The sequence below is a fragment of the Brachypodium distachyon genome, chromosome 1, assembly GCF_000005505.3.
Source record: "Brachypodium distachyon strain Bd21 chromosome 1, Brachypodium_distachyon_v3.0, whole genome shotgun sequence".
In the NCBI taxonomy this organism is placed as follows: domain Eukaryota; kingdom Viridiplantae; phylum Streptophyta; class Magnoliopsida; order Poales; family Poaceae; genus Brachypodium; species Brachypodium distachyon.
The window spans coordinates 25928087-26067682 of NC_016131.3; the positions used below are offsets into that span (position 1 = coordinate 25928087).

Genomic DNA, 139596 nt, shown 5'->3' on the forward strand with positions numbered 1-139596 from the left:
GTTGCCACCTTCACAGACTAAAGTTGCCATGCCACAGAATTAAAATTGTCACCCACAAGACACGTGGCGCGATATTAGGCACTATCTTCTCAATCGGATGGCCAGCCGATGGCTCGCTCCGAGAGACTAAAGAGCAAACGTTCTCTCAATAGAAATTCCTTTTGAAAAAAGCGTTTTTGTTTCAGCAGAACCAGAGAAAAATAAAAGGCAAAGAAAAAAAACTCGAAATTGTACAGAGCTATTGGGTCGGGTCCAAACACCCTGATGGACACCGGGCTCTCGACCCGACCCACCAAAAGTAACCTACTGCTTACTACAACTCCCCGGCCCATGCCCAGCGCCCCAGCCTCTCCTCTCTCACCCTTTCTTCCTTCCTTCTCGCGCCGCCGCTCCAACCCCAAACCCCCTCTAAAACCCTCGCCGCCGTCGCGCGCGCTCTCCCTTCGAAAGCACCCGCCGCCGCGGCTGGACTCTGGAGAGCGGGATGGGGATCTTTGAGCCGTTCCGCGCAATCGGGTACATCACGACCGGCGGGGTGCCCTTCTCCCTGCAGCGCCTCGGCACCGAGACCTTCGTCACCGTCAGCGTCGGCAAGGCCTTCCAAGTCTACAACGTAAGCCACACAACCCAACCCAACCCTTCCTCTCGTAACCCCCGCCCCGCCTACTGTCAACGCCAATTGCAGTAGCTTCATAGCTTGTATCGTAGAGGGAGCTAGCACTGGCAAGGCAAGGGTTCTGTTGCTCGTTGCTGTTGTCAGGGCCTTCAGGATTGTTAGGATGCTAGGAGCAGCGATATGGTAGCTTCTTCTTGGAGCTCATGGCGGTGCTTATTAGTGCCTGGCTGGTTGTTGTTACAATGGGGTTGATGTTCCTATTGGCCTACCTTTACTCTGCCTGTCTTACGTTGCTCTCTATAGCTCTACTTTTCTTTCTGATGCGACCAACTTCCATTTTGTGGTATAATCACACTTTTTTTTGTTCTTATTCTGCAGTGTGCTAAGCTAAATTTGGTCCTTGCTGGTGAGCCTGCTGTTTGGTATGCTTGTTTTTTTTTCTTAATATTTAGTGACTTTGTTTTCCTCATGGTGTGTGGACTTTTTATGTGATCAAAGGACCTCAACTGCCTAAGAAGATCCGTGCCCTCGCATCCTTCAAGGATTACACGTTTGCTGCATATGGAAGTGATATCGCGGTTTTCAAGCGGACTGACCTGGTAAGGAAGTTGATGCGCTTAAAGATTGCTGAATTAGTCTTATCAGCCATTCTGGTTATTAGCGATTAAGGCTTTAACCTCTGATGATTCGTTACTGGACCAATTGGACATTATTCCATTTTTTAAATTTAGTCTAAGCGTGTGCCCCCTATGACCTACTCCCTCCGTCTCATATTAAGTGACTTTCTATTACATGTATCTAGACGTGGTTTAGGAATAGATACATCCATATTTGATCAGATTTGAGTCACTTAATATGGGACGGAGGGAGTATATCTAGTTTCTTTTAGGAAAAGGAGATGAAACTTTGTAGCTAAAAAATGCAATGGATGATTTTCAATATATGCATCACTTTGTTTTGTAATTGCTGAATGAAATAGTTATCGACTACTTATTTCGAACTTCCAAAAGGAAGATACAGAGCGGAAAATGCATTTTGTGTATCAGCCTATCAGGCTATTTGTAATTCTCTTGTGAAACCCAGATGTAGATTGTGGAAGAATATGTCACTTGCACTCTTTTGTGAAATAATATGCCCATCTGTGTGTTGTATAAAAATGAAAAAAGCGTGCACTTTCAGTTGCTATTGTTAGCTTCTTTTACTTGTTTTTAAAGCATACAACAGGGCATATTTTTTCTTACTCCCTCCGTCCGGAAAAGGATGTCTGAAATTTGTCTAAATTTGGATGTATCTAGACACTATAACATGTCTAGATACATCCATATTTTGAAAAATTTGCGACATCCTTTTTAGGACGGAGGGAGTATGTTTTTTGTATGTGCACATCATTCCACCCTGGCACACAGGGACAGAACTGCGCCCGGGCCCAGGTGCTCAGGCCCACAATACCACCCAATACTTCCACCTCCTAAGATAAGGAGAAAATCAGGCAAATTAACAGCTCAAAGTGGACTGACATCCGTCCCTGAGTACACAATCTGCATCTATAATGTTTATCTTATCTTTTGCGTCAAAAATTGCGAAAGCTGATTATCTCGATCCAGACCCACTATATCCATGATCCATCAACTGCTATTGAGACATCGTTTTTACGTTTTCTCTTCAATCAGGTGGTTACCTGGAGTAGACATGAAGAGAAGGTCAACACGTTGTACCTGTTTGGAGAATACATTCTGAGTGCAGATATTAAAGGTGATGTATTTATATGGGCCTTCAGAGGAGCAGAACCGAGCAGTGAGCCTGTTGGAAACATATCATTGGGAGACAAGTTTACTCCCACCTGCATTATGCATCCAGATACTTACCTAAATAAGGTGCCTGAAGTTATTTATTTCCTTTTGAAATAATTGTCTTTCCAGATTTCTTGCGTGTTAACTTGCTATGGTACGTCAGGTCATTATTGGTAGTGAAGAAGGACCCTTGCAGCTGTGGAATATCAGCACAAAGAAAAAACTATATGATTTCAAGGGTTGGGATTCATCAGTGCGTTGTTGTGTTTCTTCACCTGCTCTGGATATAGTTGCAGTCGGATGCTCCAATGGAACAATTCATGTTCATAATATTCGATATGATGAGGAGTTGATGTCTTTCAACCATCAAATTCGTGGTGCTGTAACTGCCCTGTCATTTCGAACAGGTGATTTGATGCAACATGATGTACATTACAACCTTTTATATCATTTATATATGTTCATCTTATGACAATAATGAAATTCCCGAAGAAATCCTGGTCAATTCAACTCATTCAAGTCTGAACTTCTGTTCCTGATTGTTATTATGATGTGGAATATGACCTTATGGTGGCAAGTGTGTTAAATGCCTGAGATCCAATTCGGGAAGTGTATTTCCTTTTGGCTTTACATTTTTTATATGATTTGGCGATTTGACTTGCTAATAGAATCTGTAGAGGAGTGTTTCCTAGTTCAAACAAAATAGCCATGATAGTTGGTATGATTGAATAATATTCTTGAGCCTCTGTAATTTATTGTGGTGATATGGTAATGGAACTGAATTTTTTGGCCAGGTGGTAGATACTTTACTGTCATGAAGTTTTTTATTAAGGTTATAGTTTTTTATTTGCGAATATTAAGGTTATAGTTAGCTTTGACTTTCCATGTTAGAAACAAAAGATGCACTGTTTCGTTCCTATATTACGTGCTTTTCTATGGCAAGTTTAATTGTTTTATTCAAATTTGCTTTGTTGCCAGATGGGCAACCACTTCTAGCCTCTGGAGGTTCCTCGGGTGTTATTAGCATTTGGAATCTTGAGAAGAGACGACTGCACTCTGTGATTAGGGAGGCCCATGATGGTTCTATAGTATCACTTCATTTTCTTGCCAATGAACCTATTTTGATGAGCTCAGCAGCTGATAATTCAATAAAAGTAAGTGCCTTGCCAATCAGTTTAAATATGCTGCAATGTCTTGTTTCAGTTTACATTCGAAAGCTGGTAATCTAATATGCTCTATACCAGATGTGGATATTTGATAGTAATGATGGAGATGCTCGTCTGTTACGATTTCGAAGCGGGCATAGTGCTCCGCCTCGGTGCATAAGGTAACAAATGCTCTCCAGTTGTGTGCGAACTTCCATTCGTTTGTGCTTTAGTGAGCCAGCCCATTTTTTTTTGTTAGATTCTATGGCAACGGAAAATACATCTTATCTGCTGGTCAAGACCGTGCCTTTCGTCTTTTCTCAGTTGTCCAGGTAATTCATAATGTTTGTGACAATATTTAATACAATCGTGCACTGCCACCCTTTTACATTTCAAATCTATCAGGAGCATGCAATATGAGTTTGTTGAAGTTTTTTTTTTTTTACTTTTCACAACTTTGTTATTTTGTTATGAGTTTGTTGAAGTTTTTTTTTTACTTTTCACAACTTGCCATAATAGTTGTAAATATAGAAATGCATAACAGCAACAGCAAAGTGAGCCTAGATGCATTTGGCAGTTTGCCTTGAATTCCTGCATGTCATTTTTCCTATCATGTTACTTTGCCTTTTTCTTAGCAAAGTGACTTACAAGTGTTTAGTGTTTAATCTTATTAAAGCAACAATTTTTGGCAGGAACAACAAAGCAGAGAGCTTTCGCAGCGGCACGTGACAAAAAGAGCAAAAAAGCGTAGAGTAAAAGTATGATCACTCTTTTTTTAGCTGAGTATGATCACTGTTTGTCACTTCTGTTTCATTATTTCCTAATTAGGGTGTTTCAAGTTAATTTCTTTTCTGTAGGAGGAAGAGATCAAGCTAAAACCTGTCATTACATTTGATTGTGGTAATCCTTTGGTCTTTTCATTAAGTTCATATCACATTTTTCTGCTTATCTGTATGTACAAGTATCTTCTAGAAGTAGTGACAAATAATGATGTTGAGCAGCTATCTGGCCAAGGGCATGATATTTCTCAATGTTTACACATAAAAATTCTCTGTACTAGTACCCTGGGCACCTTAATACTATTGTCAACAGGGAACTGCAAATCTGTCACTTTTGTTCAGATAAAATTCCTCATTTACCACTAGAATCAAGTGTTGTTCTAGAATTCCGTAACATAACAGCATGTTCAGATAAAAGATGGCCGGTTTGGCTGTATCTCATAAGGCAGATCCATTCCTTACTGCTGTCAATTTTAGGTTCGTTGGAGTGTTTTGATCATATGTCACTACGTCTAGGGCTTACTCTTCAAGGTTAAAATGTGATCTCTTTGATGATTTTTCAGTTGGAGGCTAGGCTTCTGGTATTGCCTGCTATGATTTTGATAAGATTTACAGGCAGAACATGGCAGTGCTGGAGTTAAGGCTCTGCTTGGTAAAAAAAGTGTAGTGCAAAACAGTCTATCTGGCATATCAAGTTTTGATCTGGTCATTTGCTTATTGATTGTGTAACAAAATAGTCTCACTAATGTGGCTACTGTATTTCAGAACTGTCGCAACCCACATCACAATACCACATGACCACACCACAATGTCAACTAGTGCCTAAATGAGTTGGTAGAAATTGTAGATTATATGTGGTAGCAATACATCTGTTTCCTGTTAGCTATTTGCCTATTTGGCAGATTGGCATGCCTTTTCTGTTTCCATTTTACTAATTTACTCTGTTAAGAAAAAAACCTTAAGCTGAGGGAACCCTATGTTTTCAGCTGCGATACGTGAACGTGATTGGTGTAATGTTGTTACATGCCACATGGATACTCCAAAGGCATATGTATGGCGTCTTCAGAACTTTGTTATAGGCGAACATATTCTGACACCATCATCAGGCACCGAGTCACCAATTAAGGTAATGTTTTTTATTTGAATGTATTGAGTTCTCATTATAGGCTAGACCAGAACAACCTTCCTTGGGACGGCCAAGACTCGGATATTGCTAAAAATAATTCCATTTTTTTTCATTACTAATAATTCCTATCTTTTCTTACAGGCATGTGCGATAAGCGCATGCGGTAATTTTACTGTCTTGGGCACTGAAGGTGGTTGGATCGAAAAATTTAACCTTCAATCTGGGATTAGTCGTGGTACCTACATTGATAGCTCGCTGACAATGCAATGTGGACACGAGGGAGAAGTTGTTGGATTAGCTTGTGATGCTACAAATGGCTCTCTGATTAGTGCTGGATACCGTGGTGATATTAAGGTTTGATGATGTCTGTTACACTTTAGTTCAGTTAATTTCATTTCGGTGCATGTTTAGTACGTGCATCTACTTAACGCAGTGGTAAAGTGCATTTCATTTCATCCCCACGTCCTTATCAACTGGTTAAAAATCATGTCCCTCTTCTAATCCCATAACCAAGAATACACATATATTGCACCTCCATCTGTTTCCTTAAATTAGCCACTTTTGAACTTCTCTTTGCCAGTATGGGTTAACTTTTCACCACGATTACATTACTCAGCTAATTAATTTTCTCCTGCAGGTGTGGGATTTTAAAAGTTGTAAGCTAAAATCCAGATTCAATGTTGGGAAATCTATAACTAAGATTGCATATCACCGGTCAAATGGTACTATTTAACATGTTATATTTTTCCCTTACATAATGGTATGGATGATTAACAATTATTTTGTTGTTTTATGGCAGGTCTTCTTGCTACTGTAGCAGATGATATGCTGCTTATATTGTTTGATACAGTATCCATGAAAATGGTTCGTAGATTTGAAGGCCATACAGACCGTATCACTGATTTGTGTTTCAGTGAGGATGGAAAATGGCTCATCTCGTCTAGTATGGATGGGACACTAAGAATATGGGATATCAGTTTAGCAAGACAGATAGATGCAATGCACGTTGATGTTTCTATAACATCTGTCTCTATGTCTCCTAATATGGATGTGTTGGCGACCACTCATGTCGATCAAAATGGTGTTTATCTTTGGTAAGTTTTCATTATACGAGCTCTCAGGCTGGTGCAATCTGCACAAATCCTGGCGTCATTTACGCAATTAAATATTATAGCCAGTCCATCGTGTATCAATGTACACAAGGAACTAATTTTTCTCACGTTCGCATGTGCACAATGTCATAAAAGGCAAGCTCGTTCCTGGACAAACCGTAACTATGTTTTTTGAAATGTTTATTTTTATTTTGTCGGTACAACTCTCTTAAGCTCAGGAGTATGGCAATATAAGTAATTTTATAGTTTTAAGTTATGAATAATTGCTGACAGATTGCCAGATAGAACAACTTCAAAAATTGTACACTTGCAATGATTTTGTTCAGATATAGCTTGCTGATCCAAATTTTGTTAGTTACCCACTAACCTTATTCCCAATCTCAAACATTGTGTAGTTAGCTCTTAAGGTCAACTTAAGCACATGCAACTTTTGAATGCTCAATATGGTTAGCTTCAGTTGTTCCTTCTTTGATGTTTCTACTTCAGAATCTTCTACTGTTATGGACAATGAACAAATATAGGATGTCCTGCAATTTATTCTTTAGCTTGTACACAAGCTCATACTTTTCTGAATAAATTTGGCAGGGTTAATCAAGCTTTGTTCTCACCGTCGACAAATGTTGATAGCTATGCAAGTGGTAAACATGTCCGGAATGTGATGTTGCCGTCTGTTTCATCAGCTGAAAGATCTGAGGAAGAACCCATTCAAAATTCACAAGATCCAAATCAATCGATTATTAAACCTTTTGTCATAATGGATCATCAAATACCAAATATGATCACACTCTCATTACTTCCAAGGAGTCAATGGCAAAGTTTGACAAATCTTGACATTATTAAGGTAATGTACTTTTGGCTCTGTTTTGATCTTCAAAAATTCCACATTGCGAAGTAATAGATCTTATGACCCGCATTAATCTGTTACTCCCTCCAGTTAGAATTAGTTGGTGTTAACCATAGAGTGTATCTAGATGAGTATTTTAATTTTGACCAACAGTATTTTGATGGACATTTAGAGCATCTATACAAAAACAGCGTTGAGTAAATTTTTATCAACTAATATGTGGTCAAACTTACAAGTTTTGGTTTTACAACTTTATTAGGTTCAACAAATATATTACAATAGGAAACTAATTTGTGACTGGAGAAATAAATTTTGTTTCCTGCATAAGCTTGACTAGATTGAAGTTGAAGTGCTCATCATATATTTCTGTGTCTCTACTCTCTAGGTTCGCAATAAACCGATTGAGCCTCCCAAGAAGCCTGAGAAGGCCCCTTTTTTCTTGCCCTCGGTTCCATCGCTTTCTGGGGAGATATTATTTGAGCCTCCTACCAGTAAAGAAACAGACAGCAGCACTACTGAGAACATAAATCATAAAACGATGGCTGATCTTTCCTCTCACTTCAGTCGTTTGTTACATTCCTGTGGAGAGCTTCATAACTGTAAGTATTTATAAGTATCTTTGTTCAGGTAGATTTGTCTAAATACAATAGGATATTTTGGCTTATTGTGCTACTATTATTATGTTCCTTGGAATATTATATTTGATGAGATCGTAAGAAACGTTCATATGCTGGTTACTTCTATTATGCTTTATCTATGATGCCATATGTTACAGCCAGAAATAGGCAGGTATTATATGTATATTATCTTGGTCTGTGGTGATTGCTGGTGATGGTAAGCACTGACTCGGAATCTGTTTTGCAGATTCAGCATTTACCGACTACCTAAAAGGTCTATCTTCGTCATCTTTAGATATGGAACTACGAATGCTACAGATAATAGACGAAGATGAGTTGGAAAATTTGGAGCCTAGACCTGAACTCCAATCCATTTCATTGCTGTTGGATTACTTTATTCATGAGCTGTCCTGCAGGAATAACTTCGAGTTTGTTCAAGCTGTTCTGAAATTGTTTCTGAAGGTATATGATATGCGTATGCCATGTTTAGCCCATTATATTTCTACTTAATAATATTTTCTTTTTTGGAAGCAGATACACGGTGAAACAATACGCCGTCACTCGATGCTTCAGGATAAAGTGAAGAAACTTCTAGATGTCCAGAGTTTAGTTTGGCAGAAGATAGACAAAATGTTTCAGAGTGCACGATGCATGGTTACATTTCTCAGTAACTCGCAGTTTTAGTTACAGGTAATTCTAATTTTTTTGTCAAATCAACTTTTGTGGATACAGGTTTATTTGAGTATTACCCATAAGATTTATGGCTGTATTACTGGTTATCTAGTTGAGGTTTTTAATTGTTATGGAAAATGATTTCTTCTGCAGCTTTGTCTTGACTCTTTAACGATTAATTCTCTTGTTTCATTGTCACCCACAGGTCACAAGATCCAAAGTTCTACAAACCAATGCATACATGGAGTCTATGTGGCTGTTGTACCATTCTGCTGTATTTTACCATTTTTGTTGTCATGGTAAAAGCTGCAAGGCAATACGGAGCGTTAACAGCGATAACTGCAAACAATGCTCTTGATGATTGATGATGATGATCTAAAAGTTTTGTAGTTTTGTTATTGTATTCTTTTGTAACATACTGATGTCCAAACGCCTTCTGCAAGAAATATTGAGAAATACCATCGCTGTTTATTTGAACGTTCCCTACTTGTTTATTAAACATTTTCTTCCAGGGTTAGTCATCATGTCTGTTTTCAGTGTTTGAGAGAATTTAACTGAAATCCGCGATTGCAAATTGCAAAGTGCAATAGCATATGTCGGTCTAAATATATTCCAGATATGCTTCAATTGTATAATGGGATAGCAATGGGGCATGCAACTTTTAGTTGTCGAATGCTGTATAAGTTATTTTGGAATTATCCCCACAAAAATGTTCTTTTGGAATTTTACATGGTCTTAATGTGACATTTTGGCCATTAATTTCCATGTGAATATGGTGACTCACATAAATATGTATGTACATTATGGATTCGTGAACTCTAGTATTTGGTTGTAGAATCATGTGGAATGGAACAAAACGGTTCTATTCCTATAAGAATGGAATGGAATGGAATGTTTCTACTTTTCTATGTTTTATAAACCAAACACTTGGAACCACTCGTTCACTTGGATGGTTAGGCATATGGAGGGATTATTTCCTTTTGAGGAACCAAGTGGTTCCATTTGTTTCATGCATTCTAGACCAAACAAAAGAACCATCTCAATTTCTAGAACCATTCCATTACATTCTACCCCACTACCTCAACATTAGATCTACTTCTATAGATGGACAAGAATATAATTCTTTGAATGTTACAATTTTAAAAAAGAAACTTTGAAGGTTTTTGTGGCAAGAATAGAAAACTTAATTTTTTGACACAAATAGAAAACTTCTTTGTAGCCAATCAAACAATTTTTTTGTGTGGACAAGAATAAAAAAAACCTTTCTATATATATATGGACAACAATAGAACTCCACTAAATCTACCGTGAACCAGAGAAAGTCCATGTTTTGCTAGGAAACAAGATTAGGCGCCTCCAGCAGATAACGCACAACAATAACAAAGATACATTTCCTGGATGCAAAATTCATCATACCATAAAACACATAATTCTGTGAATGCAAAATTCATCGTATCACAATCCGAGATAAATTTTCTGGATGCAACTTCCATCATCTCATGGACAGACAACCTCCTTAGTACAGAACTGGGTTCTCTTTGTCGCCTGGATCAAAAGGCAGCCCCAGGATACACATGTAAAAACAATAAGCAGAAAAATACATGAAAGAATATTGGTCCAAAGGTACAGAAATGGCCTCCAGTAACAATTCACCTCATAGGTCATGTATATGATGAGCTTTGCTCAGCAGCTCAAGTTGTATCCCTGCTAAAACTAGTATGTTCGTTCTGACAGCGATCATACAATCTGTATATTTAGCCTACAAATACAGCTCATCTTGGTCCATCAGTCAGACTTGCTCTTCAGGCTGTACACATTGCCGACGACCCCGACGACGCTAACAATGACAGCCAGCCCCAGCATTCCGAGCGACAGGAGCCTCTCTCCATGCCCCAGGCACTCCCCTTCCTTGTCCAGTCTTAATGCCACAAGGGCCGGGAACATGAACCCCAATGCCAGCCCCGTCGTCGCACCGGTGAACTTGAAGGCCATCCAGATGTTGGGTATCATGGTTGAACCGAGGTAGATGAGGGCCAAGAGCACCGCCGTCAAGGCGAGCATCTTCTTCCTGCTATGGGGCGCCAACTCTCCAAAGATCAGCGAATCCACGGTCTGCCTCAGGGAGAAGTGGACGACCGGGAACACGAGGACCAGATGGATGATATACCCAATCCTGACAATGTAGTTGAGCACTGAGCTGAACTTGATCCCGAGATCCTTGTCGAAGTTGGTGAGCACATCAGACTCCGTGTCATCGCCGAATAAGAGGTACCCTGAGATGGCAGTCAGTGCATATACAACAACACAGAGTACTGTCGAGATCCTGCCAATATTGTACATGTTGCGAGGTGTCTTCTCCTTGAGCTCGTTGTAGATCGGCTGTACATTGAAATGGCAGATGTAGGCATTGGTCATGATCGGTATCACCACGAGCAAGTCCAACATCGCCGCTCTTGAGCTAAAATCCGGCCCCATCCTCGGCGTACTGATTTTGCCTTCGATGAGCTTCACCGCCGCGATGATGCAAGAGACAACCACAAAAACAATGGCAAGAGCAACCGATGCGGCAGAAGACAAGCTCAGTGAGTCAATCTTCTCGAGCGCGCACAGCGGGGTGAGAAAGACCACGAGAACCACCAAAATCAGCAGCCTTCGGTTGTCCCACTCGCCGTGGCCAATCAGCTGGTCCATGACGCCAATGTGCTTCAACGATCCAGACATGACGTCTCCGATGATGATCAGGTACACCACGAGGATCCCGGCATTGTTGATGATGACGCACATCTGCGCCACGATGCTCGCGGGGCGTCCGAGCGCCTTGTGCACGAGCTCACCGTACGACAGGGCGCGGCAACGCACCGAGAACCTCACGAGCAGCTCAATGGTGATCTCTGAAAGGATCCCCATGACCAGAATCGAGACGAGCCCGACGGCGACGCCGAGGACCTTCATGGTGGCCGGGAGGGCCATAATGCCGGCCCCAATAATGGAAGTGGCGAGGTTGAACACCGCGCCGGCCACGCCGGAGCCCTCGGGGGGACCGGCGGAGCCGTCGCCATCTCCGATGAGCGGCAGCTCGTCATGCTCACCCTCGCCGCCACCGCCGTCTTCCACCTCGCCCAAGAAGGAATCCTGCTTGGAGATCTTGGCGTGGCCGTTGTGGGCGCCATTGGCGTTGGCGGCGGCGCTAGATTTGGGCGGCGGGTTGGACTGCAGCTCGAGGGAAGGAGAGGTCAATGGCAGCGCCGAGTAGTTGGTGTTCACCATCACGGGCGGAGGACCCAGTAGGGCCTTGATTTTTGCCTCAGTTACGGATTGGGGAAGATTATGAAACGAGGAGCTAAAGGGCGGAATCCGTTCGTGGGGTGATGGGAGGAGAAACGGTCGGGAGCGAGAGAATCGAAGGGGAGATCAACCTGCGGTGGAGGCGCTCGCGCGAGGAGGAAGACGATGGGCGCTCGGCAGCGTGATGGGTGGCGGCGCTCGGCCGAGGAGGAAGAAGATCCAGGAGCGAGGAGGACTGGGTCGCTCGGCAGAGGCAGGGAGGGGCCGAGCGGGTACAGTAGCCAAGTACTCCCTCCGTTCCAAAACAATTCACTCGGTTCAAGTGCACAAATTTATGAGTGTTTTTGAACGCACGCTAGTACCGAGAAGGCAGAGAGAGAAAGTAGTAAATGAGCTCGCTTACATGGTTACATGCAGTCAATTAACAGTTTAGTCCACAACATGAACGTGGTTAAAAAAAGCATCGCTTAAGCGCGCAAAAACTCTCATCGGTCGGAAAACGCACCAATTAGATCTTATTTGGTTGGGTTTAAAACTGCTTTTTGATTTTTGGTTTTTAAACCACAAAAGTACCGATTTAGATGCTTTCAACTTTGGTTTTCCATATTTTACTTAATATTTTTAGATGATGGTATAAGTAAAAACCCAAGTCAAAATCATCTAAATAGGAAAAACACCTAAATAGGTGTTTTTTAGCTTATAAGCCAAAAGAAAAAGAAAAAACAGTTTTAAACCCAACCAAATAGGACCTTAGGCCCTAAGCGACTACTTCAGAGTTGATATGGCTCGTTAGCACAATTCTCAGCCGCAGGGACGGCTTCTTTCTCTCCTGCCTAATTTCCTCCAAGAATCCCTCCATTTTTCCAATTCGCCTTTTTTCCTCCAAGGATCCCGTCAATTTGGACGAGCAACAAAATCCCATGAATTTCTCCTATTCCCCTGGACTCCCACCAAATATCCCGCCAATTTCTCCTGGGCGAGCAACAATGTCTCTCAAATTCTCCAATTCCCCTTGATTTTCTCCAAGAATCCCGCCCACTTCTCAAAAACTGTACAGAACGCTTAAGCTTAAATTCCTCTTACCGGTGCCTCACCGCTCGCTTAGCGCTTTTTTGAACCCTGGTTCACAAAGTTATAAAACACAAGAACAACGTATTAAACTGGGATTAGTGATACTGTTTAAGAAACACATGATAGATGAAAAAATGACAAACTCATGTTAGGTACCGTAACTATTGCATCAAATTGTTAGCTATTCGAATTAATTCTAAGACAAATTCTTAAATCTTTGTTAGATGTACATTTGTTTGCGCGATTGTGTATCTGCGTCTCTGTATAAAATAAATCTGCAAACTTTCAACTAATTTAACTCTGGATCAATAGAGACAACGATGGCGATGACTTGTCAAACTACGCATTTGGACCGGGTCCGAGAAAAATGTCATAGAAGACAACGACAGCTGATCAATTGTCACGTACTTCGACGGCGACGCCCGCGTGAGGCAGTGCGTGTGCGTTCCAACGTGCCTTTGCGCAATCGACGGCGATATGGCCAACAAAGACCGGCTCTTCAAGAGACCCAACTTCTCGCACTATAGTTATTTTGGCTATCTAGTATTGATATCCATGGACGATTGCTCACTGATGTCTTAATTGTCGTTCCTTTAATCGTATTTCTTGCTTAATGAAAGTTGATATAGAAATGTTGTCAAAAAAAAGAAAGTTGATATAAAAATCATCTTACTTGATAACAGTAGATGTGATAATCATGCTCAGGTAGTGTGTTCTCTTTTAGTGAGTTCTGATTTTGACAGACCATGTTTCAGATCGTGTATTTTTTGTTGATAAGATATCATGTCTCTCGAAACATGAAGAAGGCATTGTTTATTATGCAAAATATCTACTTGATATTTTTAGATCGGTAAGTATGAAAATATCTTTGGAAGTAAAAATAACTATATATTTACTCATAAAAAATTGAGTTGTTGGTAATCTGCTCACTCCACTCAAGAACTATTTGCACGAATAGTAGCCATATATTATATGTTGTAGATATTTGTTATTACGATCATTCGATTATGGTCGATTTGACATATAATATGAGGAAACTTTATATTTAACATAAATATCAGTAGACTATATATCATAAGATGTATCAGATAAAAATCCATCCTAAAGTCTGGACAATCAATTTTATTAAAATATATTTTGCAAACCTAGAAAAATAGTAAATGTGAGGAATTCGACGTACCTAAAAAAAAATTCTCTCATCCGCCGATGTTCACCATGCCTCCCAGCGCATAAAAAAGAACGAAATCCAAGATCGGAGACGACGAGAAGATCTCCCATTGGAGAAAACCGAACCAAAAAAAAGAAAAGATTCCAATGCCCAACCAAACCAACAAAGAATGGGGAGTAGTTCCGCGCAATATACTGCTCAAAAATCCAGATTGCTACTATGATTTCCAACCGGAAGGAAGGAGCTCATAGAGATAGAATGCCGCCGGCTGCCCCCCTTCTCTGAACTTTTCTTGGTGAGATTTGGGGCGGGCCGAAGGTGAAATCCATCGCTCCTCTCTTGACGGCGCAAGAACTGGAGCATCAATGGAAGGGGGAAGAGTAGAGCAGAAGAATCTTCGGGGAGTAGTAAGCTGGGGATTGAATCAATCCAGAGATCTGAGCTCTTTTCTCTCGTCCTCTCTCCGCTGTTGTGTTCTTGTTGGATTAGTACTACTACTGCTAGTCAATTTTGGTTAATTCCTATCCGGGTTAGCTCAACCACCAATTACACTGGACCCACGTCGGCCTGTAAGTGTGATTGATGGGCCCATGTGTCATTAGGTATTGGAAGATCTAAGCTTGGTAAGGCATTCTTTGAACACGCAAATCGGGCTTCGGGTAGTATGCATCTATGCCAATATATTAAATTGAGTTGGTAGTGATGGTACGGACGCCATACGTCACTTCACAAAAATTACAGATATGCCACCCTGACCAATCACACATGACCAAAGCCCGAACAAAAATCCTGACCGACATCAACCCTGCAAGCCTCCTGTCGGTGCCCATGGCATCCTTCCCTGACTTGCCTCCCCTGCCCACTGCCTCATCTCCCTAGCTCCCTCTTCCTATGCCCCGCCACCTCCCCATCGTCTCCGCCGCTGTCTCATCTCCCACGTCGGCCACCAGACCGAGCTCTCGTCGCATCGCCTCTCGCTGGCCGGTTCTGGCACCACCTCCGTCCGCCGACCGGCGTCTCTCCTCCGGCGCACCGCACTCATGTCGCTCGCCGCCCGCTGTCGTCCCTTCTTTGTTTCCCTCAACGAGCTCGTTCAGTCCCATTCTTTCCTCTAGATCGGAAAGAACAGTCCCCCACCTACGCACACACGATGTGCCTCCTCCACCCTCCTTGATCAGATCGCATCCATCTCCAAACCAACCTCCCCTCCACGATCCCAAAACGCATCCATCACCAAACCAATCTCCTCTCCTCGATCCCAAAACGGTAAGGGACAAGATCGGATCGTCAATCAGTGGGGATTAGTTTCCCAGTTTTAATTCGGAGAAAAACGACCGATTTGGTGGGATTCAAACCCGCGGCAACATGGTTGTACCTGCGTATGCTCTGTTCGTGCTCGTATGCTAGGAGGAAGAAGAAGAGAAGCCTCCCGTTGAGTTGCGCAGGAGATGGGCCAGAGGGAGAGAGTCAGAGAGATAGAGTGGTCAGTTAACAGAGCATAACCTCACGACAGATAAAGACATGATAATCGTTCTAGGCATGTGTGTTCATGAAACGTCAAACTTTAAAATTGATATCTTTATATATTTCTCATTGTTCCGTAGCAACGCACGGACAGGGGCACCACCTAGTGGCCCACCTGCCTGTGACTGAGAAATGCTACTACAGTATTTGCCCTTTTAAAAATGTTGTAAATTGCTCTGCGTAGGCTAAATGCAACTTACTCAATCTCTCACTAGATCTTTAATTTAGCTTGTGACTAAGTATAAATTAAATAATTAAATAATTTTTTTGAACCGGAGTCCATAGGACTCAATCTATTAATTAAGAAGAATAGAGAGAGTAAGAATATGAGGCTAAGAAGAATAGAGAGAGTAAGAATATGTGCATGCCTCATATTATGGGACGAGAGAGTACATGTCTTGCAGATAGATGATCTTACTTACACGTTTGGTTTAAGTTGACCAAGAAATAGAACTGGTCAGTTCATTGAACAATCTTCAGTTGACCAAGGCCACCTCCGAGCCTGGGAGTTTGCACCTGTTCACTTAATAATACTGTTAGTGTTTTTCAGGCCTTATCTTCATCACTGCCTAACATGGGTGATGATTTTCCAGAGATACTCCACTAGTACTGTTTTGAGTAGTTTTCTAATATCTGAATCCTGGTCAAGGTATCATTAACACTAAGCAACTCATTTTTCTTTCTTTTTTGACTTGACCTGCATGCATCCAGAAGCAAGTACCTTCGTTCCCAGGATGGATCTTCACTTACAGGGCAATATATATATATGGACTTTGTAAAGATAAGTTGCTTACAAAATGCACTTCCCAAGATTACTGCATTGTCTTTATAAACATTGCAACAAGTGTCGAAGGCAGCCACTGGTCTCAAAATCTTTCCTTCTACTACAGAAAAACAGTCTTGGCTATTCATGTCTATATATCTATGATAGTGTTAGTGTGATAATCTCAGCCTGCTTCGGATTAATGTATACAAGCTCAAACCGAGCATGTTAAATTAGGGTAAAAGACAGTCAAGAATAGTGCTGCTCAGTGCTGAGTTGCCAACTTGCCATTGTACCTACAAGATAATGGTTCTTAAATGGACGAGTATAACACATTCGGCAGGTGATCAGGTGGCATAAGCTGCATAATCATGCAATTCATTTGGATCTGGAACGATGGACATCTGAGCTTCTTTTGGGAGATCATCGTCGTCCTCGGTGGCTTCAGCAAGCAACTCGTTGCAGTGGATGGAGAGGGTGCGCTTTTCCTGCTGAAACAACCTGCAAGCAGAACAAGATGATGAGCTTAAATAAACACATAGATAAAGATGATTGACAGGGAAAAAAATAGAAGTACTTACGGGTTCTTGCAAAGCATTGGGCTTTGAACTGTCAAAACATACTTGCACGAAGAAATCTCTTTTAACGAACTGATAAGTACAGTGGGCTCAGAACAAACAAATCTAACCTGTATGAAGAATGCAGGGTGGTTGCAGTCAAATGTATTGCTCAATATGACATCATAGTCATATAGTGATCAAAATGCTTGAATTTAGAATGACAACCGCATAGATCATCATAGCCTTCTCATATTTTGGCTTACCTCTGTGAACCGGGGTATATCTGTAAGATCACATAGAGTCCCATTTGTGTACAGGTGGACATGATATCTGGAAGGAGGCAAAAACAGCAAACATCTTTCAGGTGATGTTGTTTGTGGTTTGTTTCCTTGCTTTAAGAAATTAAGTACAATACCTCGTAGAAATATCTTTCAGGTGATTGTCTTCATCAGAGGACTCAGATGTATGATTCTCATGGTAAGCATCAGTTGCATCAGGGTCGTATTCACCTAGAACATACTCTTGAATGACCTTCAACAGAAGACTCACAAGTTTAAGGAAATTCAAGCATGATCAGAATTGTAGCAGTAGGTACCCAACCTATCTTTTTTTAAGTATTTTTTTCACAATGTAACTGAGTTCCAAACATGCCTTAGATTTTAGCTACCAATTCTTGTTCTGAAATATCTCAGATTTTGTTTCTGATGGAGCATAGAGGGATCAACAAAAGTATGATCATTATGAGCCTCGTAAAAAAAGAGGGATCTCACCTTCTCACCCTCTACATGAACCTGACGGATTTTGCCATGATAACAGAATTCATACGACCACCAACCATCATGCTGCGTCAACAAAAATAATATTGATCAGAAGGCATTCTATTTCCCTTGCAGACGGACACAAGAGAAAACATACGTCTCACATGCTCACATACAAAGAAAGAGTTGTATGCCTACCCTGTAAAAGCATTGATCCTTGAGAATCTCCAGCAGTTCATCTGGCTCCTTTGGTTTAACTCTGCGATCGCTTTCTATTATAACATTAGTTGCATTTTGCGGAATAATTGACTTCATGGTTTTAGTTTCTTGAACTGGTAGGAAGCATGTGTAATGTTTCCCCTCATGATTAGTCATCGCTTCAGATTCCTGGCCAATTTCCTGCAGGAAAACAGTAAGTATCATCAGTTAACAGTTAAAGGAAGAGGAAGTATGTTTCAGCAACCTATGCATCAAGGACTTGAGGTGAAAGACTTGCATTATGGTTTTCTGACAAGACTGGAATGAAATACAGATGAGTAGGTAATAGAAACATGGTGAATTAACATTGTTTATAACCATATCATGTTATTTGTTACAGAGAAACAGAGAGCACTTGGTTCCTCCTGCTATTCCCATTTTTACAAATCCTAGCTGGTTATCCACATTTACAAAACTCAAACATGGATTGGTTACTTCACGATAGCATCTTAATGTGGCATACATTATAGTTCACTGTTGTGCCCAGTAAGTCAGAACAAAATAAAGCTGAAGCTTGCTGCAACTAGAAGTCAGAAGGAAAATTTATCAGGAAAAAACTCACCGGGCGGTACGGCGAATCGACAGCATGGAACTCCACACGGTACCTCGGCTCGCGCGAATTTTTCCCAAACGGCACACCTGCCAATGGGTAACAGTTGAGTGCATGCAATTTTTTTGCCAATAGGTAACAAACAGTCCAGTAACAAACAAGAGCTGGGCGTGCGCATCCATTGCAATTTTTGCATCACGTGAACACAGACGAGACAATTGCTTCAACTAGAGCGAGCAAGATCTGGCCACAAGGACACTAGAGGTAACAAAGTCTGTATGATCGGATAGCTCGTTGAATCGGCGAGGAGGAGTTCCAGCAACGAACATCGAGGGGAGGAACGAGGAACTGGCACGATTTGGAATAATCGGAAGAGGCTGGGCGAGCAGACGAAGAAGAGGGGATCGGACGACGCGATGGCGCGATTAATTAGTACCTGAAGTGGTGAAGATCTGGTCGGTGGCGGCCGCCCCGGCGACCAGGAGCAGGGAGAGGACAAGCAGGCACGCCCCCCCGGCGAACCCCATCGGCGGTGACTCGCGGCGGCGAACAGTTGAGTCAGCCCTGATGCCGCAGAATTGCAGAGGCGAGAGAGTCAGAGTGGGAGACGACGACGTCAGAGGAGAACCCCTCCCGCCTTCAACGCCTCCCATCCTCTCCGCTTTCCCAAGCCGCTCGCGAATCAACTCCCGAAACCCGCTTTCCTAATACGGTCACGTAAACCAATATTCCGCTTCTCGCGCTGGCTGGTGTACGCGTAGGCCGTGGCTGATCGAGGGACAGTTCTTTTCGGCTTCTAGACCGGCTTCTCCGAGAAGCTTCCGCAGCTTCCTGCAGAAGGCGCTATCTAAATTTGATTAGGCTACCAAACTAATTTGACCTAAACTACTTTAGATGTCTAACTAAATCTGAGATACGGCTTCTCCAGAAAGCTACATGAGAGCAGATACATGAGAGCAGCTTCTAGGGAAGCCGGTTCTAGAAGCCGAAAATAACGCACCCTAAATAAAAACATAGGAGTGCTAAATTCTGGCACTTGGCCTCTGGCATTAGCAGCAGCTAGAGTTGGCTCCTCCTACGCGTCCTCACAAAGAACAGAACCGCCGTGGTTGCCAATGCGAGGCCGCGAGCGCCATTCTTTTGGCCGCCATTGCGAGCGATATCCGGGAGCAATAAGCAAGGGGAGGAAGAGGAAAGGGATGTTTGAGCTGAGCCGTCAGGAATCACATACGTTCAGTTGATCAGCCGGTCGCCCTTTATGGAGCTGGAGCGCTCAACGGCGGGCGGTCTTCTTCCGGTGCTGCCGCGGCGCGCATCCCGGGGCTGGCCCAACTCTCGTCGTCATCGACGCTATCCGCGGCGGTGCAGGAGATGCTCGTAGGCCGCCAGAAGGGCGCCCAAGGTGTTGGTTAAGGCGGCTGTGCTCCTCACGTCAGGCGCTATCGAAGCGGGTCGCGAGGCACATGCTTCAGAGGCGGCACAATTCGCACGCACTGCCGCCGCCATCGACGGACCGCGACAGCAGCAGGAACAGCAACAACAAGGTCGTGCTCGCATGCTGCTGCCTGCGGCTCCCACTGGGCCTGCGCTGCACCATCTAGATGTCGTCGACAGCGCCATGGGTGAGGCTGCCGCCGTGTCCCGGGGGGCGGGTGGGGGTTTCATGGAGTACGCGCGGTGGCGAGGGAGCGTGTGGGTTCTACTTGGAGCGCCTCGGGAGCGTGCGGGGAGAGGATGAGGTGCGGTCTCTCCGACGGCAGGCGGTGCTGGTCGAGCGGGTGCGGAGACGTAGCGGTGTCTATGTTCGTAGGTTCTTGCTTCTTGGGGATTTGGATCAAACACGACAAGGAATGTAACCTCTGAAATTCCTATGAACGAAATTTTTGCTCTCCTATCACTTGTTTCTGAGAATCTGCAAGACCAAGGTGATCATCGTGCTCCTTCGTCCCATGCGAATTCAAATCCACGCACACAGAGCGAAATGCAATATTTGGTCAAATTTTGGCTTAAAATTGCGCGCGGGCCTTATAAACCCAAACATAGTGAGTAGGTCATTATCATCAATCAAGAAACCACAACTCTCTCCAATCCGTTGGACAACACGGCCATATCCTTTCACCCGCGCGCCCTTGTCTGGTTCAACTGGCGTAGCCATTTAGCGTCCATCTCACCAAACCCAACAAAGGTATATGCAGAGACGAGTTTGAAGAAGCGACGATGGTTCGAGTCATGGTCGAGATCTAGACAAGCAAACAAAAAAACCATGTCAATTGAGCACTGGAGCCTGACAAGTGCGTATTTCATATCTTCTTGTCAACCAACTTGAGCGCCAAGCTAAGCTGACCAGCACAAAAGTTAAAAAAAAATTCGGAGTCATAGTTTCTGGTAACAATCCCGATATATAGGTTTCTTGATGTTTACTCAATTGAATTTTTCAGTCTTTATTTGTACTAAGAATTTCTCTCTCCTTGGACGGCAAGGAGGCGAAGCAGTAGCACGCACGCAGCACGTGATCCCCAGCTAAACCCTTCTCCTCTCAAGTCCCGCCCCAAGCAGAACTCATCCTCCCTCCGCCGCCGCCGCCGCCGCCGCCGCCGCCGCCGCCGCCTCACCCCCCAAACCCTAGCTAGCCCCATTCGCCTCCCTGCCCCCTCTCCCGCTGCGCGGCTGCGGAGGCCACCATGGAGGACGTGTGCGAGGGGAAGGACTTCTCCTTCCCGGCGGAGGAGGAGCGCGTCCTCAAGCTGTGGGCGGAGCTGGACGCCTTCCACGAGCAGCTCCGGCGCACGGAGGGCGGCGAGGAGTTCATCTTCTACGACGGTCCCCCTTTCGCCACGGGCCTCCCCCACTACGGCCACATCCTCGCCGGCACCATCAAGGACGTGGTCACGCGCCACCAGTCCATGCGCGGCCGCCACGTCGCGCGCCGCTTCGGCTGGGACTGCCACGGCCTCCCCGTCGAGTTCGAGATCGACAAGCAGCTCGGCATCACCAACCGCCAGCAGGTGCTCGACTACGGCATCGCCAGGTACAACGAGGCCTGCCGCAGCATCGTCACCAAGTACGTCAAGGAGTGGGAGGCCGTCGTCACGCGCACGGGGAGGTGGATTGACTTCAAGGCCGATTACAAGACCATGGACATCAACTTCATGGAGAGCGTCTGGTGGGTCTTCGGGCAGCTCTGGGCCAAGGACCTCGTGTACAAGGGCTTCAAGGTAATCTCGCCCCCAACTTTGCTCGCCCCGGTTTGGTATCCGAAGTTAATCATGCTTATGGCGTCAGGGAAATGGAAATTTCATAATGTTCTGAAACATGCCGCCGCGAACTGCCTGATTTATTTAGAATTTGAAATTTCTATGTGTGAAATTGAAACCATGCTCTATTCAACTGTTATGATGCTGCAATTATGTTACGTCTCAGTAATATCAAGTAGCTAATGTTTATGAATGCTGAAGTAAACGGCTTCTTATTTCGTAGTTAGTGCTGCTATAATTTTAATTTCTGTGTGTGGAATTGGAGCTATACTGCAACTATTCAACTGTTATGACATTGCAATTTCTGTCATGTCTCAGTTACAAGATTAAGTGGCTAATGTCTAGAAATGTTGAAGTAAGCATATTCTTATTTCGTACTCCGCAGTTAGTACTGCTGTAACTGTTTAGTGAATCTTTGATTTCTTGTGTGTTGACTCGTGTGTTTGGGGGGCTCATCTGTGACTAACAAACTAAATTAGGAATTAATTCTAACGTAATTGTTGGATTGAAGTTGCCTCTTAGGAGAATCAAGTGTTGTTCCTGTGGAACTTGCCCCATACTTGTTTACAGAAGAGGCAAAGAATAAGTAATGCACAAAGTATTGGGGATCACAGTTACGTTCTTCTTTAATTTGCTGCAAGGAATACCTTGTAAGTCAAACGTCCTTAACTCTTGTTCTTGATCCAGGTGATGCCTTACAGCACTGGTTGCAAAACTGCTCTGTCAAACTTCGAGGCAGGACTGGACTATAGGGTGAGTAATTGTCTTTGTTCCTGGTGTCGGTCTTATTCGTTTGCGGCAGCTTGTATTGACCATTTAGTTTAATTGTGTTATGTAGACTGTTCCAGACCCAGCAGTGATGGTGTCTTTCCCTGTTGTCAGTGATGTTGACAATGCAGCTCTCGTTGCCTGGACTACGACGCCTTGGACACTCCCAAGCAACCTAGCATTGTGTGTCAATGCCAATCTTGTGTATTCTAAGGTTAGTACTTCCCACTTTTTGTGGGCTACTCCTTTCATTTCGTAATACTATCGACTGTTGTCGAGGTTCCTGACTGTCACTGGCAGTTCATATTTAGAGACTTGGTTTTTGCAAGGAACATACCTATTCTTAAAATAAGTAAATAAAATGCAGTGAAGGACATAAATAAAATGCATACATCTAATGCATCTTATAGAGTCGAGGACTGATATCTCCTTTACCTAATATGATATGCCTGGGCGCCTGGCTGATTCAGCATGTATCTAAGTATCAGTATTGAGAAGCATGTACCCTCCAGGAATGTCAACTGCACATTTCTATTTTTCATGTACATAGGCTATTTATTCTTTCTTAATTAATTTAATGCTGTAATGATGATAATGATATGGTTTATCTCTTTCTGTGGTAACCATATTAAGTTGGTTGCGCATGAAGGCATATCTGCCATACTGCCTTCTACGCTGCTCCATGTGATCATGCGCACAGATAACCAAAGTCATTGTGCCACAAGAGAATTCTATCGTTCATACCCTTTTCTACCTGCAAACTGCTATTTGTTTCTGATTGATGGTGCGTACTGTGTTACCAGGTTAAGGACAAGTCCAATGGAACAGTATACATTGTCGCAGAAAGTAGGCTTGGCCAGTTGCCAGTTAAAGCCAAAGCTTCTGGAAAGAAGCAAGCTCCTCCTAAGGGAAGCACCCCTGATGGTGGTCAGGGTGGTTTGGACACTGAATCATATGAATTATTGGCAAAGTTTCCTGGATCATGCTTAGTAGGCCTAAAGTGAGCTATCTTGTTTTTGTGTTTAATTATCCAGTTCACAGCATAATGGAACATAATTACAGTAGCACTTCTCTGTACTTTGAAATGTTTGCAACTACTGAGCTAAGATGTCGAAAACTAGATGGGGTAGTTATTACTGCAGGATAACACTTCTCCTTAGGTAGCCGTTTATATCTTTATTAACCATGTATTTGGCAGAGCTAAAGAATCTACACCACTTTATTTTTGGATTTTCAAGTGTAATCCTTAGAATTTCTGCATTTGCGGAGATTGGTTTGATTGCTAGTCCACCGATACAATGTGTTCCACTTGCATAGTTTACTCTAGTTTTATGATTGGTGAACAAAATTCTCCCACACTGTTATCACTTTCAATAGTTGTTTCTCTTTATTTTGGGTTATTGGGAGTTGTTTGAGCCAACTCCAATAATGTCATACCCAATGATATCTGGAGGATGTTTCTTTTGTGTGCGCGCGCGCTAAATGTTAAAATCCTCTGCTTGCAGATACACTCCTCTGTTTGATTTTTTCCTGGAGTTTAAAGAGACTGCGTTTAGGGTGATTGCGGATAACTATGTAACTGATGACAGTGGAACTGGTGTTGTCCATTGTGCTCCTGCATTTGGTGAAGATGATCATCGTGTTTGCCTTGCTGCTGGGATAATTGAGGTTGGAATGTTTCTCTGTTATTATTTGAGGTTGGGATAATTGCTAAGGCCTGGGGGCTGAGGAGAAAGAGTAGACCAATTGAATTACTTATTATATATGTATGCCAAAATTATCTTACTAGTGTATGATGCAATATTCTCCTGATGTTCATACTTTGTCTCAAGAACATGTATACGTGTTTTTGCGAAGAATTTGATGGTATGCAATAGTGTCATTAGTCATTAGATTTGTTTTATCGTATTTCTCAATTTGTAGGGTGGCCATAATATACTATTGCATGCCTTGTACCTTGTTTACAACTTATTATCTCTTGTTAGCCATATCTCAAATAGTTTGTAATTTTTATCTCAGGCACATTTTCTCTGTTCACTGTGGTTTCCAAGATTGCCATTTCATGTGTTGCCTTCTAAACCAAACGCATTTCAACCTTGTATGCATCTTTCACATGTATGCTGTGGTGAGCATGTCCATGGCATGCGTTGCCTTTTAGATCAAAAGCATTTAAAAGTTCTATGCATCTTTCAGATGTATGCTGCCGTGAGCATGAGTGCATGACAATGTCACGTGTTGCCTTTAAAACCAAAGGCATTTCAAAGTTCTATGCATCTTTCACATGTATGCTGCTGTGAGCATGACTTATTTAATATATATTTTTCCTGATGTTTTTTGTTTCCAGGCCAGTGGACTTGTTGTCGCTGTTGATGATGATGGTTGCTTTATCGAAAAGATAACTGAGTTCAGAGGGCGGCATGTCAAAGAGGCTGACAAGGATATCATCAGCGCTGTTAAGGTAGTCATTTTTCTAGTGTAAAATAGGTTTTTAGCTGTAACTAACACATTTACATTTAGTTGCTTGCTCAGCATTTTTGGCACCCACTATGTACATATTTTGGAGCTTAGTTCTAAAGTAATGCACAAGACATCACATTATATACAGTTTCTTACCGTTGAACAACCTTATAAACTGTGCATACATTTTGATGCCTTATCAATTAATCAATTATCTGAAATCAGGTGTATAGTATGAACATTTGAAGCTATGCCACTGTACACTGTTGACCACAGTCATGAGTGTGTTTTGCTTTATTAACATATCATGTCCTGTTATTTTAGCTTATTATACTGTGCATTATTATTTCAAAGGCGCCTTATGGAAGTTTATTTTAACATCATTTGGATAGTTTTTATTACTCCTAGGATTCCATTCTGAAAATGACTTGTGTTCGAGAAAATTCTGAAAATGATTTTCTGCATCAGGATAAGGGAAGACTTGTTAGTAAAGGGAGCATCGAGCACTCTTATCCATTTTGTTGGCGCTCGGGTACTCCTCTTATCTACCGGGCTGTTCCAAGCTGGTAAACATCTTCTGCTACTATTGTGGAAATCTATCTTTCGCATGTGCTGACAACTGATGCTGTACATGAGCTAACTCACCACAAGGAACAAATGCTACGAACACCTATTGTTGTTAAGTTGAATACACACAAATATACGAGAGCCTCTATGTGCTACGAACACCGATTGTTATCTTAAGTTTCTTCCATGAGATGCAAGAACTGCAGCCATGAACTGTGTACGACAGTGACTAGATATTTTCCTTCATTGTTGTAGAGAACTAGTGTTCTGATACCATGAAGAGCTTCATGTGCTAGCCAACGCAACCAAAAGACCGATCTGATGGAAGGGACAAGCCAATCCACTTATACTTCAACACTTACCCTCACGTGTGGCTCTCGCAGGCCTAAACGTGGATCGAAAGTGCGTTGCAATTTAATTGCGGCAACCGGGTCTCGAACTTGAGACCTCTTGGCTCTGATACCTTGTAGAGAACTAGTGTTCGGTTGTAAGCACTTCGATAGTGCCGCCTTGTATTGATCTCATGAATATATAGTGCAATAGGCGGCCACGGAGGGCATGCCGATCGTGTACAACATGGGCTGGCGACGTGCGCACAAGCGAGGAGACTGAGAGAAGGCAATTATAGTAGAATACAACAGCTATAGTCTAACAATTGTATGCTAAATTCAAAATGTGTGCCTTCATTGTTCTCCCTGCTTTAATGCTTTTGTCTAATTCTAAATTACGCTTGATATCGCACTATCCCAGTCCATCTTATATGTGCTGGTTACCACATGTATCAATCACTTTATCAAGTCCGACTTCATCATGCTATTGTTCCATCCACACAGACAAGCTATGCTTTCTGTTGAATTTTCTTGGTTTCATTTTTGTTAGTTGTGTTCCTCTTCTATTATATCCACCAGAGTTTTCCAATTGCATTACTTAGTTTTGAGGAATATAAGTCTGAGAGCTTTTCTGCAGGTTTATCAATTGCATTACTTAGTTTTGAGGAATATAAGTCTGAGAGCTTTTCTGCAGGTTTATCAAGGTTGAAAAGATTAGAGATCAGTTACTGGAATGTAACAAGGAGACCTACTGGGTTCCAGATTATGTCAAGGTACCGTTTACTGCCTGTGACAGTGTTTTCAGGAAGAAACTTTTATAGGGATGTAACCCATTTTGAGGTGTCCCTCTTAGCCACCTGATCATGTAAATCATGAGATCATGATCAGATGGCGGGGCATTCTCACATGGGCATTGCCTAATTAAGGTGGTCTCGGCGTTTTCAATACTTCTCTGATGTGAATCTAGTTCAAGGAAACCATTTGTTAGTGACACCCAATGATAAGTAGAACAATCATACAACTTTTGGCACACCAGTTTAATGCGATCCTGTTTCTAGCCCTTGCAATTATTTTGGCTATTTTGAAGGACTTGTAGTTGTACATTACCTTAAATGGTTTCGTAGTCTATATTGCATGCCATCCAGAAGCTAGTTAGTTTTAAGATCCTCCGTAAGTGTTATCTCAAGTTCGCTTACGAAGGTGTCGTAGGTAATAGGTTTGAACGTAGGTCAAGGTAAGTCACTTTTGTGAGGACGGCAGTAGCTACAATTGATAAACTACAGTAGACAACTTTAGATGTTTTCGTAAAGACATGGAAACTCAGGGGTCTACTGGAAAAAACATTTTAGCCTATTTCTTTGCTGTTCCGTTTTATAGCAGTATCCAAGGTAATTAGCTCATGACGGAAAGGAGACGGTTCATCAGAGATTAGGTTAATTCGGATCTAGTCTAATAGTCTCAAGGAACAAGTGATCAGCTCCTGGACTTCCTAGTAGAAGAGCAGGATAGCAACCAGTGTTGACATTTTCTTAGAAAATAGGCATGTAAGTATATTTTTGAAAAGGTCTTCAGAAACTAGGATAGCAACCAGTGTCGACATTCCTAGTGTTGAATGTTATGAAACTGTTTGGAGAGTTTAGGTGACAGGTGACAGTATATTTATGAAAGGTGATATGTTTGACATATATTTTTGTTAACAACAAATGCATGCAGGAAAAGAGATTCCATAACTGGCTAGAAGGTGCTAGGGACTGGGCTGTTAGCAGAAGTAGATTCTGGGGTACTCCACTTCCAGTGTGGATCAGCCAAGATGGTGAAGAAATTGTAGTCATGGATTCCATCGAGAAACTTGAAAAATTATCTGGTGTCAAGGTTAATATCCCTACTGTGCAAGATAATGAAATTTCATTATTTGCAGCATTTACTGTTTACAACATATACATATTCTTGATCCTTTAGTTGTAATTTGCAAACAACAGCGAACTTTGTATATGCTCATGTTCTTTTTCTTGGACATTGATGATTTTGGTCCTTATGTGAACGTTAAAAAAATTGTGCTCAGGTTACCGATCTTCATCGCCACCATATTGATGATATTACGATTCCCTCTAGCAGAGGACCAGAGTTTGGGGTGCTCAAACGTGTTGAGGATGTAAGTTTTTTTTTTGACCCACACTTAGTGTTCCTTACCTTTTCGTGTGCAGTAAATCTGATTTGAACTATTTAATATTGCAGTAAAACTATTTTAGGATTCTAAATGTTGGCAGATTTTTCTATGAACTTACATCAAGAATTTGAATCCTAAAATAGTAATTGAGGATGTAATAGGTTTTACATTGATTTTGCTCAAGTGGTTGCTACTCCGTCCGTCCCATAATTCTTGTCGTGCTGAATTATGGGACGGAGGGAGTAGTTCTCAAGTTCCTTTTGAAGTTTGAAAGTTTAGACTGCAAGAATGATATAAATTTCCTAGCAAATTGCATGTTGTAAGGTTACTTCCTATTTCTGCCTGTGCAGTTCATGTGTGGTTCAGGCCAATACTATAATTTGACCTGTCAAATGTCATCCATGTGAATGTTTGCGATTTGTCTATATCGATGTTTTCATTTTTTAAATGATTCTCATTCAGCAACTGTTGTGATGCCATCAGGTTTTCGACTGCTGGTTTGAGAGCGGGTCTATGCCATATGCCTACATTCATTATCCATTTGAGAACCGGGAACTATTTGAGAAGAATTTTCCTGGCAATTTTGTGGCAGAGGGCTTAGATCAAACACGCGGATGGTCTGTTACTCCTTTCAGAATCTTTGGCAGTATTTTATACAATGTTTTCCTTAATTATTAAGAATTTTAGGGTCTTTGTTGTTCATTAAGGCTTTCTGTGCACCACTCATGCAATCAACTTTCACTTTGGGCATGAAATGAACATGGAAATTTCTGATGTTTCCTTTGTTTCACCTCTTTGCTCATTGCCTTTTGTCTTCCTTCTTTTGGGGGGAAATAGATTCACATTTCTGTTATGATGTTTGTATTTGGTCGAACTTGTAACAATGATCTGGCTTCATTATTTAAATACTTCATGCTCGCACAGTTTTCACCACCTTTTTTCAAGCTTTTGATGAGCAGAAAGACTAAAGTAGGATATTCGTTTTTATTGATCTAGAATGATCTACTCATTTGTGTTAGATACGGATCTAGTCATCTCACCTTCACGATTCAACTTCATCGTGCAGGTTTTACACTTTGATGGTGTTATCAACAGCATTATTTGGGAAGCCTGCTTTTAAGAATCTTATATGCAATGGTCTTGTTTTGGCCGAGGATGGTAAGAAAATGAGCAAGAGCAAACAGAATTACCCTTCACCCGTAGGGGTCATTAATGAATATGGAGCGGTATGTAGTTTTTCTTTGAAAGTCAATGGCTGTTACTCAGTTTTCACATATTATATGACAGATTCCTTAGGGTGTACTTCCTCCGGGTGTACTTCCTCCTTTCGAGTTTATAATGCGTCCATGCATTTCGAGATTCAACTTTGACATCAATTAGACAACTAATATATGAGTTATTCAACATAAATTAAATGTGAATCCAATGGTATAATTTCCGTGGCACATAGCCTGCATTATTTTGGTCAAATTTAAATCTTGAAATGCATGTGCACCTTATGTACCCGGAAGGACGAGCATACAGTATCACATTTGAATCTCTGGTTTGTGATTGCATGATTTGTTTGCGTTAGAATTTGTAATTAACTGTTTTTTCTTTTCCTTCCAGGATGCTTTGAGGCTGTATTTAGTAAATTCTCCAGTTGTGCGTGCAGAATCTCTACGATTTAAAAGGATAGGTGTTTATGGTGTTGTAAGTTTCTTTCTTCAATATTTTAGGCTCCATTCTACAAATATGTTGAGGCTACTTGTCCGCATGTAGATCATATCAATCATCAAATGCTCTGATTATATTGTGTTCTTAGGAAAACTACATTGGGTCCCCTAACACGTTTTCAATTGACCAGGTGAAAGATGTCTTTCTCCCGTGGTATAATGCTTATAGATTCCTTGTCCAAAACACAAAGAGACTTGAAGTTGAGGGTCTTGCAGCATTTTCTCCAATTGACCAAGATTCACTTCGGAAGTCATCTAATGTGTTAGATCACTGGATACACTCTGCAACTGAAAGTCTGGTTAGCTTTGTTCATCAGGAGATGGATGCATATCGGCTTTACACGGTAGTTTTTTCTGGATATTTTTCTTGGTAATATCAATTCTTCCTCCATTTTAAGGCCAAATTTGATAGCTTGCTTGCCCCTTCAGGTTGTGCCATATTTGGTAAAATACATCGATAATCTTACCAATATATATGTGCGGTTCAACCGCAAACGGTTAAAAGGACGCACTGGAGAAGAAGACTGCAGAATTTCTCTTTCAACTCTGTACCATGTAAGTAAATTATGCAGCACAGTACAGTTTTAACTTCTCTTGGTAGACAATGGTGGCAAATTGTTTTTTTAACTGAATACGAAAAATTGTCGATGGATTTTTTAAATTCAGTGCTATACTTACTCGCATATCATAACCTCTTAAGGTGACATTTTACCAGTTGCTGATGAGCCACGTCGTTAGTACAGTAGCATTTTACCGGTCATGCGAAGTGTACCTTTTTGGTGGTTCTTTCTAATAGTTTCTAAGGATCTTAACCATGAAATGTAGGCACTCGTGACAACTTGTGTGGTGATGGCTCCATTTACGCCCTTCTTTACTGAAGCTCTTTATCAAAATCTGCGAAAGGTGTCGAGTAAATCAGAGGAGAGCATTCACTTTTGCACTTTCCCTTCCACCACTGGGGAGGTAACTTTTTCTTGCCAGATCATCTTTACTCCTTCCAATTCCTTTTACGAGGCACATAGTTTCCATCAAGGGTCATCTCTTAATTTACGTGCTCTTCCAAGATACTGCCTATAATTAGAATTTCAGGGAGTACTATGTTTTTTTATCAGAGTTATAACCTCATGTTCTGTCTTCTTACCCACATGTTCAGAGAGATGAGCGTGTTGAACAAAGTGTAAATAGGATGATGACCATCATTGATCTTGCGCGCAATATTCGGGAACGGCATAGCAAAGCTCTCAAAACGCCACTGAAGTATGTCCAAACTCTGTTTGTATGATTTCATTTTCTTTAACAATGTTTTTTGTACAGACAGTCTACTGTATGATTTCTAGTTTCCTGCCGATTAATTTCGTGCAATACAAAAGATAACTTCAAGGATTTTTTTTAATGCGTGTGCATATTTTGGTAACAATTTATAACTTTTCGTCTTCACAACCATGAAGTGTAAGGAACCTTCTTGGGCGTGGTAGTTGTCATAACATCGATGCAGTTTTAGTTGCTTTTTTGAATCCTCTGTGCATGGGACTGGAGGAATAATTGAATAGTGCTAGTAGTACAATATCAGATGGTCCAGGCTGTATTTTTGTTTTTTAAATTTATTCAATATGTACTCCTGTAATCTTGTTTGTTTCATGGGACTACCTCTTTAAAAAGCATGTTCTGTTTGGTCTCATACTATCATCAACTTTGAAATATGGCCTTTCAAAAAAAAACTTTGAAATATGGCTTATCCTATTTAAATTTCAGGGAGATGGTGGTTGTTCATCCCGACAATGAATTTCTTGAAGACATCACTGGCAAACTAAAAGAGGTTTGTTTATACGGCCAAAAGTCATCATAGATACACCTATAAAATCTGTTTTTCTTTCCTCACTTTTACTTCGTATGTTCCATACCCATCGCTGTTACTATTGGTTCATCACTGCTTGAGATCAGTTTTACTCAAGAAATTTCCATCTTTCTATTTCTACCGGTTGCTAATTATCGAGCAACTAGATTTACTAATCGAATCCAATTTTTGCTACTTCCTCCGTCCAACAAAAGATGTCTCAAGTTTGTCAAAATTTGGAGGCATCTAGACATGACTTAGTGTATAGATGCATTCAAATTTGGTCAAAGTTGAGACATCCTTTGCTGGACGGAGGGAGTACTTAGTTTTCATTATATGAGGGTGACTGATTGATTTCTTTAGTGTCGTAATAACGCACTTTCAACTGTGTAGTATGTCATGGAGGAGATGAATGTCAAGACTGTTACTCCATGTAATGATCCCATGATGTATGCTTCTCTACGGGCAGAACCCAATTTTAGGTACATGTTCTTAAACACACAAAAATGTTGCACATATTTATCCATTGCTCAATACTTGTTTTTCCTCAGTGTGCTAGGCAAAAGACTGGGAAAAGACATGGGCAAAGTGTCCAATGAAGTGAAGAAAATGTCTCAGGAACAAATCTTGGCATTTGAGCAAAGCGGAGAGATTTCGTTCCATGGTCATTGCTTGAAGCTAGATGACATTAAGGTAACACTGCATGCTTGTATTGTTAGTGGTTGTTAATTTCGGGACTCATGATTGCCAGCAGATGTAGCAAGTGTGAATTGAAAAATCTCAGCTTATTTCAAGAAGATACATTTGTGATATTATGTTTTTGTATTTTTATATTTCTTAAGATTAAGATGCGAATAATGTTCCCAAGTGCTGTTTTGGTATTCCAGAACATATCTTTAGCTATCGTTTCTTTTACTCCCTCCGACCCATATTACTTCTCAAAATATTGCATGTATCTAGACGCTTTTTAAACATAGATACATCCATATTTTGGAAAATTTGAGACAAGTAATATGGGTCAGAGGGAGTACCTGATTATGATGACTTGATGAGGTCATGACCCTTCATGAAATTGTACTTTAGTTTTAGCACAGCTGGCACAAACTTACTGCATCTTCATTTCTGTGAAATTGACGTGATAAAATTTGCATCTTTAGGTGGTTCGACAGTTCAAGCGTCCTGCAGATGTGTCAGAGAAGGAAATTGATGCCGCAGGAGATGGTATGTTATAAGTGTGTCAGATCATCCTAATAGTTTCGCTACTCCCTTTTGATAACATCAGTGTCTTGTTTTTGTTACAGGTGACGTGTTAGTCATTTTGGATCTTAGAGCCGATCAATCGTTGTTCGAAGCTGGCATGGCCCGAGAGGTAGTCAATTATTTTTTTAGTTTTACAGGATTCGGCGTTTGTGTTTGAGTTTGACATATATTCAGTAATTTTGCCTGACCTAAACCATGACGAGTTAAATGAATGCATAGCTGAATATTTGCTCGTGCAAGAATGGGAAACTAAAGCGTAGTTTTCTACATCATGAACTTTCATGTTTGTTTGAGACTTTGAGTGCATAAGTCTTTCTGGGTGCTTCAGTCAGTTTTGTTCTGGTGACCAGTCATAGTGTGGTCTCCTAATTCATGAACATGTCTTTTCAGGTTGTAAACAAAATCCAGAAATTGCGGAAGACTGCTCAGCTAGAACCTACAGATTTAATTGATGTATACTACAAATCTGTGAACGACGACAGCAATGCACTCGAAGAAATTGTGCAGTCGCAGGTCAGCCAGATTGGCTCACATAAAGGTTTCTTGTTTCAGAGAAAAAACATCCTTTCACGAATGCTATTATTTTGTGCAGGATCAGTATATTAGGGACGTGCTTGGTAATTCCCTAGTTCCAAAGGCAATGGCACCATCAGATATGGTGAGTTTGTATCTTCAACCACTCAGTTTACTGACTTAAACTTTATCATGTAGCATCAACCTCAATTTTAAATAGCACATCCCAGTCAACATCCTTGAAGCTTGAATATGTTTAGATTTTTGTGGTACTGGACTTGCTGTATATTGGAGAGATCCCTCTTTTATGTTAGCACAATTCTGTGGCAATTGGATTGCTTTATGCATAGGTTACATCAATAAAGCCTAATTGGCTTGAAAAACAGTTTTCTTGCTGACTTTGGGAGCGCAAGAAGCTATGTGGGTGCAGCTTTTGTGTTGTACTTCCTCCCGTTCCAATATGTAAGGTGTATAGAAGTTTGACCAAAGCTTCTAGCAAAAGATATTAACATCTACTATACCAAATAAACACACCATAAAAAGATATTTCATGATGGATCTAGAAAGCTTGATTTGGCACTACAGATGTTGATAATTTTTTGCTCATAAGCTTGGTCAAACGCTGGAAATTTTGACCAATGCTTCTGGTTGATCGTGATTTTTGTTCTCTCTTTCTTTTCAAACTTTGAAAAGTTTGACGGCCGACAAAATTTATGTCTTGCTTTATATATGTAACAACCTGACTTGCAGAAAATTTGAATGTAATGTGGTTTTGGAGTAACTTAAAATCTGGCATAGAAATTTTAATTGCAATGTTGCTGGCGTGGTCTGCAGGTTGTCATGTGCGAGGAGTCTCACATTGTACATGACATGTCGTTTGTCATCTACATTGCAAGGTGCATCCCTGTGCTCACACCTGAGCTCCTTCCCCATGCCTCAGGTAAATAAATTGCCCTGTTTCTGCTGACAGAGTACAATTGCAAAGTAGTCATGCATATATTCGCTAGTTTTGTGGTTCATGCCATAGCATTTGTCTGATAGAAACTCAAGTTAAGCATGCTTGTACTTTGGTGGAACAGGCAACAGTGACCATGTTGATGCGTTAAGGGTGTATTTGTTGTCAAGATCCATTTACAGATTGAAGAACGAATTCCAGACTGGAAATGGCAAGGTGTGAAATTCAAACATGCCGTGACATTTTTCTTTAATGATTTTTATCCTTTCAATTCTTACATGTTTGTATTTGTTCTTGTAGATTACTGTCAAGTGCATTGAAGGCTACCCACCAATTGATCTGCATCTAGGAAAACATGTTTTTCTTAGTGCAGGTGATTTCTATCAGGCTAATCGTTCTTGATTCTCAAGCATCCCAATTTTGAGTGGTTTGTAATTTTGAACCGCAATACTTCTAATCATGCTGATCCTATTTGTGGCTCACAAAAGCAAACGTGTTTACATTCATCTGTTGCCAACCATGGAAAGGAGATGAAATTGTCGAGTGTGTATTAGTGGTAAATTTTCATGTATTACTATAGCTTACTTATATTTTGACACATTAGCTAAATGTGCAGAAAATAGCTGCTAAATCAGTTGTTCAATTTAGCAATACAAGTTGTTGTGTCCAGCTATTGCGAGGACTTCATTTTTTGGCACCGTGCGCTTCAGACACGCGACTCACGCGACGCACCTTATTGGTGTAAACTAGCCAAGCCCAGCGGCTGGAGAAGAGATTATTCTCTGCAACTTGGCTAAGGCTTCGTTTGTTTTGACTTTCAGAGCAGCTTTCGTTGAAAAAAAGCTGAAGCCTAACCAAACAACGAATTTGGATCCGCTTTCTCACCAAAGTCCAAAGCTGTTTTTAGTTATATTGGACAAAGCACGTGCACGAGGTGCTTCTCGGGCTTCTTGAAAACCCACGTCCGCTGTCCACTGAAAGTTGATAGAAATTACCAGGCATATGTCACCGCTAAAATGAATTCAGGCCGTTATTTCTCTCTCATCTCTAACCTGTGAAATATCTCTCCATCGATCTCCATTGGGAGCAGGGTCTCTCGCCGCCGCTGGCTGTTCCTCTTGGCCGCCGCCGCACTCCTTCCTCGGCGCCCCTCCTGCCTCCACGTGCCTCGCATCCTCCCGCCGCCGCCTGCCAGCCGTGGCCTGACCTCACACCCTCCAGCCGTCGTCTGCATCTCTCTCCGGTGCCCGCCTGCCCCCGCCGTGGCCTGCGCCGCCCCGCAGCACCCCCTTCGTCCTCGTCTCCTCCGGACCAAGTCGGCCTGTTGTGGTAATTATTTTTCTCTAATTTTGTATGCTTGGTTGTGCTTGTGGATGCTTGGAGGTCCTCAAACATTTATCCAAGCCGAGGATCACTTTGTTCGCTCAACCGAAACAATTCACAGGAAGTTCAAGCATGTCTTGGAATGTCTGAATTCATTGGGAGGAGACATCATTAAACCAACAGATCCTACATTCACATCCGTGCATCCAAAAATTAGAGAGAAACGTTTTTGGCCTCACTTCAAAGGTTGCATTGGTGCGATTGACGGATCACACATCCCCGTTATTGTTCCTGCTAGTCAGACAGTGAACTACACAGGACGACATGGTTACACAAGTCAAAATGTGTTGGCAGTATGTGATTTTGACATGAGATTTACCTTTGTTATCGCTGGTTGGGCAGGGTCTGCCCATGACACACGGATTTTTAATTATAGTATGGACAAGTATGCGAGTACTTATCCCTCGCCTCCTGAAGGTAATTTATATGTTTACTACCTATGCAATACCAATTTATGAAAGGGCATTTCTCTCCTAAGTGGTTTTGGTGCTGATGACAACATGTTGTGTATCTAATCGTGTGTCAAGTATTTCAGATTTCATAAAGAAATTAGCACAAGACGTTGATGTGGACCCTCAACATGCTATGAAGCGTAGCGGTGTTAGCGGCTTTTTTGTTTTGATTTGAATCATAAGACATCCGTACTATTAAGAGGAAATCCACAAGCGAAGGTAATGTGTGAATCAATTTCACGTACACAACTACACAATTTGCACCCACTAAAAGCCTACCCCAAAAAGTAAGAGAGAAGAACTAAACTCAGCATGTTGTGTTCTGCCTGCAGTCCAGGTGGCGGAAGTTCTGGCTGGAACTTCTACCCCAACCTCCGGTCGCTCTCTGTTAGGATCGGTGAAAAATGCGGAACTTCCGGTAATATGCGGAACTTCCGTTTGACCAGAAGTTTCGGTTATGACCGGAAGTTCCGACCTGTCTCTGCGCAGTGCATAACGGCTCGATTTTAGGGACCCCATATATTCCTTCGTCCCCAACGAGCTAGCTGACCGTTTTCACAGCCAAGAACAACCCCTCTCACCCCAAGAACACAAAAAGTTCAAATCTCCAAGATCTCCCTCCCTAGCTACTCCCAACTCTTGATTCTTTGAGGATTGGAGAAGAAAATCTTGCTCTAGGGTTTCACCAAGTCAAAAAGTTGATTACTCTTGTTTTCTTTGTGGATTTTGTTTCTCTTGGGTTGTTGGGAACCCTAGACGGAAGCGGTCACCTCAAGCTCTCCTTTGGTGTATGAGGAGCTTGAGGCTTGGATTGGGAGCCTCCTATTGAATTGTGGAGTTTGCCCCGGTCAAGTTTGTAAGGGTTCGTCGTTCGCCCTCAAAAAAGCCATTAGTGGAACTCATCCCACCTTTGTGGTGTTGTGAGAGCTCATCCCACCTTTGTGGTGTGGTGAGTTGAAGAAATAGAGTGAGCCTTCGTGGCGTCTCTACCTTTGTGGTAGAGCATTCCTCCAAACGGAGACGTACACCAATCCCAATAGGTGAAACTCCGGAATCTTCGTCTCCACGTGTGGTATCATTTCCCCTTTACATTCTTGCTATATAGTGTTGCTTCAGCTATTGCATTTCATTCTAGGGTTGCATTCAGTTTAGAGAATTTAGAAAATCCTAGAATTAAGTGTTTGTATCTCTCAAGAAAAGAAAAAGAAAAGACATAATTTGTTAGTCTCCTATTCACCCCCCTCCTTCTAGTCGACCATACCGATCTTTCAATTAGTATCAGAGCCAAGTTTCTTAATTAGGGCTTTACCGCTCTTAAGAGTATGGCCTGCGATGATGGGGAACCCACCGTGAAAACCCAAGAAACCGATGTGTTAGATGATAATGCTCCACTAACTTTTAAATCCATCAAATTGCTTTTGGATAGCATGCGAAAAGTTATTCTAGATAGTGTGGACAAAAAGATTAGTAAGCACCTACCTAATGAAGTCTCTTCGTTTTCTAACGAGCCTTTCCATGCCAAGCCACCAAGTGCGGTGGATTTGTAAGGAAGATTCGAATGCCAAAGCCCGTAACAAGGCTAAGGCTATCGAAGAGAGTGCTACCAAATCCAAAGGGTGGCTATGGGTTGTATAGTGAGGTGGCTCCACCACCTCAATATAATCATCGCCACCATAATTTGTCACCTATGTATAATTAAGGTGAACCCCCCATGCTAACCTCTACTAATTACGTTGATTGGTTTCATTCCATGAGGACTCACTTCAAGAGCACATCAACGGAGTTGTGGAGAATTGTTGAAAAAGGTTACTTTGTTCATGATCCAAAGAATTTGTCACCAAGAGAGTATGTGGACAATCAAGTCAATGAGCGTGCCATTGGAATACTCCTAAAGGATCTACCCTTGGAGTATAAACATTTGTCTGTGGTGTTGATTCCGCTAGAGATGCTTGGAAGCTCATTGGTGACCACTTTGACAACAATGAAAGTGTTAGAAAGTCAAAGTTTGAAGTGGTCATCAACAAATGCAAAAATTTCTTCATGAAGGATGGAGAGGTTCCGGATGAGCTATATAGGAGAGTCATCACTCTTGGAGCCAAGATGAAGGATCATGGAAGTCGTGACATCAATGATAAATGGCTCGAGCGTCTATTCCGGTTAGTCTCCTATTCACCCTCCCCCCTCTAGTCGACCATACCGATCTTTCAATTTATTATTTTATTATGTACGTGTAGCTAATAATTTTTGTCCCATGGATGTAGGTACGTACTACCTTGTTGATTCCGGTTATCTAAACCGGAAGGGATATCTAGCTCCTTTTAAAGGCCAAACGTATACCATCTTCCGGAATTTCGGAATCGACGTCCACCGACTGGGAAGTTAGAGGTGTTCAGTCATGCTCACTCTTCTCTTCGGAATGTGATTGAGCGCTCATTTGGTGTCTTAAAACAGAAATGGCGCATTCTAAGGGATGTGCCGCAGTACAAGATCGGGAGTCAAACGATGATTATTAATTCTTGCATGGCGCTTCACAATTTTATCAAAGATAGCAAGCTATGCGATAAAGAGTTTGACAAATGTGATGCAGATGAAAACTACATGCCTGGAGGTGAACGAGCTACACCCTTGCTTGGCGAGGACGTTTCAATTTCACACGACGAGAGCAACATGAACACCACGCGTGACATAATTGCCAACTCTCTCTATATCTCCCGACAAAGATAGATTGCTACGTATTTTAGTAATATGAAAAACACTTATCTATATGAAGTATTAAATGTTTTTGATATTTTTAGGACCATACAAGAGATAAGCAAGCGATTTTTGTGTGTGCATGTGTTTTTTTATTTGTGTTGGTTGTCGTGCACAGGTTATAATGATTTTATCTTAAAGAGGCATTTCAGATATTTCCTTAGCTCGCAGCTACTCGACAGCTATGTTGCCAAACGACCAACCTTGATTACAGCCGTTTCCCCAGCACAGCCAGTCGACAGCTTCTTCTGTCACAGCCACGTCCGAAACAAACAGAGTTCAAGCCTTTTCTTTTTTCCTGTTGAGAACAGAGGCTAAAAAATAACATTACCTTTTATATGGATGGACACGGACACCATTATAAAGGGGTAATGACGATGTCCTCTGTTGAAGGGAGGTTTGGCCTGTGCTTTTGTCTCATGATAAGTCCTGCACTTGAGCGTGCTCAAAGTCGTTTGTCTGATCACGTCCTGTTCTGGACGCGTAGTTGACTGCAACGAACATAATCTGAAATCGTGGGGGCGAACGCATCGGTGCAGTTTCTTTCAGACACAACACAGTGAGAAATGCAATGGCAATGTGTTGAAAGCATTTTCTTCATGAGTCTCACTCGGTCACTCCAAACCCATCCAGGGTTGAGTAACTTGGGATATTATTAGATGAACAAATTAAGCCGAAATTCCTCATTTTCTTGCCTCTCCGTTCTCTTGGAAGGAGGGTACGTTACATGGAACAGACACGAACTCTCACTCGAAAGAGGTAACATTACATGGAACACATGCTGACATGCACGCAGAAAAACTCTCACACTCTGGTGGTCTCTACTACGAAGAGAAGGGTCGATGGTTCCTCGGCTAAAAAATACTTTCACACTCTGCTCTCTACTGAAGGTGTACCAAACCCGTGACGAACTAATAAGTCACGCAGCAAAACATTAACCCGGAACACGAGAAGTGCTCGGCTAAAACGCTAAAAAAAGAAAAAGAAAAGGAGGGAGTCGATCGACGGAGCTCGAAATCGTCACGCAAATTCAGTCACGTCGGCTTGAGGTCCTGGAACATGGAGTCCCACTTGATCTCCCTTCCGCCTCCGGCGGCGTCCTCCTCATCGTGTCCCAGCCGCTCGTCTTCATCCTCCTCCTCATCTTCGTAGCCGCAGCCATGGAACATGAGGCTAGCCTTCCGCCCCGCCGCCACCGCTGACGCCGCCTCGAACCGAACCCCGCCGTCCCCTTCCCCTCCGCCGCAGCCGCCGCCATCGGTGATCATCAGCACCATCTTCCCCACTTTCCTCCTCCGCGTCCGCCTCCGCACAGCACCGGCCCTGACGACGACATCCCCCTCTCCCCCGTTACAGATCCGCGGCACCGCCACGGACACCGACATCGACGCCCCCGCCGAAGACGACGACAGCCCCCTCCGTCCTCCTCCGCTGGCGATCCGCCTCGCGCAGCGGGCCAGGCACCGGCCGGCCTTGCGCGCGAGGCCCTCGAGCCGCACCCGCGCGTAGGAGGTGGAAGAGGAATCAATGGAGGAGGGTTTCCTGGCGAGCTTGAGGATCTCGAGGCGGTGCTTGGCGACGCGGATGCCGATGCTCTGGAGCAGGTCGTGGTCGAAGTGCGGCGCGTCGCGGGGCTCCAGCTCGTTCTCACCCAGCAGCACCGCGTACTCGTACGTCACCGCCGGGCTCAGCCCCGCCGCCTTGGACAGCCACGCGTACCAGTCCATATATCCCTCCCTTTCAATCGAATTGAACTACTATTATGTATGACCTCTCTCTCTCTCTCTCTCTCTCCTTCTTCTTCCTCTTTATAGGAAAAGCAAAAGGATATATATTGAAGAGGGCGGCCGGCAGGCATAACATGCGCATGCAGATGCGGTTTGCAGTTGCGGTCTAATATAGCTTAGCACGTACTGCAGACTAGAGTACGGCTCGGCTCACATGGAAGCAGTTATTAGCCGTTTTGCCGGCAATTAAAAGGGATTGTTACTCCTCCTCATGCGGCGAAGCCTATACCGCGTTGCACATGGAGATCTTCAAGTGTCGTCAAATACTCGAATGCAGAGAGGCTTAATGTCAAGCCTTCCGTGGCCTTCCACGTAGTACGTACTACTTGAGATCTCCATAAAAAACAAAAAACAAAAATTGACACTAAGATCTTTATATCTCAAGTCCCCGTACGTACGTGGAGCAGCAAGTATAGTACAGGATGGATGGAGTGTATCATCCCAAGATCCAACGTAATGTGCTCAGTGATGATCGTGAGCCAAAAGGGTCGACGATCGACAAAAAGAGATGGCCGTTTTACTCTATTTTGCAAAAGGCCAAAAAAGTTGTCAGGGCGATCTGATGCAAATCGCTGCATATGCGCAGGGCGTGGCTCCTCACATGCCCCTGCAAAGGTGCTAGCTAGCTACCAGCTGATCCGATGGCTTTCCTTCTCTGCGTATCATTGCATATAGGTTGTTAATTAACGAGATAACAAGGACTGAGCACTTTGCATGTTGCATCTCATTTGCCTTTAAAAAGGATCCATGCATGATAGGCTTAGTTAGTTGGTTGGTTAATCCACTTGAGATGTCGAGGCAGACATCATGTGTGTTGTGTGTTGTGTTCAGAGGACCACCGGCCCATGCATGTTGTATGACCGATATGATGAGGCTGGTCAGGACGCAAAGAAGCAAGCAGCGGGCCGGCCGCGGCATAGCATAAGTGAAGGGCGGAAATTAAGGACGGGAGGAAAGGCGATGCCAGTGGCGACAAGACAAAAGCCCATGCCCGGCCATCAAAGAGGGCCCCCCTACGTGTTCCTTAAAACTGTACAGTACGTGCTGCTGTTTCTTCTTCTACATGTTCACTCCAGTACGTGGAAGGCGCACAGAAGACTTGAAAGCATGCATGCATGCATGCATTTGATGCAGTATTTAGGCAGCGGCTAGTACATGCCACATGCATGCAGACAGTATGTACGTCCACACCCTAGACGTACATCTATAGTTGTCTGGATCGACACGAACGTAAGTAAGTAATTGAGGCGTTTAATTAGTAAAGGAACGTACTGAGCGCGCGGGCGCTAGTCACGTACGTGGCTGGGATCTAGCTAGGCTTAGGCTTAGGGGTGATTCTTGCCTCAGATTGATTAACAGTGCTGCTGGCTGCTGGATCAACGACGCCTTTTGTTATTTTTTGTACATATGTTTGCTGTCCGGAGAATCTTCACCTGTCTCAGAGAAAGAAAGAAAAGAAAGAAAGAAACAAATGCAGGGGTGGGCGCTCCGGTTATCCTAAGTCGTTCTTCGCGTCATTTCAGGTTCAGCAACATGCCACCGTGCATTTCTATAGTTACCGAAACGATTTTTTTTTTTAACTTGTTCAAATGCCAAAAACCATGTACCACGAGTCACTATATCTAAAAACCGGCCAAAACCAAGTATCGGGGTCATGGTATTGGTATTCTGGTAAAAAAATATGGTATTAGTAAATCAACCGAAAACACGCAAAAAAACATGGGTTATAGTTCACGAAAACAGTCAAAACAATGAGTTTTCTACAAATGAAAAAAAAAGACCTGATTGAAGCTGTTTAGCGGGAATATCGGAAGAATCGAGGCCTCAACCGTGACATCGGTGCACCGGCAAAATCATGCCAAAAACAGCCCGAAAACAATGTGGGATATATGACAATATCCCACAAAAGGGCCTAACTCTTGACTTTTCTGCACCACAATTATGTACCGGGGTCATGTTATCGGAAAATCTTCCGAAAATAACAAAAATGTGGCCTAGCCCACGAAAACAGGCAAAACGGTGATTTTACCGCATTGACCCAGAATGGCCCAAAACTTGTACCGGTGTCATGATATCTATAAAATCGACAGAAAACCCACAAAAACGTGGGCTACAACTTGAAGAGTTTCGTGCACCGAAAGGAGGGCAATGCATTTATCTTTCAACATTCTCCCTCAAGTGTGGTTTTCATAGAACTAAACTTAGACCAAAAGTGGCTGCAATTTAATTGCGTCAATCAAATTTCGAACTCGAAACCTCGACTCTGATAGACTGATACCACGACCCCAAAACATCGAACCAATGAAAAAATAGGCAACTAGCTTGTACTTCAACACAACCCACGAAAACCATTGACTTTTCTACACCAGCTAAAAACGTACAAAAAATGTGAATACCACAAACGTTCTTACGATATTTCAGCGTTTTTTCAGACCCACACGATGCCTTTTTTCTGAGTCGGATCGACATAACACTTTGCGCCTGAATGCATGCTTGTTGGGCCAGGCCCACCCATGGATGCAGGCTTGACCCAAAACATAACCTAAAAACATTCGTTAATTGTCAGCGTATAAATACATAGTACATCACGTTCCCGTGCGTAGTTACACCAGCAGAGAACCTCTGATATCATAAGATGAACTACAGTACCCATTTATATACATATATACATAATTAATGGCTTCCTCATCCAATTCTCCTTTTGCAGAACCAATTAATCATAATTTTTACAGCAAGAACTAATCAATCATAACAGTGTGTGTTGCATGCGATTTTACTAAGAGCCGATCGAGCTAATTAAGCTGCAAAACAAGACTACACGGATTGATCAAAATGGGTACACATAGCCAAGCCAGCAACGATCAACATGCATATATATATATATATATCAACGGATCATCCCATTATCCATGGCCGGCGGCACGGTCACCCCTTGCTGCTGCTGATACTGCTGGTGCCGCCTCTCCATGTTGGCCTGCCACCCTGCAAAAATGCATCAACACACAATCCAAACAAATCAAATATCCACGTCACTTGTTTTGTGACGAAGTGAGACGAAGGGGAGTATACAGACACATACCGATCTCCACGACGAAGCCCCGGTTCTTGAGCTCGCGGTACTCCTGGCAGAGCGCGCACGGCTCCATGGCACAGTGGGCAAGACCATCCAGCAAAGGATTCCCATGGAGCCCGTACTGCGCCCTCATCTTGTTTCGGTTGAAACAAGAGTACATCCAATGCATCAGGCACCCCGTCACAGACGCCACGAATCCATACAACACCGCGCTGGCGCTGCCAGATGTCGCCCCCCGGTCCACGATCTCCGCCACCATCCCGTACGTGAAGCACGGGCAGAAACACGTGTACACGCCTGCGTTTTTTTTTTAAAATGTAGTTAGCTTCGGTGCGTGCATGCGGGCGACGACTCGGTAAGACTCACAATTTTGACGGTCGTCGAGGCAGTCGCAGATGCCGGTGGACCAAGGGGTGACAGGTGGCGGCATGTGGGCCTGCATCATCGTTCCGTTGAACGAAGCCATTTTGCGTGCGACAGCTGGCTCCGGAGAGCTCTGGCCGGCCACCGGCGGCGAGGTTGAGGTTGAGGTTGAGCGAGCGGTCGTAGGCGCGGGTGGCCTCTGGCTCTAATCCGCCCGGAACGCGCCAGGAGGTGTGTATATGTGTGTGCACATATTGATTCTTAGCTAGTGAGCACGTGCGGCAATTAATCAAAGCAAATCTAGCCCTCTCGTTAATTAGTAGGCACTGTTATTAGCAGCGACCTGTGGATTAAGATAGCAGCTTGTCTGCAGAAGAAGAAAATTGTGAACACGTGACCTATAACACGGGCTACATTAATAGCAATAGGAAAAATATGTAGGTTGAAGAAACATTGATCAAAACTATATACAAATAAACTACATCTATCAGAATACTTCCTGGTAAAAACTGCTTATTTACATACATACTCCGATTGGTATGCTGAAATTCTTCGGAGCAAATTGAACTGTTTTTTCTTTATTTTTATGAAATTCATATGTTACAGACTCATAGCCACACTACACCATCATTTTCAAATGCTATGATTACACCTTGCGCTATTTTACACTAAATCAGCAACACTTGTCATGAATCGCGGGGAGTGTACACGATCCAAGCTAGTTTATATCACTGATGCCCTTGTCACCCATCTTATTAATTAACATGTGTTCTAGAAGAAAAAAAATTCTTATTAATTAACAACATCACAAGTGTCCCCTCTCAACCATCTCTCTAGTTCCACCCCTGCTCTCCCTGACGGGGCTGCTGCTGCTGCTGCTGCCGGCTCGCCTGTACGGCCTTCTCGGGCTCTTGAGCAGCGACTTCTCGTCAATAGGCAGCCTATACGGCGACACCCGGAACCTTGTGGCCTCGCTCCGCCGCCGCCTCTCCCGCGAGTGCACCAGCCACGCCGCCGCCGCCGCCGCCATGGCCGCCGACACGACGAGCAGAGCCTGGTACACCCTGCCGCTGTGGCGCCTCAGCCCCGGACATCCCTCCCTCACGATCGTCCGGAATGTCCGCCGGACGAACGTGCAATCCGCTAGGTCGGCGAGAACCGGCCCGTAGTTGACCAGCCCCTCGCTGGCGTTGGCCACGGTCAACGCCTGGGAGTACATCGCCGGCGTGAGGCGGCCCACCGTCGCGCACACGTCCGGCCCCTGTGCGCCGCCGGCTGTTAGGCGGCGGCACACGAAGCCTTGCCACACCTGTTGCGCGTCGGCGGCGGGGACCTCGCCGGCGGAGCAAGAGCGGGCGGTGAGGTCGGCGTGGTAAGGGTTGCAGAGGAGCGGCACCGGCGGCCCCGACTGGTTGTAGTAGATCGGAGGGCCGGCCTGGGGAGGGACGTTGTTGGCGTTGGCGATGTCGGCGAGCACGTTGTTGAGGGAGGCGACGAGCTGGTGGTTGACCTCCTTGCTCCGGCGAAGGGCCTCCGACGTCGCCGCCGTGTCGGCGCAGGGAAGGATGTCGTCCAGCGCCGTGCGATCCTGCGGACGGCGCCCCCATTCTTCCATGGCGACACACGTGTCCCCTACAGCACTGACAAATAAAAAAGCCGGTTCTAGATTTCAGAGAAAATTAAACAGAGATGTATATATGCTGAGTTCCATTGGATTAAAGAATCGGTGCTCATGATCGAATGCATCGACTTAGAGATAAGAATTTCCATGTCTCAAGTGAATAAAGACACTCTCAGAAAAAAATGTACTAGTACTTGTGCAGGAGAAGGAAAACGCCACACAATATAAAGGTTGCAGTAACCAGGATCCATCCCAGACACACCAGGCTGCAATTGAAGGTACACCAATTAGAACTTGATTGACGATTAGTATGACAATCTTTGAAGGTTAGAGTGGAAAAAACATGTAATTAATCTGGAGGAGCAGGAGGATGTTGTTATGCTTACAAGCGCACAAGTGACTGCATCCCAGCCAATGAGAACACTGCCAGAAGTTGGAAAAAAGAGAGCATGAATATATCTCCCAATAGACAATTTACAGTAATCTGATTAATTTGGGATGTTTGAGCTTTCATGTGAATTTTGAAGAAAACAGTATTGTTCATCTTCAGTTTCCTAAATAATTTTTTGTGTATCTCATCCGCCTAAAAATGCATATGAACGAGCCGTAAGATTTGCAGTCTGAAACCAATGCAGTTTTACAAGCAATGCTGCTACAGTTTTGTTTACATGTTCTACATTGGACTGAGGTTGGTAAGAAAAATAATTGGGATGTTCATATGTTGTAAACAGAATAGTATCACCATCTTAATTATGTGTATGCTAATTATACTAAGATCGATTTTCTCACCAAGGCCAAGAAACGCTAGCACGAGCATCACGCTTGCTACGCCAATCAGGATTTTCCTTCTGCAATCACACAAAAAAAAATGTTATTGTCCACGTCATCAACGGGGGGTTTATGGTTCTCATTTTCAAAGAAGTTTTATGCAGATTCACTGATTTTCAGCCATTTCAGTAGATGTCAGCCATTTCGCTCAAAATATTTACACCATTTCAGTAGCAGGAATCCAAATAATTTTACTGTTTAATCAAAATCTTGTTCAATTCTCTAGTCATTTTTTTAAGAGAAAATTTCTAGCCTTTGACTGAGATGCAGAATTTTAGTGATTTCAGTGGTAGCCCAAATTTGAAACCATAACACTTGGTTTAAAATACACATACGTGGTGTCCAGCGCGGTTCGGATCTTGCGCGCATTGCTCTTGGTTCGTGTGGCAAGCTCATCCGCCGCAGCGTCCACCCTCGCCGCCACCCTGTCGACATTCGCCCTCAGCTCAGGAGACAAGAGTGCGGTGCCGCCAACCCCGCCGTCTTCTTTCGCCTTCTCGATGAATCTAGTGAACCCCCTTAGGCTTGCCACTGCGCCATCCGACTGCCTCACCACATAGGCTACCGTCGCCTTGGTGCTCTCGTGCAGCTTCCCCTGCCCGTTGTATAGCACCGCACACCCGACACTGCAAAAACATAATTGATTGATCCATATAAACATATTGGTTTGTCGCAAAAAAAAACATAAATATTCTATGCAAGGAGGAGTGGTTATTTATGAGTAGACCGAGAAATAAATAGAAAAGTAATTTCTCGATCAAAATTCATAATTGTTTGACGTTTATTGAAAATCATCTCACGTTGTTTGTATTTATACGGATCTCTGTGATCAGATCGTACGCTTCTTTGGATTTATAAATAATCATTTCTCGATGGCCCGAGAAATAGCAAAACAATTTCTTTCAATAGTTAACTAAATCCACATTCCTTAGTAAAAAAGGAAGAGTTAATTAACCTCAGGATTTTTATTTACAAGAAAATAATTGATCCTTAGACGGGTTGTAATTCCACGTTTTGAAAAAAGAAAAATCTCGGATCAATCGAGGGAAATGCAAGAAAAGAATGGATTTTTTTTCTGTGTAGAAGAAAGAGAAGAGAAGGAATTTTACATGGCGGTGGCCGTGAAGGTGAGGAGAAGGACGAGGGAGACGGTGAAGATGGTCCGCGAGTAGGAGTAATCGCTGCTGCTGCCGCGTGAGCAGCAGCAACAGCAGCAGCAGGCGACGAGACCCGCGGCGGCGACGGCGATGAACCAGACCGCACCGACGGCGAACACCGGCGCCGCGCTGAACGCGACCGACTGAAAATTACTCCAAGTGATCAGCAAAGCAAGAAAGGAGACTCCATGCAAGAAAGAAAGAAAGAAAGAAAGGAAGGAAGGAAGAAGTGTAATTCATCTCAACTTACTGCGATGTAGTGCTTGTCGCTGATGTTCCAGCCGCCTTGGTAGAGCCGGAGCCCGTCCAGGGGGTCCTTCCGCCGCGTCCGCTCCGCCGCCAGCGCCGCGCCTTCCGCCGAATTCGCCGCCTCCGCGAGGAAGAAGAAGACGACGACGAGGAGCAGCAGGACGAACGAACGCCCGCGAGACGGCACCATGGCTGCCTCTACCAAGCTAGCTACGGTCCCAACAACAGAGGATGGATCGAAATTCCGATGGTGAAATATATATTAACCGGGAGATTTTATATATGTATGAATGTATCATGTATGAGCATATGTACGACGAAGTAAGAGCACAGGTTAAGTTCGGTGAAGTGATTGCGAGATTTTGGGGTTTTGGAACCGGTCGTCCGTCGTTGAGTGATTAGTTTAATTGATTGATTTGGTTAATTTGGATGCATGGGCACAGGCAAGCAAAGACCGGCCTGGCCCTGGCCGTGTCTTCTCTTGCCTACAGTATATAATTGCTACTTTGTGAAGCACTAGTAGCCGTTCAGATTAATTAAATGAATCAATTTTTTGGCCATTTTCTCAGGCTCGTCACTGCCAAATGCAACACGTTTCGGGGTTCTCAGGTGGTTGCGGCAGAGAAACTTGCAAAAATGGTTTTAGTTTTAACCAACGACGATATTGTTGCCCAAGGCTGGCTGAGACATTTTATTTTGCAACTAGAAAGAGCACATGTAAGCAAATCATCAAGTACAACCGGAACACGGGAACAGTACATTAAGTGCTAAGAGTTTTAGTAAGTGTATAAAGCCAATCCTTGCCCTGTTCGAACGGGCCAACAAGATGCTACGATCTATTCAAGATGGTGGGGACAGCTAACTTACAGGACCAGTCGGAGATCTCTTTTCTTTGGCCGACAGTGAAAGCATCTTCAATCCTCAGTCAAGTGAGATTAATCTGTACATAGGATATTTATGTACATGTCAACATCCTGGAAATTTACACCTCTCCTTTGTGACATCAGGCATCAGGTAAGGAGAAAACGCACCACAATGTTTAAAGGAAAGATGGTTACTTGCTCTGTCACGTCACCAGCTCTAGCCACAAGTCATCAACTGTGCAATCCAATGAGGCAATGACAGAGTCTTCATTCAAAGGATTATACATCATTCAACAACTCACATAGAGTTATATACACAAGCAGGTAACCAACTTGTACATGATAAACTCACATGCTCTGACTTTCGGCGTCTGTAGGTAGTCCTATGACCAAGCAAGAACCTTTTCAATCATTTCAGGTTAACAGTTCAGGCTGCAGTGCAACAACCCCTGGACGAGTACCGGAAGCTAGCTCACCGATGAATTAGCTTAGACTAGGTTAAACAGGTGCATCTAGGCATGTGCCTTGACCTCTCATCTCTTATCTATATGATTCAAACCCATTCACATGGGATGTATACAGCTACAAGAACAGAATATAGACAGTTATATTTGCTACATTTTTTACAGCATAAGGCCGATAGTTACAGCAGACCCCTGAATGACTAACCTAGAGCTTGTGTACATTCCAACTGCTGACGCCTAGTAAGAAGAACCAGGCAAAATAGTTGGGGATTGGGATCACATGTGGAACCAATGTGATCGCCAGAACCTAAAAAGAATGTACAGGTGTGCTCTTTCCTCTCCCTCCTACAGATCAGCAAATACAGCATCTATGTTGGGATATAGCAAATGCCATATCTTGTTATTGCGCTAGGCCTCGATCGCGCTTTCTGCATCGTCGAGCACATCTGCACTTTCGTCGAGAAGATAATCGCACATCTCCAAGAGCTGGTCAGCTAGCGGAGGGATGTGAGGATGTCTTTCATCATTGTAAAGATGTGCATTCACCGCTATCTGGGCCACATCATGCCTGAACTCATCCCTGTTTTTGTATTCCATCTTCCTCGCCTTGTCCCTGATGGTACCAAGATCCATTGGGCGCAGGATTATGTCATGGTAATCAGGAGCGACTTTCTTTGTCACTGGTTTAAGAAATAGTAATGATATAGCAGTGTTTTCCCGCAGGAGGTCAACTATCTTTTCCAATATATTGGAGAGCTCAACCTGCATCAGGATGAAAACAACTAATTGAGTTCAAAAATCAGAATCCAACAAATAAATAAACACCAACTGGTTCTATCTGTTCTTTCAAACGATAGCACAAAAGGGTACCATGTCCATATTTAACAAAGTAGCAGTCTCAACATAGAAAACTCGTTGAAAAACTAAAGGATGAACTATGGTGGAGACAGTTAATATCATGAAAAGTTTTGAGACTAGAAACATGATGAAATGATTTTCTACAGTACTGTTCTTTCACCTATTCACAAAAAATAAACTATTCTGTTGACGTCACACACTTGATGAGACTGGTTAGTTCAGAAAAAGCTAGGTATAATTCCTGGAAGCAGAAAAAAACGCAGACAATAAAGGGCTTTCATACAATTATTTGGTCCTCCTATCCCAGCAATTAAACAAATTCATGGCTACCTTAGGTGGAAACTTTTACTCTTCAGCAAAAAGGTTGTAGAAAAAGACTATCAAAACATTGCGTAATTCCATAAAACATGGGTGGAAATATGTACCTCTCCTCCTCTGCGCCGCTTAGCTGATGGTGCAAATTCTGTCATATCAGCTGGAGTACGTCTCTTTGCTGTTCGATCTCTCTCGGGTACCTTTCTTTCATTTCTGTATGGCCTGTGATCGAGAACATCATCATCTCGAAATTCATGTTTTTTCTTTTTCTTGCTTTTCTTCTTTGCCTTCTGGAGTTCTTCCTCCCTATTTGCTTCATAAATCCTAGCTTCAATTAGCCTTTGTTCTTGTCTCTCTCGTTGCTCTTTAAATGCTCTCCAGGATTCATCACCTCCCAGTACTTCTTTGTTTTTCCTGTTACCCTCCAGACCCAACCTATCAGTTGAGGAATTCATCTGGCTGGGTTCTCCCGCATACAAATGATCATCCTCTCTGTTTTTCTTTTCAAAGCTTGACAATTCAGCAATTTTCCTTATCTTTTTGGGTTCCTGACTACTACTAATTTCAAGAGCTCTTTGCAGGTCTACATGCCCCTTAGGCTGCTTGATAATGACCTTCTTACGAGGTACATCCTTCTCTGATTCAGCAGGAGGCCGTATTACAACTGACGGCTTAGGAGTGTCAAGAGGATAATCTTCAGATTTAACCTTACTACATATTTTAATCTTGCTAACCTTTCCAGTAGATCTCAAATCTGTAGCATCCATTATGCTTTTATCAGAAACCAAAGAACCTGCCACTGACATGTTCCTCTCCAAGAATTTCTCTGGTGCCCCGCATCTGAATTTTACTGGTTTGATCTTTTCAATGCTTTCTGGGCCTTCAGTTTCAGGAACTTCAGATGAAACCTTGGCCACCAACCTCTTGCCCTGTGTCTTTGCTTGAACATGGCTGACTACATCAAGAGCATCCATTTCTAAGGTTTCTGGATCCTCCCCATACCTGGGGCACAGTTTGTTTGTCCGCATGTGTCCAAGCTATGCAATAACAATGTCACACGTAAAGTCAGAAAAGGAAGTTTTCAGAACAACACATGAGTAATTTAATCTACTATGCCTACCTGGCCACAAGCTCCGCATACGAGACTGTCGCCCCTTGCTCCCTGCCTCTTCTCCTTAACATAAGAAAAGGCATGCCACATAAGAATCAAGGAAGATAGGCCCAGCATCATACCAAGTGGCTAAATGCTACTCCTTTTGAAACAAGTTGTGAAGTTCAACATATGAAACATATATTCCTCAAACAAGTATTCGATTGTTTAGTTGACGCAGCAACATTCCCACAAAACTTGTATTCCCTCCGATCCATAATAAGTGTCTCAGATTTAGTACAACTTTGTACTAACTTGTACTAACTTGCTACAAAGTTGTACTAAATCTGCGACACTTATTATAGATTGGAGGGAGTAGTAATCTGTTAACTGGCACAACACAATGCCATATCGTGTCGGTCAAGTTCCTTGTTCTATGCACAGTACTAAAAAAGCAGTATGATAAAAGGCAAAGAAGCTAATTTGGGAAGACACACTATTGAAAGAAAAATCCCACGTACGAAAAAACACATGAAACCCAGCATAATATATAAACAGTAATACATAAATTATAACTATGCTATGTCTTACCTTAAACCCATCCTTCCCTAGAACATTTTTCTTTTTAACTAGAATGATATCATTTGCATCAACCATCTGCTTCGTTTTCAGTTTTGAGGGTAAGCCACCTTCAGTAAAAGAATCTTCAATCTGCATGCAGTCAATATGAGTATTTTGAGCTTGTTTTTATTAGTATGTCAACAAATAATGAATCAGCAGCAATCAAGACTAGGTTCAGCATTTAAGATGAAATTACGGCACCTCTTTCCCTCCTCTTGGAGTGCCCTCCTTTGGGGTCAATAATGCACTGACGTAACCGGACGATTTAATCATTTGCCCAGCCTTACCCTGCTTCGTTTTGTTGGCACCTTGATTGTACATAGAGGTACCATAATTTGCCAGATCCACAGATTGCTTCTTCCTCTTTGGGTCATTACCGCTATCTGCAGAATAATAGTCCATTAATCACAATTCACAACTACAAAATTTGGTGTTTGGGAAGCAAAATTATGAAAGTGGCAATTAACCACCTTCAAGCAATTTTTTTACTAGAGCAGCTTCTGCTTCGTCATCTTGAATTTCCTCATTTGACTGAGCTTGAGTAGGGCACCTTCTCATTTTAAGCCCTCTCATTCCATCTGCTTTATCACTTCTCATGTCTGCTGTGCCAGCATCTTCATCATCAAATTCTTCAGCATCTAGCAAGTTCTCAAGATCCCCAGCAAATGAGTCGAGATCACTGTGGGCTTCTGTATCACTGCCATTATCATCCCCTTCAATAGCTGAAAGTGACTGAATTTGTCTGTCCCAAATTTCCTGACATTTCTCTTTGGTTTGCTGTTGAAGCTGCAGAAAAGACATCCTTTGTCCACGTGCAAACTTACTGACTGGAATTTCATCAATAGTAATTCCTGACGCTGCTTGCTCACTCGAAAGTTTCCTCACCATAGCAATCCGATGCCACCTTGTTAATTTATCAATTTGCTCGTCTGGGACTCCAAATTTGAGAAGCAACTGTTTACAGCAATATCAATGGCGAGCATTAGTGAACAAAGCATTTCCACATTTCAATAAAAATATGGGAGGAGGTCCCACTTCTATTTTTCATAGCCAAGGCAATGGCATTTCGACAAAACATTTTTTTGCTTTGAATGCATGAATCCAGTCATTTCAATTTTTTACAGGGATCGACATGTAATTCCTTCATAAACAAGACAATGATAAAATAAGCATCTGAAAAACTACCAACACACATAACTGAAACATGTGATGATCCTAAGTGATGCCAACATCTGGAGGGCCCAGGCGATGTTTCATGTGTGCTAAATCATTAGGTTTGTTGGTACCTCTCGAGCCGCATCCATGCTCAACCTGCGGAGATCAGCATCTGTTCCAGTAACAGTGGTACCTTTGGCGGCAGCTGACTTTTTCTTATGCGATGAATTGGAGACAGGTGCTTTTGGTGTTACTCGCACATAGCTAAATCCTAGCCCACGGCCAGATGGATCACCAACTCCAGTAATTTCTAGTCTTTCTATATTTTCTCTGTCCTGCATATTAGAGTATAACAGTTTAGGGAAACAATAGGCCAATAGACAAGAAACATTAACAGTATACTGCACCCTTTTTAATAATTTTAAAAAAGAACGCGCATACACATGCATTGAAAACATACACACACCATCTAGCCAAAGCTGCCACGGATGTGGGCAAAAAATGTACATCCTACCAACCAAAAAAGGACTAAAATATAGATTGCTGCAATCAAAATCTCCTAAGTAGGCAACTATTTCAACTTATCTTACACCATCACGATCAAAGAATGTGAAATGGCTGACCACAGTACAGATATAAATTTAGTTTATCGCTACTCACAGAAGCATCCCACAAGCTTCTCTATAAAGTCCTGAAGGTCTGCAGTATGATCTCAATAATGCATCAGTCCAAACAGGACTGAAACTAGCACCCCAAAGTATATACAATGCTACATTGTGGGATTACTCACTTATGCCTATCATTTCTACCTTGCAAGTTTTTTCTTGTTGCTACATGGTAGTAGTTCATCCTCTCTCAATATTATGTCAGCAAATAATGATAGGTGAAGGTTATCTGTGGTCTCTCTAGAACTAGAACACGTAAAATTTTACTATGTTGTCCGTGCCAACTGCCAACAGTAGTTTTAGTTTCACAAATATCATCAAATGGACAGAGTTGTTCTGGCACTGAACAGATTAATAGTATACATATACCTGATTAGTACAAGCAACAAAATTGCTGGTAAGGTTCCAGCTTGTGATTTGCAACTCTCTCTCAATATGTGCTGCAGCAGCAAGCTCAATTGCTTCATCAGGAAGCTGATTCATTGCAGAAGCAAGTCCCACAGGCTGAGTAAGCTTTTCGATTCCTAAGCGCTTGAGACGATGCTGACCAGCTTGCATACTCTCATGACAGCAGACCTGAAGGAGTGAAAGTTTCAGTTACCATAAAGTCAATATCAAGAGACATCTTCAATTCAGCATGAAATGTTATCATAATTAATCGCTGAGAATAAACTCAATAGCAAGAGACATGTTCAATTCAGAATGAAATACTACCATAATTAAACGTTGAGCATAAACTCAATAGCAAGAGATGTGTTCAGTTCGGAATGAAATGTTAATAATGATAAACAAAAGAAATAAGTCCATTTTACCCCCCCCCCCCCCCCCCCCCCCCCCGGCTGTTTCTCGGTGGAAAGAGTGGGTTTAACCACTTGACCACCATGCTGGTTGTGCCACGCTAGAAAGTGAGGGGTTTTCCCACGTGCCCGTCTCACTTGTCAGAACTGGGGAAAGAGAGCGAGAGAAATGAAGCCATGAAGGGGAGAGAGGGGGGGGAGGGAGGGAGTCAGGCGTGGGGGTGGGGGGCTTCACTTGTCAGCATGGCAGTCAAGGGGTCAAAGAGTACGAGTCAAACCCACTCTTTCCGTCTAGAAGCAGCCAAGCGGGGGTCGGGACGCCCGGTTTTCAAAGTTCAGGTTTTTTTTATACTTTTATACCCGGCTTCATAGTTCAGGGTGTTTTCTTCAACTTCCAGATGAGTTTTCAGGGGGGTAAAATTGACTTTATACTAAACAAACAATCCCTTGAACTGGTTCAGCCATACCACTCAGTCTACAAAATTGATCTTTAGTATGCCAGGTCCACGACTTGCATAATTGTGCCAGTAGATGCATGTCGATCAGTATAATGGAAAATACTGTGGAAAGCCATAGTTGGGCCCAGAACCTTCCTTATTTCACCACTAGTTGTTATTCTAGAGCAAATCATGGCGTCTTCCACTTATCTAGAGCAAATCGTTCCTGCATAAGCACTCCCTAGAAAGACCAGCCTTCTGCTTATCTACTTCTCCATACAAGTGCCAGGAATTTCCACAGCAACACAGAACAGTCAGCCAGCAGTAAGACAAGTTTGAGGACCTCTAATGCAATTTGCTAGTTCTCTCGGGAAATTTACTTCACTAAACACCATTTGTTTACTGTTACCCGGAAGTTTATAGAAGTGCTGAAACTGGCAGTCATCTTATATAGTAGAATAAAATATAAGCCATACTTTTCTTTGGTCTCTTGCTTCGAAACCAAATACTGTAAGCTAATGCCGTTTACCCTTGTATTGATGTCTAGAGGGAGATATTTTAGAATTAAATCATCCCTATAAACAGGAATAGCATGTACAAATTTTCTAATTAACTTTTCTTGATTTTCACTTAGAGCTTTGAAAAGGAGGGAGCGAATAATCAATAAAAGCTGGCGATCCTCGAATAACATGTGTGTTATGGCTGACCGGCAGTCCAGCATACACATTCTTGGAAAGCGAGAAAGTTTGAGAAACTCACCATTTCTGGTGTCAATAGTCTCCTGAGTTCTTCCTCCGATGGAATCCGAAAATCAGGTCTCTGTATCCAGATTGTGTGTCCACTGGGTAATTTCTGTTTAAATGAATGAATGCAGTAGAGAGTTAATTGTGGTAAAACCAAACCAAAATCCCCTATTGGAAGAATGGAAAGAGATTTACAGATATAACTGGAGAAGTATTAGTGATAACATGGGTGATATATCTACCTTCAAGTCTGCACAGTGCTTCAATCGTTTTTTCACAATAGCTTCGGTCAGAGGAGGCTGGATAGGTAATTCATCTCCTCGAATCTGAGAAGGAACACCAGGCATCTCCCTAACACGGAATTCACGATATACATATACGAGAATTCGATTCAGAAGATAATTCTGCATATTTTTCGTTCCTGGTGAAAATACTTCCATATGAGGTTCCTGCCAGGAGAGCACAAATCTATCATTTTATGGATGAAACAGTTCAAGATTCATTGCAGGCATATATACTCTTGAAACGATGTCTAGCAAAAAAAAGTAAAATGCATATTTATGACTATCACAGCATGAGTTTTAATGCACTATGTTGCAATGGAAACGAAGGGGCAATCAGAAGTAATATTTTTATTTCAATGTTAAAGAAAGTGGATGACAATAGAAGTAATACATGGTGTAATCTAACATTATAGCTTATGCTATCCCCTGCCATTCTTGATCAGAGAAAGAAACCATAGGTAACAAACTGCCACAATTAGGATATTTCAGAAAGTCATGCCCTGCCCTGCCAAAACAGCTCAAGAACATTCTTCTGTGAGCTCGATTGCTTCTTAGGTTGTAGGGATAGAGGAAGAGGCAAAACTCGAAACCCGTGGGCTCACTCGTCTAGTTAAGAGTTCGGCTCAATCTGAGACGAACAAGTGCTATAGACAAGCCAAGCCGAACAAGCATTTCTGCTCTTTACTTAATGAGTCAAGTCGAGCCAACTTGTGAGTTACTTGTTAGGCTTGGAGCCAGTCCAGCAACCTAGTGAGCTATATGCCCAACACAGCCCACCAGAGCAGCTCACCACACGACAGCTATTCCCTACTAGGGCTAATTGCCACAGTACCACACAATAGCACAAGTAGCCAAAGAACCGCTTCAGCTCGCCCCTCCCTATCTAACCTCCACTAGTGCTATAAACCTAGTGGATGGAACCTGGAATCAATGAACTACCGCTTGCATTTTGTGCCTTTTTAAATCGAGTTGCCTCATTCTACATTGGTGTTACTTGTTTACATCATAACTTGTGATAATGTGACTAGTTGCTCTTGTATAAGATCTCCATATCAAGTGGTTCCTGCTAAAACAAAAGCCTAACGAGCTAGCCCAGCGTTTTACACCGAGCTAAGCTGAGCAGACATTTTGGCTGATTATCTTAACAAGTCGAGCTCCGTAGCTTAACAAGTTTGAATGATTTAGCCCTACAATAGGGATAATTTACCAGAGGCCAGTGCTAGCAGTGGCGGATGAAAACCCTCATATAGCATGCGGTTCTTGGCAGCAGCAGGTGGGGAATTTAGAGAATAGTTGTGTTAGGAAAAGCATTAGGAAATATAGATTGTGTTAATGCTCGATTAAAAGATTGCATTGGGGCTCCTTATGTAATGATGCTGGACCTGGACTAGACGAAGTCAACCTGGACTCTACATCTTTACGTACTCTGACTGAACTCTCTCCTAAACTCTCGCAAAACTCTCTAGACTTCTACTAGTATCCAAGTTACTATGTGAGCAAAATCCTAATATGCCTTGGCAGAGCGATCTTCTGCCACAGAAGGCGCCTGTCATGCCACATCCGGGTCCAACTGAACTTTGAACTACACTTGCCTGCCGCCTCCGCTCCCTCCGGTACTGTTGACCCCAATGAATAACCATAACACATTCAACTTCCAAGGGCAGAAAAACACACTACAGAATTACTTTTTGACTGATGAAAGCCGCTACACTATTCAGATCCATATCACTATAACATGATAAAATCCATCAAAAAACAAATGAAAAAAACACAAGGCAGATGACATAAAAATATTACCCATATAGCGTTATAGACGTATTTTCCTACACGGCCAGTTGAAAAATATATAGATAGATAGATGACTAGAGCACAGCAAAATATAACAACTACTGGTCGAAGATTTTCCAGCATTACACATTTGCAGCCAACTAATAAACAAAATTACCCATCAAATTAATTCAAACTAGTTGCTTTGAAGTGAAAATTCTGAAAGTCAAAAGAGAAAAGATTGAATATATTGCACATCGTGCAGATATAGAATACAGTATTTCAGCACAAGAGCTTACTTGTTGGCCAACAGCATATAGCTTGTCAATGCGACGAAGAGAAAGCATCCCTTTGGGTGAACGAACCAAAAGATAATCGGTAGATGCTACCTTATGAGGAAATGTAGGTGCTCTATACATGTTTGTTTCGAGACATGATTGATGGGACCCAGAACGTATATCTCCAAGAAAGGGAGATTTGTCAGCAGGCTCAATAGCAAGCACTGTACCAAGTCCATCACTGTTGCTTCGCAGGGATGTAGCTGTCTGATCAGTGGGTGAAGTTTTCTGATAATACGTACAGAGTCGAGCACCCATTCCTGCATTTGCAAGTAGTAGAGGTCTCTCCTCACAGTATCTGCATTGAAAGCCATAAATAACACACATTACTGAACAAAAACATACATGATCAAAACAAGAAAAAACACAGCATATTGGCCGTTTACATGACCAGTAGCAATTTTGCCCATAGTAAAACCATGTTCACCAGTCCAGCTAAACTAGCAGTAGATGTTTGAATATAACTTTTACATATAAGAATTAGGATATGTACACGTTATGAAAATTACCACTGATATGATATGAAGCCGAGAATTAAATAAATTGGACTTACTCCATCAAAAATACATGTCCATCCTTAACGGACAAGTCAGTTCTTTTCCTGAATGCCCCAGGAGGACGTAGAGGCTTGTCCTCGCCAGGCAACTTCTGTGCTTTTGGCCATAGATGTACTTCAGTGCGAACAACATGCAGAATAGACTTCGGTCGCACATTTTGCATAGCCAAGGAGATATCATCCTGAAGTTCTTTTCCAGATCCGAACAATTTGATCTTTTCAGACGGTCTGAATTCTGCATGAAGTGGAGTTAAGGCGTCACAAAGTAACCATGGAAGAGCAGCTTTTCAATACATAATCATAAGACGGAAGAAATATTCTGAAGTAAAAAAAAAAACAGATGGGATAATGAATGAGTACTAGCCTAACTTCTTGGAAGCTTTTGATTTGACAGATAGAGGAGTTTCCTCTGCATTGACAACAAGCTTCACTCCTTTTCCTCCCAAAGTCATTACTATAACAGTCATTGACCCATGACTACAAGCATCTCCTTGCAATTTGGCAGCAAGTTTATTTTCATGGGGGTACCATTTAGCTTTTGGTCTATGGAAGTTGACAATTTCCTTACTGCATGAAAGTTGATCAAATAGATTAGCATCAAAATCAGCAAAAAAATAAAATTCAGAGTTCAGTAGGTGAGCTACATATGACAACTAAAGCCCCAGAAGTACGCTTGCTGAATAAACTAAGATCAAGAGTACAAACATTACAGACGTCACAAGTGCAACTATTTATTTTTGAAACTAAGCAAGCATTTTATTCATTAGTGATGACAGTTACATCTGAGATTAGCAAGGATGAGATACATGGAGGAGGCTCCTCCAGCCAAGTACTACACTCAGAAAACTTTGCTAACTTAGCTAGCTTGTGTGCCACTTGACGTCACAAGTGCAACTATATCCAATGGTGGGCCAGTTTGAAACAGATTATGACCCGGCTTAAAGGTCCAAAGCAGCCATAAACTGTTCCAAAGGCGTAGCTTAAAAATAGCTATTTTAGTTATTTGGGCAGACAATATCAACGAAGACAAATTGGTAAGTCACTTTCTGTTGGAAAAAATATTTAAAAATGGTGATTATGCCAATGCCTGGAATAACTATTTTTCCATCTCACTCCATGAACAATACTAATCACCTCTATGAAATAACTGTATTGGAAAATTCATCAAATATAAGCTTGTTAATCCAATAATGGTGAAAACATAGATGTGGAAATTCACATTAATGTGGCAAGAGGAGAGAGGTTCATACTTGCTCAACTTTGGCTTCATGGTCTGCAGCTTCTGTGCAGGAACAGAATGCGCCACCTTTATGCCCATTGAAGAACGCTTTTTAGTATGAGATTTAGCTTGCTGTGACATCTTCCTGTTTGAATAAAAATTGTCATTGGAAATGTTGAATTGGCCGCTCCATGTAACTGCTTTGTTGCTATGGTCAAATTTTTCCACTGCTGATGCCTTCATTGGCCGACTAACAATCATCGCACGAGCATGAGAGCGGAGGTGATCCCCATTCTTTTCATCTAGAATCTCAAAAAGCATCTGGTCATCTTTAAGGTCAAAGATTAGCTTAGGCTTCGGAGTATCCTCAGTGGGATCCCAAATTATGTTGTCCAACCAAGATCCTTCTAGCAATTCCTTGTTCAGTAGAGAGAGGTTGTTCAAACACTTCATAGTATTGATTTTAGCTGTTCCATTTATATTATTTGGTTCTATTTCGTCTAAGTTATTCTTCTCCAGGGGAGTCTCCTTTCTCAGTAGAGGGTAACTGTTCTCAGGGGAATGGTAACTAGCTGAAGCAGGCATTTCTGTACAGCCAAAAGGCTCTGTTATTAGTGGAGAATCATTATTTTTACTCTGTACATCATAGCACCCAGATACATAACCATAATCCTTAGCCTGCTCTTCCTCCTGAGTATCACCGCTCTCTTCAGATATTATGCTGCTTTTCAAACAATGCCGGCCTTCATTTGCAGGTGAATTTCCCCAAATGATACCATTTTCCCAATCTTCGTGTTCAAGCGGATAAAAATCAGGACAAACTGGAGATTGCTGAGCAGAAGGGAAATCTATGTATGCATCCTTCATCGGTTGTTCAGAAAGACATGAGTCTTTCAACCTAAAAGTGTCACTGCTAATTAAGTCATCACTGTCACTCTCGACAACATCTTCATTCATCTTGATATGCTTCAAATACGAGAGATCTTGAATAGTACTCCGCAGGAATACTTCCTCGTCATCTTCAACAATGTCAGAGGTGATATGAATTTCTGCAAGCAAATAAGACCAGACAAAGGCATATGGCCAGTCATTAGTGACAATTGTTCATATTTTTGTACATCTATGATTTTGCTGGGTGTGTGCGTGTGTGTGGGTAGGAGGGGAGGGTGGATTAATTTTCGATGCCCAAATTGTGACTATCCAAATCAAACTCTGGTAATAAAACATGCCCATAGAAGCACATAATGTTTTCCATATTAAATTAGGACTTGCCATATCAGATAATGATTTAAGATCAGAGATAAAACTATCAGTAATAAATATATACTATCGATTGGTTTGTACTAATTAAATTTCATTATATTCAGATTGTAACTCGACATAACCATAGCTTTCAGGTTAGTATGCCTCCAACCACCCACCAGCTATATATGCAATACTACCAAGGGGTTCATGAGGATATTTTCTTAGATTTGTTTCTTATAATCAGCCTGAAGAATACCTTTACTCACTGGGCGCTTATGGTGATCTGTCTTGGGTTTTCTTACAGGCTCCTGTATGCCAAAAATTTCAGAGAATTTCAAGATGACACTCCCATCCTCTATGCATAAAACGGGGAGGGAAGTTGCAGATTTAGACTCGAGCTGATCTTCTTCAGTATCAACTTCATCCTGCTTCATTAGGAACAAGTAGTCAAGTGAGAGAGAGAGAGACAGAGACACAGAGAGAGATCATATGGGAGCAACTGCAGATTTATGAGTGGAAATATGTTGAGGCAGTTAAGTACAGGGCATGAGAAAGTGTACACTTTTCTACATTGGATTGGTGTATCCCTGAAATGTATATTCAGGTCCCATTTGGGATCTAGGTGTCTTTTAGCAATAAAATCTGTTATGTAGTGTCCCTTAGTTAGTTTTCCAAAATAGAAGTGATCCAAGCTATGAAGGAAATTGCACTAATCCCAAGATTCCTCACCTCTAACCTAAACATATGTTATTTGGCATGAAATTCTAAACTCAAGAGGGAACAATTGAACAGAAATACAGGGTACCTGACAAACTTCATATTCAATGTCCATACTTTCCCCTCGTGGTGATAACGAACCAGACATCATTTCAGTGGTAGGGATACCATTTGAGGGTGACATGTCTAGCTGCTCAACTGAAATTACATGCAACCGGACAAGTGGAAAGAGACTTGTGTCAACTATCAGGATGAAATATATATAAATAAGATAGAAACAGAAATTTTAAGGTGTTGATGAGTATTGATTTCAACAGATGAGATTGGTATATTTTGCTTACAAACCCACAAGAAAGAGAATGCATAAATAGAGGTTTGAAGTTTGCAGAAGTTCAAAATGAAAACCATTCATCAAAACAATTGTATTGCTGCTGAAATTTGACAACAAAAAGTGTGCACAATAACAATTTCATATTTCTCACATGAACTTTTACCACCACATTCATGAGTATAGACCTCAGATGTAATCATGTGGAAAAAATAACAACCAAATAGGTAAACAAACGAACTTCATGCTAATACGCAAAAAAAAAAGAGTTAGCAAACTATTAAAAATGTGCTGGATTGTCACCTGAAGAGTGCTTCTTTGGTGGTTCTTCATCCTCGTCATAATTCTCCTCATCAAACACTGAAGCTTTACTATCACTAGGTAACTCATTATTATTGGTTGGTTCTTCATCATTGGGTGGCTCTTCATCCTCGTCATAATTCTCCTCATCAAACACTGAAGCTTTAGTATTGACTGAAGCAAACACTGTGTTCGAGGAGAAGTAATCTTTCTTGGATAGCAAATGGTCTTCTTCTGTAGCTGCTTCAACTTCAGGTCCATCATATTCTTCATCAATGTCCTCATAGTCAACAGCATCATCTGCTTTCTCATCATAGTCTACAGAACAAAAAAATGATCAGAAATCAACTACTATGTGTAATATATGATTATATGGAAAACGGAATACCAAAGCTTTCAGAAACAGCAGGAAGTAATGATTAGTTCACAAATTGGACTTGTCGAAGAACCCCGTAAAGCTGGTGTATGCAATTTATACGAAAATATGGAGACGTCACTTACCTTGCTCAGAAGGATCAACTGGTGCTGGAGAAGACTTGGTTAACTATATAAGCAAACAAGACTGTATTAACTTGTTTGATAACAAAACATTAATCAAATTAGCATTGTAATCATCATAAGATACCATACGTCAATATCTTTCAGAGATGGACCAAGCTTGTCAGCCAGTGCAAAAAGGTGTTCCTTCGCATCCTGATGATTCAAGAAGAAACAGATGTATTAAGAAACGAATCATTGGATCATTATGTTGCAAAGACAACTAGAGAACAAACTGCATGTCACAAGATAAAACTTGTGAATTCATACAGAGGTCCACAACAGTTTCACATTTGGCAATGTTAACCTATTTCTGCAAAAAAAAAAACAAGAACAAAAACAGTTTTACCTCATCAAGATAGTCAGCATCTAGGTCACCAGAATCATCAACATTGCCAAACATAAACCCCAGGAAGTGGTTCCCTCCACCAGGCTCCTCATAATCCTCATCGTCATCGTCATCTAGAAGGGAACGAAGGATGACAGCATAGCAGGCAAAAAAATCATTAGGGCGAAACCAAACTGATTCCACACGAACTGACTAGTTCCAATCGGCGACGAGCTCACCTGCGGCGCTGGTGGTCGGAACATCGTCATCGCGGCGCTCCCCATCGCTCATGGCTGCTGCCTCCGCCGCCCCGCGACAGCACACACCCGCGGCGCGCGAACCCTAGCGAAGCTCGGTCCTGGCCCGCGCCCTCCGGATTTCCCCGGGCGCGAGAACGGAATCCCGCGAGCGGAGAGGGTGGAGGGGGCCTCCCTGCTTCGTCTGCCGCGACGGCGGGGCGGATCTGGACGGGAGGCGGCGGCGGAGAAGGGCGGCGGCGAGGGGGGAGCGAGGGGGCGAGAGCGGCAGGGGGTCGGAAGAGAGAGGACTCAGGGGGCAAGTGAGGGCGGAGCCGCGGAGGCGGTGCGGGGTGGGAAGGTGGGCTGGGCTGGACTGGGCCTAGGCTCATTCAAGTCCAGCCGCAAATGGGCCTTTGATTTCAGCCCGTTAAGTAATCTTCAACAGCTAGTCCTCAAAAAAAAGAACAATTAGTTTTTTAATTGTTGTACCCGATAAAATCCAGTAAAAAAATTGGTGGTTCATGTCAACTTGTAATAATGGTTTGCTTTCTTAACTCAATGATACAGAGACAGCATTTGTTTATTTTCCGAACAACGTGAGGTCTCACATTGCACGTTAACCATAAAAAGTCATAAGGGCAGTCTGTGCTCTACCGTGGATTGTATCTAAATTCACCACGTCAGATTTTTTTTTTGCTTAGGTGGAACACTAATTAAGAGGAGAGAGAAGAAAATGTTCCTTCCTCGTTTACCGCTAGTGCTTAGGCAAACGAAGGAAGAAGCACTAATTGCTGGGACCCATCACATGATAAATTGCACTGTGAAGATTGTATCTTAATTTTCACCAATTGATTTAAACCGTTCCGCGTCCTAAGGTTAGTCACAGTGGTGAGTAACTTAGAGTGGTAACATGCATATGTTACTAGTCTAAGTTATTATCTTCATAGTGGGTACTAACATATATGTAGTGTCATTAATTGTGTTGTAGACTCATCTTGTCTTGATTTATGTAATGTTATGATAACTTATTTAGTTACCACCTCTCTCTTTCTTCATTTATTGCCATGTCATGTCACAAAAATGCTTAGTTGGCATCTATTTTACTACCAAGTTACTTGCACTATGATTAGTTTAAGGTCATTTCGATCCTAGCCTAGAAAACATGGCTTTTCCAATTAATACGGTGATATGGGCTACTTCTTCTCTACAAGCATAGTCAACTTTGGGAGATGTTTTCAGTGGGTCTCTAGCTGGTGTTAAAAGTTTTAGATACCTACCTTTTATACTGAATACAATGATCGAGTCCTGATTTAGTGCTGTTGTAATAAAATAAAACTCTTATATGGGTCGGGCCGTAAATCCTACGTGGCGGCGACAAGTCAACATTCCGCAAGCGCGAGTCAAAGACGTCTACGTGGCGCGGTCAATCCTACGTGCCAAAGGAAGACTAGTCAACGAGTCAAACCTCCCATGCCATGGTCAAAGGGTCAAATGAGCTAGAGTGGGGCGCAAGAAAGGTGTGAGGAAGGGGCTCTTAGTCCATGGTGGACTATGGACCAAGCCCCTCTTTTTCCCCATGGTGCACACAAAAGTTGTGGACCAAAAGAGCTACTTTTACCATTTTGTCCCCACTTTTCTCTCTCCCTCAAGGGTAGCCATAGTCATTTGTCATGGACCCCTACGCTATAAATACCCCCCATGGGGGCATGTATCATTCACTCTCACTTGAATAAACTCAAGGGAGAGGGCTAGAGCCTCTTGCAAAGAGCTCTAGTTTCGAGATCCGGGAAGACGCATTCGGTCCGGACTCAAAGGAGAAGGGGTTGGGTTGGAGTTCCGAGGGTAGCTTAACCTCGATACTTGGAAAGATGTGTTCGGTCCAAGTACGAGGTGGCCCCGACGAACCTCTCGCCGAAAGGTGTCTTGGAAAGATCCGCTCGGCCCAAGCCCTAGGCTAACAACCCCCTTGAAGTTTTTCCTAACATAGGATTAAGTTGCACCCGCAGGGTCGACCGAACCTATTCAAAAAAACATCGACGTGTCAACTTGTCCAAATGTACGGCGACCTTCGCTATAAGGCCGGCGTACACGCCCTACCTTTATCCCCATACTTGTGCCATCGAGCATTGGCACCCCATACTCTAACTGTTGTCGAGAACAACAACAAGTACAGTTTATCTGTTTTTCCATAACTCGGCAATAGTCGCATGCTAAACAACTTTTGAAAGAAAACAATAATAGCAAATGTTTTGTTTATTATCAAGTCGAAGTGGTCGTAGAGAAAATTGAAGTATAGTGCAATTCTGGACTTGCATCGTATCTTAGACGTTGCAAACAAGTGTCTATGCAATGCGGTGCATATGGTCCCATGCCAAACGGTATCCCCTCGATCTCTTGTTGAAAATACAATCAATAAATAGTCTGAAATACTTTCCTCCTTTTCACAAAAGTCGGAGTACAACAAAAGCACACATGCTGAAAGTGAAATTAATAAAGAGAAAATTACTTAAAACCATCACATTTGAGACACGTGTCAAGAAAAACCACCTTTAAAAAAAATCAAATCACCACCGTTTTTGGGATACATGTCACTCCGAACACTAATCTTTCAGTTGAGCACGAATTGACGGCAAACCTGACAATGGGGCCCACTTGTCGGAGCCAACGTGGCGCCACATCAGCACTTAACACAGCCCACGACTGGTCTCTTCGCTGACGTGTGCTTGGCATTGCCAGCGAACAACGAAGAGGCGGCGAAGGCGGGACTGCATGTGGCGGCGACTGCAACTCACCCGCCCCCGCAGCGCTCTCCCTCTCGCCCCTCTATTTCTCCCTTGCTCTTCTTCTCCCCCAAGTTTTTCTCTCCCTCACTCTCTGCTCTTGCTCCGCGACCGTGCCGAACTCCTCCGGTCGCTCCCCATCGATTCGACCGCCCCCAAGACCCCTGACCCCACCACAGCCTCGCGGACCCACAGCCAGACCACGTGGACCTCGCCTTGCGCCCGAATCAGCTGAGCCGTGAGCTTCTTCCCCAACTGCGGCGACGGCTACATCAGCGGCTAGGAAGGGGCTCCAAGGCGAGGGCGCTCAGATTCGCGTCGGCGCCAAGGAGATGTGGGCGAGGGCTCGAGGTAGCATCGTGATCCTCTCGCGTGCAGCACAATAGCGCGGGGCAGCAATAGGGGCGGCACAACTCTCGCCGGAGTTGGAGCAGGCGAGGCGGCTCGGTGGGGAAAGAAGAGCAGGAGAGGGACCGCTCGGGCCAATGGACGGGAGGCACTGCCACGAGGTCGACCAGCGACGGGGATTCCTGGTGGTGGCGGGGAGCCGGCGGAGCTGGGGCCATGGCGGCAGAGCAGGGGATTTTAGCAGCGGCCATGCCTACAGACGGACGAAGGCGGGCGCGAGGAGCGGGAGGTCGGCGGCGGCCGCGGGCGAACGGAGGCCGGCGCGAGGAGGGAGCAGAGGATTTTAGGAAGAAGGTGATTGTCCAGCGTGGCGCCACGTTGGCTCCGACAAGTGGACCCCATTGTTAGGTTTGCCGTCAATTCGTGCTCAACTGAAAGATTAGTGTTCGGAGTGACATGCATCCCCAAAACAGTGGTGATTTGAAAAATAAATAAAAAAGGTGATTTTCCTTGACATGTGCCTCAAATGTGGTGGTTTTAAGTAATTTTCTCATGAATAAATTAAGTAGTAGCATGTGCGTGGTACATGGGATGTGGACAGCATGTCCTTATTGTTGGGAAATCAGAATTTGGACAGAATTAGGCATCCTGTGAAGAACTAATCATACTTATTTTGAAGAAAGGACACTCTTGATTTTGCAACAGATGGAGTGAGATAAAATCCAAGTGCGTCGACGGTTGACCCAGCTTGTGCAAAGAAACCCATAACGTCATTGTTATTGCCCTTGTCGGGACGCTGAAAGGAGTACCATTTGCTTTCCCAAATGGTCCATATGTCGTGACATTGGTGACAAAAGTAAGTGATGTCACAACAGTGTTTCCCATAAAGTCGACGGTTGTCCCGCTGATTGTCTTTATTGTCTCTGAAGGAGCAAGTACGATCTGCAAGGAAACAAGTTTCTATAGTTAATCTCACCCCGGGTGTGCATCTATGTTATTCAGGGCATCCATAATAGTAGGGTAAACGTTGACTCTCCATTGTCACCTATAGACGACGGTAGCATAATATATACATAGTTGTGTCTTTAAACAAACTCTACATGATCTGTTAGCATTGTGATGGTGTGAAATGGTAACATCGTCGACTCTTAGGTGACTCTTAATCCATTCTCGACTAAGAGAACTCTTACCTCTCTTTTTTTTTCTACATCAGCAATTTTCGAATAAAAGTCAACTAAGAATTGACCCGCTAGCTTTGTGGATGCCCTTGCACGAAATTAAACCTAACTAAAAAGTATACAAATTAAAATACACTCACCGTGAACGTGAGCCCTCTGTTTCCTCCCCACGGACCAGCTGTTTGCTTCTTTCCAGCTTGATCAATGTAGGAATACGCAATTGAGTCGATGACTTCACCGCTTCGGATTGTCACACTCTCAATAAGTCGAGGGGGCTCTGGGATGTCATAAGATTTCCCTCCGCTGCCACCCACTAGTCCAACCTGTGACGCTCGACAATCTTCCCACTCGATTACTTGGATACAAGTTCCTCAGCGTCACGCCGAGATGCACAAGTCTCTCAGATTCGAGTACTTGGAGAAGAAGAAGATGGGAAAGGTGTTCAACTTATGCTGTTACAATGATCAATGCCCTCGACAACTTGCAGGAAACCGATAAGTAGTGTCGCCTTCCTTCGTGGCCGAAGTGGGGCTCGCCTGTCTTGGGCCTGGCCTTCTCCCTGGCAGCCCACTGAGCGCGCGCCAGCCTTCTGCTCCTCTTCTCTTCTCGCTTCTATGCTGCCCGAGTCTCTCTCCATTGTTCACCATCTAGGAATGTCGTGACAATACCCCCTCCTAAAGATGCAGCATGCCCCCATGCTGGTGCTTCAGAGAATTTCTGATAGAGAGAGTGTAGTCCTTCCCAAGTTGCATAGTCATCTGGAAGACCAGTCCACTGCACCTGTGGCACCAATTTCTTTCCTTGTTTGACCAGGCGCTCACCAAGCAGCGTGCGAGGAACCGATGTTGCCACTTCCTCCAACTCAAACACTGGCAAATCCACAGCAACCTGAGTGTCTGCTGAAACAACACGCTTCAACTAAGATACATGCACCACGGGGTGAACCTTTGAAGAAGGAGGTAACTGGAACTTGTATGACACATTGCCCACTCGTTGAAGCACTTTGTAAGGACCAAAGTATCTGAAGCACTTTGTAAGGACCAAAGTATCGGAAAGATAGCTTCAGAGAGGAGCGTTGCGCCACAGACTGCTGCACATATGGCTGCAAACGCAAAAACACCATATCACCAACAGCAAAGGACCTTTCCGAGCGATGTTTGTCGGCCTGCCGTTTCATACGCTGTTGGGCACGGGCCAGATGCTGCTGGATGAGCTGCTGCATAGAGGCACGCTCGGCCAACCAGTGTTGCAATTCCAAAGGAGCCAAATCAGCAGGAGGTGTAAGCCCAAAATGCTGAGGTTTGTACCCATACAAAACTTCAAACGGGGAACAACCAAGAGCAAAGTGAAAGGAAGTATTGTACCAGAACTCATCTTGGGGCAACCACGATGCCCAGCGCTTGGGATTGGCGTGCACAAAACAGCGCAGGAATGTCTCAAGACATTGATTCACACGTTCAGTTTGCCCATTGGTCTGCGGGTGATAAGAAGAACTGAGATTCAAAGTTGTGTCGGCCATCTTGAACAGCTGCTGCCATAGCTTGCTTGTGAACACTTTGTCGCGATCAGAGATGATGGACTGAGACAACCCATGGAGCTTGTATACATTGTCAATGAACGTTTGAGCAACAGACAATGCAGTGAAGGGATGTCGAAGGGGCAAAAATTGGGCATACTTGGAAAACTTGTCCACGATGACGAGGATAGTGTCATACCTCTGAGAAACTGGCAACTGTTCAATGAAATCCATACTAATGGTATGCTAGACTTTAGTTGGAATGGGTAGTGGTTGGAGCAGACCTGGTGTTTTAACATGTTCGCCCTTTGCTTGTTGGCAAATCTGACATTGTTGCACAAAAGCAGTCACATCCTGCTTCATGTTTGGCCAAGAGAACAGATCCTCCACCCGTTGGTATGTGGCAAGAATATCAGAATGCCCCCCAACAGCACTGTTGTGTAACGCCCGCAAGATAGCCTGATGCGCTTCCTTGTGGCCACCGAACCAAATTTTCCCCTTATGACGAATGACACCATTCTGAAGAGAGAAGTGGTGGGCATTCGGGCTTTGGATGGCCAGTTCAGTGAGCAATTGCTGAGCTTGCGCATCCTTGGCGTAGCCCTCGACAATGATCTCCAACCAACGTGGTTGCACGGTAGATAAACTGGACAATTCAGCATCATGCACACGCCTGGACAAGGCATCAGCAGCCGAATTTTCCACCCCCTTCTTGTAAACAATTTTGTAGTGAAAGCCTAATAGTTTGAAGAACGCTTTCTGTTGCATAGGTGTATTGGCCTTGTGGTCGCCCAATTGACACAAACTGCGATGATCAGTGTAAATGAGGAATTCTCCAGACTGTAAATAAGACTTCCACTTGTCAATAGCCATCAAAATAGCCAAGCATTCCTTGTCATAAGTTGACAATGTCTTGTTCTTACTGCCCAAGGCTTTGCTCATGAAGGCAATGGGATGGCCCTGCTGCATGAGCACAGCCCCTACACCTCCGTCAGATGCATCGGTCTCAAGCACAAATTGCTTGGAAAAATCGGGCAATGCCAAAACAGGAGCTTGGACCGGTGCTTGTTTCAGAGCCACAAAAGCTGCGTGTTCCTCAGATGTCCATATGTACAGCACATGTTTCTTCAACAACTGAGTGAGTGGCCAGCTAATCAGCCCATAATTCTTAATGAACTTGCGATAATACACTGTCAGCCCAAGGAATCCTCGCAATTGCTTAGTATTCGATGGTATGGGCCACTCCTGGACAACACTAATCTTCGCTGGATCTGTGGCAACACTAGCACCACTGATGATATGGCCTAAATATTCCAAGGATTGCTGAGCGATTGCTCCGCTTGACATAAAGATTGTGCTGGCGCAATAAGAGAAACACGTCACGGAGATGCTGATTGTGCTCAACCAAGTCCTTGCTGTATACCAGAATGTCGTCCACAAATACGAGTACAGACTTGTGCAATTTAGATGCAAATACCAAGTTCATGACAGATTGAAATGTCGCCGGTGCCAACGTGAGACCAAAGGGCATGACACGGAACTCGAAATGCCCATGGTGCGTTCGGAACGCTGTCTTTGCTTCATCTTGTGGTGCTAGGCGAAGCTGATGGCAGCCCGAACGCAAGTCCAACTTGGTGAAAAAATGTGTACCAGCCAATTCATCTAGCATCTCATCGCCGACTGGCATAAGGTACTTGTCCTTCACCGTGACGGCATTCAAATGGCAATAATCGACGCAAAAACGCCACGTGCCATCTTTCTTCCGCACGAGCAGAACAGGAGAAGCAAACGGGCTATGGCTCTGACGGATGATTCCTTGTTCAGCATGGCACGAACTTGCTTCTCAATCTCATCCTTCTGTTGCGGTGAATATCGATAGGGTTTGACAGCGACAGGTTTCGTGCCGGGCAGCAGGGGAATCTGGTGGTCATATTCTCGGCGAGGCGGTAAGCCCTGTGGCTCCTTAAAACAATCAGCGAATTCATCCACGATAGCCTGAATTGGAGCAGGAGTTGTTGCCGACTCAACTGACTCACTGACAGGACAGAGCTGAATTAATTGTGCTAACTCACCACGATTGATCAACGAATGTAATTCCAATGCTGAAATCTGAGCGCAACTCTTGACATCATCTTTCAGTCCACGCAACGTGATGCGCTTGCCAGCATGTTTAAAACGCATCGTCTTCTTTTGCCAATTGACCCACATATCGCCACAGTCTTCCAACCAATCCATGCCCAAGATAATATCATAGCAAGCAAGCTCGAGAACTCTGAGATCGTCAGTGAAAGTGTGCCCTTGGCATGACCACACTGCATGAGGAATCTGGGAAGTACATAGTAAGTGTCCCCCATTGGCAACTGTCACTTTGGCCATCGGAACAGGTTCAGACGCCAACTTCAGAGCTGTAACAGCAGCAGCACTAATGAAGTTACTTGAGCTACCAGAGTCAATCAACACCAACATGGGCCGCCCATTCAAGACAGCATGGAGTCGCATTGTTTTGCGCCGCGTTGTGCCAGTTGTTGCACACTGAGACAAATGCATGAGACCTTCTTCAGATTCTGACCCAGAATGTTCATGGGAAGTGTTAGAGTCTTGAGCAGTATCTTCTTTACTCTGGAGTAGACACAGGAGCTCATTAATCAACTGCACTTGTACTGAAGGCACACACTTATGTCCCCTATGATATTTTTCACCACACTTGAAACACAAACCCTTCTCCCGGCGCATGGTTTTTAAAGCCTCCAACTTCTGCTCCAGTTTACTTTTGTCCTCAACAAGTAACTTGGGCGCCGGTCCAGGCCCCATTAAGCTCTTCTGGTGACTGAAAGACTTATACACTGGCTTATAATCATGCTTGTATCTACTACTCGTTAACTGACGAGCCTCCTCAAGCAAATCTTCCTGTGTTTGAGCTAGAGACAAAGCTGCATCTATAGTACTTGGTTTATGCAATCTAATAGCAGACTGAATATCTGGTTTGAGTCCTTTCAGAAATTTGTTGACAAAAAAGGCCTCATCATAGTGCTTGTTATGCATAAGCACACGGTGGGTCAATTCCTCGAAAGCATGGTAATACTCATCTACTGTACCAGCTTGCACAATGGGTTCCATTTTATCCAAATACATGTGTCGCACCAGTAGCACCCGGGTACCACCGTTGCTTAATGCGTGGGTCGCCTCGTTTGCCCCGGCAAGGGCCGCACCTTGGGCAGCACCGCCCGAGCTGCCCGGAAAGTCATCGGCCCGGCAGGACTAGCCGGACTGCGGGGGTCACCCCGTAAGGCAACAAGAGAATCTCCGTCAGGGCGCCCCCCGGGAAGGTCACTTGCCGGGAGAGCGCTCCCTGGCGCAGGCACTTACCACAGGGTCGGTACCCATCAGGCAGGGCATTGACTCCACGTGGCCCCTCGGCAGGCTCCACGCAAGCAGGGCTGGTCAGGGCATGGAGTATGGCACAAGCAAGCATTAAATGCTCCGACAGGAGGGTGGTTCCCTGTCAAGTCAGCCCACAGTGAATGACTCTCAGTGAATCGAAGGCACGTACCGTCCCAGGTACAGTGCTTTGTGCCATGCATGCATGCCAGCGCAGCGAGGGGAAGCTGCCTAGGGTCTTTGCTCGAAACTTGTCCCCCATGCACCGAGGCACCTATGATATCCCCTTGAGTATAAAAGGAGGACCAACACAGAGGTCAAGGGGTTTGGTTCTTTCTAGTTTTAGCCCAGAAATAGCAAGTAGCCACTTAGCAGTAAAGGAGAGAGCGCCCAGGGACTCCCCCGGCAATCTGTAAAACACTTGTTCATTGGCTAATACAAACTCAGAAGCAGGACATAGGACACCTCAGGGTGGCCCGAACCTGGGTAAACGGACCTGTGCCTCTTTGCGCTTGACATTGGCCGCACCGGCGATCGCCGGAGCGATCCCCAACGCCCACTGCCGAACCTGAAAGGGGGTGCCTAGCATCCTCGGTGTCTAAGCCCGGGCTACGACATTTGGCGGGCCAGGTAGGGGTGCGTGTGGAGAGCTCGCCGGAGACCGCCAGTGCCGTCGTCTACAGCTACGTCAGCTTCATCTTCTCCGACGACATTTCCTCCTGACCTACACATTGGGGATGCATGCCATCGGTGCCGATGACAATGTCAGGGCCAACTGGCTCCCGATGGTCCTCAAAGGATCAGCGAGGACCTAGCTGCTCAACCTGCCCGCCGGGTCCATAGCCTCCTGGGCTGACCTGCGCGAGCAGTTTGTGAGCGCGTTTCAGGACTGCTACAAGCGCCCAGGAACCATGGCGGAGCTTCACACCGTTGTGCAGAAGCCAGGGTAGACGTTGCGAAGCTTCGTCAAGCGCTTCTCTAGTCTCTCCTACTCCATTCCTGAGGCGGAGGCTGCTGCCATCATCAATACCTTCGCCATTGTCGTAGCACGGGGCTTAGACACTGGGGATGCGCGGGCACCCCCTTTTAGGTTCGGCAGTGGGCTACGGGGATCGCTCCGGTGATCACCGGCGGGGCCAATGCAAAGCGTATGGAAGCAATGGACACGGGAGCACTTTTTACCCAGGTTCGGGCCACCCTGAGGTGTAAAACCCTACGTCCTGCTTGTCTGATCTTGTAATTAACCGAGGAATTGTGGTTTACAGGTTGCCGGGGGAGTCCCCGGGTACTCTCTCCTTTTGGCTAAACGATGCTTACTACTTTGAGCTACTGCTAGTGCAGAACTATGAGTCGGTCGAACCCTTTGACCGTGGGCAGGGGTCCTCCTTTTATAGCCAAGGGGATACCACAGGTGCCACGGTGCATGGTTTACAAGTGGCGAGCAGGGAGCTCGGGCAGCTCCTCCTTGGTGCGCTAGCATACATGCAAGAACACTAGCCTTGTAGCTAGGGGTCTAAGGCCAAAAAACTACTCTTGAACAGCCACGGTTTGCTTGACTTGACGGGGAATCCCCTTTCTGTCGGTTCATTAAATGCGCCGTGCGCTTCACTCCTTGTCCTCACGTACCCTGCACAAGGTGCCTTCCGCGCGCCCACGTGGCGCCGCTGTTCTACTTGCTCGGTCCCGCTCTCGCAACAGAAACCTGCGCCCGGGTGCGCCCCTCCCGGCAAGTACCTTCCCGGGAGGTGGCTAGGCGGGAATTCTCCCCCGAAGCCCCGCTAGCCCTGTCGGGCTGGTAGCTTGCCGGGCAGCTCGGACACTGTCGCCCGGGGTGTGGTCCTTCCGGGAAGCAAGCGAGGTGACCCACGCGTCGTGCAGCGGTGGTAACCCGGGTGCCACTCATGCGACAGCCATCAACGTCCGTGACCCCAAGATGCGTGAGAAGCTGAGCACGCACCGGATCCGGACGACACAAGAGCTCTACGCCTTGGCGCACAAGTGTGCCCTGGCCGAGGAAGGGCGCTTGGTGTCCGAACTTGCAGCCAAGGCTGCCGCAAGTCCCGCTAAGGGCTCACAGAAGAAGGGCTCCCGGAAGCGCAGTGGGAAGCAAGTGCTTGCCGCGGAACCGGGGGCTGCCTCGAGGCCTGCGAAGAAGGCCTCACCCGCTGGTGGGTCTGGTGGCAAGCCGGGCGGCGCGCCCCGCTGCCCCATCCATGCCAACGCCACCCATGACGCGCAGAATTGTCGCATCCTGCAGGGCATCAAGCAGAGGCGCGAACAGCGCCACGAGGAGCGCCGAGTAGCCGGCGCCTGCTTCAATTGCGGGGACATCGGGCATCTCTCCCGCGAATGACCCCAGAGCTGGAGCGAAGCCTCCCGGCGGGGATGCCGGCAGAGAAGAAGCCCAGGGGGATCGAGCCCAAGCCCGCGTCGGCAGGGAGCAGCCTCCCCGGGGACGAGACAAGGCTCGCGCTGAGGAGCAGCCCGGGTCCGACTACAGTGAGGGCGACGAGACAGGCTTCCAGGAGCCCCGCGGCGTCGCCTGCATCCATGGGGGGGCTTACGCTCTCTCATCCCATAGCGCGGTGAAGCGCCTCACTCGGGAGGTGTGTGCGCTGTTGCCGAACATGTAACCGCAGCAGCCGTTGAAGTGGTCGCACGTGCCGATCACTTTCAGCCCCGACGATCGCCCCGCCCGGCAGCTGGGGTCAGGGGTTTTGCCCTTCGTGGTCTCACCGATCATCAACAACATGATGGTGACCAAGGTGCTGGTGGACGACGGAGCGGGGTTAAACCTCCTGTCCGCCAGGTTGGTGGAGAAGTTTCAGCTGCCGCTGGAGCAGATGAAGCCCACCGACCCGTTCCAGGGGGTGAACCCCGGAATCGTGCGCCCCCGGGGCGCATCACGCTGCCAGTTACCTTCGGGTCCCGGGAGGCGTTCAGAACTGAGCACATCGTGTTTGATGTGGCTCACACCCCGTTGCCGTACAACGGGATCCTTGGTCGGCCGGCGCTAATCAAGTTCATGGTGGCAACCCATTGTGCCTACGGCATGATGAAGATGCCGTCAACTTAAGGAGTCCTCTCCATCAAGTGCGATCTCAAGGACGCGGCTTGGTGTGTTGGCGGGGTCGGCTGGGCCGCCGCCGTAGCCGATTCCGGTGACGAAGGCGTCGCCGGAAGCGAAGGCTCGTTGCCGGGCGACTGCCCCGCAGCGAAGAATGCTCGTGTTACCCCGCAGCAGATTGCCGGGGGAAGCACAAGCTCGAGCTCGCGCCCTGGCAAGGGCCAGCTCAAGGAGGAGGCCGCCAAGGTGAATAAGGTGCCCCTCCAGGCCGACAACGAGGAGCGCACCGTCACCATCGGTGCGAACCTCGATGCCAAATAGGAAAGCGCCCTCATCACTTTCCTCCGGGAGAACGCCGACGTGTTCGCTTGGGAACCTTCGGATCTTCCCGGAGTCCCTAGAGAGGTGATCGAGCATCGACTTACGGTGCGTCTAGACGCCCGCCCCGTCAAGCAGAAGATCCGCCGGCAAGCACAGGAGCGCAAAGACTTCATCAAGCAAGAAGTGGACAAGCTGAAGGCTGCGGGGGCTATCAGGGAAGTACTGTACCCCACTTGGTTAGCAAATCCAGTTGTAGTGTCCAAGGGGGAGAATAAATTACGCATGTGTGTGGATTTTACCGATCTTAATCATGCATGTCCAAAAGACCCTTTCCTTGTACCTCGCATTGATCAAATAGTAGATTCCACTGCCGGTTGCGATTTGTTGTGCTTTTTGGATGCTTTTTCCGGCTACCATCAGATCAAGATGGCAGTCGAGGACGAGGAAAAAACGACGTTCATCACCCTGGTTGGCTGCTACTGCTACACGTGCATGCCTTTCGGGTTGAAGAACGCGGGCTCAACATTCCAGCATGCATTGCACGAATGTTTGGGACCCCAGCTAGGCCAAAACGTTGAGGCCTACATGGATGATATCATCATCAAGTCAAAGCGCGGGGACTCGCTTATTGATTTCTTGCGGGAGACGTTTGATAATCTCCGCAGGATTAAGCTCAAGTTGAACCCTCAGAAATGCATTTTTGGTGGAGACTCAGGGCAATTTCTGGGCTTCTTGGTTTCACACAGGGGGATTCATGCCAACCCAAAGAAGATAGAAGCTATCGAGAAGATGGAGGCTCCTCGTAGGGTGAAGGACGTCCAACGCCTCAACGGCTGTGTAGCCACGCTGGGGCGTTTCATTTCAAGGCTGGGTGAACACGCCTTGCCTTTCTTCAAGGTAATGAAGAAGAAGGGCCCAATTGATTGGACCCCCGAGGCTGAGGCGGCGTTCCAGGACCTGAAGCGATACCTGAAGTCGCCGCCGATCCTCGTCGCCCGCAAGCCGGGCAAGCCGCCGCTGCTCTTCCTAGTGGCGACTGACCAAGTGGTAAGCTCGGTGCTTGTTGCCGAGAGAGAAGAAGATCTCTCGGGGGCTGAGCTTACGGGGCCGGGGGCTGAGTCAGCCCCGGCAACCGCCTGGGGCCCGGGAACCGCCCTCGAGCCGGCGGCGTTGACATCACGCAAGCGGCTCATGGAGCACCCTGTGTACTTCGTCAGCACGTTGCTGCGCGACGCCCGCGTGCGGTACCCGCAAGTACAGAAGCTCTTGTTGGGGATTTCGCTTGCATCACGCAAGCTGCGCCATTACTTCCAGGCGCACCGCATCACGGTGGTGTCCGGGTTCTGCCTCGAGCGGGCCCTCACCAACCGTGAAGCCACCGGGAGGCTGGCCGAGTGGAGGATGGAGTTGCCAGAGTTTGATCTGCACTTTACGAATACCAAGAGTATCAAGAGTGCCGCTCTGGCAGATTTCGTTGCGGAGTGGACCTCGATGGGCATAGAAGAAGAAGAGCCGGAGACCAGCCTGCCCAACAAGTTGGACGAAGGCCACTGGATCATGTACTTCGACGGCGCGTTCAGCCTGCAGGGGGCTGGCGCCGGAGTCGTTATCGAGTCACCCACGGGCGACCAGTTGAAATTCGCCATCCAACTTGACTTCCCCAACTCCACCAACAACACGGCTGAGTACGAGGGGTTGCTCGCCGGGTTGCGGGCGGCGATCGACCTCGAGATCAAGCGCCTGGTTGTTCGCGGGGATTCCCAACTTGTGATCAACCAGGTTAACAAGGACTACGACTGCCCGCAGATGGCAGCGTACGTGGATGAAGTCTGCAAGCTAGAACGCAAGTTCAAGGGTTTGCAATTTGAGCACGTCAAGCGCAAGGACAACTTCGCGGCTGATGAACTGTCCAAGTGGGCAGCAGAGCGCCGGAAAGTCCCGGCAGGAGTGTTCTGGCACAGGCAGACTGTGCCTTCAGTCACTCCCAAGCCGACTGCCGGGGAAGCCCCCCCGGCAACCGAAGGAAACCCCGCAACGGCGGGGGTCCATGCCGCCGATGTGGCGGCATGCATGAGCAGGGAAACCCCTCCTTGGGCGGTGGACATCGCCCGCTACCTCAAGGGGGAGGCCCTCCCTGAAGACAACGTTGCCGCGGAGCGCGTAGCCTGGCAAGCCAAGATGTACGCTCTGCTGGACGGAGATCTCTACCGGAGGCGTGCAAATGGAGTAAAGCTCCTCTGCGTGCCCCAAGACGAAGGGCGCGCACTTCTGGAAGACATACACCGAGGCACATGCTCGCACCATGTGGCCTCCCGGGCTCTGGCCGGCAAGGCTTTTCGGCATGGCTTCTACTGGCCTATAGCGCTAGCCGATGCCGAGCAACTAGTCAAGACGTGCGAGGCGTGCCAGTTCCATGCAAAGAAGAGTAATCAGCCGGCACAAGCCCTGCAAGTCATTCCATCCTCCTGGCCGTTCGCGGTCTGGGGGCTGCACATCGTCAGCAAGTTGCTTAGAGCGGTTGGCGGCTACGAGTATTTACTCGTGGCCATCGACAAGTTCTCCAAGTGGGTAGAAGTGTAACCAGTGCGGAAGGTGACCGCTCAGGCGGCCATCAAATTCTTCAAGAGCATTGTGTGCCGGTTTGGTGTGCCTAACGGCATCATCACCGATAATGGCACACAATTTACGAGCCCCGTGTTCCAAGCCTACTACGAGGACATGGGCACCAAGATCCATTTCGTCTCTGTTGCTCACCCGAGGAGCAACGGACAGGCGGAGCGAGCCAACGCAGAGGTGCTGCGGGGGCTCAAGACGAGAACCTTTGACAAGCTCAAAGGCCACGGGAAGCACTTGGTCGAAGAACTCCAGCCCGTGTTGTGGTCGGTCAGGACCACACCTAGCCGGGCAACGGGTGAAACTCCTTTCGCCCTTGTCTACGGGGCAGAAGCGGTGCTGCCCCTCGAGCTCAAGCATGGATCCCCTCGAGTACGCACGTACGGCAAGCATAGCCAACACGAGCAGAGGGTTGACAATCTTAACTTCATCGAAGAACTTCGATGCCGGGCTGCTGTACGAGCTACACGCTATCAGCAGGGGCTCCGCCGTTATCATGACAGACGGATCCGTACCCGGGAGCTCGAGGTCGGAGACCTTATCCTGCGCTGGATACAAGGAACGAAGGCCGGGAACAAGTTGGCTCCGAAATGGGAGGGGCCCTTCCGGGTAGTGCAGGTGACCAGGCCGGGGGCTGTCCGGCTGGAAACCGAAGAAGGCTTGCCGGTGCAAAACAGCTGGAATTTTGAGCACTTGCGCAAGTTCTACCCGTGAAGTGGCGGAGCCTGACCCACGGGTGATGCTGCTGCAGCATGCCTCTCGAACTAGTGTAGCCGGGCAACCCCCGATTATAATCCGCTAGTTTCTATGAATAAAGACAAGTGTTTTCCTCTAAATTTCAAGTTGATTTGTTTATTCCGTGTTTTTTCTTCTGTCTCCTGCTCTAGGTGCACAGAAGTCTCTTTCAATCCTTGTCTATGAGTAGGGGGCTGCCGGAACCTCGAAAACAAACATCCCGTTGCGGGATCACTCCGGCACGGGGTCGTGCCGTTGCCGGTTCCCCGCAACGCGCACCACGCAGCAGATGCGTCTTGGGAGTAGGAGAGTGCTCACACCCAAGTTTGGTATCGACCCTTCTGTGCCTGGGGGCTGGGAGGCAGTCGGGCTATCTGTGATGTACCTTTTCTCATGCATTTCGAATTTTTTTTGCAGCATCTCGGGCTTGGTAAGGATCTGACGTGCAGGATAAAGTTAGGGGTCAGACACACGGTGATACTTGTGGAGTACTCACGGGCCGTGTCGTCTAGCGGGCAGCCACTGGTGCATGGCGACCGCATCAAGGTTCTTACCGTAGGAGGGCGTTGCCACGTGTGCCGTGGAGGCTCGGCGCGCGCGGTGGCAGGATTCTTCGCCGTGCCTACAAAAGGGCATGGTGGCCACGGAACAACTCAGGGCAAAGCTAAGGAGATGGCTACAAAGGCGAGGGAGGCCACAGAGACACAATTGGGGTGCATGCCATCCGTGCTCAGTGCCGATGGGTGCACGGCCACCGTGGCCTTGCCGCATCCCTCCAGCAGGCGGTTCCAAGGCGAGGGTTGCCACAGAGACGTTGTGGGGGTGCATGCCATCAGTGCTCAGCGCCGTTAGGTGCACGGCCACAGCGTCCTTGCCGCGCCCCTCCAGCAGGCGTTTCAAGTGCAGAACTGATACGTTCAACATGAGAACAGACAGCTAAGTGCATTATCCTAGGCGCCTAGCTTTCTAATACTCAATGCTGGCTCGTTGGTGTGGGTCGGGTCTGGCGTGTGGCTGGAGTGTTAGAAGGACGTTTGCGGGGGAGTGCGCTCCTCATGTGGCTTGCGGGTCCGTCCTGTAGGCGCGTGTTTGGGAGTAGCTAACTTGCAAGAGGAGTGGCTCGCCGCTACTACTTGGCCCCAGGTTGGCACCGCGGGTCCATCCCGGGTCCCTGGTCTGGTTAAGTGGGTAGCGTGCGAGTCCCCGGCAACACAAAGCGCGACACACGAGGGTTGGAGGATCCACCCCGCGAGTCAATTCCAGGAGTAAGTATCGAGTAGAACCAGAAAACGAAATTTCTAGAAGTAGCAAATGATTACATGGACTAATAGAACCATAATTGTTCAACGGCGCCAAGCGCCACTTGCAGGAAGCAAAATGAAAACAAAGCTTGCAGGGGACTAAGACGGCTGGTTGCCAGGGGCTTCCTTTGGGGGCTCCGGCTTCCTCTGCATCCACTCCACCACTTCTTCGACGAGCCTGCTTACCGCCCTAGTGTGGGAGGGGCCGTCTTCGCTGTCCGACCATGCGTCCAGCAGCGTCTCGATGGGGAAGTCGGGGTGGTGGTAGTGCACCCAGGGGAGGATCGTCTCGGCGATCTCCCTGGCGCACGACGCTATCTCCCCGTTGCAGAACTTGGAGATCCACACGTCTAGCGCCCCGAGCTTCCCCACCATGTCGGAGAAGAACGGAATTAGGGTGCTAACGTCCGTACCGTCCACCTTCGCGGCTTGCAGCTCGAACCTCGGCAGCAGCTCGCGTACGGCCTGGGCGATCTCATGCAGCCTCTCAGTCTCCCACCGCCGCTGCTCCGCCAACTTGTCGTGGTTGCCACGCGCCAACGCCACCGCATGCTTGGCCTTGCGAAGGAGATCTGTGATCCGCACGATCTACTTGGCCTTGCCCACGTTGTCCTCGCCCATCTTGACGAGCTCACCCCGGGCGGTGGACAATTCGGACTCGAGATGGGCGCTCCTCTCCTTGGCGGAGTTGAGCTCCTTCTCCCGCCGTGCCAACGCCGTTGCCGCGTCCTCCGTGGCCTTGGCCTGCTCCTCCAGCTTCGTGCGCAGCGCCTGGAGCTGGGAGGAGTAGCTGCTGACCAGCTCGCTCTTCTCGTTCAGTTGCGAGCACCTCCTCGTGCCCCTTGTTGGCCTTCTCCCGCGCCGCGTCCAGCGAGTCTAGTACTTGCCGGTGCTCGGCGCGTTGGGCCTCCAGTTGCCGGTGGAGCTCTGCCTCGGGGACGACCGGCGTTGCGGCCTCGTCCCTGGCCTGCCGAGCCACGCGGGCCTCCTCCCTTAGCCGGGAGAGCTCCTGTCGCTCCCTTTCGACTTCCTGCCGCACTTCGCCCAGCTGACCCTTCGCGAGCTCGAGGTGCTCCCTCACCTTGTTGAACGAGGTGACGAACGCCAATTGCTGCTCCTTGATGGCGTTGAGGAACTGGTGACCCTGATCGTAGATACTTGGGTCCCAGGTGATTGGGTCCCAAGTCGCCCCGGCAAGGATGCCGAGGTCCGGGATGGAAGTAGCGGCGGACGAGGACGAGACCTCTGCTGCCATGGTCTGGTCGGGGGGAGCATCGTCCCCTAGCAGGGGAGCCGCCTTCTTCTCCCCAACCACGTCTTCCTCCACACCCACGCCAGTGGGTTGCGGGTCTGGTGGCGGGGCCACGCCCCGGGCAGGAGTCGCCTCCTGCTGAGCGGCTGCGGGGTCCGCGCCTCTGGCCTGCGGGGCCGGGGATGCCCCGTCGAGCCCCACTCCAGTAGCGGCGGACCACCGTCGTATCTCGGGCGGCAGGGCTTGGCGCGGGAGCCACCTCCGGCTCGTCCCTCAGCTCTGCATCCTCGACGTCAGAGGTGAGGTCGATCACGGTGTCGTCCGCCCCCGTGGTGGGCGCACCGGGACCTGCGACAAGAGCAGAATGAGTATCCCAAGCTAAGATGGGGTACCCCACGACAAGCGCAAGGGAGTTCTGGGTGATTACCTTGCGGGGTCGTCGTGCTTGTGGGGGGAGGCTTGTCCCCCTCCGTCGCGGTTTCTCTTGCCGGACTGTCCCCAGCAGGCTGAGTCTCACCTGCAAGCCAAGATAAACACACGGTTAAGGATCAGCATGCAAAAGGAGCGTGTACAATGGAATCAGGAGAGCGGACCGTACCTGCTGCAGGCTCCTCCTCCCCTGGGACCGGGTCGGCGGCGGGCGTAGTGGTGGCGTCGCTGACCCGCGTACTGGCATTGGCCCGGGTGCGCGGCACCTTGCTAGGTGCGGCGGGTGCAGTGTCGGTTCTCCCCCTCTTGCCAGCTCCGGCCGGAGCGCTGTCCCTGCAAGGTGTCAACGGAGAAACAAAGGAATCAAGGCAAGCACAAACTCGTAGATAGAAGGGGGAAGGAACCATCAGCTTACCTTGGGGGGTTGAGCCTGAGCGAGTAACCCGTGAAGATTCCCCGCTTTGGCGGGGCCGCGGACCCTCGTGGAGTTGCCGCTGCCCTAGTTGCCGCGGCAACCGCCGGGGCGCCCGCAGCCGTTGCAGAGGAAGTTGCGGCCGTCTGCGCCCTTGGTCACCGCACTAGCGGTATGTCGTCCTCGTCCTTCGCCTCCGCCTTGGGGAGGACTGTCCTGGCCCCGGCAACGCCGCCGGCCTCGTTGCCGGGCCCGCTGGAATCCGATCCCCCCTCGCTCTCCTCGGCCACTTGCTTCCCACGGGTTGCGGGTGGCGGAGGCTTCGGGGCTGGGACCGGGGGATCGGACATCAGCCCCCACTCGTTGCAGGGTGGGTAGCTGCCGATGATGTTGTGGAGGCCCGCGACGCCGGCGTGAAGGGATGGAGCCCCCGGGAGCAGCTCCGCGATTGGAACGTCCTCGCCGGTGATTCCCTTCACCCAAACCCGGATCACCTCCGGTGCCACACCCACGCTAACTAGCCTCGTGGAGTCGCCGGGCCCTGTGTACATCCACGCGGGGCGGGACCGCAGCTGCAGCGGCCCGATGCGCCGGCTGATGTAGGTGCGCGCCACATCCAGATCGGTGAGCCCCGCTAGCCGCAGAGCCTTGATCTTCTTGATGATGGGACGGAGCTCCGCGTCCCGGCTGTAGCGGTCCTGCCAGCTGCCGCTACTCACCGGCAGCTCGGTGGGCGTGTGAATGAACTCGTCGGGCTCATCCACGCGAACCCAACACCAGCTCCCACGCCACTCCTTCTCGATCTTCTTCTCGCTCCGCACGATGAACTCCGACTTCATCTTGTCGCGGGCGCGGAACGAGACCCCTGACGACATCGCTCCTGACTGCTCGACGTGCGGGTAGAAGTAATGGCGGAACAATGCCACCGATGGCATCAGCCCGACAAACCCCTCACACAGAAATTGGAAGCGGCGAGAAGGAAGAGGGAAGTGGGGTGGAGCTGTGCGACCTTAAGCTGGTACGCCGTCATGAGAGCATGGACGAAGAGGGAGTACGGAGGTACGAACCCAGCAAGGATGAAGCGGCCGAACACCCGGAAGTCGTTGTCTTGGTGGTCGCCGCCGGCGGGGAAGATGAGCGTCTCGCCATACTCGTTGAACGAGGTGGCGACGGCGTGCCAGATCTTGTCGACCCCTTCACCGTTGTAGCCAGGCTTGAAGAAGGCCCGTGTGGCCCTCATCTCCCGGTTCCTCTGGTCCTTCTCCGACAAGGGCTTCTTGGAGGCTTTCTCGACCTTGTCGACCACAGAGCTTTTGGAACCCTTCCCTCTCTTGGGAGCCGTCGGCGCCATGAGGAATGTGGGCGGTGGTTAGCAGGATTCAGGGGCGCAAGGAGGAATGGGGGCGAAGAAGAGGGACTGGAGGGCTAAGTGTTTGCTCCTCAGCGCAGCGGTGGGGTTTTATAGCACCCAAGCGCTGAGCAACGATCGCATCCGCACCCTACGAGTGCGCTGGGGATAACTACGCTTAAAGAGGGGGGATGCGGGACATGGACTTAACCACCCGCGTTTAAGGGGAGGTTAAGGCGGAAATCTCGCCCACACCACTCTGCCCGTAACGGCGGAGTCCTTGGAGTAACGCATAAACGGGAACCTGAAACGATTCGGGACCCACGCGTCGGATAAGGGCGTAGCCCGGCAACCGACCAAAGGTGAGTTCGCCCGGGAGCAGGTGTTGCCGGCCCAAGCCCGGGGGCCACTGTCGCACCAGTGGCACCCGGGGTACCACCGTTGCTTAACGCGTGGGTCTCCTCGCTTGCCCCCAGCAAGGGCAGCACCCTGGGCAGCACCGCTCGAGCTGCCCGGGAAGGTCACTTGCCGGGAGAGCACTCCCTGGCGCAGGCACTTACCACAGGGTCGGTACCCAGCAGGCAAGGCATTGACTCCACGTGGCCGCCCGGCAGGCTCCCCGCGAGCAGAGTTGGTCAGGGCGTGGAGTATGGCACAAGCAAGCATTAAATGCTCCGACAGAAGGGTGGTTCCCTGTCAAGTTAGCCCACAGTGAGTGGCTCTCAGTGAATCCAAGGCATGTACCGCCCCAGGTACAGTGCTTTGTGCCATGCATGTATGCCAGCGCAGCGAGGGGAAGCTGCCTAAGGTTTTTGCTCGACACTTGTCCCCCATGCACCAAGTCACCTGTGGTATCCCCTTGAGTATAAAAGGAGGACCAACGCTAACGGTCAAGGGGTTCGGTTCTTTTTAGTTTTAGCCCAGAAATAGGAAGTAGCCACATAGCAGAAAATGAGAGAGCGTCCGGAGACTCTCCCGGCAATCTGTAAAACATTTGTTCATTGGCTAATACAAACTCAGAAGCAGGACGTAGGGTTTTACACCTCAGGATGGCCCGAACCTAGGTAAACAGACTTGTGCCTCTTTGCGCTTGACATTGGCCGTGCCGACGATCGCCGGAGCGATCCCCAACGCTCAACCGAAACTGAATGTGAATGCCTAGCATCTCCGGTGTCTAAGCCCCGAGCTACGACAACACATGATATTTGTCCTTGCCAATTTTCCCATTCACAGTAACCAATAATTCCTCCCAGCAATCCACCTCATGCATTGATTCATACGTCTGCAGCCACAATGCAGCATTGCCCCTGAAGTGCATAGTAGCAAAATTGGCCCAGGACTCATGAGGTACATCATACATGGCAAAATACTTTTCGGCAACTGCCTTCCACCAACCAGGGTTATCACCGTCAAACTTGGGAAAACTGGACTTAGGTATGCGAGAGAAATTGTTACCTCGAGCACTGCCATCAAACGAGTGCTGAGAATTCTCGCCCGATTCAAAGTGAACAGGCGACTGAGGAAACTGCCGCCGCCCTTTTCCAGGACCATGAGCTTGAGCAGGTGCTCCTCCCAGCGGCATGGTCGTAGCAGTCGCAATAGGGCCAGGTCCGTCAGCATGTGGTGTCTTGTTCTCCGGATGCTGCTCGGCCTCCAGCGCCGCCACCCGTGCCCCGACTGCCGCGATCGAATCCTGCAACGACTTGAGAGATACATCAACCCCTGGCATCCATGTGCCCAATTTCTGAAGAGTATCGTTGACCGCCTTAATCGTCGTGTGGCTCTCAGCTGTTTGTTTCTTCAGATCCCGCAAATCCGAGTGAATCTGCTCCATCGCCACCAAATCTCCACTCCGGAACTGCACAAGAGGGAAAGTGCCTACCGCCGCCACAACGATGCGCCTCCCGCAGTACACGAATCGAGCCGCCAAGCCGGAATTTCACCAATCACAGAAGAGCTGTGACCAACCGCTCGCTCGCCGCCCAATTTGTACCCGAACAATCCCGTCGCCTACGCCGCCAATCCACCCGTATCAAGGGTGCACCCTCCGCCACCGCGAGTGGAGTACGCCGGTGGGATTTTACGAGCTCCGCCACCGCGAGTGGAGTACGCCGGTGGGATTTTACGAGAGATCCCAACCACCGACGCTTCACACCCAATTCGCCACCAACGACCGTCAGAGAGAGACCGCCGTGACTACCCAATCCGAGAAAAGGTATAGGCAGAAAAAGTTTCAGAGATTAGAACCGAGACGGCTCTGATACCATATGTGACACTCGATTCGAGTACTTGGATAAGAAGAAGATGGGAAAAGGTGTTCAGCTTATGCGGGTACAATGATCAATGCCCTCGACAAACCGATAAGTAGTGTCGCCTTCCTTCGTGGCCGAAGTGGGCTGTCTTGGGCCTGGCCTTCTCCCTGGCGGCCCACTGAGCCCGCGCCGGCCTTCTGCTCCTCTTCTCTTCTCACTTCTGTGCCGCCCGAGTCTCTCTCCACTGTTCACCGTCTAGGAATGTCGTGACACAACCTTGTTGGGAGGTGTCTACGTAGGTAGAACACATTATTGATTAACAATTAATTGGACGAAACGATTAAAAGTAGCATAAAGTTTTATATTGGAGATTAACAGAGGAGAAATTTTGGGTAAAAATATCTCACCAGCTTTACGAATGTGGGGCACAAAACACGAATATGGACCTCCCTGGTATATATCCCATTCACCGGTTTCTCGGTATACTTGTAGGTGAAATCACCTTGTGCATAGGAAAACTCTCCGGTTCCACCGACGATCGACCATACACCTCTATCTTCTTCTTCGATGTTTCCTAGCACTCTAAGAGTCGACCCCTTAAACCTGAGATCACGACGAGCAACTAATTAATAGTCAATACGAATTTGCTATTTCTAAGGCGACCGAGAAATAACTATTTATAATTCGACGCTAACAATCGTCTGATCCAAGCACTGAGATTCATGCAAAATTCGTAGAGATACAGATGATGAAAAAATCTTAACTGAATGGTTATGATTGTCTATATATGCAAGAAGAGAAAATGTAATAAAAACCGACCAGTTAACACAAGTAAGCGGCATGCCAAGAAATAAGCAGACATACCTCTCATCGGTGAAGACAATGTTGTGACACATGAGCCATTTGGGGCCGTCGATGGAAGATCCGAGGGCCATGCCTTGCGCTCGAGCGACATTCTTCGCGTTGGGGCCAAGACCATCACGCAGGGCCCAGTCAATGGCGATGGTCAGACCAAAATCATGAGGAGGATTAGGGCGCGCTATGACCTTCTGGTTAGCATTTGGAAGGTTCTCCGTGTGCTGGAACATGTATAAGTGGAAGAGATGCTCCTTGTGCTGCACCTCTCGGGTGACACGGCCACTCTGGTAATACGAAGAAGGGTTGGCCGTGCCCGCCATTGCTAGAGCTCTATCTAAGCTAGCTTAGCTACGTTTATGGAGCTGAGTATATATGAGAAGGCTTAAGCCGGTAGATGATCAGCTGGTGGAAATGGACAGGCGATTGGGTGCTAATTTATAGACCGGCCTGGCCTGGCCCTTCTGGCTTATGCTAGATCCATGCATTGTGATTTGTAGCTCTAACAGTTAGCTAATTAATTGTTTTCCAAATCACGAAATCAAGGCCTGCCAAATTTTACTACTAGTGGTAGAACCCACTTACTACTCTAGGTATGCGGCTCGAGCCAGTTATATTAGTGCCATTGGGGAGTGCTTAGGACAAAGTAATGTTCAACTTGTACAACTTAGTTGGGATCAAAATAAGGCCATAAGGGTTAGTCATGAGCTAGCTCAGTTAGGAAGATCTCGACGCCGGACTGGCGTGTTGACTAGGGAACTTTCCGGAGGTTTACGAGGCGATAAAGAAGCTGATTCTCTTTTTCCCGAAGAAGAAAGAGTGTGAGCTCGATGCTCGCCGTTAGTTCGGATCTCATTAATTCCACGTGCAGCCAGGTTTGTAAATAGCTATAGTTCAACGGTTGCTTAATGGAGTGCTTATCCATATACTCCAGTATATAGTGCCCACTGACAATTAACGAGGGACTTTGATTTCAACTTTTCAAGGTATTTTGCGCATCTCCTTGCTTTCGCATCGCATGCATCAACTGATACCTGACATATATACGGTGCAACCGAATTAATATGTGCAAAGAGTTTCTTCCGGCCTCTGCATCTACAACTTCCGGGTTCCGGCCTTCCATATCTCATGGGGTACGGAGTAGTAAACTGTGGCTATACAATGTTTGGATGGAATTCCTGGCTAAGGCTTTTGCCCAGAGAACATGATGAACGACCTCTGCACCTTGCTGCTGTAGTTAACCAGGCCACAGGATTTGCACAGGTCTTCCAGCTCTGCTTCAGTGAAGAAATTGTAGCTGCTGTTCACTGGTCCAACAATCTGCGGCAGAAAGCAGAGAAGGCGCATCAAGCTAGATAAAACTTGGCTAAGCAGAAAATGGATAGCAGTAAATGATCCGGCCGATTTACCTGTCTTAGTGGCCTTAATGGTCCAACGGAGAAGGGGCCGCTGTTCGTGGGGGTGGATAAGAAGGTTGTTGCCACAAAGACGCCGCCTGGCCTCAGCACACGGCTGATCTCAGCTACCTGTTTTTTTCACAGCGGCAGGAGATGCCAAGATGATGAGTTCATATACAAAAAATGGATCAACTGCGGATTGGCAGTAGGCTGTAATGTACAGGATTGGTTTGTCAAGTTGCCCAAAGCATAACAAAAAAATTTATGTCGGTGATCCTTCAGAAGGGAGTAGATCCTCATCATATACCAGTGTCAAATGCTAATAAAAATGTCAAATTCAAACAGCTGATACGAGAAGTCTTAGAAAATGATGCTATAACTATTCAATAAATAATAATAAAATGTTAAATAACTAAAGTATTTTTCCGATGAACAGGTCATCACGTAATGCCCCATATCCAAGTACTATATTGAAACTGAGATATTCAGCACAATCTGACCAAAAGCTGTCCAAAGCATACTAAGTGAGCACTAAACTAGCATGGTTTAATACTGGGCATTATTTTTCATGCAATGACCATTTAGACTATGAAGACTTGGCTGATTATTCAGTGGGCTTGATGAATATCATAACTATGAAGACATCAGTTTTTCTATATGAAGTTATGAACCTACAATACCATAAGTCGGTTGAATCAAAAGTGCAAATGAGACAGATACTATACCGCATTTGAAGGGGATGGCCAACAGTGGATAGCAGCTCCAGCGTGAATGGCATCAATTGAACATGAAGCAAAAGGGAGCCTCGAAATATCAGCCCTTACGAGTGCAAGGTTCCTGCAGAACCAAAAGAAGAAAACTTAATTATTTGCCTGAACAAGGTTTGGGAATAATATTGATGAATGTTCATGATCAAATGCTGCAGCAGTACCATATGGAAATGATAGAGTACATTATCAAATGTTGTTCAGTTAGATGTTGAGCACATAGATCATAGTCTTTCTTTGTATAAATAAAATAAACCAATGGCTTCCACTCAATTGGCCCGATTGTCTAATTGGTGGTTTGTTACAGTTGGATGTTTGCAAGATATTTTTCAAGTCTCACAGGGAAAGCTCACAATAAAAACGAGTGAAAATCTCACGTGTTTAGGGGGGTATCATCTTGCTTGATGTATTCATAGCATTGGCGGAGCATATTCTCAGAGAAGTCCAAAGCAACCACAGCTGAGTATGCCCCAGACTTTGCAAACTTCCTTGTAAACAGGCCACTGCCGCAGCTGACATCGATGAGTATACCGCCAGCTACCGGTTGAAAATAATCTTGAGCCATTTGGAACTGGCAAAGCCACAACAACACATAAGAAGAATATACATGAAAATTGGTGATATTTCTTCATTGTGGCATCAAAAACTTGCCTGCGCCACATGTATGAAATTATAAGCTAAGCATGTAAAAAGTCAGTGTGCAGTAACGGCTTAATGCTATGGAATCAAAGAATAAGGTTGCCTAGAAAGTACCTCTTCATCAAGACCAGGGAAGCCACTCCGGTTGAAGTTTTGGCGCCACCCTCTCTCGTAAAGGAACGAGACGAGCGGGCTCCTGAACAGCTCGGTTCTAGCAGGCTTCAGCTCGCTGTACTCTTTTGTTCCCGAGGTGACAGTGAGGTCCAAGAAGATGTCTTTGCTGGTGAACGACTTCTTGCATTTCGAACACTTGAATCCAGACCTATAAATTGCTGGCCTGGGACTCGCGTAAAGGCCAAAAACAAACATCATGAGTTGAGTTCCACTCCATCCGAAACACGTGAAGCAGAGTTCAGAGAAATGGAAGTGATGAATGGAGTTGTGTTGCACATACAGGTTTATGCCTGGAGGGCCTTTCCTGATCAACGGTTCATAGCAAACAGGGCACGCGAACACCTCAGCTTCTGAGATGTCATTCCGCTCGGCGTTGGTTTCCTGCATGAAGAGTTTGCACCGCCGAAAATTGAGTCTCGGTTTCACACATCAGGGAACATATCTACCATTGCCCGAAACTAGACTCGCAAGCCAGCACTGGAGGGCCGGCCAGAACTCGTATGGGCTAGCATGAAAAAAAAGGCTCTTCTGCAGATTTAATCAGTGGGTTAAGAGCTCTCTACTGGCCCCGGTTCCTGCCCGAGACCCGAGGGGCCGAGTACCGGCCGCCTGCCTAGCCATAACGCCGAGCACCTGGCAGGCAAAGGATCATCCTGGGCTAGAAACGTTAGTGCGTACTTACCGGGTCCACGGCGATGGACGCGGCGGCGGCGGCGACGACCCGGCGAGCTGGCAGTGTGAGGCCGGGGCGCCGGCGGCGGAGGTGGTGAGTGGCGCGCGCGCGGGGGGGCTGCTGGTGCTGGAGCGAGGTGGGGTAGGGGGAGCAGGAGGAAGCCGCGGCGGCAGACGCTCTCACCGCGAGGTCCATGGGCGCGCGCGGATTGGAGGACCCGCGCGAGGCAGTCGGCAGAAGAAGAAAGCGAGGACGGGACGACGTGCTCTTCCTATGGCGACGGCTGCTTGTGGCGGTGGTGGCTCGGCGTGGCGCGAGCCCAGCCCGCTCGCAAAGGGCCTTGTCTTTGTTTGCCCTTTCATTTCTTCTCTGTGCTTTTGGAGCCGGAAAGATCTGAAAGATTGAAAAAAGAAGAAATTAAGAAGAACACCTTGGGCCAAATTTGAATTTCTTCATAATTTAGCAAAGAAAAAAAAACTCAATTTAACTGCGCACGGCGGACGGCCCGGCCCAGCCTGACAGTGGCCCGTTAAAATTATTTCCAGCCCAGCGAGGCCCGTTTCGGCAGCAAAATACACAAAGGAAAAGGAAACAAAAAAACTCACTCACTGTTCCCAGCACCGGCCGCACCACCCGCACGCAGCCGGCGGCGAGCTCTTCCGTTCCCCTAAACCCTAGAACCTACCAACTCCTCCGTCGCCTCTCCTCCCCTTCCCAGTCTCGTCGAGGATTCCCGTCGGCCGGCTGTCGGAAATTGTTCCCGGCGACTCGCGTCTGGCGGAGATCCCCGATCACCTCCTGGCGGAGATCTTCCTCCGGCTACCAACCGCCGTGGACCTAGCCCGCGCCACCGCGGCCTGCGTCTCCTTCCGCAGCCTCGTCACCGCCGATGGCGGCGCCTTCCTCCGCCGCTTCCGCCGCCTCCACGCTCCGCCATTTCTCGGCTTCATCAACCTCTTCGGGTTCCACCCGGCGCTCCCGCCTCACCCCTCCGCGCCCGCCGCCAAAGCGCTCGACCTCGCCGCCGACTTCTCCTTCTCTTTCCTCCCTTCGCACTGCCGCTGGACCGCCATGGACGCCCGCGACGGCCGTGTGCTCCTCCGCAGGGCCCCGGAAGTGGGCGAAAGGCAGCCGCCGCCGGTCGTCCGGGAGCTCGCGGTGTGCGACCCCGTACACCGGCGGTACGTCCTGCTTCCCCCAGTATCCGACGACCTCACTTACCGATTCTAATCGAGCGACCGGGCGCGGTACTCCCTCGACCTCTCCTCCTCCCTCTCTCGTATTCTCTCCAGATCCGACGTGAGCCACCCAACCCCACCTGCAGCCGATGCCATTTCCTCCCTTTCCACCGGCCATCTCAACCTGCAGCCGCTGTCGATCTCCCCGCCTCTGCACCTCTCCCCTCCCTGTACACAGCAGCAACAGCTTTTTCTTCTTCTCTGTTTGGTACTAAAACCTAATCCTCTTCTTTGTGGTTTTTAATCACTGTTGGTTCAGTTCTGCAAGCATTCTCTCTTTCTATAAATAAACATGGAGGTACGTTCGCATGTTCTGAAAATTTTGTTACGATACATGTACAGCACAGTATAAGCTTCATACTTTTATATAAATATACAATTCCAACTTTGGCCATCCAAATAGGAATTAGAATTGGTATCTCACTCTGATTCCTCCATGAGCCAATTCAACGCGCAACCAAACAGCGGAATTCAGTTCAGTCCCAATTTGGTTTCCTAGGAGAATTGGTACTCAAACCCAATTCAATTCCAAGCCTCCCAATATCTACATCCGAAGGAAATTAGCAAACCATTGCAAACACGGAGGGTCACAATACCCATTCTCAACATTGTGTTCGTGAGATTTAGAGAGAGAGAGAAAGAGATAGCAACACGATCTAATTTGGTATTCCTAATAACATGAATAGATCGCGCCGTTTTGATGCAGCTATTGCCTAAAGATACGGCAATTCTAGACATATTTGAACAAGCATACAATCTGAACTAATAAGATCCAAATTTACAAGAGGTTATATAATGAGTGGAGAGAAAAAAACATAAAGCTACAATGAATTTATATATGACACATAAATCTTCATTGTCATTTATATATAAGTCGGAGTAATAGATAAATAATATTACAACAATCAGTCCATAGTTGAGAAATCACACACCACAACACACACTGGGGAGCGCATAGCAGCAGCATGACCAAAGCAGGGTGCTTATGCGGAACAAGCAGAGTGCCCTCCCTTATTTATTTCTCTCTTGCCCAAAGCTTGTTCAATCGTCATACATCCAACCAGATGATAGATACTTCAATGCATATCTTGATCGATCGAGCAAAGCTGACCGAGAAAACCAAATCAAACCAAACTGAAAGGCACGCCACCACACCATGACGATGCAGTCTATGCACTTGCATAGCAACACCATGGCAGCATGAAGCTGGGAAAGCAACGCACAATCATACACAACAGAGAAGACATCAGCTTTTAAGGAAGCACCATCGGATCGACTCTCACGTAGGCATCAACTCATGAAAGGGATTTATTACCTACGGTGCAGCACAACAAATCGTCAATGAGATGATTTTATATTTTACATATAGAACAATAAAATCAAGTTGGCTAGTATATTTGGTTGTGAGGAAAGGACGGACAGATGCACATATATACCTCTCACCTGAGTAGAGGGCCTCTCGGCAACTGGGCCTTCTTGTAGTACATCGAGTGGGTCAGCTCGTAGAGTGAAGGGTGGTGATTCGCCGCCAAGCCGCCCCACTCCAGATTGTCCCACCAGTCCTTCTCGCAGTCCACCTTGGGCCGGTTGGTGGTGCTGCTGCGGACGGCCGGCAGGAACTTGAGGCTCCAGCAGCCCCTGATCTTGACGGTCTCAAGCTTTGGTGCTGACATCCTGCTCCCACAAATGTGTTTCAGTGTGGGAAGCTCATACAGGTGGATGCGCCTTAGGCTGGAAAATTCTATAATTGTTTGATTCCCATGGCACTCAGGTTCCAAAGGGAAGACCTCCCTCAGATCACCGCAACACACAATCTCAACTGTCTCCAGGTGCGGCAAAGTGGCCATATACTTGGAGAGGGGTAGCACATGTATGAGCCTGGGACAATAGTCTAGGTGCAAGAATACTAGGTGTTCAAAGGATCCTCTGCCAGGTTGGGATGTTGCACTCCAGTTCCAGATGTAACACGCCATTGGAAGCTGGGATGCCCAAAAAGTGGCCAAGAACCAAAATATGGTTTCACTAAAACTTTTTCGGTGAGTAGCAAAGACAGTGCGTAGCTTGGGGCACCTCTCGACTTGGCACAATCTAAGGCAGTTCCACCTCGAACCTCTTGGGGATGGGATGCAAGCGATGGACGAGTTATCATGCACATGAAGCGACCATGCCTTACGGCATATGAAACTTGGGAGTAGAGCACCACCAGTACTAGTTCCTTCAATGCTGCTCCCTTGTTCCTGTAGTAATCCTCTCTTCATCTCCACCTCATCTTGTATGTGAACATACCAGTCTTGACCTGGTGGAGTAGGACTAGTTGGGCAAGCCCATATCCAACTGATTGCACCTTCATTAACAGCACCATCATGGAGGTGAGCTAGAATGATGGCATCTCTTGCATCTAAATATTTATAAGGCTTTTCCAGGCTACCGATTCTTTGAGCAACTAAGCTGGCACCAACAGCAACACTACATGTCGGAGATGAATCCATTTCGATATATCCATACACAGAATCGATATATTCTCTTGCGGGCATAAGTGATCTAAGAAGCCTTGCATCCCTTACAGAGATGTACCAGAAGTGAAAAGATGCAGCTCCACCGATGCCTGGCTGTGTAGTAGCAACGGTATGAATAGATGACAACCTTGTAGAAGCACTAACCTCGTTGGTACTCTCTTCCCAATTAGGTTGGCTAGGTGATGCAGATCGGATGGTGTTGATGTGCACAACCTTCAAAACATATGACCTTTTGTTTTCTGGTGGCCATAATATTGCACAGAGCATCTTGCAGCCTAGCAGGATGAGACGCTTGAGGTTTGGAGTTTCCACTTCTCTGAGGTCGAGGCTTTTCACTGATGTTCCCGAGAGGTTTAGCTCCTTGAGGCCTCCAAATAATCCTCCGAGTAGTATACTCTTCAACTGAGAACAACCCTGGAAAGAGATGCTAGATATCTTTGTGGTAGTTGCAGCATTGTTGAAGAAGCAAAATGACTCGAGCGACGGAGGCATGATGCCAGGGACAATTTGCTCCAATCTGACACAGCCGTCAAGGATGATTGTCTTAAGGCTAAGGCTGTTTGCACTGGACATATTGGGGAATGGCATTTGATTATTTTTCTCTTGGTCGTCGTCACCATGGTCCCGGTTAGCTGTTACTCGGAGCATGACAAGGCGAGGTCTATCATGGAACAAATCACTTATGCTCTCATGCCTGACTCCTTCCACATTCAGCTCCCTGAGGTCTGCCATTAAACCCTTCATCTTTTCTGATAGCAGCCAGTACCATTCTGTAAACCTCAGATCCAGCACCCATAGCTTTTGGAAACATAATATATTTTCAATGTGACTTGGATTCTCATCGACTACTGTTACATTTGTGCAATGGTCCAGATGGAGCAATCTTAGTTGGTCACAACAGAGGAAGGGAGGAGATGCAAAACTGAAGGTGCAACGAGAGAGATGTAACACACGCAGCCTGCTACTTTCTGAATGTTGGAAGATGCTAGCTGGTAATGCTGCCATGCTATCAGTTTTATCTGAGAGGAGGAGGAAGGATGTCACCTCAGGAGCTAGGGCCTGTTGTAGTTCTAGGACTTGGTGCGTGGCAGAAACCCACCTCTTATTAGGCCTCCACCGCAGGCAATGAAGACTGGCAGCATCAATTTGTTGCCCAGCAGTAATCTCTTGTAGAAGCCAATGCAAGCGTATGCTCCTCCTTAGAGCATCGCCAATCTCCCAGGCTGATGTGTCACCTTGCCCTGGTATGATTCCATCGCATACCCAATAATTTGAAGCATGGGTCTCCCAGTTGATGCCGCTGTTGGCACGTCCCAGTGCCCAGGCATATAGGAAGCACTCCATCACTATCACATGGTTCATATTAGGCTCAAGCTCAGGAATACACATGTAAGTGACAACCTCCTTGGACTCTTCACGCAATAGATCCCAAAATTCTTCATGACTGAGGCCTCCATGAGAAGCTGAGATAACAACATCAGTCAGCATGCCCATCTTTTTCCTTTCCCCGTCCTTTAGTTTGAGACGGAGCCGAAACCTCCCGCGCCACGTCCACAGCACTTTGTTACCCAAAAATCTTGTTATGGGGACACCACACTCATACAGGTCAATGTATTCTCCACTCCCATTGTGAAATATCACCACAAATCTACTATTGACAAGCTCTAGGAAGATCTTCGCCGTGACATCAGATATCACCCCTCTAGCGCCTTCGTCTACCCCGTTGAAATCATCTTCTTGGTCGTGCCAGTTGAAGATGTCCATCACAGATTGGGGAAGCTCTAGCTCCTTGGCGACTGACTTTTGCAGCTCCCTCCTGCTTTTCCACACTGAGCAATCCAAATGGACAACCTTGTCAAACTTTGATTTTGATGATTTCAGGCGTTGGGCTACTACTTTGAGAGCTGCCGATGCCCCCAATCCATTCCAGCCATAGAAGCAGATCACATTTCCTTTGCTTGTATCCTCCAAAACACCAATTATCTCTCCCGCGGAATCATCGACGTTTCTTGCTTCGAACTGGATCTCGGTCTCCTGCAGTGTTCAACAATAATAACACCAAATGAGGTTTGTCACTTTAGCTTTGTTTCTTTAGATTCTCATTGAGGTGCATCCCTAAAAAATATTAGGACATAAATTACTGACACAGATAAATAGGGAATCAATGATAATTGTGTGTGTCTAATAAGAAAAAGAAACTATGTCACAGATCGGCGGACTGCGGCATTAGTCACTGAACTGGTTTGTTTTTTCGAAAAGGAGAGAACCCCCGGCCTCTGCATCGACTGATGCACTCAGCCACAACTTTATTAAACGCAGTAACTGAACTGATGGAGAGGTGCATGCCCGATGGATTACCTCCGGTTCAGAGTCTTCAGACATGACGATCAAATCAATCCTTCAAATACCAGCAAACTCCAGTTGGAATCTCTAACCCATGGGTCAATCTGGAGCAATCTCCGGATCTAATTTCCTTCTTCCCTAACATGTATACGATCAATGCAAGAATTTGGACAAGTTAATTACAACATGATGCTTTTTTGAAGAAAGACTACTTGTATACATTTTGGAGAAGCAATTGGTTTAATGTGCAGATACATATACAGAAGGATTGGTAGTATATAGTTACCTGGATTAATTGCTGCACTTGCACAAGCCTAGATACAACGAGGAAACTGAAAGTTGCATGCAGACGTATGCCTCGCGCAGTAAGGAAGTATATATGCTTAGCTTAGCTTAGCTATGCAAATTAAGGCCAGGGGAATCCGCTTTTCTTTTGAAAAAAGGGCTTAGCTTAGCTAGTACTGCATGGGAAACGGCCAAGCACACATACACATAACACATTAGCAGCATTCCTTGCATGCGTTTGCTTCACTCTTGTCTTTGCCTTTTCTCTTTACAAAAAGTTGTGAAACGATTCATTGTCCAAGGTACGCATCACGTTCATCATCAGATTCTTTGCTTGCTGAGTTTAAAAATCACAAAGATGTAAAAGTAAAGCCAAATATGGAATGTTACTCTGTGGTCTGTCACTCAGTTAGTTGACCTACTTTGTGTGTATGACTACTATTCCCTTGATATCTAAAACAAATTAACTTAGCTCTGATAATTATTTCCGTATCTCTGTGTTTTAGGGAACACTATATTCATGTACGTGCAAGAGCTCACATCGGCACTAGCTTTTCTTCAATCAACTCTTGGAGCATGAGTGCATGACATAGGAACCGGCAAAAAGTTAAATATTCTAAATTGGAATGAACTCTTTGGAGAATTTAAAAAGTGCATGTATATGTTTGAAAAATAGATTAGCTTGATCAACATAGATGGTGACGGCTAACCAACAGGACAAGTCAGCATAGACGGTGATGCAGCGAAGTAGTGGCAGATGGAGAACATGGGAAGATGATGATTTGAAGCCAAGAAAGAGAGTTAATTACAACATTCAGGGCTATGGAACCAAATAAAACTGGGAGCAATAGCAACGATGAGCATGGTTTGGACAAACCTACTGCCAGGGCGGGCAAGATACCAGGTCAGGTTACAAGAAAATCGTCGAGGAATAAGGTGAAGCCCAGCAAATAGTAAAAGTCAGGTTCACACCTCTCTGTGATGCAGATTGTTAGCAGCTCAAACAGATATGGCTATGATGCTCCTTTATAAGTCTACAGGGAGTCATCGAATAGGAGGAAACAAATGTCTTGGGTCTGTAGCCTCTTAAATTAACAAGACTGCTGATGCTTTTTGTTGTTCTGGAAGCTTGTTCTTATTTTATCAAAGAGCTCTTTTACGGTGGCCAGTACTTTTCAGTACTTCTCAGTACTCCTGCGGGGATTATTTCTGGCCGTTGATTATTGGAATTATTTCTAAGCGATGATCCTCATATTTCCAACCTGCGGACGAGAGCCTCCTTCCCCGACCGTCCAGCTCGACCCCTCCAACTATGCGTCCCCTGCGAACCGCCTCCCAGCTCGCGCCGCCGCCTCCTCCTCCCCTCCGCCCCGCGCGCCGCCACCCACCTGCTCCCCTCGCGCCGCCTCCGCCGTGCGCTCCCCTCGCGCCGTCGTCGCCCGCCTCCCCCCCGGCTGGATCCGTGCTGCCGCCTGCCTCCCCGGCCGGATACGGCGGTCCCGCCCGCGCTCAAGGCGTCAGTTTGGCGCTTGCGCGGAGGTGGTGGCCGGCGCCCGATCGGCTACAGACTCTAGAGCTGGCCAAGCGAGCTCGATCGCTTTTGCTGTTTCTGGCCAGAGGTACGTACGCGTATGCTTTGTTGTCTATGCCTTATGTTTCTACTTGGATTCAGTTTATATTCATATAAGATCGTATATACTGTATATAATCTATTTGTTGTACGTACGTTCGTTCTTGCTTTTGCAACAGACGGAGCATTGAATGAAAACTCGATCGATCGTAGGACCTGGCGCCTAACTAAATGTACCGACGTTCAGGCATGATTAGCTGAGTTGATCGACAGTTATACTGATCTCGAGTTCTCGACGACCGACGTGCCTAAATGTACCAACGTTCCAAGTAGAGTATGTGATTGCTAATTACTATATGCAATTGTGTAATCATTAGCCGATCGAGCAAGTGTAGTGACGGGTAGAAAAACCTACTTCAGGTCAGACTGTAATAAGAATGACTACAGATCATGCTAGATACCTAGTACACTATCATTGTTTGTGCTTTGTCCCTCAAAGATCTTATACAAGTCGATAAGGTAACCTCATGATTAATCACACCTTAGTGACCACATACAACACGTAATGAAAGGAGAGTAAAACCATTAAGTTTAGTAACTATACAGTGCAGAAATATTAGTTAACAAAAATTCTGAAAAGAAGCAAAAACTTTTGACTGGAAGTGCACATTTTAGTGAGCAGTGCTGCAACTTGATCTTTACCAGTTTTTTTATATAAGAAACAGATGTATCTTAGTTGCAAGATGCAACTTGAATGTTTCTTCTGATATGACCATGACTGTTGAATTTATAAAAAAAATATCTTAATTTTATCTTAGTGAGTTGCAATAAGAGTCTTTTGTTCATTTGTCTACAGGTTATCCTCTTCAGAACCTCTGTACTCAGCAAAGCCTTCACAGGTTCAGGCTCTCTGTAAAATACTGCATGCCTGCCATGCCTACCGGAAGGATTGTGATACATAGTTCTTTGGATATTAAATGGGATAGTAGCAGCTCTACTCTAAACTTTTCAACAAAAATCTGTACTTCAAAATGTTTTTCTGTACGTATGGGTGACTGACAAGGAAGTATATGACTCTGTGCTTAAGACGGAGGCTTCAATTCGGAGTTGCAGTGTCAGCGGTGTAAGTGGCGGTCGGCGTTGTGGGCATTTGAAACTTGTTCACTGATTTTTGCACACCTGGGGTGATCCTTTGTAGGGCAACTTCAGTCATTGTGATGTACAGATGTCTGTACCAGTATAATGTCAATATATCTTGGACTATAGTGTTCATATCTGACAAATCATACAAGATACAAGATGTTCCAGGAGTTTTAATGATTTAGTTTTGTTATTGCTGTCAACTATGTAGCAGGTATAAACAGCTAGTGTGTAAGTTACTGTTGCATTACGAAGGTTCCGGAATTTGCTGTAATCCATTGGCTCTACTTAATGTTCTCTGGCATGACAATGCTTCATGCAAAACATCACGGTGCCACCCCAACTATGTACCCCCACGATGCTTACCGACGGATCATGATCGAATGGTCGCCATAATTCGCTCTGTTTAGATGGATCCCTCGTTGATTTGACAAATTTCGTAGCCCTGCAGCCCCTGCAAAGCCACTGCATAGCCAAGTCTGGTCATGTCAAGAGGCCCACAGTCCTGTCAGGCGGTAGTGGGTTCAGATATTTATTTCTTCTTGCTTCACTTGCGCTGTTCTTCCTCACTTCATCCACCTCCATCTCGCATCTATCTGTCGGACTCTTTCTTCCTCCATTCTGCAAAATGCTTCTGCCATTGTTGTGCTTCCTCCGAGCTTTTTTTGCACGACCATTTTCTTTCTGAGGAGACCATTTTAGTTCTTTTCTACTTTCTTGCTGTGCTCTTTGTTTTCTTTTAGTTCATTTTTAGTCAGTCTTTCGATTTTGTTGTGTCTCGTTCTAGGGTTCTACAGTCTCCTTACTTCCTGGACGATGTAGATTCAGCAGGTACTTCGATTTGTAGTATCCGCACCTTACAGTCCTTTTTCGATTTGCTCAAAATATTTGTTCCACAGTACGTACCACTCACACTTCTCGTTTCATGTTACAGGATTTCAAGATTCTGCACTCAGGTGTTTCTTTTTCCAAACTAAACGATGAGTCTTTCCAAGGTACCTGTCATCTCTTATTTCTTCTACGTTCTGTGTGTGATGTACCCCTAATTTAGTACAAGTACTCTCACGTAGGTTATCGGATCATGTACTTCATTCTTCCTGTTTCGTACCAACCGATTTTCTTTACATCATGTTTATGTACTCTTTGTTCCTTTTTCTACCCTTGTACCTCTCCCTATTATGACTGTTGTACCCAGGGGCGGAGCCAGGATTTGAATATGAGGGGGGCGAAAAACTAAAAACACAAAGTATAGATAAAAATACCAATATATAAAGTCTCAATATAAAGAGTCTCAATGTAGTATATCGATAGAAAGTATAGCAACAAATGTGTGCAAGAACAAAAGAAACTAAATTTCTATGAGCTTAAATTTAACTCTACGACTACCAAGCTCATCGAACAAGTCAATGATCTTATCGGAGGTGACTTTTCTAGCTAATTCCTTCCCAATATAGACGATCATGTAGTGTCGAAGAAAGTCATCTCCCATTTTATTTTGAAGACGCGTCTTGATCAGTTTCATAGCTGAAAAGGCTCGCTCGGTGGTTGCGGTTGACACTGGTAGAGTTATGACCAAGCGCAATAACCTATCAACCATCGAGTATGCATCAGATTTACCTGTTTTAGCTAGACCAACTATCAAATCAGCAAGTGAAGGCACGCATTTTAGTTCCGGATGGTTGCAGACATCCAATTGGAAATGTGGCAGCTGAGACTCCAGTTGAGCTCGTTCTTGGGTAGAAAAATGAGCCGGATAAAACTTTTCCACCAAAGAACATATATTTGATATGTCAAAAGAGTCAAGTCTTGGATCCAAGGATGCACACAGTGTCAGAAGCTCTGTACTTTGAACACCAAATCGATTATTGAGCTCCACCACTTGTTGATCTATGGCAACGTTGAACACATCTAATTTATAGTGGTGAAGTGTTGTTGTGTTATCATGCTTGTTCCGAGACTTAGTCACATCAACATACCTGCAAGTCGTATTGTATAAAAATATGAGAAAGTGTACGATAAATAGAATGCAATAGAAGACAGGGGGAATTAAAGAGACATACTTGTTGTTCGAATCTGGGATATCAATCTCATGCTTCAGACAAAAAGATTTAACCTCCTCCATAAGAGGTTCCCAACCATCTTCCCTTAGCTTACCAATAAGCGCCTTAGTGTTTGAGACAGAATTTAATGCATTCAATATGTCCACAGATTTCTTTTGGAGTATTTGACACAAGACATCTGTTATCTTCATAATTTTCTCCATGAGGTGCAGAATAAAAACAAAATCAAAAGAGATGATTATCTTTAGGGCTCCTGCAGCATCTCCTCTAGAATATTGTGAGACGGAACGATCCGTTGCTATACTCCTTAGGACTGCAATTGTAGCACCAAACATCTTTCGCAAGCTGTGAATTGACTTGAAGTGAGAGCTCCATATAGTGTCCCCTGGTCTCTGTAAAGAGCCTATTTGATTTGCCCCTTTGCCTGTATCGAGCTCTCCCAATTCAATTTCACGTGCAATCTCAATAGCTTGTTTTGCAAGTAACTCATCATTGCGTTTAGACGATGCACTAACCACATTTATGATGAAATTTGCATGCTGAAAAAAATTGTGCACATCAGGCACTTCTCTTGATGCTGCAACAAGAGCCAACTGTAACTGATGAGCCATGCAATGGACATAATATGCATAAGGGCACTCGTTCAGAATAAGAGCCTTCAGTCCATTCCATTCCCCTCTCATGTTGCTTGCCCCGTCGTATCCTTGTCCTCTGATATCTTGCACATTCAGATTATTATCAACAAGGACAGCACAAATTGCATCCTTCAGAGTCGATGCAACCGTGTCTTTTACATGAATAACATCAAGGAACCGCTCCTTTATAAACCCTTCCTTGTTAACAAATTGAATGACCAATGCCATCTGCTCTTTTTTGGATTCATCTCGAGCTTCGTCCACCATTATACAGAACTTGCTAGTACCAATTTCTTCTATAATATTTTTCTGCACTCTACGAGATAATAACTGAAGAATTTCTTGTTGAACCTCTCCAGATGTGTACTTAGCATTGCGTGGAGCATTTTGTAGGACAACCTCATTCATCTCCTTGTTATACAAAGCCAATAACTTTATCAGTTCAAGAAAATTACCCTGATTTATGGATCCTGGAGATTCATCATGGCCTTTAAAAGCACAAGCTTGGAATGTTAACCACCTAGTGAAATCATAAAAGAACAGGCTATTAGTACCTTGTTATAGATTTATACTACAACATATGAAGCTGTAATGTTGGACAGTACAAGAATGAAAAATATATTTCTTACCTGATGGAATCAATTGTAACTTTAAGCCTTTGCCTTGCATTTCCAATCATTTTTGCAGATGCTTGTACAATCGCCTTGTCGATATGAGTCATACTATTTTTCAGACTATGAAACGATCGAACCGAAAAGTTATGAGCAGAGTTTGAATCTTTGCCCATGTGAGTTAAGAAAGCACAATTTTTTCCAGCATTCACCTGAAGCGATCCCCCTTCACAGGGGTTCGATCTCTGTGCTTACTTGTGCTAGTCCCTGGATCGACTCACTAGCACACACAGTTCAAGATGTAATACCAAGATACAAAGGTCAAATGTACTTTATTACATCGTATCATCCAGAACTTAAATTGTACTTACAAACTTGCATGACCTCTTGGGCCAGCATAAACAAATAATGTTCAAAACCATGACAACAATGTATCATGAAGCTGCAGCGGAAAAGTAGAGTAAAAGGGCCTCATCTACCCCCAGAGGAGAGAGCATGTTGGAATGTAAGCACATGACCCATGACAAAACGACGAGCCTCACTCATCGTCGGACCCACCTGCATTATTAATTGCAGCCACTACGTGTTCAATACATTTGAATGTATTGGCAAGCTCACTAGAGTTATAAAGGACCTACCAAGTACATGCATAGTTTGGCTAAGTGGGGTTTGGCTATTTTGCATAAAAGCATCATTGTTCAAATCCTATCATTTTTAGACAAATAGTTTTGAATTCTATTGAACACTGGGTAGAAACACCCATGCTCCTATTAACCTAGGCACATTGAGTAGAAACATCAATGCTCCTACCCAGTTCAAACCATTCATTTTATTAGGAAATTGGAATGAGTGAGACTTTCCTTACAGCTCCGATGTCTAGTTGCTCATAATTGTCCGTAACCGGGGACACGGCTAAGTACTTAGTTTGACACTCTCGAGAGGTGGTACACTTTACCCACAAGAAATCGACGTGTTAATCCCTTGCTGTCCTCCAGGTGGAGTAGCAACGGCATCGATTACAGGAATTTTCAGAACATATTCCCCCAAACCACCTGAGGGACGCGCCCCCACCTACATTGCTACATACCGATGTCACCTCGGATCCGGGTTCATATTTCTTACATCCATCCTGGCAGAGCCCATAATACCATGTGGTTGTACTGGAAGCTACTAAACAGGAAACTAGTCCAGTCTCTGGTTATGCCGGGTGGCATCCCACATTGTGACGCAGGCGCTCCCCGAATCGCACGGGGAGGCGACCATGGACGCTCCCGAATCACACGGAGAGACGACTCAGCGGGCCCCATAGAAATGGACCTAACGTCACGACATCAGAAAACTCAAAGCAGCCCACCCAGGACGATTCATTGAATTACTTGTTTTGCCATACACTAGGAAGATCATATTGTAATTCAATAGTATCATATTTGTAATAATACCACCCTCGTATATTATCATAGCATAGCCTCTTACTACTACGATGGCAATTGGTGGTGAAGTCATGGCAAAGGTATCCTATACTACTAGGACAGATCATAGCTAGCATAGATACAATAATAATCCTGACAACGCAACTAATAAAAATCTAGTGCATAATAAAATAATGGGTATATGATCAAAGTGAACTTGCCTTGATAGTAGATGGAGTTCAAACACTCGTCACAATCGCAAGGTTCGCTCTCCGAGAATACTATACCATCAGCAAACATATACACACACATAAACACACAATACAAACATGACAAAAGAGTATGTATGCCATGATGCGATGCAAAACACGTGACATGAGTTTGGTTTATTTTATTTGGGTGATCTGCTGATCCAATGCCTTGAGAATTAAACACATGTAATTAGGGTTTTTAAGAAAAAGCAAAAGCTAGGGTTTAAAACCTAAAATGAGGTTTTATTTGCATCTGCAAAACAATTTAATTCGTAATATTTATTTCTCTGCCCCATTGGACGGAGGACATTAAAACAAAATTTTGGGCACTGGTTTCATTCAAAAAGGACTTCTAAATAATTAGTTATGATTTAAATGGCATAAAACCCTAATCTGTAATTTGAATGTGATTCAAATATTCAAATTTGAAATTGGACAGTGCCAAAAGATTCTACACTTTCTAAGGATTCCAAAAAGGTGTGGATCACTAAATTTGGCCAAACAGATTTAAAGTTATGATCATTTGAAATAACAGGGGCCTATCTGCAAAATGCCATTTATTTAATCCGGGAAATTAAAAATTAGATTTTCATTTTATTAACTAGGGCCACGTGGCGCGTTCTCATTGGTGCGTACCGGTTCGGTTTAAGTGGATTAATCCGAGCCGTTAGATCTAACTTATAAAGATCGGACGCTCCACAGTGCGTACCGGTTCGTCTTATAAGTGATCTAATCCTAGCCATCGATCTAGATCGGACGGACGAGGGTGCTCGAGGCTTACCGGCGGCGGGCTAGGTTTCCGGCGAGGATTCCGGCGACGCGGGGCGCGGCGGCGGGCTCTTCCGGCGAGGTCTCGGGTCGGGGAGGAGATGGGCGTGCGCGGCGAGTTGAGGCGGAGACGCTGGTGGCGGTGGCGCTCCTCGGGGACGTCGGAGTCCACACCTAGGTCGACGGGGACGCGACGGCGGGTGGCGGACGGCGGCAGCAATGGCGCGGCGGCGGCGCAAAATTTGGGCAGCCTGGGGGCGAATCGGGCGAGCTGGGTTGGGGGAAAAGGAGAGGAGGGCAGGGGCTTTAAGAGGACGTGCTCGGGCAACTTTGGGAAGGCCGAAATCGGCGGGCGCGGGTGTCACGGCGGCGACGGCGCGGCGCGGGTCGGCGGCGGAGATCGCGCGGGGTTTCCTTCGGGAAGACGAAGGCCTGACAGGTGGGCCCCACCTGTCAGCGGGTGCGGGCGCGCGGCCGCGGGCGCTGGGCTGGCTGGGCTGCGGGTGCGCGTGAAGAGTTGGGCCGGTTCGGCCCAATTCGGCCGGGCCGGTCCGTTTACCCTTTTTTTTTCTTTTAGACCTTTTCTTTTTCTGTTTTTTTTCCCATTTCTTTGATATCTTTTGAGTTTGAACTCCAAATTGGTCCAAATAAATTCCAGAAAATTTGTAAAATCATGTTCTACCATGATACAACTTTTGGGAGTAGTTTCTCTTCAAAATAAAATATGTAAAAATACATTTGCCCTATAAATGCTTTAGGGCCATATAACTATTTAAATAAAAATACTTTTTTCAACTCCAAATAATTAACCAAAAATTATGGGATAGCTTATATATGCATTAAAACCTTTTTATACATCAACCCTATTGGTTTGAAAATCCAAAGGTTACAGGGATGTAAACAAAATCTCTTAAAGTCTTTTGTGATTCAAAATTTGAATTCAAACATGCAATTGTGTCAGGATGCTCATGGATGCAATGCACATGTAAAGGTTTGAATTTTTGGGATGTTACATCACCTTCTTCCAGTTTGAAAATCCATCAACTGTGAATGTATCCGAGCCACATCTACGATTTGTCTTTCTTGTGAAGAGGAAACAAGGCAGGCAATATGCATGATGTTTAACAAGTGTGTCGTCACACGGTGCTCCGACACCGGGGGTGTGCGGTCACGGCCCCCTTTTAGGTTCGGTAGGGGTGTCGTGGCAGAGCCCCGGCGATCGCCGGCACGGCCGATGATGCTCGGCGGAGCCGGCGAAGCGAGGTACTAGAAAGTGCGCGCTCATCCAAGAACAAACACACGCACGCTTTTTACCCAGGTTCGGGCCACCCGGAGGTGTAAAACCCTACGTCCTGCTTGTCTGGGCTGATATTGATTGTGGATAAGCGTTTACAAGTTGCCGGGCAAGTTCCCGGGCTTTCCTTACTACTCCTTGCTAGTGCCCCAAGCTAACTCAACTCGCGCGGAACCCAGACTCTAACCTTCTGAACCCCCTCACTGTTAGCGTGGGTCCTCCTTTTATACTCAAGGGGATGCCACAGGTGCCATGGTGCATGAGCTACAAGTGTCCACCGGGGAGGTATACAACTCCCCTCGGTGAGCTGGTGGCGTGCATGGATGCTACCTCCGCTGCTTGGGGTCTAAAACCCTAGAGTAGGATTGAAAACCCACTGTTCCTTTGATCGGACGGGTAACGACCCGTCGGTCGGCTCGTTTACTGAGCTGTGCGCCTTACTCCTTGCCCTGGTGGGACCGCGCATCCCACGCCCGCCACGCGGCCTCGCGTGGCGCTGTTGATCTGGCCACTGGCCCTCGCGCCTTAGGTGGGGGCAGGTGCCCGGGAACCCCCTGTCCCGGCAAGTCGACCCCGGGAAGCACCCGGGCCCAATGCACTCGGGAACCACCCCCGGGAAGCAGCTTCCCGGGAGGTGCCCAAGCGAGAATGTTCCCCGAAGCCCCGCTAGCCCCTTCCAGGCTGGTAAGTTGCTGGGCTGCTCATAAACACTGCCCGGGATGAAATCTTCCCGGGAACTCGGGAATGGGGCCCACGCGTCGCGCAGCGGTGGTACCTCGGGTGCCACTGGTGCGACAGTAGCCCCCGGGCTTGGGCCGGCATCACCTGTTACCGGAAGAGTCTCCCCCTGGTCGGTTGCTGGGCTACGCCCTTAACCGACGCGTGGGCCCCGTTCAGTCGCGGGCCCGCGTCCGTTCGCTGCCCCGTGTACGGCGCCGTTACAAACGGAGCAGTGGACGCGTGATTTCTGCCCTAACTCCCCCCCTAAATTGGGAAGTTAAGGCAACTCCGCGCATTACTCCCAGTGATTAGGAGTTATCCCCGCGCACCCGTAGGGTACGGAACCGGCCGTTACCAAACGGCCGGGTGTCATAAAGCCACCACTGTTGCTAAAAGGGGAACAATACTCATCCCCCATCGCCTTCGCCTCCATCCCCTTCCGCATCTCGCATCCTGCGCTCCTGCTAGCTTCCGCCGTCGCTTTCCATGGCGCCCCCCACCACCAGAAAAGGGAAGGAGGTCCAGGTCTCGAAGAGGGCTGCGACGAGCAAGACCGAGGCGGTAATCAAGGTGGACGCCGCCAAGGACCAGAAGAGGCGGGAGATGCGCACCACAGTCGCCTTCTTTCGCCCCGGCTATAACGGCGAGGCGCTGGGGAAGCTCCGGCACGCTGTCGCTTCCCGTTTCAACGAGCACGGGGAGACGCGGATCTTCCCGGCAGGCGCTGAACACCAGGACAACGACTTCCGGGTGTTCGCGCGCTTCCTCCTCTGCGGCATGGTGCCGCCCTTCTCCCTATTCCTCCACGCACTGATGGAGTCCTACTAGCTGCGCCACTCGTAGCTCCACCCCACCTCGCTGTTCCTCCTCGCCACCTTCTAGTTCCTCTGTGAGGCGTTCGTGGGGGTGATGCCATCGGTGGGGCTCTTCCGCCACTACTTCTACCCGTGTATCGACAACGCGAAGGCGATCTCGTCGGGGGTGGTCTTCCGCGCCCGCGACCAGATGAAGTCCGAGTTCATCGTCCGGTCGGGGAAGAAGATTGAATAAGAGTGGCGGAGCGACTGGTGCTGGGTCCGAGTGGAGGACCCCCAGGAGTTCATCCAGCCGCCTACGGAGCTGCCGCAACCCCAGAACGGCTGGCAGGATAGGTACCACCGCGATGCCGACCTCCTCCCCATCGTGGAGAAGATCAAGGCGCTGCGGCTAGCAGGGCTCACCGATGTGGACGTGGCACGCACCTTCGTCCATTGGCGCATAGCCTCGCTGCAGCTATGCTCCCGGCCCGCGTGGATGTACACGCGCCCCGGGGACAGGACACGCCTCCAGGAGGACGGCGTGGACTTGGAGACCCTCAGGACATGGGTGAGGGGGATCTCCGGCGAGATCTTCCAATCAACGGAGTTCCCGCCGGGGGTTTCCTCTCTTCACGCCGGCGTCAGGGTGCTCAGCGACATCGTCGGCGTCTTCCCGCCCTGCAACGAGTGGGGGTTGATGGACGACACCCCCACCCGGGTCCCGCACGCTCCCCCGCAAGCACCCCGCGAGAAGCAGGTGTTCGAGGAGAGCGGGGACAGATCCGAGCCCAGCTGGCCCTCCCTCCAGTCGCTGGAAGACGAGGCGGGCCAGGCGGCTGCATCCCCGGAGGGGGTCGCTGGAGACGTCGACGACGAAAGCAGCGACAGCGCGCCCTTGATCGTGAGGAGATCGAGGACGTTTGCAGCGGCCACAGCCATCTCCTCGACAGCGATGTCCGCCCCAGCGGCGGCCACCAACCTTGCAGCGGCGGCCGCTTCAGGGGCGCCCTTCGGCACTCCGATGGCATCCGCGGCAACAGGGGCCGCGGGTGTCTCGTCGGCGGCCTCCACCTCAGCGACAGCCGCGAGCGTTGCGGCGGCAACCCGTCCCGGGGTGCCCGCCGGTACTCCGGCAGCGCCAGCGCCTGCAGGGGTCGCCGGTGCCCCGGCAACGGCCTTCGCCCCGATAGCGGGGGCCTCCACGAGTTCTGCTTCCGGCGTCGTGGCGGCCTCGCCGTCGACACCCGGAGCTCTCCGGGTCACGACGACTCCGTGGGCGCCCACGGCGGCACCTGCTCGGGGGATCTTCCGGGGCTTCGCGCTCCGGCGTAACCCCCCGAAGTCCTCCTCGCCGGCGGGTGCCAGCAAGAGGGCGAGGAGCGATTCCCCGCCTTGTACACCTAGCAAGAGGACGCGCGCAGATGCCAGCGGCGCCGCCGACCCCACCGCCGCAGGGGTCGGCAGCGACACGGCGTGCCCCTTGGCGACCAAGCCCCCACGGAGCCGGGCCGGCAGCCGGTATGTCTTCGTCACTCTTCTGCAACTGCAATTTTTGTTAGCCAAACTCATGAACATACCCTTTTTTTTCTCTGCAGTGAGCGGTAGCTCGCTCGTGGCAAGCCTCTTATACGCTCCCGCCGGCACAAGCGAGGCAGGGGAGGTTTCCCCGGCAAGCCCGGCAGCCGCGCAAGGTGACCACCCTGGTTACCCTTGTCCGTCTTTGAAGGCTCCGTTACTCGCCGATCCTTATGCTTCTCATTGTTGCAGGCACAAGTGCGCCCTTGCCCGGAACGGGCGCAGCCACGGTCGATCTTGACCCGGTCGTCGAGGCCATGGGGGCGGGGGTGGAGCCGGAACCTGCTCTTATGTCTAGTCCTGCTGCGGCGGACACAGCGGCAGCGGTGGACATCGCCGCCGCCATGACTGCGTCCGGCGACGCAGGCTCTCCCGTCGCCCCGCAGGGGACGGCCCCCGCCGGGAGCAGGGAAGCTTCTCCAACCCTGGGGTCCCTGGGCGCAGGCGCAGGGGAAGTTGCTGGGGAAGGACAGCAAGACCCCCGGGAGCAGGCTGGCGACCCCGCGCACAGCCCCGGATCAGCAGCAGGGGCTTCACCGTCCTCGGTGGCTCTCCCCGTTACTGACCTCGGCACCCTCGTCAGGGTCGCTTGGAACCCCCTTACCTGGGATCCGAGCATCTACGAGCGGGGGCACCGGTTCCTGGACGCCGTCAGGGACCAGCAATTGGCCTTCGTCACCTCCTTCAACGAGGTGAGGGAGCACCACACCGCCGCCAAGAATCAGCTCGGCGAGGTGCGGGAGGCCGTGGAGAGAGAACGGCGTGAATTGTCCCGGCTGCGCGAGGAGACGCGCCTCGCGGAAGAGGAGGCACGGCTGGCCCGGCAAGCCCTGGAGGACGCCCGGGAGCTGGTGGTCCCGGAGACCGAACTCCATTGACAACTGGAGGCCCAGCGCGTGGAGCTTCAAGGGAAGCTCGACTCAATGTCGGTCACCCTTGAGGCGACCAGGAAGGAACACGCCGAGGTGGTCACGGCGGCCCAGGCCCGGTTGGACGAGAAGAGCGTCCTGATCGCCAACTACCGTGGCGAAATCCAAGGCCTCCACGTCATGCTGGAGGTGCAGGTCAAGGCCACCGAGGACACGGCGAGAGCGGCGGCGCGGCTCGAGGCCGAGCTCAACTCTGCCAAGGACAGAGCGGCCAGGCTTGAGACCGAGCTAGCCGCCGTCCGGGAGGAGCTCGTCAAGGCCGGCGAGGACAATGTGGCCAAGGCCGCAGAGCTCGAGAAGTTGGCGGGCCGCCTCAGCAAGGCTAAAAGGGCCGCGCACGACGCTCGACTCCATCACGGCACACTGATCGGGCAGCGGCAGATCGAGACGGAGAAGCTGCTGAAGATCGCCCAGTCACTGCGCGACCTGCTGCCCAAGTTCGAGCTGCAGGCGGCGGAGGTGGATGGGACGGATGTCACGACGCTGATCCCCTTCTTCTCCGACTTAATGGGGAAGCTTGGGGCGCTCGATGTCTGGATCGCCAAGTACGGCGCCAACGAAGTCGCCAACTGCGCTCGGGAGGTTGCCGGGACAATCCTCCCGCGGATTCATCTCCGGGACCCAGAATTTCCCTTCGAGTCCCTGTTGGACGCTTGGTCCGACAGCGAGGACGAGCCCACGCACACCCAAGCAGTGCGCGAGTTCGTCGACGAGGTCGTTGAGCGGATGCAGATGAAGCCGGAGCCTGATCTCCCCGCCGACCCACCGGCCGAAGACGGCGACAATTAGTTGCCGCAGGCCCCCGCCGGGCTCATTGCTCCCAATGTAGCTTCTCTAGTTTGCTTTCCTGCAAGTATGGCGCTTAGCGCCGTTTGAACAATCATCTTTTGATTAGTCCATGCAATCATTCAGCACTCTGTCAATCAACCTTTTTAATTTGCTCAATTTTTGTTCCTTGTTTCCGGGGCTGCCTCGCGGGGCAGTTCCCTTAGCCTTTGCGTGTTGTGTCTTGTGTTGTCGGGGACTCGCACGTCCCACCCTTGACCAGACCAGGGACCCGGGACGGACCCGCAGTGCCGACCTGGGGTCAAGCGGTAGTCGGCGAGCCACTCCACTTGCGGGGTAACTACTCCAAGCCATGCCCTCCCGGGACAGGCCCGGAAGCCACACGGGGAGCGCACTCCCCCCGCAAGCGTCCTCCTCACACCCCGGCCACGCGCGGGTTCCGGGACCACACTTGGCGAAGCAGCGTCCAATTCTTAGTCAATTAAGTTTTTCGACATGTTCGTTGTTCTCGGCGCTGTCTAGCGGGGTGGCCCTTTTAGCCTTTGCGTATTTTGCCTTGTGTTGCGGGGGGCTCGTGCGCCTCACCCTTGACCAGACCAGGGACCCGGGACGGACCCGCGGTGCCGTCCTGGGGCCAAGCGGGAGCGGGGAGCCACTCCACTTGCGAGGTAACTACTTCAAGCCGTGCCCTTCCGGGACAGACCCGCGAAGCCACACGGGGAGCGCACTCCCCCCGCAAGCGCCCTTCTAACACCCCGGCTACGCACAGGATCTGGGGCCACACCCAACGGGACAGAACTCAATTTCGTTCAGTTCTTAGCGAGTTCAGCGCTCATATTCAGACACTTAGCTTTTCCGTTCAGTCCAATGCCTCGTGACGCTCGGCGGTAAAGTGCAGCTGGGGCACTGCTTTTGTAGGAACCCACCTTGGGTACCTGTTCAAGGGAAATGGTTTCTGAGGGATGCGGCGGGAGCGCGGAGGCAGGATCGCCGCCAGCGACAACCGCCACCGCCGATGCTACCACCACGCTCACGCGGCAACCCTCGTCTTCAGGGACGAACCCTGGCTTAGGAGGACTCCGCCCCAGGAGCAGCCGCAAGACGGCTATAACGTCCTCGCCGCCAGCTGCGCCCCACCCCGAACGGTGGGCACGGGTGGTGAGGAAGTTATAGCCTCCCGGCGACAGCCCCCACAACTAGGGAGACCTGGTTTTTCTGGGGAGCTCGTCCCAAGGGATGTGACAGCCCTTGTTGCCCGGGAGCAAAACTGCTCGAGGGCCGTGGCAGGGACGCGGTGATGGGCCGGAACGGGTGGCGGGCGCTGGCACCGGCGCCATCATAGCGTCCTCGCAACGACCCGCGCCTGAAAAAGGCTCTTTCAAGGGGAATGCGGCCGGGTCTGTATGATAGTGCACCCGTCAACACAAGGCACGGATGGCATGCACTACCATAGAGTCTTCGCGACAGCCCCTGCTACTTGCGGAGGTGTCTTATGGAGGGGCGCGGCAAGGGCATTGTGGCAACGCACCCCGTCAGTGCCGTATGCTGATGGGATGCACCACCACAGTGCCTCCGCGACGACCCTCGCCCAGAAGCCACCCACTTGAAGGGGCGCAGCAGGAGCACGGCGGCAGTGCACCCGTCGGCGCAGGACGCTGATGGCATGCACTACAACCGTGCCTCTGCGACGCCCCTCGGGGTGGGCTCGATAGGGTGATGAGGTAGGGGCGCGATGGCAGGACACCCGTCGGTGCTAAGCGCTGATGGGATGCACCACCATCGCGCCTCCGTGGCACCACCCGCCTTAACAACCCCGGAATCGGCTTCGCTCTGAGCCGTTCCGTAGCTAGGGCGCGCCTTTTATAGGCACGGGAGGGGGGTTTGCCACCGTGCGTGACGGGCCCGCGCAACACCCATGGCACCCCTTCCTTGAAACGCAGTACAGTCTCCGCCGTCATGCACACCAGGCAACTGTGGCACACGTGGCGGCGCCCTCCCGAGTCAGAAGCCTCGGAGTGCGGTGAGCCTCTTGTGCTACGGTCATCCCGCACCACAAGGCACCGGTGGATGGTGCGACCCGTGGGCAGCCCACGGGCATCACAGTGCACAAGATTCCATCCTTTCCTGCAGGTTAGATTCTTACCAGGCTTGAGGTGCTGCAAATTTTTTCGAAATTTACGAAAATATACAAAGCAACACAAAGAAAACTCCTCCTGCCTCCCAGCCCCCGGGCACAAAGGGCCGATACCAGACTTGGATGTGAGCATTTTCTTTCCCAGGCGCAATGACTGCGCGGTGCACGTTGCGGGTGTTAGGTTCGTTGCATAGGAAACAAAAAATTTTCCTGCGAGAAGTGCGGAAGAAAACCCAAGAATATATATACTAGATGTATGTAACGAGAGGGATCATGAACACCATACCCTCGTAGACCGCTAAGCGTTGCGATCACGAGATCGTTGTTGGTGTAGTGGAACTTTCAATGAGATCAATCTCAGTGCCGAACGGACAGCACCTCCTTGGTATCCACACGTTCAGCTTCACGTTGTCCCCTCCTTCCTCGATCCAGCAAGCGAGAGGGAGAGGTAGACGAGATCCCGGCAGCACGACGGCGTGGTGACTATGGTGAATATTCTCACGGGCAGGGCTACGCCGTGCGCGTGAGAAGAGGAGGAGAGGAGGGCTCAGGGGAGAGAGATCCAACTGAAAGCTTGGGGTGTCTCTCTCCCTTGCCCCCCCTTCTATTTATATAGGGGTAGAGGAGGCGTGGCCGGCCAGGACTATCCCGTGGCCAGGACTCTCCGGCGGCCAGGACTCTCATGCGGCCAGGACTCTCCCGCGGCCAGGACTCTCCTCCTGGCCGCATGGGCCCTGTGGGCTAGCCCCTCGGCCCATTAAGGCCAGGGTGCTCCCTCACAGGCCCATTTAGCCCAGGGATAGGTGGGCCTCAAGGTGGAACCCTCCGGATCCCTCCGGAACCTTCTAGAAGCTTCCCGGTCAAAACCGGGAAATATTCCAAACTTTCCAGAACCCTGAAAACAACTTTCCATATATAAATCTTTATCTCCGGAACATTCCGGAGCTCCTCGTTGCGTCTAGGATCCCATCCAAGACTCCGAATCATAATTCGATATCATCATCATTTATCTCATCTAACCCAAGCAACATGAAACGTTAAGTGTGTGACCCTACGGGTTCGAGAACATGTGGACATGATCAAATATCAATAACCAATAGCGGGACCTGGATGTCCATAATAGTTCCCACATATTCCACGAAGATCTCATCGGTTGAACCACTATGTCGAGGATTCAATTAATCCAGTATCCAATTCTCTTTGTCTCGCGATATATTACTTGCCCGAGATTTGATCGTCGGTATCGCCATACCTAGTTTAATCTCGTTACCGGCAAGTTCTCTTTACTCGTTCCGTAATATAATACCCCCGCAACTAAACACATTAGTCGCATGCTTGCAAGCTCATTAGGATGTTATATTACCAAGAGGGCCCAGAGATATCTCTCCGTCACAAGGAGTGACAAATCCCAGTCTTGATCCATACAACCCAACAAGCACCTTCTGGGATACCTGAAAAACACCTTTATGATCACCCAGTTACGAGATGACGGTTGATGCCCACAAAGTATTCTTCCGGTACTAGGGAGTGGCATGATCTCATGGTCTAAAGAAATAATACTTGACATAATAAAACATAAGCAACTTAAACTTAAGTGACACGATCAAAAGCTATGTTTAGGTTTGGGTCTGTCCATCACATCATTCTCCTAATGATATGATCTCGTTATTAAATGACAACACATGTCTATGGTTAGGAAACCTTAACCATCTTTAATCAACGAGCTAATCTAGTAGAGGCGTATTAGGGACACGGTATTTGTTTATTTATCCACACATGTATTTGAGTTTCCAATCAATACAATTATAGCATGGGCAATAAACATTTATCAAGAACAATGAAATATGATAATAACAAATTTGTTATTGCCTCTAGGGCATATTTCCAACAGTCTCCCACTTGCACTAGAGTCAATAATCTAGTTTACATTGTAATAAATCTAACACCCATGGAGTCTTGGTGTTGATCATGTTTTGCTCGTGGAAGAGGTTTAGTCAACGGGTCTGCGACATTCAGATCCGTATGTTCTTTGCAAATCTTTATGTCACCATCCTTGACATATTCACGAATAGTGTGAAACCGGCGTTTAATATGCTTGGAATTCTTGTGAGACCTCGGCTCCTTGGCGTTGGCTATGGCACCAGTGTTGTCACAATAGATGTCCATGGGATCCAACGCACTCGGAACCACACCAAGTTCAGATATGAACTCCTTCATCCAAACTCCTTCCTGTGCCGCTTCTGAAGCAGCCACATATTCCGCTTCAGTTGTTGATGCTGCCACAACGCTCTGCTTGGAACTCCTCCAGCTAACTGCACCACCATTCAAAATAAATACGTATCCGGATTGAGACTTAGAGTCATCCGGATCAGTGTCAAAACTAGCATCGACGTAACTCTTTACGACGAGCTGTTCGTCACCTCCATAAACGAGAAACATTTCTTTAGTCCTTTTTAGGTACTTAAGGATATTCTTAACTGCTGTCCAGTGTTCCACTCCTGGATCACTTTGGTACCTGCTAGTCAAACTAACAGCATGACACACGTCTGGTCTAGTACACCGCATGGCATACATAATAGAGCCTATGACTGAGGCATAGGGGATACTATTCATCTTTTCTCTATCTTCTGCCGAAGCTGGACACTGAGTTTTACTCAATATCTTACCTTGCAACATGGGCAAGAACCCTTTCTTTGCTTGATCCATTTTGAACCTTTTCAAAACTTTGTCAAGGTATGTACTTTGTGTAAGTCCTATCAGGCGTCTTGATCTATCTCTATAAATCTTGATGCCTAATATGTAAGCTGCTTCACCAAGGTCTTTCATTGAAAAACTTTTATTCAAATAGCCTTTAACACTTTTAAGAAGTTCTATATCATTCCCAATCAGCAATATGTCATCCACATACAGTATTAGAAATGCTACAGAGCTCCCACTCACTTTCTTGTAAATACAAGCTTCTCTGTGAGTTTGGACAAATCCAAACCCTTTGATCACCTTATCAAAACGGAGATTCCAACTCCGAGATGCTTGCTTCAGCCCATAAATGGAACGCTGAAGTTTGCATACCTTATTAGCATCCTTAGGATTGACAAAACCTTTGGGCTGAACCATGTATAACTCTTCCTCAATGTGACCATTAAGGAACGCGGTTTTGACATCCATCTGCCAGATTTCGTAATCGAAAAATGCAGCAATTGCTAACATAATCCGAACAGACTTTAGCATCGCTACGGGTGAGAAAGTCTCATCGTAGTCAACTCCTTGAATTTGTCGAAAACCTTTTGCGACAAGTCGAGCTTTATAGACGGTAACATTTCCATCAGCATCTGTTTTCTTCTTGAAAATCCATTTGTTCTCAACGGCCTTTCGGTCATTCGGTAAGTCTACCAAAGTCCATACTTGGTTTTCATACATGGATCCCATTTCGGATTTCATGGCTTCTAACCATTTTTCGGAGTCTGGGCTCATCATCGCTTCCTCATAATTCGCAGGTTCATCGTTGTCCAACAACATGACATTCATGACACGAACATTGTACCACTCAGGAGTATTACGTGTTCTCGTCGACCTGCGAAGTTCAGTAGTTGTCTCATTCAAAACTTCATGATCATTATCATTAGCTTCCTCTCTAGCTGATGCAGGATGCACGGGAACAGTTTCTGGTGCTGCGCTACACTCAAATTCGAGAGAAGGTTCAATAACCTCATCGAGCTCTACCTTCCTCCCACTCACTTCTTTCGAGAGAAACTCCTGAACTGCATGTCCTGTGCCGGAACGATCCAGCAGCGGGTTTATGTTTTCGAGGCTCCAACAGCCCCCTGCTCACAACCAAGTATGGAAAGACACGTTTGTGCACTTACAGTAGGAGATAGAAGAGGGATGAACATACGAATAAACAAGGCAAATTCAAAGCTCAGGGGCGAGACACTTATATTTATTCACAGTAACTAGTGGTTTGCACATGGGGGCTGCCCGGCTACACTAGTTCGAGAGGTATGCATCGGCGACATCACCTGAGGGTCGGGCTCCGCCGCTTCACGGGTAGAACTTGCGCAAGTGCTCAATATTCCAACTATTGGGCACCGGCAAGCCATCTTCGGTTTCCAGGCGGACAGCCCCCGGCCTGGTCACCTGCACTACTCGGAAGGGGCCCTCCCATTTCGGAGCCAATTTGTTCCCGGCCTTCGTTCCTTCTATCCGGCGCAGGACAAGGTCTCCGTTCTCGAGCCCCCGGGGACGGACTCGCCTGTCATGATAACGACGGAGTCCCTGCTGGTAGCGCGCGGCTCGCACAGCAGCCCGGCATCGAAGCTCCTCAATGAAGTTTAGATCGTCAACCCTTTGCTCGTGTTGGCTGGTGTCGCGGTACGCACGTACTCGGGGAGATCTGTGCTTGAGCTCGAGGGGCAGCACCGCTTCTGCCCCGTAGACAAGGGCGAAAGGAGTTTCGCCCGTTGCCCGACTAGGTGTGGTCCGGATGGACCACAGCACGGGCTGGAGTTCTTCGACCCAGTGTTTCTTGTGGCCTTTGAGCTTGTCAAAGGTTCTCGTCTTGAGCCCCCGCAGCACCTCTGCGTTGGCTTGCTCCGCCTGTCCATTACTCCTCGGGTGAGCAACAGACGTGAAGCGCAGCTTAGTGCCCATGTCCTCGCAATAGGCTTGAAACGCCGCGCTCGTGAACTGTGTGCCGTTGTCGGTGATGATGCTGTTAGGCACACCAAACCGGCACACAATGCCTCTGAAGAACTTGATGGCCGCCTGGGCGGTCACCTTCTGCACTGGTTCCACCTCCACGCACTTGGAGAACTTGTCAATGGCCACGAACAAATATTCGTAACCGCCGACCGCCCTCGGTAGCCTGCCGACGATGTCGAGCCCCCAGACCGCGAACGGCCATGAGGACGGGATGACATGCAGGGCCTGTGCCGGTTGGTTGCTCTTCTTTGAGTGGAACTGGCACGCCTCGCACGTCTTCACAAGTCGCTCCGCATCGGCCAGTAAAAACCGTGCCGGAACGCCTTACCGTCTAGAGCCCGGGAGGCCACATGGTGTGAACATGTGCCTCGATGTATGTCTTCCAACAGTGCCCACCCTTCTTCCTGCGGCACGCAGATGAGCTTGACACCGTTTGCATGCCTGCGGTAGAGGTTACCATCTACCACAGTGTACATCTTGGCGTGCCGCGCTACACGCTCCGCGGCGACGTCATCTTCCGGGAGAGCCTCCCCTTTTCAAGTAGCGGGCGATTTCTTCCGCCCAGGGGGGAATCTCCCTGCCAACGCATGCCGCCATATCAGCGGCATGGACCCCCGCTGCTGCAGGGGTTCCTTTGGCTGCCGGAGGGGCGTCCCCGGCAGCCGGCTAGGGGGCGACTGAAGGAGCCACTTGCTTCTGACAGAACACCCCCGTTGGAGGCTTCCGGCGCTCTGCTGCCATCTTGGCCAGCTCGTCAGCAGCGAAGTTATCCTTCCGCTTGACGTGCTCGAAGCGCAAACCTTTGAACTTTCGTTCTAGCTTGCGGACCTCCCCCACATACGACGCCATTTGAGGGCAGTCCTAGTCCTTGTTCACCTGGTTGATCACGAGCTGGGAATCGCCGCGAACAACCAGGCGCTTAGTGTCGAGGGCGACCGCTGCCCGCAACCCGGCAAGCAGGCCCTCGTACTCCGCCGTGTTGTTGGTGGAGTTAGCGAAGTCGAGTTGAACAGCGAACCTCAACTGGTCCCCTGTTGGTGACTCGATGACGACCCCAGCGCCTGCTCCCTGAAGACTGAACGAACCGTCGAAGTAGAGGACCCAGTGGTCCTCGTCCAGCTTGCCAGGCAGGCTGGTCTCCGGTTCACTTTCTTCTACGCCCGTGGACGTCCATTCCACGACGAAGTCCGCCAGGGCCGTGCTCTTAATGCTTTTGGAGTTGGCGAAGTGGAGGTCGAACTCCGACAACTCCATCCTCCATTTGGCCACCCTCCCGGTGGCTTCACGGTTGGTGAGGGCCCGCTCAAGGCAGAACCCGGACACCACCGTGGCACGGTGCGCCTGGAAGTAGTGGCGTAGCTTGCGGGACGCAAGGAGAATCCCCAGAAGGAGCTTCTGTACTTGCGGGTACCTTGTCTGCGAGTCGCGCAGCACCGTACTAACGAAGTACACCGGGTGTTGCATCAACCGCTTCCGCGGTGCCGAGGTTGCCGACTCGGGGGTGGTCCCCGGGGGCCGCTCAGCCCCCTGCCCCGCAGCCCCAGTCCCCGGGACTTCTTCCTCCCTCTCGGCAACCAGCACCGAGCTGACCACCTGGTCAGTCGCCGCTAGGTAGAGTAGCAGCGGCTCGCCCAGCTTGGGGGCGACGAGGATGGGCGGCGACCTCAGGTACTGCTTGAGTTCCTAGAACGCCGCCTCGGCCTCGGAAGTCCAGTCGACTGGACCCTTCTTCTTCATTACCCTGAAGAAAGGCAGGGCACGCTCGCCCAGCCTGGAGATGAAACGCCCCAGCGCGGCAACACAGCCGTTGAGGCGCTGGACATCTTTCACCTTGCGGGGGGCCTCCATCTTCTCGATGGCTTCTATCTTGGTCGGGTTGGCCTGTATCTCCCTGTGTGGAACCAAGAAACCCAGAAGCTGCCCTAAGTTGACACTGAAGGTGCACTTATCGGGGTTCAGCTTGAGCTTGATCCTGCGGAGGTTCTCGAACGTCTCCCGTAGGTCATCAACCAGCGAGTCCCCACGCTTCAATTTGATGACGATGTCGTCCATGTAGGCCTCTGCGTTGCGGCCTAGCTGGGCCCCAAACATTCGCGCAGGGTGCGCTGGAATGTGGAGCCCACGTTCTTCAACCCGAAAGGCATGCATGTATAACAATAATAGCCAACCGGGGTGATAAACGCTGTCTTTTTCTCATCCTCGACCGCCATCTTGATTTGTTGGTAGCCGGAGAAAGCATCCAGAAAACTCAGCAAGTCACAACCAGCGGTAGAATCAACTATCTGGTCGATACGGGGTATAGGGAAGGGATCCTTGGGGCATGCGCGATTAAGATCGGTAAAATCTATACACATGCGAAGCTTATTCTCTGCTTTAGGCACTGCTACGAGGTTAGCCAGCCAAGTGGGGTACAGAACTTCCCTAATTGCCCCGACAGCCTTAAGCTTGTCCACCTCTTGCTTGATGAAATCTTTTCGCTCTTGTGCTTGCCACCGAATCTTCTGCTTGACGGGGTGCGCGGGCGCACCGCGAGCCGATGCTCAATCACCTCCCTAGGGACTCCGGGAAGATCCGACGGTTCCCAAGCGAACACGTCGGCATTATCCCGAAGGAAGGTGATGAGGGCGCTTTCCTATTCGGCGGTAAGGTTTGCACCGACAGTAACGGTGCGCTCATTGTCATCGGCTTGTAGGGGCAGGTTCTTCACCTTGGCGGCCTCCTCCCGGAGCCCCTGCCCCTTGCCGGGGTGCGAGCTCGAGCCTGCACCTCCCCCGGCACGCTCTTGCAGGGTAGCGCGAGCCTTCTTCGTTGCCGGGGCATCGCCCGACAGGCTGTCGTCCCCGACAGCATCGTCGTCGCCAGCGTCAGCTGCGGCAGCGGCCCGGACGACTTCGCCAACGCACCAAGCCGTGTCCTTGAGGTCGCACCTGATGGAGAGGACTTCGTAGACGGACGGCATCTTCATCACGCCATAGGCGCAATGCGTGGCCGCCATGAACTTGATCAACGCTGGAGGCAACGGGGTGTGCGCCACGTCGAACACTATGTGCTCGGTCCTGAACGCTTCCCGGGACGTGAAGGTAACCGGCAGCGTGATGCGTCCCAGCGGACGCACGATCCCGGGGTTCACCCCCCGGAACGGGTCGGTGGGCTTCAGCTGCTCCACCGGCAGCTGGAGCTTTTCCACCAGCCTGGCGGACAGGAGGTTAAGCCCCGCTCCGTTGTCCACCAGCACCTTGGTCACCGTCATATTGCTAATGATCGGCGAGACGACGAAGGGTATTACCCCTGAACCCAACTGTCGCGCTGGGTGATCGTCGACGCTGAAGGTGATCGGCACGTGTGACCACCTCAGCGGCTGTTGCGGCTCCGCATCCGGCAACAGCACGCACACGTCGCGGGTGAGGCGCTTCACCGCGGCGTGGGATGAGAGAGCGTAAGCTCCCCCATGGATGTAGGCGACGCCACGAGGCTCCTGGAAGCCCGGCTCGTCGCCGCCAGTACAGTCGGACTCGCGCTGCTCCTCAGCGCGTGCCCTGTCGTGTCCCCGGGGAGGGCGTTCCCGCCCAGCGCGAGGCTGACCGCGCCCCCCTTGGGGTTCATCCCTGCTGGCACCATCGCCGGCCGGCCTCGGCCCCGCTCTGGGGTCGTTCGGGCAGTCTCGGGAGAGATGCCCGATGTTGCCACAGTTGAAGCAGGCGCCGGCGGCACGGCGCTCCTCAAGGCACTGCTCCCGCCGCTGCCTGATCCCCTGCAGAACGCGGCAATTCTGCGCGTCATGGGTGGGGTTGCTGTGGATGGGGCAGCGGGGCGCGTCGACCTGCTTCCCCCCAGACCCGCCACCCGGCGAGGCCTTCTTCGCGGGCCTCGCGACAGGAGCCCCCGAGTCCGCAGCGAGGACTTGATTCCCGCTACGCTTGCGGGAACCCTTCTTCTGTGAGCCCTCGCCAGGGCTCGCGGCAGCCTTGGCTGCTAGCTCGGGCGCTAGGCGTCCTTCCTCGGCCATGGCGCATTTGTGCACCAGGGCGTACAAGTCCTGCGTCGTCCGGATCCGATGCGTGCTCAGCTTTTCACGCATCTTGGGATCGCGGACGTTGATGGCGAAGGTGTTGATGATGGCGGCTGCCTCCGTCTCTGGGATGGAATAGGAGAGGTTGGAGAAGCGGTTGACGGAGGCCTGCAACGTCTCTCCCGGTTTCTGCATGATAGTGTGCAGCTCCGCCATGGTTCCCGGACGCTTATAGCCGCCCTGGAACGTGCTCACGAACTGCTCGCGCAGGTCCGCCCAAGTGGCGATGGACCCGGCGGGCAGGTTGAGCAAACAGGTTCGCGCTGATCCTTTCAGGACCATCGGGAACCAGTTCGCCCTGACCTTGTCGTCGGCGCCAATGGCATGCATGCCCAACGTGTAGGTCAAGAGGAAATCCTTGGGGTTAGCGGTCCTGTCGTACGTACCGAGTGTGGGCGCCCGGAACTTACGGGGCCACGTCACCCGCCGCAGCTCACGCGTGAACACGGTGCAGCCGTCCTCGGGGCCTGTGGGAGCGTCTTCCTGCTCCTGTGGGCGCTGGCGCTCTACCTCGCACCTGCGCCGGCGCTCCAAGCGCGGGCACAAATCCTCCTGCTGGCGGGCATTCAAGATGCCACGCGCATCGCCCCCCGGAACGGTGGGCGACGAGTTTGAGGACCCCTTCGGGCCCCCGTCTCCTTGGCCTCCCTGAGAAGGGGGAGGGTTCTCCCCCTGTCGTGAGGCGGGTGGCGCGTCTCCGCGCTCCGGGTTCTGCCCGTGGCTGGAGCCTACCGGGGCGCCCTCTCCTTGCGGCTGCTGGGCAGCTAGGGCGAGAAGCGCTTCCAGCTGCTCGCCCAACGTCTCATGCGCCGGCGTGCCCTGCTGCGGCTCATACCGCACCATGACACGCGCGGCGATGATGGGCTTCCGCCGAGGTTCGGTCGGGGGGCAGCCGGTTTCCCGAACGGCTGCTTCCCGCCCTGGCCCCGGACGCCTCCGGGCGCGCAGGGTGTGAACCCCCATGGGTCGCCCGCGACGCGGTGTGCTCCTAGTGCCGTTGCCGCGGGGCATCCTCGGCCCGCGACTCAACACGCTGGCCGGCGCGGGCGGCACCATGCCCGTTCGCACGACTGGCCCCGGCACTGGGGGCAGCCAGTCCCCTCGGCCGATTGTCAGCAGACGGCCGAGGAGGCGGGGGAAGCAGCTGCGTTTGCTGCACCCTCGAGGGCTCGGGGTTCTCCTGAGCCCCCGACTCGGGCCGCACGTCATGCGACCGCGTGTGCGCCGCTGGGGCCTCACGTGGGTCTATGCATGGATCACCAGCCCGCTTGGGGGGCATGGCGACTAGTCTCGTCGGCGAAGAAGAGGAAGCCGACGTCGATGGAAACACTGCTGTCGGCGATCTCCGACGATCTCTACTCCCGCGCCCCCTACCTGGCGTGCCAGATGTCGTCGCACGGTGCTCCGACACCGGGGGTGTGCGGTCACGACCCCATTTTAGGTTCGGTAGGGGCGTCGGGGCAGAGCCCCGGCGATCGCCGGCACGGCCGATGAGGCCCGGTGGGGCCGGTGAAGCGAGGTACTAGAAAGTGCGCGCTCATCCAAGTACAAACACACGCACGCTTTTTACCCAGGTTCGGGCCACCCGGAGGTGTAAAACCCTAGGTCCTGCTTGTCTGGGCTGATATTGATTGTGGATCAAGCGTTTACAAGTTCCCGGGCAAGTTCCCGGGCTTTCCTTACTACTCCTTGCTAGTGCCCCAAGCTAACTAAACTCGCGCGGAACCCAGACTCTAACCTTCTGAACCCCCTCACCGTTAGTGTGGGTCCTCCTTTTATACTCAAGGGGATGCCACAGGTGCCATGGTGCATGAGCTACAAGTGTCCAGCGGGGAGGCATACAACTCCCCCCGGTGAGCTGGTGGCGTGCATGGATGCCACCTTTGCTGCTAGGGGTCTAAAACCCTAGAGTAGGATTGGACACCCACTGTTCCTTTGATCGGACGGGAAACGACCCGTTGATTGGGTCGTTTACTGAGCCGTGCGCCTTACTCCTTGCCCTCGTGGGACCGCGCATCCCACGCCCGCCATGCGGCCTCGCGTGGCGCTGTTGATCTGGCCACTAGGCCTTGCGCCTGAGGCAGGGGCAGGTGCCCGGGAACCCCTGTCCCGGCAAGTCGACCCCGGGAAGCACCCGGGCCCAACGCACCCGGGAACCACCCCCGGGAAGCAGCTTCCCGGGAGGTGCCCAAGCGAGAATGTTCCCCGAAGCCCCGCTAGCCCCCTCCGGGCTGGTAGCTTGCTGGGGTGCTCATAGACGCTGCCCGGGATGAAATCTTCCCGGGAACTTGGGAATGGGGCCCACGCGTCGCGCAGTGGTGGTACCCCTTGTGCCACTGGTGCGACAAAGTGAATACTCTAGCCAAGGAAAATTAGTGAAATGGCTATATTGGAATCGACGATGATGTTCATTATACGGATAATTGGCCATGTATGGCTGAAAGGGGCCCTGTGAAATATAAAATCGGCGCGCTTCTTCTTGCTTATCCAGAGGGAGTTCCCAAATCTGTTGGCATTTACCCGGATCCCGTTCATATGCTGTATTTCCTACTCTAGCCTGTTCTGAAACTTCCACTGATGCTACAATATTCTGATCATCAGTTTGCATATCAATTGGATTGTCAGTTGAGTTATGATCTACAGATGGATGCTCTTCCTCAGATGGGTTTGCGTTTTTCTCTTCAGATGATACTACATTATTCTGAACGGCAGGAATACTAGAGCTTGAATTTGAAGCAACTGGTACTGGTTTGCACCAACATGATATTGATGGCGTCTTTCCAGACCCCTGATTCTTCCTCTTCATCTATGAAGCGATCCTCCCCCTTGCAGGGTTCGATCTCTGTGCTTACAGTGCTAGTCCCTGGATCGACTCGCTAGCACACACAGTTTCAAGATATAATATCAAGATACAAAGGTTAAAAGTATATTACATCGCATTGATCCAGAATTTAGTAGTAACTTACATATTGCATAACCTCATGGGTTATCTCAAAAGAAAATAAAATCTTGCAGCGGAAGGCAGAAGAGTTGTGAGTCAAAAGATACAGGCTTACAAAACAGGATAATATATAACAAAGTTTCTGTAATTAAAGGCTTAGAATTGGCTGAAGGTATTGTTTTGCAATGACGATGCACTAGTGTGGATGAACTTGGAAAGGTTTTAAAATTGATCTAGGATGTAGATTTGGATTTAATCTTGACATGACAGAAAGAATCATCTAATTTGGAGTAATGACTCAAAAGATAGACTCCGGAAGATAGCTAACTGATGTGACAGTGTTAACAGATACGACTTTTGATCGAAGATGCACCTCTTTAGATGAACACTAATGTGTAGAAACTGATCTAATTGATGATCTACAGAAGGTTTTGAACCAAACGGATCAATGGAACAATTTATATTAATTTCGAAAGGTGGCTAATCCAAAAACAGCATACTGTGAATAGAAATTTCCAACGAAGATGCCGTACTGAATATCATGGAGACGGGGTATACAATCTGGTCTGGTCTAGAGAGGTGGACGTGTAACTACAAAAGAAAGATTCGGCCAAAAATGATACACTGATCAAAAGATATGGGCTTCTAAACATGGCAAATCAAAACTGCTGCGGCTGAAAAGTTGCTCACCGGAAAAGACACGGAGTTCGCCGGAGTTGAAGGAGGACGGCGACGATGTCGACCTAGGGTTTGATGGGGCCGTGGAAGACGTCGAGGCGGACACCGGGACGCGGCTTGCGCGGTCGTAGCATCTCCGGATGGTGACGGGCGGAGCTCCGGACGCGGCTTCGGCATGGGTTCGGGGACGGCACGGCCAACGGTGTCAAGAGGTCACGAAATCTTGTCACAAAGGTAGGTAAGGGTCACATGAGTCTACCGGTGGAAGGAATCGAAGAACGGAGGTTCGGGGTGATCTCACCGGCAACAATGGTGGCGGTGACCGACGGAGAAAGACGTCGACGTAGCCGGCTGTACAGAGGTTTTGAGGCCAAAATTTCTACATGGGAATGAGAGAGGAGAGGCAAAGGCTCAAAGTGACGCGCGTGGAATCCTTTTATAGGGGCCGAGGAGGGAGATCGGGCGTGGGATGTCGACGGCCGGCATTCGGGGCGCCTCTTTTGGAAACTGCGATAATGAGAGGAAACTTCAAATTGATTTCCTGAATGGGTTCCCGAGATGGTGAGGATTGATGGGGTGATTTCCTCTCGGAGAGAGACGTGCGGGAAGGAAAGAAATCGAAGAAAGAAAATATGAAAGGAGGGGATTCCTTACGTGCACAGGAGGAAGAAGTGGCTGGGGCGCTCGGCCAGGTGAGTTGGACCAGCCCAATTGGGTCGGTCCATTCTCTTTTTTTTTTCCTTTTCTTTTTTTCCATTTCTGTTTTTATTAATAACTTTTGGTTTCCTTTTGGAGAGAGACGCGCGAAAAGGAAAGAAATTGAAGAAAGAAAATATGGAAAGAAATGATTTCTTACATGCAGAGGAGGAAGCACGAGCTCGTGCTCGTGGCTGGCTGGGGCGCTCGGTGGAGATGGGCCGGCCCAGTTGGGTCGGTCCATTCTCTTTTTTTTTTCCTTTTCTTTTTTTCCATTTCTGTTTTTATTAATAACTTTTGATTTCTAATTCCAAATAAGTCCAAATAAACTCCAGTAAATTTGAAAATTCAAATCCTCCAAAGTGTAAACTTTTGGGACTTGAATCCTTTCAAAATAAAATAAGTAAAAATACTTTTGATTATATAAATGTCATTAGGGTTTATAAGTAATACATAAAATAGGTTTTGAAATCTATTATGAAACCTTTGTTTCATAAATTAGTTTAAACTCCAACAAAATATTGGGTTGGCATACTTTGCACTAAAACCCTTTCTTAGATAAATATCCCATTGGGTTGAACTCCAAATAAAATCTCATATTAATTACATGGTTCACTAAATTCCCAAATAGCTTTATAACACCAAATCACAAACCATGTAAACCATCGTAGATGTTTCCAACTATATATATAAGTCACGTTATCCCACTCTCAACGATGGAATAAATGTTGGAATAACATTTGCACATGAGGATGTCACGTTATCCTCTTCTCGAATATTTGATAGTTTCCTCTCGAAAACAAAATGAACACGACAAAGCAAATATCGAGAGAAACATAGGTGAATCATTATATATGTTTTCCAACCATATACTTGGGAAATTATATTATTCTGTTTCTTTAACATTTAAATAAATGTTGGAGAACATTTCTAATCGATTTAAGTGTTCCAACGATGCTCTCAAATGGTCATAGCATCCAAATTGGAAACTTAGTGTGCTAGTAAATCCTTCAAAAAGAACGTAGGATTTGTTTAGATGCAAAGAATAATTCGGTGGAAATCATAAGATGCATATGGGTCCAAAATAGAATAACTTTGAACTTACATAAATGTTTCCAACCATGTTGTATAATTTGGATAGTCATATTAATCCAATCTTTTGTTGAATATTCAAACATGGTGTGGAAAAATTTAAATAAGTCCTAAAAATTTCAAATCCTTCAGAAATTCACAACAAAAACATTTCCAAAGCCAATATTTTAATTAAAATAATTATTTTATTTAACATTCCAGGATTGGAAAATTCTGGGATGTTACAATCTAGTAATAATAGGAATATTTGTTGATGAATTGATGATTAGTTGATTACCTAATCATCTAAATAATTAAAGAACGAGCAAGTTACTTACCTGTACGTGCGTCCGGCTCCGGCCTCCGGCGATTCGATCAATCGATCGTCTCCCAAGCTGCAGTGTCTGGTCTGGTCGTCCGTCATCTGGAGATGAAGAAGAACAGAGGAAGAGAACTGGTGAGGGTAGGGAACAGATCGATCACGTACCGGCCGGATGCCCTGCTGCTGCCGATTGCCCGATTCTCACGTAATCAGCCGTAGTGGGCACTTGTGGGCTTTTTTTCTTTTTCTTGGGCCTTTTTCTGGGTATGTATTGGGTTAGCTACTTAATTAGTTCCGGCCATTAGCACCTTAAGCTCATTAGTTAAGCACCTTAAACTCATTAGTAACCCTAAAAATACAGTCTTATAAACAACAAAAGGATAATTCTTTGGAGCATAATATAACATGCATAACGTAAGAAAAAAAGAAAAGAAAAAGAAGATGTTTGCTGCTTATGAGTGAATGACTGAGGAGCGAACCAAACACAGCATTATATCGCTACAAAGTATCTAGAAAACACACGACTAGCTCAAATAATCTACACTTTAATCTGAGTATCAACATAATAATCAAGTGAAGCTTGAATTATGATTTATTATCTCGAAAATCATACCTATCAATATAACTTTGCATACAAAGGACTAACAAACAGTGCAAACAACCGATCCACCACACTTCGGCATGTGAACTTGAATTTTGTTTACAAATGTGAAGTATATCACGTGTGATCAACCATCGTAGGTACAGACCAACAGTTGGTAGTTGGTATGAATTAAATTACAAATATTAAGCTTATGTACTTACAAACAATCAACAAGTCTGATGCAAAAGTTGATTGACCAACCGACTCGGGATCTAATCTTTAGTAATGGATTAAAACACCCATATAAATAAAAGTTTGTGCTATGTTTAAAACATGATCTGGCCTGATATACTTCCATACTTCTAAGTATTATGGTATTGGTAAATTCTACTTTTCTAGATACCCTAGGGTTGCATTTTTTTTTCCTCCTCTTCCTTCCGTTCTCTCTAGCCAATGTTTTTTTGTGTTTTTTTTCATTTTTTTTAGAGGAGCTAGCGAATGGCTTTGCGCGGAGACTGCGCACTGCATGCATGCGAGAGCTACTGAGCTAGCGGGGCCGGCTAGCTAGAGAGGAGGCTGCCTGGTTGTACCTCTCCCTATTATGACTATTGTACCTTCAAATGTAACCGTACAATGTACTTCACATTTGCTTCCCAATATAATTCCTTCAGTACCTCTCATGTAGTTACGACTGTTCTAATCGATCCATGTACTTACCACTGTTCCTGTTGTGTACTTAACCATGATTTTGCAAAAAGCCAACATGTAATTCCTGATAATTACTTGTCGTTGTACCCTTTGTTAAGTAACGCACGTTTTATCATGCGGCTCTATGGCAATCACGTTTGTTCTACCAAGTACCCTTTCATACAACAACACATCATGTACCTAACCAGTTACTTCCCTATTTCTATATGTCATTTCTGGTCATTATTGTACATATGGTTACACTGCCATCATCTACCTTATGTACGTCTTAATTATTGTACATTTGGTTATACCGTTATCATCTACTACATGTACCTTCTCACGCTGTCCATCATAACATAATGTTATGCATGTACTCTCCAGCATCATGTATCATCATGTACTTCCAACGATAGCTTTAACTCAGCTTCCTATTTCTTTTCCATGGTTTCTTTGTAGTAAAATTCTATATCTCATTTCTGCTAATTATTGTACATATGGTTACACTGCTATCATCTGCTACATGTACCTTCTTATGCTGTCCATCATAAAATATTGTTCGAAACATGCTCCAATTTAACACGATTTTTTAAATTTTGCTAGCTCAAAGGGCATGCTGCAATGTCTGGTCCTCTGAGTACTGAAAAAGTAACAGAGGATGATAGCAATGAAGAAAGTCAAACTTCTTCAACTACCAAGTCCCCAACCTCAAGGACATCCGCAAAGACTTTACTGGACTATCAAGAAATTCAATCCTATCAAGAGACGGTTGGTCAAGGAAATAGGTTTTGGAGGCTTACTTGAACTGCCTCTATGGAATTCAATTAGTCGCATCTTCAGTACTTGGCTTCTCGGCCAAGTTGATTGCATAGACTTCACAATTGTACTAGATGCAGCTCGGAGGCTCCAGTTCACACCACAGGACGTGAACAAAGTATTTGGTATCCCATGAGGACAACATGATGTACTAGGACCAGAAACTCAAATATCCGATGCTGCAATGGCTTACATTCGTGAACAAGCTGCTATATCTATGAGCAAGATCAACCTCAAAGATGCTGAGAAGATTGTACTTATGGACTTGTCAGAAAACAGCACAAGATTACAGAAGGATTCATTCAAGATGGCATTTGTTATCATTGCCATGGGTCATCTCCTGTCTCCATCAACAAAGTACGATCACGTCAACATTGATTTCCTTGGTGCGTTGCGTTGTACCGAGGAAATTGGTCAATACAATTGGTGTGCATATGTTCTAAAAGGTATCGTTGAGGCAGCTCAGAAAGTACAAGCCAACTTATCCATGAACAAAGTCGTTTCCAACATATTTGCTTGTCATATATTTTTGCAGGTACATAAACCATGTTCTCTACCACCCGCATTAATTATCTTATGCATTAATACTATATCGTTTCATTCTCAGATACACTATCTAGATAATTTGTTACTTGGACCACCGCAACCTCGAAAGAACATCTACCCTCGTATGGTGGCTTTCCCCACTGAAGTACTACAAACTCATATTAGCTGACACTAAGCCTGGAGGTGGTTATGGAGCCAACCAGGTAACTTGTTCATCTTGTCATTGTTATGTACTCTTTGTACCTCTTCATAAGTGCTAAAACTTTCATGTACTTACGATTGTTCCTACACCTGCAAACTATACTTCATTATTTCTGTTGTACTATCATTCCTTGCTTTCCAATCTAATCGATGGATGTGCTTACCATAATTGAACCTTACACCATGCACCAGTATTCCAATCTAACTCTTTTCTGATATTCTTTTAATATGAGCTGCTAATACCATCCTTACTTACACTATGTACCTTATGTACCTCCCCTTATTATTCGGCTCTATGGCAATAATGTTTGTTCTACCCTCTCTTACAACAACCATATGTACATCTTGTTATTCTGAAAATAAGTCTTTCCTGCCACGCAGTTCAATGCAAGGGGTGCTGTTCGTATGCCCAACATATCAGCAACTACAGCAACCACTTATTGTGACTACTGGATCGGGACAAAGTCCTGCCCTTCTGCATTTTGCATCTAGTACCAGCCAACAAATTACCGCAGCAACACTGCCCCAGTTCCTCCGAGAAAAGTACCCTACTCTGGTGACAGCCTGAACCTCTCAAAACTTATTTCCATCCTGTACCACTACGTACTTACACCAGTATGTTGACATCAAAATTATATTCAACAGTGCAACACAAGACTGGCGAATGATTTGAAACAATACAATGCAAACATCGCAAGAGCAATGCACGAAAGGCACACAGCTGAGAAGACTCATGTACTGCAGCAAAATTTATGGCTTGCAGACAAGATATGCAACTTCATCTTGTCCAGCCATTTGCCATCACAACATTCAGCTTCAACTGCAAAAACACAAGGTACATGTTAACTTTGTATTACATCCGTCAAAAAAATAGCATAAGGACTTCTTCTACGCTGTTAGCTTCCGGAAGCAGCTCCGTTAAAACAGGACGTAACAAAGATGAATTTGACTCTCTGTACGAAGGTACTCCATTACATAACTTAAGATGCTATAGAAATAAAAGTTTTAAATTATACAAAGGTCTCACCGCTTCATTCCATGTAGCTGACATCAAGGAATGTACTTCACCTGTGCATACAATGAGATCCCTAGAGGACACACCCAAGAGGTCAACATTTTAATTACTGGATGCAATCAACAAGAAATCAAAGACTCATGCCTCAGGTACCTCACCCTAAGAACTGTTAGAAATACTAGCTATGCTTGCCAACAGTATTTACCTGAATTCCTTTCATACATAGATGGCGTTCACACCAGCAGATCTATGTTCAACAACATGGACTTTGAACCACCACCTTTTGATCTTGGCTTCAATTCTGGTCCAACCTTCGCAGCTTCCGACGATGAACTCAAGAAAAAAGCTGAATCAACACCAGTGGCACCATGTTCTCCAGCTGCTACAAAGTTGCTCATGGAACATGCCATCGTAGATTTGATGATGAGGTCAGAAGACATAGAGTGTGCTAACAGTAAGATATTGTTTGGCCATGTCTCTTCTTCACCACCTTGCAAACGTCGAACCAAGGTTGGTACGTTTGCACCCTCACCTTGGTCTGAAGGATACATTCATCCTAAACTAGATGGTGATGTCTTGCTTTCTCTTATGGAATAGTGTGTTGACGCGCCTCCACACTATTTGAAAATGTAAGCACACATTGTCTTACGGTTTCAGAAGTTCCATTTATTTTAGATGGAAATTAATTACATATTTCTTCCAGGCCATGGGTAACCACTGAATTTCCTCGGTACATCTCAATTAATGGCAGTGCAGTACATCAACAAATTATTGGTACCGATGTTCTTGACTTCGAAATGTGTGACCTCCTTGTAAGGCGGTTAACACAATTAGACACAAGGATGGAACCAACCAGCAGCAAGATGCGTTGGTGTCATCTCCTTGAGAGTGATTTCTCTATACGTTCTGATCTCATTATAATCATGCTAATCATTATAATCCCGGCAGTGCTTTGCTCTCATTATACTCGCAAAGTAACTATTGTACAACAACAGGTATCTGCGATAGCAGAAAATGACTTGACATCGTTCCTATCCATCCGGGAACAATTCATTGACAATGAGATAAGCTACAACATGTCGTCCACCATAATGGTAAAACCAGAATCCAAATGTCCTATGTTCACAAACACTCAATATGTACTTACTTATACTGACATTCATTTGTAGTTCACCGTACCGTCATTCATTGAGGAATCCTGGTCTGCCTACATGTTTGACATGAAGGAAGAGATTATTCATATACTTGATCCGTTGGGGCGGCATCTGGAATCGGCAACAATTAAAGAATTGCATGCTCATTTTGCTAACCTCATTCAAGAACAACTTTTTGATTGCTTCCACAACTATTATGAAAATTGGAATCCCAACAAGAAACAATGGCCTCACGTGTATCCGGTGCTGACAAATAATGACAAGTTCAACAAGTAAGCAAAATCATTGAACCTTGTTTATACACAAAAGTTGGTGGGGTACATTAGTACCTCTTACTTACTGCATCATAACGGTGTACATTTGTACACTTAACCAGTTCCTTCAAATGATGGTTTTAACATTGAAAGATTATCATCTCCAACATTTTTCCTTGTTCTTTTCTTCTACCTCATTTACCTCCTATTTCTTGTACCTTATGTATGTCCTATTTTCGGTCGCAGGAATCAAAGTGGATTATGCATGTTACATTGTGTCCGCAATTACAATGGGGATGAATTGGAGCAGCCACTCACACCGGTAACTTATGCATGTTCAAACAATGATTGGGTCCTTAATTATTACTAAATTTGAAATATTTCTCCTCTTTCACATACTCACAGAACGCTTACTCAAGGCTTCAACATACGTTTCTTTATGAACTCCTCACGATGGAGAATAACAAATCCAGGCTCCCCTACCCCATACTCAAGATCATTGACCCACCAAATTGGAGACAAGTCTAGCCGGCCAAACGTTTTACCAGCATTGCATCAACATGGAGAAGTCCAGTGTTTTGGTTCTTCGATATGAACACTTCTTTCTCCGGTCACGTTGAATGCCTTTTGGTTGTGAACTTCTTTTACTGGTTCTACTTATTATATTCAGTGTACTGGTTGTCATTATGGTTCTCAACTTCTGAAAATACCATCCTACCTGTACTGTCCTACACCTGCGTACCTACATGTACTTCTGTTTTTCAATGTATGCCAGCTTATTTTCTCTTATTATGCATTATCGTATCTATGTTCTACTTATGTTCTCAACAATGTTCTGCCACATTTCATTGCATCTACAAAATAAAAGTACATCAAAGTACGATATGTACCCACATTTCATTGCATCTGTAATCACTTATGTACGATATGTTCTACCCCTTACAGATATCTTGTTTCAGGTTCTTATGTATGTCCCGTTAAAACCTTGACTCAACACAGAAATAAACAATCAGGTTCCAAGAAAGTAGAACGGTCAAACAACTAAACCAGAACTTCAAATGACCTGAGTTCGTTCGATTCTTATTTCATTACTTGTACAAGTGGTACACATAGATAGGTACATAGCTGATATCCTTCGTCAATATCCACAAAGTACTTTACTACTTCCAACCCACTACCATGTGTAATTACCAAAGACAAAAATACGTCGTGCATAACCAGAAAGTACAAATACGGCCAGATATGGCCAACAAACATGTACCATTATCATATACAATAACTAACAAATCTAGTTCACCCATCATGGTTGTTCCAACATCCATATCAGTATCTTGTCTACCAGCAAATGTAAAGTCCACATCATAACAGACTTCCTTAAAAAGATCCTTAAAAGTACTTAGGTGGTACAATACAACTTAAACTCAATACACATTATTTGTGCCTTGCTTGCAAACTGTTGTGGTTCCCCCTTCCTACAACCTGTCATATTTCTTCGTCCTGACATTCCTTCTTTCGTACACGTTCATATCTAAAGTTTCAACTGCATGTATGCAGCAAATTAACAATCTCGGTTGAAATCTAATGATCTTAACTTTGAAATCTTAGTTCAAACCTGATGGATCCTCGTGTTCAGGTTCGGCCTCCGCTTCTTTGTCCACACTCATGTACGCAGCAAACGTAACTCCAACTTTCCCTTCAGCTGCATGTTTCACAGGCTCATTACATACAAGAATATTAATGCTGAACAAACTTACTATACTACGAAACCATACCTTGAGGTGTCTGATCAAAAACAGGACCGTCAGGGGCTGCCATACAAAAAAAGTAGTCTACTTCACCTTCCCGAACAATAACTTTTCACGAAGAACTTGCACAAATTACACCCAAAATAAACAGTACCTGCCAATCTTTGTTTCGCTGGCGGTGTGATCAACAAATTGTCAAGTAAATCATTAAAATTCCCAAGATTCGTACTTTCAGATCGTCCTGTCACAGCCTGAGTAACATCACAATTCTTCTCACACACGTCTCCTGCGCAAAAAATACGGGAATCATCTTATCTGATACAATACATAATTCATACAATACTATCTATCCCTAATAATAAAAGCAGGAAGGTTTCCTTCGTCGTTGTCCGCCGTGCATCAATTTCCGTGCATGTTCTGATTTTCCGTGTCTCCTTACACTCCATCGAACCTTCTTTTTCCTATTCCCACAGCGCTGCCTTTCCGGGCCGCCGCCGCCGACTCAACTGCCCGCACAGCACCTCCCTGCGGTGACCGCTCTCGATACGCGTCGGCGTCGGATTAGATTATCGTGCAAGAGACGAGCAAAGGGGTCCAGGGCTGATCGGCGCTATCCACCGTTCCTCGTGCACTGCACCACCACGTGCTCTGACGCCAGCCACGGCCGGCGGGCGGTGTGGACTGGGTGCCATGTCCGTGGCCGCGGCTGCTAGCATCAGCCCCGAGATCATTTTGATGAATGTCCAATTATATTGTTATGTTTTGTATAAACATGAATTTTCGTGTGCACGTGTTTAAGAGGCCGTGGCAACGCACGAGCATTGTACTAGTAGGTACAAATGTACGAAACCATAGGATATAAACAAATATATATGCCACATATCTTGTATTTCTTCTTCACTTGCACCGGTCCCTGTTAAAGGCACATGGACAATTGGTACTATAGGTACTTCAACAGGTTGTTCTGCAGGAAAGTACATTTCTTAAATTCAAATCATGTATCGACAATTGTACTTCACCAAATAATTATCAGCTGCTTTGACAATAATTTCCTCCTCCATATTAAGTACGGTGCACATTCAGGATTTCATTAGGTACATACAAATCAACAAGTGTAACTTATATTACCAATGTATGTAGTACTATCAATTAATTGTAACCACATTCCAACGTAATGTACCTGTTTCACAGTTCTTTTCCTTGCTGCACAACACGTTTCCTATTAAAGAGTACACAGAGCATGTTATTGGCCCCTTCCAGTTTAGATCCACAAAATTTATGGGATTAGCATAGGTCATGGAAATACTAACTTGATTCGACTGGAACATGAGTATTCCAGTCATCTTCTTTTTCCTTCTCGTCACTTGATTGTTCTGGTCGTGGATCCCTTGTACCAATATTATTTCAAATAAGTTAATGTACTCATGGACTAAATAAAACAACACATGACTGCTATTTACCTGAAGGCTATTGCTTTTTTTGAGCTTTGCTTTTTTTGAGCTTTCTCTTCGGAGGAACTCGTGGAATTCCTGGAGGCCTAGCACATGAGTCCTTCAGCAGCCCAAGTGCTTGTGCAACCATAATCTTTATAGAAGAATGTACATCTAAATTATTACCTTCAGCAACTGCTGTACCTGCAACTGAGAATATCATCCGTAATTAAACTATTTATTACTTTTCGAACTAACCAAAATATTATAGCATAAACATACGTACCTATTGTCTCATTATTATTGATATGTTCTGCCCGACCCTCTCGAATCTGATCATGTCGTTCCGCTGCTGATTTCTTTTTGTCATAAACCAGTTATTTAATCAAAATAATTACCCGTAATCTTTTTATTTAAGTACCATCGAGTACATTGAGGGGTAAAAAGAAACTAACTTTCGGCATTAATGTTGCCAACATCTGTTGCTATATTGTCGCACCAGTGGCACCCGGGGTACCACCATTGCACGACGCGTGGGTCGCATCGCTGGGTTCCCGGGAGGATCTCACCCCGGGCGGCAACTTGCAGGCTGCCCGGCAAGCTACCAGCCCGGAAGGGCTAGCGGGGCTTTGGGGAATAATCCCGCCTGGGCACCTCCCGGGAAGGCACTTGCCGGGAGGAGGTGTTCCCAGGCACAGGTTCCCACCGTGAGGGCGGGGCCGAGCGAGCAGAACAGCGGCGCCACTTGGGCGCGCGATAGGCGCCCAGTGTGCAGTTTTGCCAGGGAAGGAGTGAGGCGCACGACGCATTTAATGAGCTTACAGGAGGGGCGTTACCTGTCTAGTCAGGCGAACAGTGGCTGTCCAGTCCTATTTTTTAGGCCCTAGACCCCTAGCCGCGGGGTTGGCGCTCGTGCATGCATACCAGCGCACCGAGGAGGAGCTGCCCAAGCTCCATGCTCGCCACTTGTAAACCATGCACCGTGGCACCTGTGGTATCCCCCGCCAACGGTCAAAGGGTTGGGTTTTTCTTCGTTAATTCGTTCGGTTCGCTCGTTGGTTCGTTTGCTGAGCCAACTCATAGTACACCGAAGTAGCAAAGAGCACTTAGCCAAAAAGAGACCGCCTGGGGGCTTCCCTCGGCAACCTGTAAACAGCTGATTTCACAGTAATACAAGCTCAGACAAGCAGGACGTAGGGTTTTACACCGTAAGGTGGCCCGAATCTGGGTAAAAAGTGTGTGCATGTGTCCTTGGTAGCGTTCTTGGTGCGTTCTTACACTTCGCATTGGTCCCGCCGGTGATCGCCGGAGCGATCCCTGTAGCCCACTGCCGAACCTAAAAAGGGGGTGCTCGTGCATCCCCGGTGTCGGAACCCCATGCAACGACATATCTTATCTCCCGATGATGTACCTTTGCATCTATAGAAAACAACCAATTTCATTACAGTGGCCCATTTATAAAATTAAATAATAACATTCTAACCATGCATACCATACCTTTGTTTGGCTTCCTGAGTTTCTTGGACCTACCAAAACAGATAATTACTAATAACAAAAAAATTTGGAATAGTGCAACTTACAAAATGTAGTACCTTCTGCATCTCTCCTGTCTCCAAGTTGACTCATGCTGCTCTCTCCTTCAACGTTCGCAGAATTAACCGACGCTCCGACTGTGCATGCAGTACCACAATCAGTACATTAAAAATGGCTTCGTACATTACACCCTACAGTTAATTGGTACTACAGTACCTTCAGACCCCTCCTTCCTAACTTCTTTTCTCCTTTGCCATACACCAGGAGTTTGTGGCAGTCGGTTCGGCCTCTTGAACAAAGGATTACCTATCAAAACAAAAGTTCAGATTCATGTTCATCATGGAACGAGTGTTGACCTCCATCGACATCTGGTACAAGTACATTTTTGTCTTCACCATTTTGGGAAACATCAAAGATCAATGCCCGTTCCTATTAGAAATAAACATCGAAACGTACCTTGAGCCAAATGTGTTTCACATGTCGTATCTTCGTCTAAACCTTCAGATGAACTCTCATTCTCCAAATGATCTGCTATCAGGTGTAGAAGAAGATTTTTCCTTTTCTGCATCTCTTGTCTCAAGTCTTCAATAAGATATGAATCTGCAGCATGGTGCTCTTCTACAACCTTCATTAACGCAGTAAAACGCTTCTGTCTCCTAGACTGCCTATCACTC

At 47.0% G+C, this 139596-nt stretch overlaps 12 protein-coding genes and 1 long non-coding RNA gene across 18 annotated transcripts; 3 read left to right on the plus strand and 10 right to left on the minus strand.

Annotated features, from left to right (window-relative positions):
- The first annotated feature begins 337 nt into the window (after nt 1-337).
- On the plus strand, nt 338-9200 carry LOC100833468 (U3 small nucleolar RNA-associated protein 21 homolog). Its single transcript, XM_003563261.4, has 19 exons — nt 338-613; nt 995-1022; nt 1115-1215; nt 2287-2490; nt 2570-2813; nt 3385-3560; nt 3651-3733; nt 3811-3883; nt 4244-4309; nt 4409-4451; nt 5317-5456; nt 5598-5810; nt 6094-6178; nt 6256-6550; nt 7154-7409; nt 7798-8011; nt 8277-8491; nt 8564-8719; nt 8907-9200. The coding sequence occupies exons 1-18, from the start codon at nt 485-487 to the stop codon at nt 8711-8713; spliced, it is 2715 nt and encodes a 904-aa protein (XP_003563309.1). The 5' UTR covers nt 338-484; the 3' UTR covers nt 8714-8719; nt 8907-9200.
- Nucleotides 9201-10100: 900 nt separating this feature from the next.
- LOC100834084 (amino acid transporter AVT6E) lies at nt 10101-12276 on the minus strand. Its single transcript, XM_003563263.4, has one exon. The coding sequence runs from the start codon at nt 11966-11968 to the stop codon at nt 10487-10489; it is 1482 nt and encodes a 493-aa protein (XP_003563311.1). The 5' UTR covers nt 11969-12276; the 3' UTR covers nt 10101-10486.
- Nucleotides 12277-16495: 4219 nt separating this feature from the next.
- LOC100833774 (protein OS-9 homolog) lies at nt 16496-19319 on the minus strand. Its single transcript, XM_003563262.4, has 8 exons — nt 19075-19319; nt 18651-18727; nt 18029-18229; nt 17843-17914; nt 17488-17603; nt 17336-17402; nt 17094-17200; nt 16496-17013 (listed from the first exon to the last, which is right to left on the minus strand). The coding sequence occupies exons 1-8, from the start codon at nt 19289-19291 to the stop codon at nt 16860-16862; spliced, it is 1011 nt and encodes a 336-aa protein (XP_003563310.2). The 5' UTR covers nt 19292-19319; the 3' UTR covers nt 16496-16859.
- Nucleotides 19320-21319: 2000 nt separating this feature from the next.
- On the plus strand, nt 21320-35144 carry LOC100833154 (isoleucine--tRNA ligase, cytoplasmic). Its single transcript, XM_003563260.4, has 27 exons — nt 21320-21853; nt 22580-22645; nt 22731-22874; nt 23464-23660; nt 24166-24328; nt 25005-25118; nt 25586-25683; nt 26708-26786; nt 27727-27885; nt 28076-28165; nt 28664-28797; nt 29247-29406; nt 29789-29872; nt 30027-30239; nt 30325-30450; nt 30721-30858; nt 31049-31152; nt 31648-31711; nt 32123-32211; nt 32281-32422; nt 32887-32950; nt 33031-33098; nt 33380-33502; nt 33582-33647; nt 34337-34442; nt 34582-34673; nt 34758-35144. Exons 1-27 carry the CDS (start codon nt 21320-21322, stop codon nt 34857-34859), a joined length of 3519 nt encoding a protein of 1172 aa, XP_003563308.1. The 3' UTR covers nt 34860-35144.
- A 4559-nt stretch (nt 35145-39703) lies between these two features.
- LOC100834387 lies at nt 39704-40898 on the minus strand. The gene has a single exon (XM_003563264.4). It carries the CDS (start codon nt 40768-40770, stop codon nt 40078-40080), a length of 693 nt encoding a protein of 230 aa, XP_003563312.1. The 5' UTR covers nt 40771-40898; the 3' UTR covers nt 39704-40077.
- Nucleotides 40899-43368: 2470 nt separating this feature from the next.
- Nucleotides 43369-44418, minus strand: LOC100834561 (cell number regulator 2). Its single transcript, XM_003560299.3, has 3 exons — nt 44270-44418; nt 43910-44200; nt 43369-43812 (listed from the first exon to the last, which is right to left on the minus strand). The coding sequence occupies exons 1-3, from the start codon at nt 44367-44369 to the stop codon at nt 43718-43720; spliced, it is 486 nt and encodes a 161-aa protein (XP_003560347.2). The 5' UTR covers nt 44370-44418; the 3' UTR covers nt 43369-43717.
- Nucleotides 44419-44806: 388 nt separating this feature from the next.
- Nucleotides 44807-48577, minus strand: LOC100834863. The gene is made up of 7 exons (XM_014901716.2): nt 48123-48577; nt 47825-48015; nt 47051-47341; nt 46677-46735; nt 46274-46310; nt 46082-46153; nt 44807-45906 (listed from the first exon to the last, which is right to left on the minus strand). Exons 1-7 carry the CDS (start codon nt 48309-48311, stop codon nt 45072-45074), a joined length of 1674 nt encoding a protein of 557 aa, XP_014757202.1. The 5' UTR covers nt 48312-48577; the 3' UTR covers nt 44807-45071.
- A 655-nt stretch (nt 48578-49232) lies between these two features.
- Nucleotides 49233-64283, minus strand: LOC100835170 (transcription initiation factor TFIID subunit 1). Of its 2 annotated transcripts, none has more exons than XM_014897051.2 (21): nt 63988-64283; nt 63770-63882; nt 63514-63576; nt 63385-63427; nt 62887-63201; nt 62344-62453; nt 61795-61966; nt 60325-61342; nt 59439-59641; nt 59072-59309; nt 58480-58816; nt 56372-56578; nt 56146-56238; nt 54522-54728; nt 53619-53822; nt 52803-53286; nt 52534-52715; nt 52303-52422; nt 51742-51795; nt 50732-51658; nt 49233-50210 (listed from the first exon to the last, which is right to left on the minus strand). In XM_014897051.2, the coding sequence occupies exons 1-21, from the start codon at nt 64037-64039 to the stop codon at nt 49857-49859; spliced, it is 5496 nt and encodes a 1831-aa protein (XP_014752537.1). In that variant the 5' UTR covers nt 64040-64283; the 3' UTR covers nt 49233-49856. The 2 variants fall into 2 exon arrangements, with proteins under 2 accessions (XP_014752537.1, XP_003560349.1); XM_003560301.4 differs by having other exon boundaries at nt 61795-61963; nt 63988-64282.
- Nucleotides 64284-85869: 21586 nt separating this feature from the next.
- On the minus strand, nt 85870-88247 carry LOC112271916 (dirigent protein 11-like). 2 transcript variants are annotated; one of them, XR_002965456.1, is made up of 4 exons: nt 87782-88247; nt 87325-87520; nt 86121-87208; nt 85870-85972 (listed from the first exon to the last, which is right to left on the minus strand). XR_002965456.1 is itself a non-coding variant. In XM_024462171.1 (3 exons), exons 1-3 carry the CDS (start codon nt 88093-88095, stop codon nt 87173-87175), a joined length of 546 nt encoding a protein of 181 aa, XP_024317939.1. In that variant the 5' UTR covers nt 88096-88247; the 3' UTR covers nt 85870-87172. The 2 variants fall into 2 exon arrangements, 1 of the variants encoding a protein (XP_024317939.1); XM_024462171.1 differs by having other exon boundaries at nt 85870-87208.
- A 451-nt stretch (nt 88248-88698) lies between these two features.
- Nucleotides 88699-91765, minus strand: LOC100834690 (uncharacterized methyltransferase At2g41040, chloroplastic). The gene is made up of 7 exons (XM_003563265.4): nt 91432-91765; nt 91030-91130; nt 90690-90912; nt 90314-90507; nt 89895-90006; nt 89182-89298; nt 88699-89092 (listed from the first exon to the last, which is right to left on the minus strand). The coding sequence occupies exons 1-7, from the start codon at nt 91615-91617 to the stop codon at nt 88955-88957; spliced, it is 1071 nt and encodes a 356-aa protein (XP_003563313.1). The 5' UTR covers nt 91618-91765; the 3' UTR covers nt 88699-88954.
- Nucleotides 91766-93471: 1706 nt separating this feature from the next.
- Nucleotides 93472-98098, minus strand: LOC106866081. 4 transcript variants are annotated; one of them, XM_014898629.2, is made up of 4 exons: nt 97806-98098; nt 97535-97652; nt 94104-97210; nt 93472-93866 (listed from the first exon to the last, which is right to left on the minus strand). In XM_014898629.2, exons 2-4 carry the CDS (start codon nt 97556-97558, stop codon nt 93830-93832), a joined length of 3168 nt encoding a protein of 1055 aa, XP_014754115.1. In that variant the 5' UTR covers nt 97559-97652; nt 97806-98098; the 3' UTR covers nt 93472-93829. The 4 variants fall into 4 exon arrangements, with proteins under 4 accessions (XP_014754115.1, XP_014754114.1, XP_014754118.1 ...); XM_014898628.2 differs by having other exon boundaries at nt 97535-97657; XM_014898632.2 differs by having other exon boundaries at nt 93472-93975; nt 94097-97210; nt 97535-97657; nt 97806-98097.
- LOC106866083 lies at nt 97106-98968 on the plus strand. Its single transcript, XR_001405990.2, has 2 exons — nt 97106-97243; nt 98311-98968. It is a non-coding gene; the product is annotated as an uncharacterized LOC106866083 (long non-coding RNA).
- Nucleotides 98969-101635: 2667 nt separating this feature from the next.
- LOC100836404 (zinc finger MYM-type protein 1) lies at nt 101636-103437 on the minus strand. The gene is made up of 3 exons (XM_024457401.1): nt 102575-103437; nt 102341-102490; nt 101636-101747 (listed from the first exon to the last, which is right to left on the minus strand). The coding sequence occupies exons 1-3, from the start codon at nt 103435-103437 to the stop codon at nt 101636-101638; spliced, it is 1125 nt and encodes a 374-aa protein (XP_024313169.1).
- Between the last annotated feature and the right edge of the window lie 36159 nt (nt 103438-139596).

Excerpts from the sequence above, each read along its gene's own strand:
- LOC100833154 (XM_003563260.4), top strand. The coding sequence starts at position 21,320 with ATGGAGGACGTGTGCGAGGGGAAGGACTTCTCCTTCCCGGCGGAGGAG. Across the intron at positions 30,451-30,720 it reads CTCTTTCAACTCTGTACCAT|GCACTCGTGACAACTTGTGT; the intron begins GTAAGTAAATTA and ends CATGAAATGTAG. Across the intron at positions 33,099-33,379 it reads AAGCTGGCATGGCCCGAGAG|GTTGTAAACAAAATCCAGAA; the intron begins GTAGTCAATTAT and ends ATGTCTTTTCAG.
- LOC100836404 (XM_024457401.1), bottom strand. The coding sequence starts at position 103,437 with ATGGCATTGGTCATTCAATTTGTTAACAAGGAAGGGTTTATAAAGGAG. Across the intron at positions 102,491-102,574 it reads ATCCCAGATTCGAACAACAA|GTATGTTGATGTGACTAAGT; the intron begins GTATGTCTCTTT and ends TACGACTTGCAG. Across the intron at positions 101,748-102,340 it reads AGTACAGAGCTTCTGACACT|TTTTTCGCCCCCCTCATATT; the intron begins GTGTGCATCCTT and ends TTGTGTTTTTAG.
- LOC100835170 (XM_014897051.2), bottom strand. The coding sequence starts at position 64,039 with ATGAGCGATGGGGAGCGCCGCGATGACGATGTTCCGACCACCAGCGCC. Across the intron at positions 53,287-53,618 it reads GCATGGATGCGGCTCGAGAG|TTGCTTCTCAAATTTGGAGT; the intron begins GTACCAACAAAC and ends TGCTGTAAACAG. Across the intron at positions 50,211-50,731 it reads AGCGGCGCAGAGGAGGAGAG|GTTGAGCTCTCCAATATATT; the intron begins GTACATATTTCC and ends ATCCTGATGCAG.
- LOC100834690 (XM_003563265.4), bottom strand. The coding sequence starts at position 91,617 with ATGGACCTCGCGGTGAGAGCGTCTGCCGCCGCGGCTTCCTCCTGCTCC. Across the intron at positions 89,299-89,894 it reads GGCCATCCCCTTCAAATGCG|GTAGCTGAGATCAGCCGTGT; the intron begins GTATAGTATCTG and ends TGAAAAAAACAG. Across the intron at positions 89,093-89,181 it reads CATTAAGGCCACTAAGACAG|ATTGTTGGACCAGTGAACAG; the intron begins GTAAATCGGCCG and ends TTTCTGCCGCAG.
- LOC100834561 (XM_003560299.3), bottom strand. The coding sequence starts at position 44,369 with ATGGCTTCGTTCAACGGAACGATGATGCAGGCCCACATGCCGCCACCT. Across the intron at positions 44,201-44,269 it reads CCTCGACGACCGTCAAAATT|GCGTGTACACGTGTTTCTGC; the intron begins GTGAGTCTTACC and ends AAAAAAACGCAG. Across the intron at positions 43,813-43,909 it reads GGGCTTCGTCGTGGAGATCG|GGTGGCAGGCCAACATGGAG; the intron begins GTATGTGTCTGT and ends GCATTTTTGCAG.
- LOC100834084 (XM_003563263.4), bottom strand. The coding sequence starts at position 11,968 with ATGGTGAACACCAACTACTCGGCGCTGCCATTGACCTCTCCTTCCCTC.
- LOC100834387 (XM_003563264.4), bottom strand. The coding sequence starts at position 40,770 with ATGGACTGGTACGCGTGGCTGTCCAAGGCGGCGGGGCTGAGCCCGGCG.
- LOC112271916 (XM_024462171.1), bottom strand. The coding sequence starts at position 88,095 with ATGGCGGGCACGGCCAACCCTTCTTCGTATTACCAGAGTGGCCGTGTC. Across the intron at positions 87,521-87,781 it reads ATTGTCTTCACCGATGAGAG|GTTTAAGGGGTCGACTCTTA; the intron begins GTATGTCTGCTT and ends TCGTGATCTCAG. Across the intron at positions 87,209-87,324 it reads GCCCCACATTCGTAAAGCTG|ACACCTCCCAACAAGGTTGT; the intron begins GTGAGATATTTT and ends CTACCTACGTAG.
- LOC106866081 (XM_014898629.2), bottom strand. The coding sequence starts at position 97,558 with ATGTCTGAAGACTCTGAACCGGAG. Across the intron at positions 97,211-97,534 it reads CTGAAGACTCTGAACCGGAG|GAGACCGAGATCCAGTTCGA; the intron begins GTAATCCATCGG and ends TGAACACTGCAG. Across the intron at positions 93,867-94,103 it reads CCGAGAGGCCCTCTACTCAG|CTTCATGCTGCCATGGTGTT; the intron begins GTGAGAGGTATA and ends TTGCTTTCCCAG.
- LOC100833468 (XM_003563261.4), top strand. The coding sequence starts at position 485 with ATGGGGATCTTTGAGCCGTTCCGCGCAATCGGGTACATCACGACCGGC. Across the intron at positions 1,023-1,114 it reads GCTAAATTTGGTCCTTGCTG|GACCTCAACTGCCTAAGAAG; the intron begins GTGAGCCTGCTG and ends ATGTGATCAAAG. Across the intron at positions 6,179-6,255 it reads TGCATATCACCGGTCAAATG|GTCTTCTTGCTACTGTAGCA; the intron begins GTACTATTTAAC and ends GTTTTATGGCAG.
- LOC100833774 (XM_003563262.4), bottom strand. The coding sequence starts at position 19,291 with ATGGGAGGCGTTGAAGGCGGGAGGGGTTCTCCTCTGACGTCGTCGTCT. Across the intron at positions 17,403-17,487 it reads CTGAAAGATATTTCTACGAG|ATATCATGTCCACCTGTACA; the intron begins GTATTGTACTTA and ends GCCTCCTTCCAG. Across the intron at positions 17,014-17,093 it reads CCAATGCTTTGCAAGAACCC|GTTGTTTCAGCAGGAAAAGC; the intron begins GTAAGTACTTCT and ends TTCTGCTTGCAG.
- LOC100834863 (XM_014901716.2), bottom strand. The coding sequence starts at position 48,311 with ATGGTGCCGTCTCGCGGGCGTTCGTTCGTCCTGCTGCTCCTCGTCGTC. Across the intron at positions 46,311-46,676 it reads GCTAGCGTTTCTTGGCCTTG|TGTTCTCATTGGCTGGGATG; the intron begins GTGAGAAAATCG and ends AACTTCTGGCAG. Across the intron at positions 46,154-46,273 it reads ATGCAGTCACTTGTGCGCTT|CCTGGTGTGTCTGGGATGGA; the intron begins GTAAGCATAACA and ends CTTCAATTGCAG.